Source organism: Cryptomeria japonica, chromosome 4 (assembly GCF_030272615.1).
Source record: "Cryptomeria japonica chromosome 4, Sugi_1.0, whole genome shotgun sequence".
NCBI lineage: Eukaryota > Viridiplantae > Streptophyta > Pinopsida > Cupressales > Cupressaceae > Cryptomeria > Cryptomeria japonica.
The window spans coordinates 302,257,953-302,402,131 of record NC_081408.1 but is presented as its reverse complement, the minus strand read 5'-3'; the positions used below and the strand labels follow the sequence as shown (position 1 = coordinate 302,402,131).

The 144,179-nt window shown below is 36.0% G+C and overlaps 1 protein-coding gene across 1 annotated transcript; it reads right to left on the bottom strand.

The window, feature by feature from the left end:
* Nucleotides 1-34,769: 34,769 nt before the first annotated feature.
* On the bottom strand, nt 34,770-136,283 carry LOC131875106 (receptor kinase-like protein Xa21). Its single transcript, XM_059219128.1, has 9 exons — nt 133,673-136,283; nt 133,112-133,553; nt 51,063-51,162; nt 50,797-50,904; nt 36,688-36,786; nt 36,358-36,476; nt 35,852-35,915; nt 35,499-35,591; nt 34,770-35,045 (listed from the first exon to the last, which is right to left on the bottom strand). The coding sequence occupies exons 1-9, from the start codon at nt 136,281-136,283 to the stop codon at nt 34,770-34,772; spliced, it is 3,912 nt and encodes a 1,303-aa protein (XP_059075111.1).
* Nucleotides 136,284-144,179: the final 7,896 nt, after the last annotated feature.

The following is a 144,179-nucleotide window of genomic DNA, read 5'->3' as shown; positions in this document are numbered from 1 at the left end:
ACCCCTTATGGGCTACATCTCCGGGTCTGCTCAACTGCAAGACCCCTCTAATAATTAACAAAGTTAAGAATACATGAGGTTCTCATTATTTACAATTTGGCCATCAAGGTGAAACATAATCAATACACAAACGATCGCATCGGTCAATAAATACATAAACGATCCTTAAAAAGGACAGGATCCAACTGATCATAATCAAATCTAATACAAGGGCCCACTAGAGCATCCACAGAACTGAGTCATCACAACCCAAGGTATAACATGAAATTTGATACTCACAAGGCATAGACCAAAGGACGACCCACAAAGGTGCTCCTAACAGGACAAAATGACAACACACTAGTGAACGTAGGAACAAGTGTCATCACACAACCTGGTATGGTTACCATGGCAGGTCTTCATAGGTCTCGGCCCCATACACTGGGTTACCCTAGCAACCTAATTCGAACCTCCGACCCATCCAAGCCTTATGTGGAACCACATATCCTCTCGTGAAGACAAGGATGATGCTTTGCCATTTCAGGCCTTCTCACAACATGTCAAGTCTGTGTTAGCACTCATCCCATGTGTGAGGCACAATTATCTTACTTAAAGATTGCATTCTAATCTACTGTTAGGTTATCACTTATTAGACTCACTTTCGATGGGTTACCCAGCAACCACTTTGGGCGCGGCCCCCAATCGAAAACCACTTCCCTATACGACACTAGACTATTCTCAAGCAACCTCAGACATCAAGGACACACATGGTCAAGCCAACAGATTTCAAGGAGGGAATAACCATCTGGTCAAACATGACTCAAAAGAGGTACACTACTGATGGTACTCTAACAAGAGACCTGACCAACTATGGTCAACCAAGAATCATCATTCGACACCCACACAAAGGATATAACCAATTATGACACTACCATAAAACAATAATCAACTTGGAACCGAGGACTAAAATAGGTACCCCAAATCAATCCATATGACATGGTCCTATCAAACAAAGCACGACTTGCCATTACATAAGCAAAAGCGAATACAAAAATTAAACTCACATAGGTAATATCTAGCAGATACAATCTTTTCTGAATTGATCTAAACGTTTAGAAGTCGATCATGTTTTCTACATGATCTATATTAGGTTGCAGTTATCTACCTCATCTAGGTATAGGTTGTTCTTGGTTTTCTAACTCTCTAAGGTTCATTGTATTGAACACACATAATAAGCCATAATGAATTCTTAAACCAAATTCACATGTATATATTCAAACAACCATTAACCAATTAAATAAGATATTTAATCTTCAATTAAAACATCATTGACATACTGGTTCAAAATAAATCCTACACATTTGTCTTTTTCAAAACCAATTTACACTATACAGATCAAGGAAATATACATATTTAGGGAAGACAAATATAGAAAATCCATTCCTAGATTAACAGATTGTTTCCTTGAGCATATAAAGAAAATTACTAAAATTAACTATTAATTAATGAATATATTTATTGATCCACGATTAATTAAACATAACAGATTAATAATTAATGACAAAATTACTGAATCAAGTATTTAATTAGAAAAAGCTGCATCACTAATAAAATGAGATTTGAATATTAATCAATGTATAACCAACACTATACAATTAATTAATAACAAAATATTCATGAATATTAATTAATGACAAATTTAATCATTATTAAAACATTATTAAAAACTTAACATTTATTTAATATATTAAAATATTATATATTTTTTTTTTATAAAAAAATATTTTAAAAAAGCAACTTTAAAAAAAATTATAAAAAAAAGGGGAAAAGGTACCCACATGGACCCACCCACGTGGGCCCCTCCCTTGGGAGCTCACGCTTCCCCTTGGGGAAGCACTGCTTCCCAATGGGAGCACGCAGCCCCCATGGGGAGCGCTGTTGTTCCCAAAGGGAGCACACAACCCCAAGCCTTGGGAATGGGGTCGAGCCTTGGCTCCCCCATCCCACATAAAACAATTAATTTTTTTTTTTGATTTATTTATTATATTTTTTCTTTTTTAAAATTTACTGTCAAAAATGCACAGTAAAAAAAAGATACAGTCCCAGATTTTAAAAATAAATATTTTTTTTTCTTTTCTTCATTTACCAAATATCCAGATTTGGGAAGGGAAATCTTTCCAACACCATACCATTTTGGCAAAATGAGATGGATTTACACAATTTTAACATCACATCTGTCAAACCCCAATCTAAATTCCGTTTTTAAACTTATATAAGAGAGAATCATTGGAGTTTTAAATGAATTTTTCTCAAGAACAGCCAAACCCGAAAATTTGGTTTTAATTTTTTTGAGAATCCATTTATACAAACAAAATTGCCATCTTGAGATTTTGAAAGGAAGCAAGGAGAATTTAAGATCCAAAAATTCAAACTACAATTTCTCTATTTCCCAAAAGCATAAGATTTTTAATCTACAACCAGATTTCTACATAAACACCAAAAACGACTTTCTTTAAGCAAGAACCCAAGAAATAATCAGAGGCCTACCTGATTTAGCAATCCTAGCAAGATCAGAGGAAAGCCCAACCTGGAGGCTCAAGAAATTTCTCCTCCTCCAAAACCCCCAAATTTTCCTCCAAAAAAAATATTTTTCCAACAACCATTTTTCCAAAAATATCAATCCCCCATATTTCCAAAAGTCTAGGTTAAATGGGAGAAGTTTGACCAAAAATCTCATTTTTGGATTTAAAATTTTTATTTAAAATAAATCACAAAAATCTTTATTTTCCAACTATATCAATGAATTAACTTGCTTTTCAATTTAAAATTTGATTTCCTCAATTAACTGAAACTAACCTTTCTATTTCCAAAATGCGAAGAAGATAAAATTAATTCTATTTCAATTAAAATTAAATCTTTCTTTTCATAGGCATAAACATAATACATTTAATATTTAAATTTAACCATTTAATTGAACTTGCTCCCAATTTAAATTGAGCAATTCAAATTAATGATAAATCACATAAAGAAATCCTGTTTAATTTAGTCCATTCATCTTTAATGCACGAACACATATTTAATCAAATTAAATACTAAGGCTAATTACTCAATTTAACCACACACACCAAACACGCAAACCAAGAAAGTCAACTAGACAAACGACTCGCAAACCCAACCAAAAGGGAATACTGACGACGACTGACGATGCTCACTTGAGCACGACTATGGTCAAATGAGGTTATCACGACCACCTAATCCAACTCTAAGGATTAAGGAGGTACACTCAACCTATGAATCAAGGTGAAGATGAACCTCGCACTCAAGTGGTGTTGTACCGGAAATCTCCTGCAACCAAGAGTCATACATGCATATATATATAACTTAATGAAAGTGTTAGCTCGATATTAATACCACGAAATAGGAACACTAAACAACTTGTATACAAACTAGTGCAAAAACCACATTAATAGCTATGCACTAAATCAAAACATCTGACTATAATCATTATATTATGATAAACTAACTAAGATTAAACCGAGATTAGAAATTGATTAGGGTAGGGGTACTACATTCATAGTCAACAACAGAAGCTGAATATGTTGCTGCAGCATTGAATTGCACTAATATAGCATGGATCAAACAACTGTTGGAAGGCATAAATGAGAAAGTTACCGAGCCAGTAACTATATTCTGTGATAATACTAGTGCCATTAACATTTCAAAGAATGATGTAATGCACTCTAAGACAAAGCACATCTCTATCAAATATCATTATCTTAGAGAAGAAGTTCAAGAGAAGAAAGTGGTGTTGGAGTATATTAGCTCAAAGAAACAAACAGCAAATATCTTCGCCAAGCAACTGCCAAGGGACACTTTTGAGTATCTCAAAAGCAAGTTAGGGGTCCTACCCCCATCTTCTACTCACTGATCAAGTTCGGTGAAAGCATCAATTCGATGACTCTACAGAATACTTTTTATGAGTTGATGCTGATTTACACACTTTAGGAGGTTTTCTAAAGATGTGCAGAAAACAATACAGGGAATAGGAATTGTAGACAATGCTCTGACCAAGACTGAGTTGACACATATCAAAAAGGAAATCACTTCTCAGAGGAAGAAATCATGTTTTAGTTTTCACTTTTTGGCATTGTTGTCAAAGGGGGAGAAGAATAATGTATGGGAGAGAAATCTGATGACAGGGGGAGAGCATTTTAGAATCTCACAACAATCCGAATTAATTAGGTCAAATCAATTGGTTTTGCCATCAATGCCAAAGGGGGAGATTGTTGGCATTCCAATTACAATGAGAGATTGTTGGCATTTCAATGAGGATATTGAGAAGGTTGTTGATGATTATGGATATAACTGATTAAGGATGTTTACTATCTTAATAACATTATTTTATCATTGATGTCAAGAAATTGATTTTTCTGATTTAGTATGATGTTGCCTTATCTTGAGAAGATTAATTTGAAGAGAATTAAGATGTCGGTAAAAGACACAGAAAGAATATGATGAATAAGGGGAGGAATAAGTTATTCAATGGGCAACTATTACCAAGTTAGACAATGATGAGATCATGATGTTTAGATTGTTTTGATATTCTACATATGTTGTTAATTGTAAGGTTAATACTATACTATGTCACTAAGCAAAGAACCTAGTCAGTAAACCCTAAGGAACCTAGTCGGTAAACCCTAAGGTTATCGCTATCGGTTAATGAAGGTGGAATGTCTACCAAGTGAAATTTAGTATTTACCGAGTTGCAATCGAGTAGTAATAGGATGCATTGGATGATTAAAAGCATTAGTTAATGAAGGAAGCTGATGAGCTGGAGTTGATTAAATGACTGGTATGTCGTGCATTAAGTCTGTTATGAATCTATGGCATTGAAAGATCAGCAAGAAGATCTACAGCTCAGATTGAACCGCAATACCCTAGCACAAGTTCCAAGAAATGTATGCAAGTTCCAAGGCCAGGTAAAACATTTTTAGATCGAAGGATACATTGAACTTGGTCAAGTTTGAAGATCTGATGGCTATGATTGATCATGGGAAATGTGATCAAGAAGATTCAGCGGTTAGCAAATTGTTTATAAGTAAGAAATCATTGATGATCAATGTATGTGGACAAATGTAAGCACAGGGATGCTACATAGTGATTACCGAGCACAGAAGCTTGAAGCCCTATTTGATTAACAGAGTATAGAGCCCAGCAGAGGGACAAGATAAGTCCTATGACTAAGAAGTATTGAGTAAATAAGAATCTGCTTTAGCATATTAGATGTAAAGTTGCAGATATATTCTTATTACTATTATTTTGTAAAGTGATAGAAAATCTCTTAACCGAGTGGACTTAACAGTCTTATTTGTAAAACCCTCTAGCAAGGTAACATTCTAGTTGAGTGTTTGAAATCCTTTGACAAGGTCACTTCTAACAAAGTGAAGATCCTAATAAATCTGAGGGAAATCCCTTAACTAGGTCACATCTAGCAATGTGTTTGTAATCTTTAACAGGATTTGCTTTTAACCGAGCATACTCTAGAAGAATATATTTCTTAGTGGGTCCGAAATCTCACAGTGGTTTTTCCCTATTTGGGTTTCCACGTTAAATCTGGTGTTGAATATGTTGTGATGTTATCTGTTTATGAGTTTGCATGTTTTACAGTTTTTGTTACATATATCTGTTAAAGTTACCTAGGTTGAATCTGTTGATTTTATGGAAGATTAAGTTTGTATGATTCACCCCCCCCTCTCATCTTGATAGCTTGGCATCTGTAATTAACATTTAGTATCAGATCATAACAATATAACCTTATTGATGTGAGCCATTGTGTGTTTTGTCCAAATGGTCAATCTTTGGTAAGTTATTGTGTATCCTTCACCTGTGGTTTGTTAGGATTAGGTATGGCTGTCTGTTTCACCATAGAGTTCTCGTAGAGAGACATTTCCTGTAGTGTCCTATGAGAGAGAGTGGCTTTCGAGCGGGGGTCGTGCCCGAAGTGGATGATAGGATAACCCATCAGAAGTCAGATAAAAAGTGATAACCTAATAATTGATTAGGGGTTGGTTAGAATAAATATTAATTAAGATAATGTGCCTCGTGCATAGGTGTAGTGCTTGTACAGGGCTCATAATGTTACGAGAAGGCCTGGAATGGAAAACTTACCACCTTGTCTTCATGAAAGGATTGGTAGGGCCCGCATGAGACTTAGATGGAGCCAAGAGTCATCTTAAGCTATGCGATGACACTCTCTCCTTAGAGTCACTAGTGTTTGTGAGTTGATTCACATGAATGTTTGTGGAGTCTTGTAGTCCTTTCTGACTTGTCTTACTTTGCTTGCTTGAGGGTTTTCTACTATCTCCTAGCACGGTGGGGTGATTCCATTTCGAGATCACATGGTCGGGTGGTAGTGCCACTTCCCATTAGATGTTTTGGAATATATCTTTAGGCAAGGAATGGCTTTGTTGTTGTTCTTGGTTTGTGGTTCATGTACTAGCTCATGTTCATGATCATTGTTCAGTTGAGACTTTGTGGTCATTGTATCAAACTTTTATGTAACCTTGATATTGTAACTTTGTAATCCGTGGTATTTGTGGTAACCGTGTATTTATGGATATTGTAAAAGGGAATCATTGGAATGTTTGTTATTTTAGTTGCCCTAATCTTTTGTATATATGATCTATGAGAAATGAATGCATTGGAGTACTTTGATTCTTTCAATATGGACTACGGATGTATGTGTAGTTTTTGTCTTAAGCATTTGAATTTCCTATTTAGATGAATAGTTGGACTAACCATGGTGTTAAATTAATTTGCAAATTAATCTTCATTGGTAACCCTTAGGAAATAATGTGTTAGTCTTCCTCTATGTTATTAGATGTGCAATGGTTATAATTAGTGCACTTGTTCTTTTAAAAAAAAAAAATTATTACGCCCTTTTAGTTGCCTAGTTGTATTGTTTTCCTTTAGGGTTTCTTGTGGGGCATTACACAATCCTTTATGATGCCATTCATATCTTGACCAAAAATATTTTACTTTCATTCTCTTTAGCAATATTTCCCATCTAACCGTTGTATATACTAGGTGCATGTAATATGCCACAATATGCAAGTGGTCAATAATATTGTTTTGTCATTACTTTTGTTCTTGTTGTGGATTAGTTAGTTGTCCCTGACATTAGTGCATGCAAATATGACCAATACATATCTATTTCACTCAAAGTAAAGAAAATTATTGGTCTTCCAATTTGGTGCAAGAGGCCAAAAAAATTCCTGAATATAATTGCTCATCTTGAGATGTTCATGTACAATGTGTTATCATCTCATATGCATGTTTTCTAATTTCTACTTCAATTTCCTCCACTATCATATATATGCCTTATGTTTCACATGTCTCTCTCTATCATCTTGGTTTTGATAATTTCTTTATTCTTTGCTGTAGGCATCAGTCATTTGTTCATGTCGTTATCTCATATAATTTCAAGTATATTCTCTTTGTTTCTCTTTATTTCTTTTCATTTTCAAGACTTCTCACTTCCTCTCTTTGTGCATTAGCCATTTGTTCATGTCGTTGTCTCATATAATTTCAAGCATATTATCTTCGATACTCTCTTCGTTACTTTTGATTTTCAAAATTTATTCTTTGTTGAGGCATCCTACAATTTAAATATTTAAAAATTTTAATTTTATATTTTTTAATAGAGTATATATATACTTATAAAATTTAAATATATTAAACATTCAATTTTGAGATATATTCAAAAGTTATTCAATATATTATTATAATTATATACATAATTAACAATGTAAAATAAAAAACATAAATATTCAAATACATTTACTTTTACTTAAGAATCTTTTATTATTACTATATTATTTACTACATATGACATGGATAGACACATTTTAAATTTCATTAATAACTGTTTTATTCACATTATATAACTGTTTACTTGCAAATGTAAGTTTTAATTGTACATGATAAAATAAATCGTTTGATGTTTTCATGTTTCAAAGATACTAATTTATTTACTACATATAAACATAGATATATAAATTTTAAAATTTGACTAAAAACTATTTTATTTACATTTTATAACTATTTACTTTAGAATGTAATTTTTAATTGTATTATTTGATATTTTTAAAATTATTTTTTCATATATTATTGTATAATTTTTAAATAATTGATAAATATTTTAAAACTCTTAAAACAACCATTAAAACTAATAATATTTTATGTTAAATATTTTGATAATTTATTTTCTCCTCTATTTTTTGGTTTATCAAGGGCTAATGTCGAATATATTGATATTAATAAAATATAACATAAAAGTCTGAAAAGGTCTAAGAAAGTTGCCAACCCAGGAACAAAGATCTACAACCATCAATATGCCCAACCAGGGCAAGAAAATCCAGAGAATAGCTACTAGTTTGAAACACCAAAAACTAAGAGATAAGATATAAAGGATCTTATAAGCTAACTAGAAAAGATAAGGAAGACTATTTTCAAAACACCTGTATCAAGGCGATGCTGATAGAAGAGTAGTTTCAAATGGATCCATGATCCAAACCTAGAGATGTCAAAGAACCTAAGCCAGAGGGGTCAATAAGCTGAAGGATTATAGGAACCCTTTCTTTAATCAACATTGGAGAAGGAGAAGAGAAGTAAAATGATTCATCAGTGTGTTTTGGTCCCAAATCTTCCATGAGATCTTCAAACTCGTTGACCCAGCCTTCGATTCTATCTTTTGGAGAAACCAAGGTGACACCATCCACCTCTAAATACTCTTTAATCCAATTCTTCTCTATTATCTTGGAGAATCTGAAAAATTTCTAGAGAAAGTTGATAGCCGAAAATGGTTTCTCATCCTCAATGTATAAAATAGCAAACCTTGGAGGAGGCTTCCCATTCTGGATAGTCACATTATAGTCCTTTGGTAGAGGAATAGTAAGGTTGTCATCTATATTCCTTAAAACCGCGCTCATCTCTCCCCAAAAATCTGCCTTAAAATCCTTTCTACAAAAATCTTCTTTCTTCTCTTTTGATAGTCCAATATGAAGGAGAGTGGCCACAAAAACTATCAAAATTTCAATGTTCACCTTGTATTTGTGGCTTTTCCTCAAGAATTCTTCTCCAAGATTTTTCTTAACTACCCCGACAATGATGAAATGGGGCATGTTTAAAACTTCTTGCATTCATTTCTCTTTGATTTCCCCTATAAATACCATCTGTCTTTTAGTTGCAACTAAGTGAATTGATGAGTCCATTTTCCTTCAGCTTGGCTCAAACCCTACTAGACACACTAGAAAAAAATCTCTTTAATTTTCCAGGCTCCAATACATTCCGTAGGATACTTGGAAATTACAAATAAAGAGAATGAGCTTGCAATGAAAGCTTGAGATGCATTAATTTGATAGGCATCCGTATTTCCATGCTCATCTCAGAATGATCTACCAAATCTCCTTTTTCCTCACTAGGTGGTAGCTAAATTTAGAATATTGAAAAAACAAAGGGCTATGATCTTTAACCATCACAAATCATTAATATTGTGAATCCTAATTATACTCGTATTATGCCCAAAAAAGAAAAAAATATTTGTCATGATCAGAAAAGATCTTAAGAGAGACATAATATTTACAATGCAAGCTCAATAAATGCTCTTCCAAGTTGGTGGTATCAATTTAGAGGCCACCTTGAGAGAAAATTTACCTTTGAAAAGAGGTGCATAAATTGATAAGAGAGATCCACAAGCTACCACCCTAGCCACCATTATTCTAGACTATAGAAACCATAAATGCGAGGTGACCCGTACCCTATGTAAGGAATTGTATTGCATGCATAAAATATCAATTAAATGCAACTAAAGATTAAATAGAGGAATGGAATACACAAAAATAATAATAGTGAAGAGACAATTTTTAACGTGGTTCACCCAAACTTGGGCTACATCCACCAAATAGAGAGTCCAATATTATTATTATCCAGCAAATCGAATTGATTACAATCAACAATCCCTTGCAACTCAATACTGCTCCAAAATGCTACAAAATTCTCCACACAAAACCCTAACTATTAGTTATTTTATCAATACTTATGTTAGTTTGAAAAACAAGGTTAGAATATGTCATCCAATAGAAAAAATAACTCCTGATGCCTTTATAAAATAATAAAATTCATTTGAGCTTTCGAGGATGTTGCCCTTGACCCTCGTTAAATAATTTGGGGGTAAATTGCACTGATAGAAGTGGGCAAAATTTAACCTCTGAGTCTGATTAGGCTCCACATAACAACACCCTATTTTTACAAAGCCAAATCTGAGGATCCCAAGAATATGTCCAAAAAAATACTTTTAATTCTCCAAGAAAACTATTCTTATCATTTAAAGAACCCTTTTTGAAATTGCCCTAGGCCTCAAGTCGAAAAGAAATCCCACTTATTTTGATAGAATATAATGGTCTCTTAAGTTTATAAATCTATCTATTACTACCAAACACACTTCCTCTATTTAAAAAAATGAAATTCAAAAAAAATAAAATTAAAATTTGAGGCTAAACAAGAAAATTATACCCTCTAATCAATTCATTGTTGTATTCTTCTTCTAGAGATGAATCAATTTCTGAGTGTGATGAAATTTTTCCCCTTACAAGGAATTCTTAATGCTACTGTGATGGTGGAAAATTAGGGTTTCCACCATTAGATGTATGAAAACTGCTAATTTCTACTTGGAGACCAACACATTAGGGAAATATAGTAATTATATAGATCTAATCCTAAGAGTTTTGAATGTTGATATAATTTTAGGGGGTTTGGAATGTGCCTCTTCTTTCCCTTAAGTTGAATTCAATTGTTGAATTTTCTGAAATTAGGGTACAAATGTGCTGGAATTTATGTAACAATGCATAAATAGTAAGTTTGAATTGTCGGATCAAGACACAAACCTAGATCTGAGTATTGTAAGAGGATTCAGATATGTCACTAAAAGGAGCTCCTAATTTATCAAGACCCATGTGATGACCGCTATGATCCTTCAAAATTTTTGCACTCGAATGTGGGATCGATTCGTATATGCAAATAAAGCTTATTCTAAAGATCACAACTCCATACCTATTCCTACATAGTAGAGAAGTGAAATAGGTTGGGAATATGGAATAGAAATGAAATCTGATCAAATTGCAGTAATAGAATCAATCTCCTTTTGAGGGAGATGTTAAATAATAACTAAAACACAAATTATATACCTTCTTGTGAAGTTTTGTTTGTCTCCACACAAAATTAGGGTTTCATGAAGTCTTCAATAACATAGAACATGAATGTCAACTCTAATGCTTGAATCTTGACTTTATCTATACTCTAATTCTTGAAGGAAGACTAATATCTTTCTTTCTTGAATTTGAATGCTTGATGGCTTGATGTCAAATTCAATTTCATGTGTGTGCATGATCAAATGAGAGGGGTAGACCTCTTTTTATACCTGCCCATCGAAAAATAATTTAATTTTTGGACATGAGCCAACACAAAGCTATAATTCCTAGTCAAATCACATGAACATTAAGGGTCCTAATTGGGACTTGACTAGGGTGCCATGCCTTGGTCCTGCCTAATCAAGCACAAAAATGAGGGGGCAAGATGATGTGCAAAGTGAAAATGATGATGAATTTGCATAGCAAGAGCATAATCAGGTCCTATTTAGGCCTCAAAGCATGAATGACAAGGTGACGGCACAAATATGGATAAAATTATAAGGGAGTACAATTTAGGATGTTACATTTAGCCCCCACTTTAGTAGAGTATGAGACTAAGCATACTCTCAGTAAATTTCATGGGTTAACATTGAAAGGATTTTATCAAGATGCTAAGGAGGCAAGACACACCAATCCCTTAATGGACTTTAGGTATCTTACTACTTCAAGATCAAGATAAAAGGGACATCATAGGAAAGAGAAAGAAAACGAGAACCATGACAACTTAGCCTAGTTAGGTTCACTTACTATGAGTCATGAAAAGAAAAATACCAACATTACAAAGAAAAAGGCTAATTTCATTAACTTGAGTATCGAGATGCACAAAGACAGAAAAATTGAGTGGGGTGTATACCCCCACTTGAAAACGATTACACACACCTTATGGAGAGTAATTTCTCTAAGGTAGTATACATTCATCTAAAATAGAATCATGTTATCACAATGATATGACCCCAACAAGGATACATCAAAGGATAATAATCACAAAACATAAAACACATAAGGGTTCTACTTAACTCTAGGGTCAATATTCTCTTATGATAAATAATGTATATGATATATATATTTATGTTGAATTATCCTCATCTCCCAAAGAAAGTAGAACCACTATGGAAGAAGGACACATGCCTCTTTTGAGTCAACATGAGAGAGACCAAAAGAGATCTCAACTATTTACGTTATCCTCAAGTACACAACACAAGGGACAACAAATAGAAGAATTGATTACAAATAAAGGAAGGTTATGAACAAGGAAGAGAGGAGAGAGAGAGGATTTACGATACAAATAAAGCTAATCAAGCTAGTCATCTGCCTCCCAATCTTTCTCAACATTTTTTTGGGAAAGTGGACAATATGCAAGAGGAGAAACTTTGAACATAGTAGATGGAGCTACCACAAGTTCCAAACAAGAACCATTCTCTAATGATGGATCACTTTGTTTGTTACTAGGAGTTAGGATTAATGCTTGTGAAAATTGTTTATATAAGTTATTGTCAACATCAACATATTCATATTCATCACTTGAATCAACATTGATAGCATAAAAATCATTTTAATCCATATCTTCACCAAGATTAATGAAAATAGGATCTTTAATTGGAATAGAACATGAACCATCATTTTTCTTAAGCTTTTTATGTCTTGGAGATTTAGGTTGAACTTCCTCCCTAGGGTTAGGCAAAGGCTGGACAAATAGGATCAGGTCAATATTTGGAGTCTTTGGGGAGGAAATATGTTGAGAAGAAAGTTGATGAGCCTTAGGTCGATGCCTTTATTGATGTTCTCTTGCATAACGGTTTCTTTTAGTTTTAGCTAAAGGTTGTGAAGGTTTAGGATCAATAGGAATATGCTTCTTCTCTTCTTTTAAAGAAGGATGCATAGGAGAAGGTTTTTTAGGTTGAAAGATAGGAGATGTCAAGCACTAACCTTTATAAGATGTAGAAGGCAAAACTGCAACATATACAGGAGAAGTAGAAGGTTTAGGAGGAAGACTAGGTCCATCACGAGGAGGAGGGATAGGTCTATGAATAAGAGGAATGGGATTGGGATCTTGATGCTTGCTTAAGGATAAGATCATCTCACTTTTCCATCTTTGATAAAATTGAAAAAGAGCATCACTTCAAGGTTTAAGAGATTCAAATTGTTTAGACCAAAAGTAACCAATATTAACATCTCCACGCCTCACCATGGGTTGGTACATGCTATGATTAATTGTTATTATTTGTCATTAAGAGGAAATTTGAAACACTTATGAATAGTATAAGAAATCACTTTCATGGAAGAGAGCCAAGGATGTCCTAAATTCACATGAAATTGATCCGATGTAGGAATGATTCAAAAATTGACATCTAAACAATTAGTACCAACCTCAATAGGAAGAGTAATAAAGCCAATAGAGGGACAAGAGGAACCATCAAATATTTTAATCATGATATTAGATTTATCATATGTTACTTGATTTAATACAAGGTATAAAGATATTATTCAGTTATCAGATTAATGAGCACTCCTTGTGAGAGAATCTCTTTGATCCTCATAGTGATATATAGTGGGCAATCAGGTGCTTCAATAATCTTGTTGATGGGTGTTATGACACACTGACCAATAATTAGGTAGATTATGAAATGTATACCACCTCTTCTGAAAAGAAATCAATCTTGAAAGACTAATTACTCCAACGTCTCTATAGTCAGGTTATAATGATGTTGGGTCACTAAGTGGTTGATGCGAGTGTACCTATCCAGGGGCCTGCTGGTTGAAACAAAACAAACAAAATCCTTATTTTTTATATTTTCTGATTTTCACTTGAATCAAAAAATGTCAAAAGATAGATCAGGGTAACAAGAGATGATAACTAAACCAATACTAAACAACTTAATGAACTACAAAGTCAATTGATCACAACAAGGTATTATCAATAACATCTAATCAACATTCAAAAGGGACGTTCCAGCAGATATGTGAAGTCATACAACCAACACATAAACGGAAATAGAAATCACAAGATCATATAATCGCTCTACTATTTTATCCTCATACACGATTAACATGCACAATATGATTCATAAAATAATAAATCTTGGAATAACAAGTTGTTGATTCAAATAAAAGAATATACTAGACTACGAAGAATAGACACCCATAGAACACATATTGTAGATCAGACAATCAATAAGATGCTTTTGTATTAATCTTTATGAAATAAATAACAAAATTCTTCAAGAGTTCATGGGATAGAAATTGCATAAAACTAAATTATCTAGCTAAATGGCCTTGAATCATCAATTCATGGAACCTCAAAATGGCCCAATCCCTATAATTTATAGAGTTTTACCCTACATCCTATGAAAGAATCATGCCTATAGATTAGAGTTACAAAAAGGAAGGAGTCGCATTTGACATGTAAGTTGCTACTTGTGAACTGTAGTTAAGTGTTACTAAAATGACACTCCATGTTCACTTCCAAAACGGCGCTCCAGCAGCAACTATTTCGAAGCATACAAAAATAATGCCCAAAAAGAAAGTAGGAGATGCAACTCCAGTTTACAGGTTAGTTAAGATGGTGGTGGTGGTCTATCATGCATTCACCCTTTAGAAATACCTATTTATCATTTACTTCTTCTTGTAGTTTCGATAGTTGTTAATGAAGGATTCCAAAGAAGTAGCAGGCGGATAGACAATATAACATATTTGAAACTTGGATACTTTGAGTATCTCTTTTAGACCTTCCTACTTGCTAACCATCTCATCTATTTGCATCTCAGCTTCCTCACATTTGAATATTACATACATGTACCTATTCATTGTATCTATAGTGAACTCAATAGTATCTATAAAATGATCTGAAATGTAAGAGTCCCATTTGCTAAGTACAGTCTCTTGATGTAATACTCCATTTTTTTGAGACTGTGACCATGCCACTCCAACAATGTAGTGAAGAATTATTCATACCGATCAAGTGTATTCAAGAGTAGAGAATGTTCCTTGATTAACTTGATACGACCTTGCTCTACGATCTCCATCTTAAAATATAAAATATCAATATATGATTGCAAGTTGGTAATGGTCTCACCTCCCAATAGGTCTTCCATTGTAATCACATCTTCTTCTAGCTCCCTGATGTTCTTCAAAATCTTATACTTTTTCAAAAGTTTATGCAGGTTTTGTCCCCCTTGTGTAACACAATATATAAGAGCATTTTCATTAAAATGGGCTTCTTATACTATATCCATTGTGTTTGAAAGAATATTCTTACTTTGCCTAGCTCATCCTTCGTCTAAGATTTAACTGATGTAGCCACCTTTTTCATTTCATATATAGCTTTAATATCACCCAAAGGGAGTGATGAAGTGGATGGAAAAGCAACATCAGTTCTAGAGTTAAGAGGCTTGGCTATTTCCATAATACACTGTTTGTACTGCCTCAATTATGCCTTAACCTCTGCCTTATTCTTGTATTCCTTCTCCATCCTTGATTGGACAGTAGATGTTATAGCAACCAAGGTATCCATCTCTCCCCACTTGGTCTGTTTACCCAAGTTTACCATAGACACTTGATATCTAGGGGTAGCTTGAGAGGATCCTTCAACGTCCCACACTAGTGCTGCTATATCAGCAATGACATCTCCTTAATTTGTCCTTGAAAGATGATGGATTTTTCTTGGTCTCTTCACTCTCCTTGGAGATTCAATAATTGCCTCCTGTAAAGATATATTAGGGAGAATGACCTTTGACTTTATCTTGAAAGTAAAGTTTAACCATTGAGGCATAGAGTCATCTTGCCCCTCCCTTTGCACTGTTACTTCTATGGTGATTTGATGAGCTTCTAGATTTTGTTCTTCCTCTTCTTGCTGTTAATCCTCACCTTGTTGCTCCTTGTGTTCATTCTTTTGTTGATCTTGAGGAGCTGGTAGTCTTTGCTGAAATTGAGCAACTTGTTGGGCAAGACTAGTTTGAAGGGATGGATCGAGTTGTTGTTGTCTTGCTATCTCCTCCAATTTCTCAGAAACTTCTTCTTCAAATAGTTTTTTTGTTTCATTTTCTCTCTCTTGCTCATTTCTCGCTAGTTGTTGAAGCAACCTTTCCTGGCCTTGAGGAGTTGGACCATTCTTTCATCTTGTTCATCATCTTCATCATCATGTACCTCTTCTCCTATAACCTATACATGAATCTCCATTGGTTGCACTTGTACAGTTGGCTCTTTTGTAGCCTTCAGTTGTTTCTCTGAATGGACTACAATAGGCTCCTCCTATGGTTCTTTTCATCACTTTTCCAATTTCCTCTTCTTTGCTACAACTATAATAGACTCATCATCTTCATTAGAATCTGTTTCACTATTATGGATGATAATCATCTCTTGTGTTGGCACTAGAGTAGGTGTAGCTTGTTGTGTAGATGAAGCGGGAGGAGGTTGTACTTCAACTTCCTTTGTTTGAGAGGTAGGATGAGGATGTGTTTCATTTGTCTCATCTTTAGAGACACCTTCACTTGGAACAAGAACAATAGTAGGAATGATGAGAGTGATAGAAGCCTACAAGATAGCTTATAACCCTGTAGTAATCCCATGCTTTGCAATAGTTTTCAAAAATTGGGACTCTTTCATCTTGGCATCCAACTATCTCTTGAGCTCCCAGTTGTCAATTGGTACTCTTGCTTCTTCTGGATCAATGGAAGTGTTCTTTCTTGAATTAGACCTTATTCCCCTTACATATTCTTCATGTACTTTAGTCTGAGGGTTATTAGTTGCTTTCCCCCTTTTCTTCTCCTTTGCAACAATAGGACAGATGCTTAACCTTAGCCATTGCCTCATCCTTTCCAAAACCTTTGCTATAACAATTTCAATATCCAATTCTTCTTGGTTGGACCATTTGATGGGAGTAAGGGTTTTTTGATCAATTCCCTTCTCTTTGAATGTCAGATCAAGCAGTTCACCATCATCCCCTAACTCCTTCAGGACATTTGTTTCAATTTCAAAATTCCTAATTTGGGGCACTAACAACCTATAATATCCATTCTCTCTTACTTCAAAACTATCTTGGAGGTTGGCCTGAAAAACCTCACAGGCGGGCTTATGTCCCTCATATGATTTTGGCATCATTTGCTTCAATTTACCATAGGGATCATAAGACTCATGAGCATAACCAAAATATTTTAAACTCAAATCTTGTACTTCTTGCTTGACTGCCTTAGCTGCTTCAATGTTTAGACATGTATAATGTTCAAGAGAAATAGGCAAGGTGATTTCATTCTTGTGCTTGAGTGTTAACAATGCTTGTAGACACACCAATTGTCTAGCATACTCCAAAATAATTATTCCGTTACTATAATAACTGGGTAGGAGGAATGGGTTACATGTGAACTTACTAGCCTAAAGGTAAGTAGATCATTGGTTTTGTAAGAACCATCACCCCCACATCTTAATCATTTGCATAGCTTCGGCGGTTATCCTATATCCTACATCTCTTGTCAATTTTATTATTACAGTGTAACTAAATGCATCATTTAATCTCTTTAAATGTAGTTTATCTTGAGAGACATGTAGCTAAGTGTAACACTCACATACCCTTTTTTGTCCAAGTTCTTCTCCTAACTTTCCCTAAGTCTTTAATCCTAGGAATTTACCAACTCGAGCGACCACCCATACTACATAAGAAGTCATGAAGAACTTCTTTGTCTGCTGGACTATAATCATCTGATTATGGGTATTGTAAGAAATAATCTCTGGCTAGTCAAAATAATCTTTTCCAATCAAAATTATGGTCATATAGTGAAACATCCATGTGGGAAAATGTCTACAATCTGCTTTTCCGAAGGCTCTGTTCAACATAATAATAAGGTCTCTTTGTGGCTCTTAAAAATTTGCCCTCAAAATATCTATTGCTTTGAGGCCTGTTTTCCTTAGCTCTGATAGCCTTGCCTCATTAATGTGCCTTTTGTAATTAGAAGTGTTCTTTATAAATAGGGAAATATCTTGTTCTTCTATTGTGAACAATACCTTTTCCTGTACTGGTATTCCAAAATTTATTGCTATCATATCTAGGGAAAGATCCCCAATTACATTTTCATTGGCATCTACACACTACCTTGTTTCTTGATGATAATATTTTACAATTGTCAAGATAAGCTCAGGTGATTGCATTGCTTGAGGAAAAATAGTTGCTTCTACCAAGCCTGATCTTTTGATCCTCCTGTATGGGGCTTCTAATGCATGAGATTCAACTTGTAATTGAGTCTCAATATCTTCCAACTCTATGTGGCCAATATCTATATCAGTCATCCACTGAACTTCGTCCTCCAACTTGGAAGCCAAAGTCTACGCTTGAGAATGGTATTTCATTGTTATCGGCTTCATGTCTAACTTCGCTTTCTCTTTAGACTTTTTCTTGCTTGAGGATGCATCCATCAATCTACTTTATCCTCCAAGAAGAGATCCCTAGTTAGCTATTATATCATATTATAAAATCATCACATACTTCAGAACCCCAGGGAACTCCATAGTTCCAGGGTATAAGAAAACCTTCAAAATAACTAATTTTGAGATACTAGATTTCAGGATCCAGAGTTAAGAAAGGTCAAAAAACAACTAACTCTGGAACTTTGAGGTTCTGGGTTTGGCAATAGACCTTAAAAGGTTGATTTTGGAACTTCAAAGTTTTGAGGTGCATAAAAACATTGTAAGGATAAACTTCAAAACTCTAAGGTTCCGAGGTGAGTAAGAGTGCTCAAAACACAAACTCTAGGATTCTGGGGTTTCAGAATCTCGAAACAGGATAAATTTATCAAGAAAGGGTCTTCTGAACTTTAGAGTTCTGGAGTTCCGAGTTGGGAAAGACCGAACTTTAAATTAAGCTCAAGGGTTGGGGAATCCAAAGTTCCGAAATCTTGAGATGGGTAGAACTTCTAAGATAGTAATTTAAGAATTTTAGAGTCCTAAAGTTTCGAGGTACGTAAGATAGGCAAAATTAGGGTGCCACAGGATTTCAGGGTGTCGAGGTCCTGAAGTGCGGAAACTAAGGTTCCGTGAGGCACGAAAAACAAAAAAAAAGGCCAAAATTTATTGAAAACATGTAAATATAATCTAACCCTAGCTAAAAAAAGACATGAAAAATGAGAAAGAAACAAAAAACAAAACAAAGGAAATAAACCTGGAAAGGTGGCGAGGTGAAAAAAATGGATGAGCAAGGGGGCGAAAAGTATAGAGGAAGAGCTTGAATCTCGTAGAAGTAGAGTACACAAATTAATGAAAATCATTCATCACTCTATATTTATATCCCCCTTTGTGACCATACGACCTCACTAAACACAACCTCAAGATTCTGAGGTTCCAGGATCCTGAGACAAAACAAAGAGATTCTCAGAACTTTAGGGTTCTAGGGTTCTGAGGCTCTGGAAAAAATAAGAAAACACACCTCGGGACTCCAGGGTTCCCAAGTTCTGAGGTGGAACATAAAACAAGCTTGGGATTTTGGGATTCTGAAATTCTGAAACTAAACACACTAAAAATGAAGAACTTAGGATTCCAAAATTGTGGGATTCTGAGGCTTCAACAAAACAAGAACAACAAGAATTCAAAACTCTAGGGTTTCAAGGTCTTGAACCAAATAAAAAAAGAAGACTTAGGTACTTCTGGGTTCTGAATTTTTGGGGTCTTGATAGAAATAACAAAAGAGAAAAGGGACAAAGAACACTTCGGAACTCCGGGGTTCTAGGGTGTTCAGAAAACAACAAAGGGAACTTTAGAACTTCGGGATTATGAGGTTTCAAAGAGGTATAACAAAACACAAGGACAAAGAGACCATTTCAGAACTCCGAGGTTCTGGGGTTCCAAATAGACAAAAAACAAAACAAAAGAGCACCTCAGAACTCCAAGGTTCCGAGGTGTTCTAAAAATAAAAACTAGAAAGGCTAAACAAAAATAAAGAAAAACAAAACACAAAAAAAAGGGGGGGACCAGAATTTTCATGTCAAAGAAAATGATGGGGTGTATATGCAAAGAATAACAAGTCTCACTAGGATCAGAGGTAATGCATAGGTCCTTAGGAGGTGTAGATTTATCAATAAGATTCACCACATGTTATTAGACTCAAGACTAAGATCATTAGGAGAAAAGGCTGCAAGATGTTCAGACTCAATAACATTAGTACAATGAGAATTCAAAAGATTACTAAATATTTGGAGGTTTTGATTAGGAGGAGCTACAAATTTGTTTCCTCTGTCCTTCACACCAGCCACAAATATGGTATTGTTATCAATAAAATATTGAATTTCACTCTATAGGGAATAACACTTTTCACTATCATGATGGTTTTTATGATGATATTGGAAAAAATCTTTAGCATCATAATAAGGTGGAAAAGGTTTAGTTGTGTCAATTGGTTTGATGGGAGGAAGTTTCAACACATTTTTTTGTAACAATTTAGTAATAAAGCTATGCAAAGATTCAGAAAGAAGAGTAATTTCCTTTCTAAAATACTTGGATAAAGGAGGCACACTTGTTGTCCTGGCTGCTACTTGGGTATTGTTGTTGTAATTGAACTTTATGAATCCCTTTTTTGGTTTAAACTTTGCAAATTCTTGTTGATCACTTTCATTCTTATCAACCAAAGCCATTGAAGGGATGATTCAAATTGACTCACTTGAAGCTGATAGTTATGAAGTACTATGCACAACTGCGTAAAGGAAGTAAATTCATAAAAGAGAAGCTTATCCCTAATCACTTTTTGTAAATTAGAATTGAAATTTATTTGAACATCTTGATCCGGCATAGGATAAGAAATCTGAGAATACAAATTGTAGACACCTAAAAATAATTATTTTAATTATTTTTAATTCTTGAAATAATTAATTTGTTAATTATGCCAATTTTAATTCTCCTTAATTAATATTGTCACTATAGTCTGTGATTGATTTATTTAAAAAATCAACCCCCCTTTATTCTTCGAAAATCTTCAATATTAAATCTTCTCAAAATGCTCCTCTTAACTAATTAATTTAAATTAATTCGTTAACCTAAGTGATTCGTACAAATCATATTTTCCTAATCCATCATTAACCTAATAAATTCTTCTAGAAACTCCCTAAGCTCACTTAGTATTATTCTTCTAATTTTTTATTCCCTCCACTCATTCTCTCTCCTAGTCAAATCCTCCTACAAATCTTATCTATCATAATCTCACCTAACCTTTCCTCTAATCCCCCTCCTAGTCAACTCCTTGTCCCTTCCATCCAACCACTCTCCTTAAATGCCCTTTTCCTAGGTGAATGTGAGATTTTCAAAATCTCACATTCCTCTAGGCATCTCATCTTCCAAGGAATTTTTAATTCCTTCTTATTCGTCCTATCCCCATGATCATCCTTTCTTGAAGAATTTGTAATTCTTCCTCTCCATTCCTCAAGAAATGTCCCATCCCTTGCTCTTCTCAAGGCACATTGGGAAGCCTTCCCAATGTACCTTGAGGAATGTGGAGACAAGAAATTCCTTTAAGGCATATCTCTTGGTCTCCACACCTCCTCTTGGGTCTTGTGTGATCTCACAAGAAATCCCGACCCTCCATCTTGGGTCAATCCTAGCCCTTCATTTTCTCTCTTCTCTCCCTATAAATTGAGGATTCCATCCCCTCACATTTCATCTCCAATTTTAGCAAGTTCATGCTGTTAGTTTGTGCCTAGAAAATCATATTTGCATCCTCAGCATGCCAAAATTATCCTTCATCCATACTTAGTCATATTATCCATCTCATCCCTTAAATCCATTTTATCTATTTGTGCATAATGTTAGAGAGCCAACCACATCAAGCAATCTAGGAGCAAATTGACATCATGTTGGAGGCATTTGGGCGCACTTTGACTCCATCCAAGCTCCCTCCGAAGGAGAAGGTAAAGGTTGTAAGGTATAAGCATTTGTCTTCATGTTTTTATGTGATTTGATTTATGCTTCGTGGTTTCATATGTTTTTATGTTTTTGATTTGCATATTAACAATCCAATCCACCTTCCACTCATTTTCCCCTCTTCACAAATGATTATCTCTACTAATAAAATCAATCACTTTTTCTTTAACACCTTGCTTACAATGTATCAAATCAGTTAAAGTAATATTAGAACCAATATTATTATAAAATTATTGAATGAAAGCATTAGCCAGCTTTTCTCGATCGTCCAAGACTAGGAAAATAGAAAAAACTACTAATTTGAACTATTTTGTAGGTTGCCTAGGAGTTCCAACCAAATATTGTGTCTTTTTTTTTAACTAGGCACCTAGGTTTAATTAAAGGATAAATGAACCATTGTCTTGTGTGTTTTGTGAAAAGAGTAAAGGTAGGAGAGTATGCTCTCATCTATCTAGATGATCAAAAATCTTGACCCTCCAAGTTTTTCACATTTGTTGCATGCTTAACTTTAGCGGGCATGCCCTCCCAACTTTCTCTTTGAGAAAGTAAGAGGGGAATGACCCAAGTGAGTACACCCAAACCTGGGGTTCCCAACTCACTATAATAAATAGACCATTGATGATGAAAGGGTCAATGGTTGGGGCTATATGAGAGTTCACTCTCACATTGGGTGCTTCGTAGGATCCTAGAGATCTCAATCACACTTGTGTGACTACTAGGTTCTTGGTGGTTCGTTGGGCTATCCTCAATTGTGCTTGCGCAACTGCAAAGGGTAGCTCCTAATGGGAAGACATATTAAACATCTTATGCATAGTGGCCAAAAACCTTCTAGTCATTGGTGTAGGAGGTCAGACCTCCGAAGCCACCCATATTTTTACGGCCCTTAGTAGAGACACAAAGTTCACCATGAGGATTTTTCATGGGAATTGATGCTTGGCTGCCCTAGAGAAGCGAGTGTCATGGATGGGAGCCAGTGGGGTCAGTCATCTAAGTGTCCGCTCTGGGTAAGCATAGTTGGGAAACCAATTCGGATCGAATGACTATTGTCCATGCCAGCCTTAAGAATGTTGTACATGAGCATGAGTTTCTTTGAGCTAAAATTCATTTGATCATTGTGTTTGCTTTGCTTGATACTTGCTTGCCAAGAGTAGACTAAAAACACGTCATTTCCCTCAAACACTTTGCAAAAACATTTTTCCAAAAGCAAAGAATCATCCAAGTCATTATCCACACAAAGTCCAAATTGCGTCAAAACTCCGTCCGTCTCATGTTCCATAAACCTAAGTTGTATAGACATCCTAAGAAGTCAATCCACTGACTTATCAAGAAGAAGAAGCTCACACAAGCACAACTCATTAGGCGTCAGAATTTTTGGTATACCAACCGCAAATTCTTGCTTAAACATAGGACATTCTTGCATCATTACCACGATTATGTCCATGGTCATAGCAATGAGTTTGATGCTAGTGATGAATTGAGAGTCTATGCCCTCGATCAAGGTTCAGGTTTGTCTTTCAACACCAACTATCATCAAATTCAGGGTGGTCGTGTCCCTTCATGCAACTTGCCATCTGAACCAATCATCTATTGAGTCATGTTCATGTCAAGAGTAACCTAGTCGCCAAATTTCTTCTAATCATCAGTATCATCCCTCCTCAATCAATCATCCTCAATTTTTGAAGGACTTAGCACATCAATCAATCACAAAATCAATCACCTTCCAATATAAAGTCGATTCTCAAAATCCAAATCCAATCATCCTTTAATCCAATTTAACCTCACATTAAGGTTGCATGCCTTGTGAAGTTCCATTTAGACCTCATCATTAATCGCTTGGCTTTGGTACTTGAAGAAGAATCCTCTCCAAGTACCTTTTGCCTCATCTTTTGAGTTCATGAAGACTCTTAACTTACGCCTTTCCTTTGTTGAGGGTCATTAGTCAACCCTTGGTGGAAAAGAGACTTCTTAATCATCATTCGAAGTTCTAAATTCTACCCAACTTGGTCATCACCTTGCTTGCAGTTTCACCTACCACCTAAAGTACTCATCCAAGGACTAAGGTGTCAATCCTAATCAAATCTGGGTTCTAATCCAAGGACCCCACCAATCAGAAAAATCCTTGGTTATCAAAGACAAAATCCAAAGAATCCAAAAGTCTTGCTAAGTCCTCTCATCAAAAAAATTTCTTCCTCCAAGCTTTTCTAAGGTTATTCTTGTATGGTCACAACTCAATCTCAAAAGAAAAAGATGGCTGAACAAAAATATGGCATCCTGGACATTAGTGTCCTATATGAAGATCCTACACAAGATCCTACACAAAGTGTGAAACCTAGCAATCAAGATCAAACCCAAAATCCTAATATGGTTAACCAAGATGAACTTTCTCCGGAAGTGCAAACTTTCCTAGCAGACTCTTATAACCAGGAGATGATTGAAAAATTTATCCAGCACAATCCTACTACACTTCTAAAGACCCTCCTTGAAAATGGAGCTCAGCTTCCACCTGATTTTGATAAATCCACTCTTAGCCAACAACCACAAGGAGACCTCGCTCCCATGCAGAATGTTGCACCTTTTATTCAAACTCAATCAATTACAACCCCGCCAATCATCCAAACTCAATCAATGCCACCCGCGGCACCTCCCCTTGTGGTCTCCATCCCACCTTCTTCCTCCTTACTATCTATATCACTATCAAATCCGATCTCATCTATTCTCCAACATGCCTCTATAACATCTTCTTCCATTCAACCACATATTTCTATTCCACTAACTTCACTTCCTGTCAACAATGTCGCCAATTTTATCTGAGCCGCACTCAATCCTGTCACAACAATTTTTGATCCACAACCAACTATCACTCAAATCCCTGTGACATTGGTCATCACATCTCACATTCCCGCCTCCTCATCATATCAATACATTAGTGGTGGTGCACCTTCCTTGACTCATTCAATTCTAGGGGCAAATACAATCCATCATTACCAAAATCCACAACAAGACCTCATTAAGGAAATTCAAGACATGAAAAATATCATCAAGGACATGAAAGAAGGGACTAATAAGAGGAAACCTTACTCGTTTGAGGAATTTTGTCCTTGTCCTTATGACCCATCTATATCAGTTGCACCCTACCCCACAGGATTTGAGATCCCTAAATTCACCAACTATGAAGGCAAAGGAGACTCACGTAGCCATGTCTGGGAATTTCACTTCTTATGCCAAGAAGTCTCCTATAGTGACCTATACCTTCAAATACTCTTCCCCAAGAGTCTCACAGGAGATGCCCTGGCATGGTTCTCATCTCTACCATGAGGTTACATTGTCTCCTTTCCAAACTTGGTAGAGAAGTTTGTATCTCACTATGCCTACAACATGGCTAATGATGTTTCCATGATGGACTTGTGTAACACAAAGCAAAGGCCCAGAGAGACTTTCGCTAACTTCTTGCAAAGATGGCAATATCTTATCAAGAAATTCCAATGGGACATTCCAAAACAACACCAAATTGAATTATTTCAAAAGAACTTGTTGCCCAAACTTTCAAGACCTCTGACATCTCAATGTATTAAATCCTTCCAAAAATTGACTAATAAGGGCCTCACCCTTGAACGTGTCTTGCTAGAGGAAGGAGCCTTGAAACACTACCAAATATCAACTAATGCAAAATGGGTCCAGACCATGGCCACTCCCCCAAAACCCACCACCACTAGTCATCAATTCAACAATCAAAATAGTAAAAATCAAAAGCCTCACAATAATGTCTCAGTCCAGGGATGACCACCCCGATCCAATAGTCGGACTCTAAGAGACTTCACTCCTCTTGCTGAGCCTATTGAAGTGGTGTTTCAAAAACTTGTCCAAGCAAACGCAGTGGTTTTTTCGATCACTCTCCCGTTTGATCCCAATCAACCCAAACCTATGTGGTATAATGAGAATGAATATTTTGAGTATCATAGTATCAAGGGACATGATACATGAAAATGCATGAAGCTTAAAATCTACATACAAGATCTCATTGATAGGGGTGAAATTGAAGTAGAAAATGCAAAACTTGGTAATAACAATGACAAACTCAAAATATACCAGGAACCCTTCCCGAAACATGATAAAGGAAAAGGCTCATCATCTAACGCAGTGAACTATGACTACATTAATCACATAACCGGCTTTGACTCTTTAGTAGGTCGCATTAAGCCCGCAGACAATCATGTTAATGTCATAACTATCCAAGGAGTTAATCCTCCCCACTCCCAAAGAAGACCTAATCCTGCTAGGATAGTTATTCAAGGAACTGTACCTTCCACCCCCTATTCCCAAAATGATTTCAATGTAACCACACATCGAGGTAAAGTCACCATCCAAGGAGCTCCTCCCCCACCAAACCCCCAACCCATGTCTTCCACCCACCGATATGACCTCCTTGACCAACTTGGGAAGACCCCTACATAGATCTCCATTCTAGAACTTCTCAAGACTTCCTCGGTCCATAAAGAAATTTTGGAACAAGCCCTCCTTGAGTTTCACGTTCCTAATAATATCAATGATACCCAATTTTGAGATTTCATTGCAAACCTTGCTGCCCAACAATACCTTTTATTCACCTCCAATGATGCTCCTATAGATGAAGACCACAATAAACCTTTACACATCGAAGCCCTTATCCAAAAGCACAAGGTCAAATGTATCTTGATAGATGGTGGATCCAGACTCAATCTGTGTACATACAAGTTAATAAAACAATTGGGAATTTTTGAGGACTTGGTAGACACATCAGGATGGATCACAATAAAAGCATATGATGATGCAGAAAGAGTTCAAAGGGCATGATCACCTTACCTCTTCAAGTGGGCCCTATCACAATTGAAACCCCTTGCCAAGTACTAGATCTTGATCTCCCCTACAACATTCTCCTCGGTCGGCCATGGATTCACTCCTTGCAAGTTGTACCCTCCACTTATCACCAATGCATCAAATTCCCCTTCAATGGAAGAGAGATCACTATCAAAAGTGATCCACAACCTTTTCAATATTGCAAACTCTTAGATGGGAAACATCCATATCATTTCCCAGTACATAGACCCTTGCCAACACCTCCATCTGACACATCAAATGTTGCCTCTACCTCATCCCAACTAGACGCACAAATCAAAATCTTGGATAATAGATGTGGAGAATACAAATTGGAGGATGTCTTATTAATAAGAAACCTCCCCATGTCTCCTAAGTCATTTGGCAAACCAAAAGAGCTCAAAAAAGACCAGAAACCGGTCATACAATGCAAAAATACCACCTTCCAGCCATGGGGCCCACTTGATGAGGAGAGCCTCGACTAGATGTCTCTTCATGGTTGTACTGGGAAGAAGATGAAGAATCAGCAAAAATATCCAAAAAAATGTACCCAAAAGCATCAGCTATAGTCGAAAAAATGGGTTACAAAGGACATGGCTTGGGACCAGAGGAAAAATGAAGAAAAGCACCCATAAATCCTATCTCATACAAGTACAACAGAGGCTTGGGGTACACCCTGGTGCCTAAGCTTACTATTGTTGGTGCCCCTTCAAGTCCTTCTTTGGATATCGAAAGCTCTGACGAAGAGGAGTTCCAAGAAATGTCTTATGAATATGAAAACGATATCTTCTTAGACACTCATGCCAATGCCATCACCCCCATAACCACTCCCACTTCACACGAGCTACATCTTGTCCATCCTAAACTTATAGACTGAGGCCAATGAGGCAAACCCACCTTAGATATTTGCGTCGATGATAATTCTCTCATTACTTTCCCGACTATGCAAAATTTTGAAGATTGTAATAGGGTAGTTGGTATTCAACTACATGAAAAGGGATACTTTGGTAGTCAGGTCAATGCCCTTAGTCACAAAAAAGATAATCAAAGAAAAAAATATGATTCCCTAGGTGAAAACCTCTCCAAGGCACCTTTGGATGAGAAAAAAATAAAAACAAAGGGTGTATCCGAAAGTGAAAACCTGGCAAAGGCACTTGATGATGAGGGACTTGACCTCCCTACCATTGGTTATATTCCACAAGACAGATCAAATTTGCTGATAGAAGAAACAAATAGTATCAACAAGCGCACTGAAGTCATTCCGAAAAGTGTGCTCATTGCTAAGTCCCTCATAGAAAAAGAGAAACAAGTCATCAACTTTCTTATAGAGGTAAAAATCAATTTTGCATGGTCCTATGCCGATATGTCAGATTTGGATCCTACCTTGGTGGTTCACAATCTCGTTGTCTGCCTAGATGCAAAACCTGTAAAATAGAAATTGCGCAGAATGCACCCGCACATTGCACTCCTGGTCAAGGCAGAACTCCAAAAGATGCTGGATACAGAATTCATCAAACCAATAGACTACGTTGAATGGGTCTCTAACATTGTACCTATTGGTAAACCCATTGGGGGCATCCGCATTTGTATTGATTTCCAAGATCTAAATAGGGCTTTTTCCTAAAGATTATTTCTCGCTCCCCAACATAGATATGATTTTAGATCTTACAACAGGACATGAGATTGTATTACTTATGGATGGATTTTCTGGATATAACCAAATCATAATTGCAGATGAAGATCAACATAAAACTACATTCACGACACCATGGGGGACTTTCTATTACTGGGTCATGCCTTTCGGCCTCAAAAATGTTGGAGCTACATATCAATGTGCCATGACAATAATTTTTCATGACCGCTTGCCTAAAATTATAGAGGACTATGTGGATGATCTACTAGGCAAATCCAAGACAAGACAGGAACACATCCCTATCCTAAAGCAAATCTTTGAAAGATTGGAAAAATAAAAATTGCGCCTAAATTCCAAGAAGTGTGTTTTTGGGGTCACATCAGGAAAATTATTAGGTTTCATTGTTTCCCATAGAGGTATCGAGGTCGACCCTACAAAGGTAAAAGCCATCATGGAAATTCCTCCATCAAAAACTCTCAGACAACTATGTAGCCTCCAAGGAAAACTCCAATCTATTAGATGTTTTATTTCGCAATTGGCAGATAAGTGCCATCCATTTGCACATCTATTGTGTAGAGACACAAAATTCAAATGGGACTGCTTGTGTCAAAAGGCCTTTGAAAAAATAAAAGAATATCTGGTATCACCTCCCAGAAAACCTCTTTTTTGTACATATGTGCTACTGTAGTGGCATTGGGGGCATTGCTGACACAAACATATGATCAAGGGAAGGAACATGTCAGACACTAGTAGGGTATGAATTCAATTATACCCCCATTGAAAGAGCATGTCTGGCATTGGTGTTTAGCACACAGAAACTTTGACACTATATGTTGAACAACAAAACAAAACTAATTCTTACCCCATAGCCCATCAGGGGCTTATCTTGCTCATTTATGAATACCTGAAGGAAAAAGTTAAGGCTAGCAAGGATGATCAACTAGTCACTAATGCACATATTTCTAAGAGCTGTAAAGAATCTGAGTCAGATGAGGATCGGTCTAATGCCCCTACCCATAAAAAATGGAGAGCTGATACAGACAATGTGGAAATGGAGGTGCATTATGATTTGGAGGAGGAAAAGGGGAAGGATATGGAGACAAAAATGGAGAGTGAGAAGGATAAGAACGTTGGTGAAGAGGAAGAAGGGAAATAAAATGTTAACTCTGAAAACCCTTATTCTAACCCTATGGGCTCGGATAGCAGGAATGTCACCCTGAATTCTAAGGAGGAAGACAACCCTAATTATGTGGGCACTAAGCAGGGTAGGGATTCAGCGAATACTATTTTGAATACTACCCGTAATTGTACTCTAGAATCCTTCAACTTCCAGAAATGGGTTATTGACAACATTACTAGCATTCAAAGCAAATAGAGGGACCTGGAAAATAAGATACACAATTTGATTAAGGAAACAAATTCGGGGAAAAAGAATGAGGAGACAAAAGCTAGTGAAGCCAAAGAGGAAATTGAGATGGAGGACTGGCTGGAAAAAGACCTGATAAAAGGGGATTTGAAACATTTCGAGGATGTTATCAAAACTGTAAAAGAACAGGCTGAGGAGGATAAAGACAATATAAATACTCGGGTTGCTCGAACTGAGAAGGCTCTGAAAAGCTTCTTGAACCACAGTCTTGAGGTCCTAAGAGTTTTGTCACATAATATAAATGCCTTAGTGGATCACTTAGAGAGGAAAAATCAGGATAAGAACTTGGTAACCATTGAAGATGTACCGACCTATAGCTCCACCCATCAAATTTCTAGGTGAAGGACTAGGCAGGAATACCACTGAGATGGAGACCAAAATGAAAGATATCAAGCTGAAACAGAAGAGAAATGATCTGAGAGAAGTTGCTAAGGCGATGATGCTTTTGGTTCAGAATGCTGAGGAGTCTATAAAAGTTTTCAATTGATATGTAATACTAGGTTTTGGATGCCAATTTCTTATTGGCTCCTTGCTGTCTTTTTGTCCTACCTACTGGTTTTTGCACTGGTCTTTTGCAGCTTTTTTGTCTTGTTTCTTTCATGCTCATATTTCGTAATGTAAGCGGGTTTCGGGTCCCTTAAAACCTATTTTTTCTTAATAAAAAACAAAACAAAACTAATTGCTAAGATTGACCTGCTGAAATATCTCTTGTCAAAAGTTGTCCTCACTGGTAGAACTGCTAAATGGGCCATACTCTTAAGCGAGTTTGAAATTGAGTATGCAGATAGAAAATCAATCAAGGGACAAGTCATCGCAGACCAGTTGGTGGACGCTCCACTTCTAGGTGACCATCCTATTCTCATAGAATTACCAGATGAATTCATTATGACTATTACCACATCCTCCACATGGCAATTATACTTTGATGGCTCTTGCACCCAAAATGGATCGGGGGCAGGAATATTACTGATCATACCTAAAGGAGATGGCATCCCAAAGTCATACGAGATAGCTTTTGCATGTACCAACAACATCGCAGAATATGAGGCACTCATTACAGGATTGTGCTTGGCTATCCACTGGAAAATAAGGGAATTACAAGTCGATGGTGACTCCCAACTTGTCATAAAACAAGTCAATGACGAATACCAATCAAAAGATGACAAACTCCTTCCCTATCGTACCATGGTTGAAGATCTTAAGAAACATTTCATGACAATCAAGTTTGATCAAGTCCCACAAACAAACAATAGGGTTGTAGATGCAATGGTCACCATCGGCTCCCTCCTTCAGATGCTAGCACATAGTCAACAGTTTGATTTCTTGGTTGAGAAACTATTTATCCCGACATAAGACCTACTAGAGTCTGAAATGGTGTGTGTACTCGTTGGTCCCAAGTCCCCTTGGTACCAAGAAACCTTCACTTTCCTAAAAGACAACACCATTCCCCCACACCTCACCAAAACCCAACAACAAACCTTCATTCACTGATATGCTCGTTACACCATCCTTGGAAATACCCTATTCAAAAGGCATTTTAATGGTTCCCTCCTAAGGTGTTTAGATAAACAAGAGGTGGAATGGGAATTATGCAAAGTACACGAGGGCATCTGTGGGGCACACTCAAGTGGGCTCACCTTGGCTAAAAATATTTTGAGAATAGGATATTATTGGCCTAAAATTGAAGCAGATGCATATAATTATGTGAAGAAATCTATCCCTTGCCAGTAACATGGCGACAAGATTCATGCACCATCACAAGAATTACAGTCGTTAATTACACCCTGGCCCTTCTCATAGTGGGGGCTCGATATAATTAGGAAAATCCACCCTTCATCCTCCAACAGACATAAATTCATGATCACCACCACCAAGTATTTCACCAAATGGGTAGAGGTTATCCCTCTTACTTTTATCACTGGTAAGTAGATATCCAAATTCATCCCGAACTACCTGATCTGTCGATATGGCATTCCAAAAGTTATCATTACAGATGATGGCAGATAATTTAAAAACTAGGATGTCAAAGAACTTTGCCAAAAATTCAACATCCAACATTGCTTCTCCACCCCATATTACCCCCAAGGCAATGGTCAAGCTAAGGCTTCTAATAAAACCCTAATCAAAATCCTTAAAAAGACAGTCAATGAAGCTGGTCGTGATTGGCACCTCCAACTCCATCATGCTTTATGGGCCTACCACACCTCCATCTGCACCCCTATAGGCACCACCCCTTATTCCCTGGTCTTTGGATCTGAAGCCATCCTTCCCCTTGAGATCAAGATCCCCTCTCTAAGGGTATCACTACAAAATACCCTACCAGATGAAGAATATAGAATTGCCCACCTACAAGAACTAGAATTGTTAGATGAAAGGCACCTCAAGGCCTTGAATCATCTCTAGGTATATCATAACCATTTGCGCATGAGTTATCACCAGAAAGTCAGAACCCAAGAATTCCAAATTGGTGATCTTGTCCTCATGGAGAATCATAAAAACCTTCAAGAAAGAGAAAAGAAAGGCAAGTTCAAGCCTAATTGGCTTGGACCATATGTAATCATAGTAAAATATGGATCAGAAGCTTATCAGTTGGCTACTCCTGAAGGCAATCCTTTGAATGATCCAATGAATATCATGCACCTCAAAAGATTTTATGCCTAGTCCTTAGAAAGTCTTAAATTGTCAAAAAAAAAATTTTAAAAAAAAAAATCATGAAAAATACATAAAAAATGAGAAAAAGATCCTAAAAAAATTGTCACTTTGGTGAAAACCTGGAGATTAGGCACCCTGTGACACCCAAAAAAAAAAAAACAATTTGTCCATCAGTGGAAACCACTTTGTGGCACTATGGATAAATACCTTGGTGAAAACCTCCATGTAGGCACCAAGGTAAATAAAAATCGGATCCATTGTCTATCAGGGCGGTACTGCAATCACCCTCCCATCCAATCCACCCATCGCAACATTCTTTCCCTTCCACCTTCGAATAAATCATGCATATGATGATGAGTCTTCACCTAAATCATGAATAAGGAATGTCCCACTGAACTGAGCTTGTGTACCTTTGTGTGAGCTTCATGATGTCTTGAGAATAGTCCTAAGTCCACAAGTTAATCTTCAAAGCCATATGATCACTTGCCCAATCCAAAAGTCCACTTTGCCCAAGGGATGAATCCTTCCCTCGCCTGGCAACTTAATCCTCCACCCTTATCCTACTCTTGGCAAGTGGTGTCAGTTGGTCATGAGTGAATGACTTGTTTGATTTCTTGGGTTTTTCATTTAGACTTGCATCTTTTGCCCTATGACTACATCTATCTATGACTGCCTGGATTTTCCATATCCAGGTATGTTTACAATAGGTGCTTAGTAGGGCATATTTTCATAGCATGGCATATTTTGGATCTCTCTTGTATAAACTGGTGACCTGGTACTAGTGTTTATGATCACTTACCCTCTCATGTACAAGAGGTATTGGTGTGTTTGAGTGTTTCCTTGCATGTACCCACAACTTTGCATTAGTGTTTCTCAACACTTGCATAGTTGTGTGTAAGGAATTCCCGTTTGACTGTGAGTTAGTCCATGCCTTGGGTTTCTCATGGCATCCTGATTCCTATAATCAGTGGTGTAAGTCACCCGAGGCAATATCAAACTAGGTTGGCTCTCCATATCTTTTGAGCACAACCTTCACCACCATTCCATAAAGTCCTAATCTAATAACCCCATGGAGTCCTCAATTTCCTCCATTCCCCATCTATTCCATATTCATCTATCTTCTATCTAAGATCATTGTGTTATTATTGACATATTCACTCTTTGCATTATTCACTCAAGTCATATTATTCATATATATTACATTACTTATTCATTTCATTACACTACTAATTTAGATTGTCATTCTTTCACAAACATTTATCACATAGCTTGCACTTAGATTTCATCACATGCATCATTTATAAATAAATGACATTAATTCATCCATATAACATTACATTCATTCCTCATATAGATTGCATCATAAATCATTTTACATCATTCCTCATATAGACTGCATCATAAATTATTTTACATCTACATATACATCATACATATATATACACATCAAAAAGCATAATCACTCATCCTGCATCCAAAAAACGTGTCAGCAACATATCATAGGCATACGTATATAAGCATCCACACTGCATCACAAATAGGTCAGCACAACATATCCATAATTGCATCCATACATCACATCACAAGAAAAATAAAGAGAAACCATCATGATAAAAGGTACACACATCATCCATCATCACAAAATCATATATATATAAAGAGATGAATATGTCTGTCATAATACAATGATTTCCCTAAAGGGGCAAAATATGATACACAAGCCAAAAATGTAGCTAACTCTCCCTCCTGTCTCCCCACCCCCTCTACTATACCTCCTCCACCTGATCCTCCTTGCCTCCCCTCCTCTCAGTGGCCGAAAACCCACCGATCCACTTGTCTGCTGACTTTGTGATGACCGCTGACTCTAGGTCATGTGAGATCGCACACTCTTTGTGTACGAGGTCGCTCGTTGTACTGTAGGTACTGCTCCGAGATATAGACCCCTATAATACTCTGCCTCTCGAGCTGCCCTATCTCGCTGCTGCACAATATCAGCATAAATTTGCCAAAGCCCTATAGGAACCAACACCTAGCGAGTTGCATCTGTCTCCCCCCGCAGCCGTGTCACATCTACCTCTACCCTCTATATTCTAGCCTAAAGCCCTGCTAACTCGGCATCCTCTCGATGAATAACATCCTGAAGGCCCACTATAGTTGTCCCTATCCGAGCCTCCTCTAGCATCCTCTCCGACTCCTCCCTCTCCTTCCTTAAGGCATCTACCTCTGTCCTCATAGTATGGAGGCTCTCTGTCAAATCTAATATCTCCTGCATCAGCCACTCCACCTCTGCGCCCATACTCTCCCTCCCAGCCCTATCTGTTTGTAGCTCATCCTCAACAGAATGGAGCCTCGCCCGAGTAGTATCGTGCTCCTGTTGTACTCTATCAAAGTGAGCCTATCATACCCCTCCCCTCTCCTCCACCTGTGCCACAGGAGCATCCATAGGTACAGCCCCCTCTCCCCTGCCAACCACGGCCTCTATGACCTCTCCTACTGGTGCATCCTCGCCCTCTCCCTCTTCCTCCTTTGGATCCCTCCTCCATATCACTAGGACTCTCCTCTACTATCCACCTGCACTGCGCCCTGCACCAATCACAACTCTCTCCCCTGGGCCATCATCCTCACCACCAACTACTTGATCTACTACCAGTTGCAACTCCTCCTCCTCCAAAACCCTAGGGATGGTAAGGCGTACTGACAAGTGCCCCTCGCACTAGCTCCTGTATCCTCCTGTAGTACCTGGATCCTCACCTACTCCCATCTGCTCATCCCAGACCAAATGAGACACTGTCTGAAAACTGGTCCTTCCCTCCAAGGGACTCACCGTTGGGCCCCAATACCTCACCCCCCTTATAATCCGAGGATACACTGGATATCTCCCACTATATCCTGAACCTTCCCGAGCTGTCTGGCCATTCTGAACAATCCATAATGTACTCCATAATATACACTGACCTGCCAAACATCCACATCTCTACCCCAACCCAATGCAACTGCCAGTCACCCCTCCATCTCTCACAACCCAAAAATGGTCACCATGTAAACTGTGTAAGCTCATCCAGAATCTTACGCCAAAACCATACAAACTCTATCTGCATATAATGCAACAAACCCCTATATCTATCCATATATGGCTGTCGAGCTCGCCTGTCCTGTACCCCCCAGTGGTCAAGTAACTGTAATGTGCTCTGAAGCCCAGATATGAAGAAGTGTCACTCCTGCAGATAAACTGGCATACTCCCTATACACCACCAGATGCATATCATAGTATAACTGAGCTAGCATCGCTGCTCCCCACACATACTGCACACCATCATGGATCATGAAATAAAGGCACCTACTCCATCCAATAGGAAATCCATGCTCGCCCAGATCAAGTATAATCCACAGATGAACAGTACCAACTGAAGAATCCGCCGAATACCCATCACCTTGCCCAAATCCATCCCACTCCTATCTAGCATCATTGGTGTCTCATACTCACAAACCTCTCAAAGTTAGAAATCTGTTGCATCCAACTGATACTCTAGGATAACACCATGTATGGGGATCTTCGATATCCTCCATACATCCAAAAGAGTCACTATCGCCTCCCCAGTAGGAAGATGGAAGGTGTTATACCTACTGTCCCACCTCTCCACTAATGATTCATCATCACAGTATGCGTCTGTATCCTCGGTCACCTGCCCATATAATTTAATCCAAGAGTGGCTAGCACCTCGAGCTCATCACAGCCTAACTCCCAATATAAGCTCATCGTAGCAGGCCATTGCTCCCTCGAAGCCAACGACCCCATCTTCGGCTGCATCCAACAAATCAAATCATTACTTCCATGTCCACAAGTCTTGTTCTATACTCTAGAACCAACCATACCCTCACCCTATTCCAAAAATTCTAAACCTAAATCTAAACTCCCCCCTCCTGAGTGCATGTGTTGATTTGTCCAGCACTCGCGCCAAAACCATGGTGCTCATGCCAATCTACAGGCACTCATGCTAACAAATAAATCTAACCTTTCTAGCCCTCCTTCCAACCTCCATCAACACGAGCACCCGTGCACTAGTGTGAGCGCCCATGCAAACCCATGAGTGTCCGCATCTAAGTGTGAGCACCTGCACCAAAGCACGAGTAACCACGTTAATCAACCCCCATCCCCAAGGGGTGCACGTGCTAAAATAGCGATCAGCACGTGAACCTAGCCAATTCTATACCCTAAACTTAACCCTAATTCTACCACTAACCTAAAAATTCCAAAAGAGGGGATGGTCCTACATATCGGTGGTCCATAGCTAGTGGGTCTGTCGAACCATCAGATCCTCTCGGCATGATGATCATGGGTAGGAATGCGGTCCATCTCTCCTTCTCTTCTTCTACGCTTTGAGTGGCTCCAAGGCTTGTGTGTAGCAATGACTCCTCATTGGGCCCTTTGTGGCTTACATGGGCCCCCGCGAGGGCCCCTTCCCTCTGCAGTCTCACACCTTCTATTCTTTCTTCTAGATTTTCTACATCTACTTCATATTTATTCCTCACTTATCTCCTCCACTAAAATTCTTTTTTCTTTATTTTTGAGAATTTTTCGTCTATTTTCTTTCGACAAAAATTCTCAAGGGGGCATACACCTCCCACGCTTTATGCTGGGGCATCCATTTCTTTTTCTTCTATCTTCTACCCATCGCCAAATTTGTCGTTGCGTAAAAGAGGGGCAAAATGTAGATACCTAAAAATTATTATTTTAATTCTTGACATAATTAATTTATTAATTATGCCAATTCTAATTCTCCTCAATATTAATAAATTATAATTAATATTGTCACTATAGTCTGTGATTGATATATTTAAAAAATCAACCCCCTTTTATTCTTCTAAAATATTCACTATTAAATATTCTCAAAATCCTCCTCTTAACTAATTAATTTAAATTAATTAGTTAACCTAAGTGATTCCTACAAATCATCTTTTCCTAATCCATCACTAACCTAATAAATTCTTCTAGAAACTCCCTAAGCTTGCTTAGTATTATTCTTCTAATTTTTAATTCCCTCCACTCATTCTCTCTCCTAATCAAATCCTCCTACAAATCTTATCTATCCTAATCCCACCTAACCTTTCCTCTAATCCCCCTCCTAATGAGTTGCTAGTGGCTAATAATCATGATTAGCCACAAAGTCAACTCCTTGTCCCTTCCATCCAACCACTCTCCTTAAATGCCCTTTTCCTAGGTGAATGTGAGATTTTCAAAATCTCACATTCCTCTAGGCATCTCATCTTCCAAGGAATTTGTAATTCCTTCTTATTCCTCCAATTCCCATGATCATCCTTTCTTAAAGAATTTTTAATTCTTCCTCTCCATTCCTTAAGAAATGTCCTATCCCTTGCTCTTCTTAAGGCATATTCGGAAGCCTTCCCAATGTACCTTGAGGAGTGTGGAGACAAAAAATGCCTTTATGGCATATCTCTTGGTCTCCACACCTCCTCTTGGGTCTTGTGTGAGCTCACAATAAATCTTGACCCTCCATCTTGGGTCAACCCTAGCCCTTCATTTTTTCTCTTCTCTCCCTATAAATTGGGGACTCCATCCCCTCACATTTCATCTCCAGTTTTAGCAAGTTCATGTTGTTAGTTTGTGCCTAGAAAATCATATTTGCATCCTCACCATGCCAAAATTATCCTTCATCCATACTTAGTCATATTATTTATCTCATCCCTCACATCCATTTTATCCAGTTGTGCATAATGTTGGAGATCCAACCACATCAAGCAATCTAGGAGCAAATCGACATCATGTTGGAGGCATTTGGGCGCACTTCGACTCAATCCAAGCTCCATCCGAAGGAGAAGGTAAAGGTTGTAAGGTATAAGAATTTGTCTTCATGTTTTTATGTGATTTAATTTATGCTTCATGGTTTCATATGTTTTTATGTTTTTGATTTGCATATTAACAATCCAATCCACCTTCCACTCATTTTCCCCTCTGCACAAATGATTATCTCTACTAATAAAATCAATCACTTTTTCAATAACACCTTGCTTACAATGCATCAAATTAGTCAAAGTAATCTTAGAACCAATATTATTGTAAAATTATTGAATGAAAGCATTAGCCAACTATTGAAATGATGTAATTGAATAAGGAGGCAAAGAATAATGTCATTAGAAATCTTTATCCTTAAATATTCTAGTAAAAAATATAGCCAAAAGTTTTGATCATAAGCAAAATCATTACACAAAGTTTGAAATGTTTTCACATGAGCCATAGGATCACATTTTTCATTATAAAGATCAAATTGAGGGGCTTATAGATGTTTAGGGGGGACAACACAAACAATATTATTAGACAGTGGGCTCATTACATCAAATCTTGGCATATTAAACTTTGATTGGTTCATTGAAGCTATTTTTTGTTGCAAGGATGACCCGGTTTGAGCTAGGCTATTAATAGTTGCTTTGGTGGAAGGGTTGAAATTGGACATGTTTGATTAGGATGGAGGAGTAACATTGTTGAATGAAGGAGGAGGTTGAGAATAAGGATGTGGGATTCTATTATAGGTAGTTATGGGAGATGATTGGATAACAAATGGAAGGCTCACAAAAGAAGGTATGAAAGAGTTTTGATTAGCAATGTTGCCCTCTTAACTAACATGTGTAGGAATAACATTTTGTGTGGAAGTAGACATGATGTTGGATGTAAAGCTAGGCACACCAAGTATAGAAGTAGTCATAGGAATAGAATGATTAACTTCACTAGGAGGTTGAGTGTAACCAAGGGCTTCGACACAACTTTTCAAAGGCATGATATTGTTGTCAAAAATATGAGCAAGACCACACAACAAATCAATGCAAAATTTATCACTTTGAACCATTATTTTTAATTCTTCAATCAATGGGATAACCTCACTTTTTGGGTATTGTTGACTCATCCATTGTTGAAGATTTTCAAATTCATTTTCAATCTTCTCCAATTGGTCAATAGAAACCCTACTTAGTGATTCACCCTAATCATGAGAATTATGTAAAGAATGGGGATAAATAACATCGAGTGTTGGAATAGAAGAGCCACCCCTATTCTCATGAAACAATTTATAAGCTCCATATCCTTAGTAATTAAACCTTGGGAAGCCTTAATTCTACAACTTATTCTCATGGGAATATTATAGGTAGGACTAATAGTAGCAAAACTCATGTACAAAGGAGGGAAATTTGGATTTGAATACAACTAAGCAATACAAAATTTTGTAAAAATGGTTGATTAACAAATTAATTAAGCAATTTGATTTGTGAATTTGAAATAAAAATGCATCTAGATCATAGCATAACATTCATGAAAATCACATATAAAAAATTAAATTGAAAATTTATGCAACCCTCATGGTAAATTTTAGAATTATAGATTAGGGTTTTTGTAAATTCAACCACTAAATTTATGCAATTCAATTTAAAAAAAAGATCCAGGAGGGAAATTTGAATTTTAAATTAAATGAATCATCAAATTTGAAATGATAAAACCAAGTTAGTGAACCCACAAGCTTTATTTTATAATTAAAACTTAGGTTTTTTGTGAATTTAGCCACTAAATTTTTAAATTTCAAAAAAAAATTAAACTTGAAAATAAAAATTTTGAATTTTAAATTGCATAAACACTCAAATATAAGAACATAATCAAAATTACAGGTGTAAGGAATTTGGTTCACCAAATTGTGATGGTGAAATATTAGGGTTTCCATCATTAGATGTATGAAAACTGCTAATTTTACTTATGGACCAACACATTAAGAAAAGATAGGAATTAGATATATTTAAACCTAGCAGGTCTGAATAGTGATCTAATTCCATGGGGTTTGTAATGTGCCTCTCCATTTCCTTAAGTTGAATTAAAATGTTAAATTTTTTGAAATTAGGGTAAAAGTACTAGAATTGATGTAAAAATGCATAAATAGTAAGCTACAATTGTTGGATCGAGCCACAAACCTAAATTTGAGGATTGTAAGAGGATTTTGATCTATTCCAAGGAGGAGCTCTTGATTTGTCGGGACTGGTGTGATGGTCGCTTTGGTCCTTCCAACTTTTCACACTCTAATGGGGGATTGATTTGTCTCTACAAATAAATATTATCCTTAAGATCACAACTCCGTACGTGTTCCTACACACACTAGAGAAGGGGAATAGGGGTTTGCATTAGGTGCAACCCTAGTTTTCAAATTAACCATGAAATAGAAATAAAATCTAATTGAATTATAGTAATGGAAATGTTCTCCTTTTAAGGAGATGTTGAATAATGACCGAAACACAAATGATATACCTCCTTGTGAATTTTTGTTTGCCTCCACACAAAATTAGGGGTTCATGAAGTCTTCAATAACATAGAACATGGATGTCAACTACGATGCTTGAATCTTGACTTTATCTCTATTCTAATGCTTGAAGGAAGAGTGATTGCTTGCTTTCTTGACGTTGAATGCTTGATGTATTGATGTCGAATTGAATTTCATGTGTGTGGATGACCAAATGAGAGGGGTAGACCTCTCTTTATACCTTCCCATCGAAAAACAATTTAATTTTCTGACATGAGCTGACATAAAGATGGAATTCTCGCTCAAATCACATGACCATTAAGGAAACCAAATTTGGGTCCTAATTGGAAGGACTAGGACATTGGGTACTCTGGTCCCAAGGGGACCAGGGTGCCACACCCTGGTCCTACCCAATCAGGCATCAAAATTAGGGGGCAAGATGATTCAAAGTAAAAATGATGATGAATTTGCATAGCAAGAGCATAATTAGGTTCTATTCAAGCCTTAGAGAATGAACACCAAGGTGAGAGCTCAAATGCAAACAAAATTGTAAGGGAGTATAATTTAGGATGCTACAACTACTTACTTCAATCACCTATCCTATTCCATTTGGGCCACTCTAATATATTTGTCATTGAAGTCATTTGCTCCTTTGTTTGCAAATTGATCTGCCAAGCAATTTGCTTCTTTATAAATATGATTTATTGAAAAAGCATAAAAAAAATTAACAACTCAAATGCTCTTCTTGAAAGAGAACTCACTCTCCAATTAGGGGTGCAACCCATCCTTAGAGCATTTATGATGATGGTTGAGTCAACTTCAATTTTTACTTTCTTAAATCTAAGTTCCCTACAAATCAGTAACCCTTCATTAGTTACTTTCAATTTTACAACATTATTAGTATCTTCCTCTATTTGTTCTGTCTGTTTTTCTTCTACGATTCCATCTCAGGAATGTGTTATGCAACCTACTCCTGAAGTACTAGGATTGCCGCAAGAAGCCCCATCAAAGTTCATTTTAAGGCATCATTCTTTTTTAGTGGAACAAACACTCTTCTATCTTTTTTAGATTCCTTACCTCCTCTCCCAACAAATGGAGGAGTCTTCAATCCAAACCAATTGCCCTTAATTTTACTATCCCAACTTGAGAACTAAGATTTTATAGGCACCATTAATAAGAGTCTACTATTTGTTACTTCAACTATGTTGCTTCAAATTTATTCATCAAGGATTCCCAAGACATTCTAACTCCTTGAAAGGTTCTTCTATTTCTTTCCTTCCACAATTCCTAAATTAAAATTGAAGGAGAAGAGGTCCATAAAGAGTTGAATAAACTTGATTGAAAGAGGTTAGGTCGACTTTTAAACAAACTCAATAAATCATGTGGAATTGCATAAATCCAACCTAGTTTAGCACATAGCCATTGCAAAAGGATAGGTCAATAGAATATGGTTTATAGACTCTTTATCATGCTCACATAAAACACAAATTGAGGGACTAACAAAACCTAACTTTTTCAAGAACCATTTTGTTGTTAGAATTGTAGGATTTGAGAAATACAAATCCACAGAACCCAAAAGAAACCTGCATGCAAGAAACCTGTCACAGAGAAAGAGAGAGAACGAATACAAGGGTTTTGGCTCTGACAAAGAGAAAAAATGTATTATCAGAGAAAAATGAATCAAGAATGTGAATAATACAAGAGATCAATCCTTATAAAGGAGATCAACACCAAAAGGAAAACCTAACCCTAAGGTGTGAGCATTTAATAATTAAATATTAATTATTAAATGACTAATGTATGCATAAAGAGAAATCTTAAGAGGAGAGAAAAGTTAATTAATTACTTTATTCTAACACCCCCCCTTAAGATGAGCTACAATGCAGAAGAAAGCAAAGGAACTACAATACAAAAGAGGGTCCCGGCAACAAGGCCTGATGAGGTACCCGAATACAAGAAAATCTCTATAAAGCGGAGTAAAGGAGAAAACCCAGTGGGAAAAAACTCCTCTCCAAAAAGAGATAAAGAATCATGCTGAAAAGAAAACATGAAGGAAGGAAGGCCTCACAACTGAGACCCCCCAAGGACAACTTCCTTCACCCCAAGCATTGAGCGCAACTAAAGATAGCGTGGAGATGCCAAAGGTTTAGTGAAGATGTCTGCAACCTGCTCCTCTGTAGGAATATACTCCAAGATGAGAGAACCATCCTGAATCAACTGCCTAATGAAGTGCATATGGATTTCAATATGCTTTGTCCGCTGATGCTCCACTGGGTTGCGAGAAATGTGAATGGCACTCTGGTTGTCACACCAAAGAATGGTGGGACAATCTGGAGGAAACCCAAACTCTGTCATCGACTGTCGAAGCCATAAAACCTCCTGACTGGCTAACACTGCTGCATAGTACTCAGCCTTTGTAGATGATAATGCAATAGCAGATTGCTTCTTGCAAGACCATGTGATAGGACCAGAACCAAGGCAAAAAACGAAGCTAGAAGTAGACTTCCGATCGTTGACATCACCAGCCCAATCGGAGTCAGTGAAGCCAATGATGTGAGGGGATCCTGAAGAGTAATGAATGCCATAATGTGTGGTGCCCTGAATATATTCAAAATACGTTTGGCTGCTTGCCAATGGCTCTCATGAGGATCATGGGAGAACCGAGAGACAAGGCCAACCGCAAAGGAAAGATCAGGATGAGAATGTGTCAGGTACAACAGACTGCCAACCAACTGCCTGTATAAAGTGGGGTCTACTGAAGGAGTAGAGCAAGTGGAAGACAAAACAACACCTGACTGAAATGGAGTGGGGGCAGACTTGCAATCAAGCATGCCAAATTGCTGAAGCATATCAAGAGCATACTTCTCCTGAAAAATGGAAATCCCATCTAAAGACTGAATAACCTGTAGACCCAGAAAGAAGTGCAAGAGACCAAGATCTGTCATCTCAAACAGCTCCATCAAAGCTCTCTGAACACTCTGAATCATGGAGGATGAGCTACCTGTAATGATGAGATCATCTACATATAGCACTAGAATCAAAAGATCACCCTCCTGACACTGAATATAGACTGTGTGATCGGAATGACAGCATGTGAAGTGTGAGGAAAGCAAGAAGGAGTCCATCTTCTTATACCAAGCCCTGGGGGCTTGTTTGAGACCATACAATGAATGTCGAAGTCTGCAAACCAAAGAAGTGTCCTGCACAAAACCCTGAGGCTGCTCCATATAGATCTCCTCATGTAGGTCTCCATGCAAGAAGGCACTCTTCACATCCATCTGAAACACTGTCCATCCCTGTGAAGCTGCAAGTGAAAGTACCAGGCATATAGAATTCATCTTGGCGACAGGAGCAAAGGTCTCAGAGTAGTCAATACCCTCTACCTGAGAAAACCCCTTCGCAACAAGACGGGCCTTATACTTATCAATAGATCCATCTGCAGCATACTTGGTACGATACACCCACTTGCACCGAACCAACTTTCTTCCCTTAGGAAGAGGACAAAGATCCCAAGTATGATTCTTCATCAAAGAAGAATACTCCTCATCCATGGCTCTATCCCACTCTGGGTGTCCTCTCACCTCTGAAAAATTTTGAGGATCATCTAAAAGGGTATGACTCAAAAGACTAGAACCAGATGTCTGAGCACGAGTGCGACGAGTATCTGAAGGATCACCTGCCAAAGAACTAGCTGCCTCAATAGTATCACGGGCCCACTTCGGTAAAGACGGAGCAACTGGTGGTGGTGGAGATGGTGGATCATGATCTACATCATCCTCAAGAGATAAGTAATCCTCAAGAGATGAAGAGGAAGGAGTAGGTAATGAGGGAGAAGCTGGTGATGGAGAATCCATCTGAGGATAGCACTCATCAAACTGGACATCCCGCCAAAACAAGACCTCTCTGGAATCAAGATCAAACAACCTGTATGCCTTAACATCCTCACAGTAGCCAACAAATATGAGTGGTTGGCTCTTCCTCTCCATGGCTATCCGCTGAGCATCAGGAATAAATGCCCAAGCCTCACTACCAAAAACTCAGAATGTAGAAACATCAGGCTTGACATGGGTCCAAGCCTCCTCAGAAGTCATATGTCGTAATGCCTTATGGGGCATCCGATTCTGAATATAATTGGCACAATTGACTGCCTCAGCCCAAAATGAAGAACCCATAGCTCAAGACTATATCATACAATTTGCCATCTCCCGTAAGGTTCTGTTCTTTCTCTCAGCAACACCATTCTGTTGAGGGGTATAAGGAACTGTAAACTGATGCTGTAAACCATGCTCAGTGCAAAAATCTCTGAAAGCCTGATTTACATACTCCCCCCCATTATCTGTGCGTATCCTCTTGATAGAAAGTCCAGATTGCTTCTCCACAAATGTCTTAAACTTCCTGAAAGAGTCAAAGACATCAGACTTGTACTTAAGAAAGTACACCCATGTACGTCTAGAGAAGTCATCAATAAAAGTGAGTACATAACGGGCCCCTGAAAAAGAAGGAGTCGGAAAGGACATAAGATCATTGTGTACCAACTCTAGGGCTGCCCTAGCACAAGAGGCTCGACCCTTAGGAAAAGGATCTCGATGATGTTTGCCAAGGACACAACCACGACATACACCATCTGTACAAGAAATCTGTGGAAGCCCAATCACAAGTGCCTGTGTACTCATTTGCTGTAGATATCTGTAATTGACATGACCAAAACGCTCATGCCAAAGCCTGCTCACTGAATCTGCATGTGCTATAAGAGAGGAACCAACAGTGTCTGAACTCTCAAAGCCATCAAAACTATATAAGTGAGATCCAGAATCCACACTCCCAGTAGCCACAACCAAGTCAGGATCATGAAGATCTCGAATAACCACATCATGAGGTGAGAACTCAACTGTCTTACCAGAGCCAGAGTGGCAAATCTGATAAACGGATAGAAGGTTTGTTGAAATGTCAGGAACCAAAAGCACATCCTGAAGACAACCACCATCCAATGAAACAGTACCAGAACCTTGAACGGAAAGTTGTGCTGAGTCACCAACTGCAATATGTCTAGTGCCTGTAGGAGCAAGAGCGGTGACCAAATCCTGTGTGTGTGTCATATGGTGAGAGGCACCAGAATCTAGAATCCAAGTGGACGCTGAGGACAATGCTCGTGCAGAAAGAGCATGACCTTTCCCTGTGGGTTGTGAAGGAGGCTGTGGTGCACTGATATTATGCTACTGCATGGCTTCCTCCAAAGCCTCTAAACGTTTCCAACACCTGGAAACGGGATGTCCTTCCTTGCCACAAAAACTGCAAGGATCACCTGATTTCTTCTTAGTCTTTGAGGAAGACTCACCAGACTTTGAAGATTTTCCCTGTTTAGAATTGAATTATGGTTTTGAATCAGACTTAGGTGGTGGCTTGGAGGGATTCTCACTAGCCTCTAAATCTTTCTTAGGCTTCGATTTCTGCTTCTGTTTTCCTTTGGAGGACTGGGCTACCAATGCTTGGTTCTGTGAACCTGAAAGTGAATCCAACTGTTTAAGCTTAGCTTGCTCACGAGTCAGACGATCACAAAAGACCTCAAAAGAAGGCATGACATGTCGAGCACCCAAGGCATCCATGGTGGAATAGAAGGTCGAAGAGAAGATCTGAAATGGACCCGGAAGCTTGGAGAGAATCAGGAAAATGCACTCTGTATCAGTCTTAGTCTTACCACAACCCTACAAGATTGATCTTTGTTGTTTGAACTTCATCAGAAAGTCCTCAATAGAAGGAAATGAATCAGGTACCAAGGAAGTTAACACTGCCTCAAGCTGCAAAGCTTTGAACTCGTTGACAGTACCAAAAAGTCCTTCAAATTTGATCCAAATGGCTCGAGGAGTGATACAACCCTCAAGATGAAACTAGAGACTGTCGAAAATGTGTAAAGCCATCAATCCCATAGCCTGATCCATATTGTTCCTATGCTGCATAATCTCAAAAGGACGTGTCAACTGAGGCTGAACCTCATCCAAATAGGACCATAACCCTTTTGACTGGAGAAGAGTCATCATGCGACCCTTCCAAGTGTGGTAATTATGCGGTGTGAGAGATTCAATAGGTCTGTCTGCCATCATGTGAACTGTGCCTCAACTGCTCTGAATTTTTAATTATTATTAAGTGGTCTTTCAGAACTAGATAGAAGATGCAGAAGGGGGTTTGATTTTTTTGTATTGGTGTTTGTAAATTCTGGTTTTCTGATGTAAATAATAGAAAGCAAGAGAAAGCACCCCCCCACAATGCAAAAAACCTATCCCCAGTACAAACTGAAAGCCAGAAAATGATAGAAAGAAATAACGGGTTGAGACAAAATTTGGAGCACTTGAATAATTTTCTGATGAAATAGACTATAGATCTGGAAAGAGCACAGAACCACCTTTCCGACGCCTATTCGCTTTCGAAAAACGGAGTCCGTATGCAAAAGATATGGCTCCTGGAGTGCAGAAAACTTGTTCTGACTTTGTCTGGCAAAAAAAACTACAAAACGGCAAAATCAGAGAAAATGACCTGCATCAATTAGATCGGCCTCGGAACCAGCTTTCCAATGCCTATTCGTTTTTGAAAAACGGAGATCGTACGCCCAAGTTATGCCCGATTTTGTAAAACTACTCCTAAAGGGACCCAGATGGGCCTTTTAAGCCCTCAAGGGCTTAAAAAAATAAGCCCCTGGTCCTCTGGGCGACCAAGGGTGGGCACAGGGGGCAGCGGCGCGGGGGCGGCGCTTGCTGGCGGCAGGCGGCGTGCAGGTGGAGCGCAGGCGGCGCCCAGGCGGCGGGGTCTCGGCGGGCGGCAGGGGGCGCGGCGAGCGACGGGTGAGCGCGGGGCTGCGCGTGGGTGGGTTACCGCCAGGTGGCCGTCAGGCTGGGCGGTGGCTGCGCTTTCTTTTTAACACTGGCTGCGCCCAAAAAATGAAAAAAAATGATTTTTTTTTTCAATATGCGCCTCGATTTTCGTGCCCTAGGGCCGTACGGCCTTGGGGCCAAAAAAATTTGCCTCCTGGTGCAACTGTGTCCAAATCGGACAAATTTTATATGGAAATAGGGGTTTTTGGGCACTACGAGCTCAACGGTGAGGTCCGTTTGGGCTCAAAGTGCACCGGAAAAAAAACCCCTTATTCCAAAATAAAAAACAGAATACAAACACTGATCTGATGCAACCAAAACCTGGATCTCAAAATCTTTCAAAAGTCTGAACAAGCTGTAGCAGATCCAGCTTTGATACCATGTAGGATTTGAGAAATATAAATCCACAGAACCCAAAAGAAACCTGCATGCAAGAAACCTGTCATAGAGAAAGAGAGAGAACGAATACAAGGGTTTTGGCTCTGACAAAGAGAAAAAATGTATTATTAGAGAAAAATGAATCAAGAATGTGAATAATACAAGAGATCAATCCTTATAAAGGAGATCAACACCAAAAGGAAAACCTAACCCTAAGGTGTGAGCATTTAATAATTAAATATTAATTATTAAATGACTAATGTATGCATAAAGAGAAATCTTAAGAGGAGAGAAAAGTTAATTAATTACTTTACTCTAACAAGAATTCTACCCTAAAGGGCAATCCAAGCAAAAAAACCTACTTTTGAAAGACACCTTTTATCCTATCAAAGATTTGTTGGGATATTAGTTTTCTCAAAATTCTATTTTTCCACTATTGAATTATAGCTTCTAGAGTTAGCCCTACTCCAAATCAGACAGTCTGATCCAGAACTAAATTCCATTGTTCTTTTCTATGGGATCTCCTTCTACTTCCTTATTTCTTCTCTATTGGCTGGAAGATCTTTAAATTATTTACATCCATAAATTTATCCAAAGTGGAGTAGCCACCCTAGGAATTTGTCCAAAAAAGGGCATTTTGACCATCTTTTATAGTCCATGATATTTGATCTATTATTATGTTTTTGCATTTCAATAAGTTCCATAGCCTAGAACCTTTTGAGGGATTTTGGAATCTCAAAATTGCAACCTAGCTCATGTCATCCAAGTATTTTCCTTTTAGGATTCTAACCCATTCTAGGTTAGGTTCCTTGTAGACTTTCCAAACTAATTTTTCTCCTAAAGCTCTATTTTGCCATACCTAATTCCTCAATCCAACTCTCCCCAAAGCCTTTGGTCTACATATCTTTTCCCAGGAAATCAAAGCCATTTCCTTTTTCTCTGCCACCCCTTGCCAATAAAAAGATCTCAATTTATTCAACCTTTGTATTTGCTCCATTTGAGAGAAATAAGAGAGACATAATGTAGATAGGAAAAGTGGAGAGAATTGCTTTTAGCATTCTTACTCGACTAGCCTAAGAGAGCCATTTTGTTTTCCAAGAGTCCAATTTTTTTATCCATTCTTTCTCCCAATAGATCACAGACTTTATTTTCTCCTCTTTAATTTGTTATGCTCTCAATTATTTATTTTCTCCTCCTAAATTTATTCTCATCTCTGTAGTTTTATTCTCTCAATTTTTTGCACCTTTATTCTACTTGTAATAATTATTTTCAAAGTGCATTTTAGAAAAGGCACGACTTGTCATTAAAACTTTATTTTGTCATCTATTTATTCTATGAATGTAATAAAAGATATATAATATTAATATAAATATAATATAAAAGAATATATAAATATAAATATAAATCTATAATAATATAATACAATTTAAATAAATGATTGCTATTATATTATAAGTAATAATATAAAATAATATAATATATTTAAGTAAATAAAATAAATTTTAATATAATATATATAAATATATATTTTTTGATCAATAAAGGTTAATATTTTATTAAAATAAAAGAAGATATTATAAAAAATATAAGGGAAGTGGTCTCTTACCACCAATATCAACTTGAAATTCTCCCATCCCCAACGTCCATTTATAAAAAATGAATGTTCATCAACCACAAAGATATGCCTTTACCAACCCCATCTACGAAATTTACAAATACAACCATTATATTGAACTATTCTAAAGCAGTCCTAGAATATACAGTATATATTATCAACATGAGTCTAGCAGAAAAACATTGATGCATTGCTACTAAACATTGACTAAATTCTAATATATATCAAAGACGCGAAACCAGAGCATTTAAAACAACATCCTTGTTGTCCTTCTAGTAATCACCCTTTGTAAATTGTATCTTCTATGTCTTGCACGTACGCTCCTCCTCTATGAACCCCTGCAAGATCGCCTCCTACTCCTTGAAGAAATCTTTCAAATGATGCCACACCTCTTGCACCTTTGCCCTTCTACTCGCTTTGCCTTCCTTTGCACTCTAGAAAAGGAATGATCTCATTGGGGGTTCAAATTTTGCTACATGAAGCCATTCCCCACCTTGCCTTGAAACCCTTTCTCGGGATGATCATTGCAATGAAAGCCCCCATGCAGTAACATTACTAGCTCCTAACACACAACTCCATGAGCCACTATGCATCCTCTTTGGTTTCTAGTTCTAAGCACCACATAAGGACCAAAGAGGTGATATCCATGTTGGTTCTGTACTTATATATTCTGCATTCATAAGTTCATTGCCCATCATCATTTTGATAAGCTGTAAAAATTAAGGATCTTTGATTAAGAAGGCGTTCTTTAGTTTGTCATATGCTATCTTGCCCAAAAAGGTAATTTGTTGTTTATTGGTGTCGAGGGTGAAGTTTGCTTTCGTCTTGTTAAGAAGACCACCTGGTTTCCAAAACAACCAACATGCACAACATAGAAATCTGCACCACCGTTATTTCCATTTAAAGCTTAAATTCAATATGCAAGCCAAAAATCTACCCCTAAATCCTTTCTCATGAGCCATCCTCTCTATCACCTACCCGTTTTACTCCAATTTCATTAGTATTCAATCCTCGGTAATCCTCCCACACCACCTCATTGCAATCAATATTTAATGAGGCCGCCCACTTTGACGAAACACCCACCACCTTGAAAAAAAAAAAGCCATTTTAACTTTCATAATTTTAACATATCTATTTATTTTTTCATCACTGATTATCGCATTAATGATAATTTTTGAGCTGCCTTGCAAATGCATTTTATTAGCCTATAATTTAATCGCCAATTTTACACCTAGCAAAGTCACTTCTGCCTCGTTGTTCGTCCTCTCTTCAAGCTTCTGAGCTCCCATTGCTAAGATATTTCCTTCCCAATATCGTGCCACACCGATATTAGCCCACCGATGTCTATTAACAGACAATATATCAATATAATATTAGATTAAAATAGAATTATATAATAAATTTTATTATAAAGAAATATAATATAATAATATAATTTATTAAATAATATAATATAATATAATATCTATTAAATAATATGATAATGCTTATGGTATATAATAGTTGATACAAACAAGATTATTTGGTCTTATCAAACTATCAAATATTGAAACCTTTACATATCATCCCACCCACATAAAATCATTTGGAATAAAGCTTGAAACATATCAAAATCCTTCAAAAAACATTACACATATGGAACATTGCAACAAGAGACAAAATTCAGAAATTTTAGAATGATTCTAGGCACTTCATGCCTACAAGTCTTCAAAGCTTCAAGCCTTCACACCTTCATGGCTTCACTCCTTATTTGAAGTCTGTTCTATTTTCAACCTAGAGCTGTCATGGCTGCCTTGAACACCTCCAAAACACTTGCAAAACTCTTCTTTTTCTTCATCTATCTTTCCCCTCGTGGTAAGATAATTGCCTACACTCTTCCTTAAGCAATTCCTTGGAGTAATATGCAAGTTCTCTCTCCAACCTTGTTGTTGTTGATTGTTGGCTATTAACATGATCATATAGTGTATTTTAGAGATAGTATAACCCTTGCCAAGCACCAAAATTGATCTTTCATTTCTCTCAAATTGTCTTTTAAAATTCCTATGTTTATCATTAAATGCTTCCAAATATGAAATCAAAACTTGGTGCACCATATCCAACAACTTCTTGTTGTAAATGCATTTGGAAAATGAATGAAAACAAGAACCAAGTCGTTCTCTTTGGAATATTGAAGAGTCTTTAATTATTTTCTCAGAAATTCACTATATTATCCCTAACATTAAGTACCCAAATTGGAAGAATAAGACAAGAATGAAACTTCCATAGGCGTCCCAATCGACTAAATAAATTTATTTCCAATTTATAACACATGAATTAACCCCTTCAACCTTTCAAACCTTGAAATTATGAAACATAATACTATTAGATACTTGGTTTGCCTCCAATTTTTGAAATGGAACCAAGTCTTGATAAAACAATATTTTATCTTTCAACACTCCAAAGTATGCTCTTGAAGCTCCAACCTACACCAAATTTCAATTCAAGACTAGGGTTAAGGTTACAATGTAATATTCAATTAACATTAGGCTTCAGTTAGGGTAAGGATTATATATTATATAATTATATTTTGGTTTACTAAGGGTCAATCTCCATTTATGGATACTATTAGTGTTAAAGTCCAATTAAGGTTAGGGTTACATATGGCTAGTATTATTATGCTTAGGTCGAAGCCATAAGATGTACATACCCTACCCCCTATGGGATTTGAACTTGTGACCTCTCTTTCAAGAGCACAAGTTCTCCACCACTAGGCCAACTCAAGCTGTACGGGTTACAATTATAATTACAATTAGATCAACATTAATATTTAATTAGGTTCAATTAGGGTTACGCTAAGGATTCAATTAGGGTTTAGTTAAGATTCAATCACAATAAAATTATGATTATAGTTTAGATTTCAATTGTGTTTTTGAGACAAACAAATTTACTACATTTGTGATTATAACTTGATCGTAAATAAGATTAGGATTACCATTCTTCTAAGATCATAATTGAATTAAAGTTAGGCTTTACAATCAATTAAGATTCATTTACAATTAGAATAAGGGTTAGATTTATAGTTAGGGTTTTAGGATAAAGATAATTTGTAGTAGAGTTTTTATTTACAATTATAATTATGACTAGATAAGAATTACCATTTTATTAGGGTTCAACTAAGATTACATTGAGATTTCATTTACGGTTAGCATTGGGGTTAGGGTCATGGTAAGGATTACTATTAGGTATGCTAAAAAGGAAATGAGCGTAAGAGTGGTGTAACTAGTGCGTCCAACCAGTCACCACCCTTGGCCTGGAACTGAGATAGTAATGAAAGCATTGAATCCCCAACACCATTCACCATTCACCATAGACACATGTTTCCATAATCTTCCTAGTGTCCTCCTCGCCCAGTTCTAAGAACCAAACTAGAAACATTAATGCCATGTCCGCATTACTCTTGTATTTGTATTCCGTGTTCATATATTCTCCACCCAACAACATTTTAACCAATTGCAAAATGATTAGATCATCAAAAACGAGGATTTTATTGAAACGGTTGTTTGAGATGCACCCTAGAAAGCCATTTGCGAAATTACTACCACTGCCATCTCTTTAAAATACTTTAATGACCGAGGCTCGTAACAATTCCACCAAATATACTGCCTCCCACACTTCAATTACTTCGGAGATCCCATTGCATTCAATATGGCATGTTTCACCATCTCCAATGGGAATACCGTACTCGATAATCGTCCCACACTACATCTCAAAAATCTTCAAAATTTATCTCATCGTTACTTGGTGGTAATGTCATCGCTTGTTTGGAGTGGGTGTTAGCTTTCGAGTTAGCCTCTCATTATGTATGAGCGATTTTAAAACTTGTAAAGAAGGCCAATTTATTTCCTATAATTTGGATGATTTTGTTTATTTTCTATGCTTGAACATTACCATTTTCATTAAAAAGTTTTTGCATTCAAAATGATTTGCGAGTCTCTCTTAAGATGTAATTTCTCCTCATATTTATGATGAACAAATTCACCTTGGCTTCAAAATTGTTATTTGTACCATGCTCAAGTTTCTATGAACCTAGGGTCATAGTATTGCCATTGTAGTCATGAGCCACACATCTTGCTTTCGAAGGCCTGGGGTTGCCTTTTGACGAACCATCAAAATTGATTGTGACCCACCCCACATCAAGTTTCTCCAAGACAACATCCTCCGAGACAACATCCTTGTCTTTAGAGGAAATCAAATCAACCCAATGATGCCCATAAATAAGCGATATTTAGAATATTATAATAATATTATTAATATTATCCCCAATCATAATCCTAACTCCAATCTTGTGTAAATTAAGAGTGGAATAATGGATACAATAGTTGCCTTGAAGATGATATCTCTTGGCCTTTTTTATATATAGATTATTCTTAAGAAATATAAACTAATAATAATTAAATAATTAAATATAATAATTTAACAATAAAATATAGTACAACAACAATAATAAACACTGAGTTATATCCTTCTCAACATTTTAATTTTTGTGTTTATTTTTTATTAAAATGTATCAATATTATTATTACTATTATTTTATTATTATTATATTAATGTTATTCTATTCTTTAATATTATATTATCATATATTTTTATTTTTATTTAATAATAATATTGTATTAGAATGTACTTCAAACATACTATATACTTAAATCAACTTAGAAGCCACAATGGAAGTTAACATGCCACCACTTGGAATTCCAACACTAGATGTTGCTTTAACGATTTTAACATGGATCTCCATCTTGAGAACCTAATGGCCTTGCCATTAGAGCACAACCCCATTGATTTATGCTTATTATTATTATGTTATGTTATTATTATAATGTTTTATAAACAATATTGTTATAATAATATTAGTGTAATATAATATAATATAATAGTTTTTTAAGGGTAAATTAGTCATAAATAACATAATCAGATATCAAAGAGCGAATCACAACTCTAATCTAATTAGGATTACTCTTAAATGATAATAGAATAATGCAAAATCAATTGAATTGAATAAATAATCTAATTAAGACTCCCTCAATTGATATAGCAAGGCTTCCATTTCTCTTCTCCAAATTGTGTATGAATGTGGCTCTCAGGTATTGCACTGGGATTACCTGCATAAAGTAGACAATTGTTTTGAAGACTGTGATTCTATGATTCTATGATTCTAGCTTGAAATGAGAAATTGAAGTTGTTTATATAGATTTCATGAGAGATGGGGAAGGATTTTGAACTCAAGTTCTGGTTGGGAGTGAATTGATTTAGAATAATCAGTTAACATAGTTGATTGATTTGTTAACTTAGATTGATTGACTTGTTAACTCATTTGATTGAGTAGTCAACTAAATAGATTGGATAGTGAACTAAATACATTGAAGAGATAGGTAGATTGATTGATTAGTTAGAAAAGGTGATTTGGAGTAAAAAGGGGTGATTGAGGAGTTAACTGATTTGATCAATTAGTTATGATTTCAACATGTGTTGTAAGATTTTGAAGTTGAATTTCATTTTCATTTTCAATTTGGATTTTCAAATGCTGAAATGCATATGGAATTAACTGAAATTTAGATTTGGTTAAATGTTAATTTGAAAGAAATGAAATCAGATGAAATTGTTTGAATTTTGAATTTGGAGAATTGGACGAATAAATTAATTAATTTAAATAATTTAAACATTAGAAATAGATTTAATTAAATAATAAATATTATTTAATTGAGGAATAAATCGTAATTAATTATATAATTAATATCTAATTAAAATTTAAGAAAGGGTTAATTGATTAATTAATTAAAGAATAGAAATAGACTAATTAGTAATGTTGAAGGGTGATGATTGAGTCAATTCAGAAGAATAATTAGCTTAATTAAATAATTAAAGAATTACTTAATTAATTAGGATGAATAAATAGTGATGATGAAAAAGACATTTTTTAGTGTCTACATTTACCCCTCTTTGAAACAATGTCGAGACAATGTTGTTTCAAAGAAAATGAAAAGGCCCCGGTAACGCTTATAGTGTAAATATGCCCCCTTGGAAAAAGTGGTCAAAAAATTATAAAATTGAGACCATTTTTTCGATACCATGGTAGTGAGCAATAGTGTGAAGTTTCATGTGATTTCAAATTTGTTTGACTGTGCTACAAGAGCATTGAAGTTCAGGGGGAATGCGACTATTGGAGTGGTAAAAACCCTAATTTTGAGGTATAAATAGTGAATTAGCCCTTTTATTTGGTCATTTGCATTCATTTGATTTTGTGGAGCTCTTCTCGATTTTAGTGCTTTCCTGTGACTTTGGAATATGATGGCGGGCCACAGAGTGAGGTTGCACCTGTCTGCTCAAGTGCGTTTATACCAGAGACCGCTCGACACTAGAGGCATGATAGGTATTTCAAAAAAATTGCTCGTGTTTGCCCGTTTTTCCATTTTTTTTCATTTCGTTGTCAGAGAAATTTTTTTAATTTATGCACAATTGACTATCGATGAGTTTGCAATAGCTAATATTTATACGCATTTGTTTTAAATGGTGTGTAATTGATTTTTGAATGCACAAATGCTTTTAATAATCCACAATTGTAAAGTTTGATGCATATTTTCTTTAAATGGTTTGCATTTGCAAATATTAATGCGCAATTGACTTAAATGATTTGCAATTTATTTTTTTTAATGTGCATTTGTAATTATCAGTTCGCATTTGTTGATTGTGAGATTTAACCCAAAATACTTGATTTGATTTTTGTCGTGCAAATAAAATATCTGATATTTTCTCATGTTTCTCTTGCAGGAGAACTTTCATGTGCTAATAGGTAGATAGATGAGGCCTGATGGTCGTGATCAGCGAGATGAGTTATTGCAGGAGGAGATTTCTCTAATTAGGCATTTGGGATTATATCATATTCCCCATCTTCTAGAGGTTACGACCAATAGGGCCATGATCACTACTTTGATTGAGTGGTGGCACTCGAAGACTTGTTCCTTTCATTTGCCCATAGGAGAGGCATTAGTTACCTTGGAGGATGTGTGGCATATTCTTCACATTTCGATATATGGTACCAGAGTTACATTCGGTCGTAGAGATGGTATCTGGTGTTTATGTGATCTATTTGAGTGCATTGAGAAGGATCTGCAGATATGGGGTGGATACAGTATCCCGTGGGATGCTTTGGATTATGATGATCTAACTGTCATAGTATGCAACATTGTAGCGGTCCTCTGATTCTTGATAGGAGGACACATGTATTTCTAGTTGGTTGGGGTAGAGTTATCCACGATATGATCATACAAAGACACATTTATGCTTGGGGTCCTTTCTTATTGGCCACTTTACATCATCAGATGCATGGGGTTGTTTATCTTGGACATAAGTCCATTGGTTGCGAGATCACATTACTCCAAGTATGGGCTTGCGAGCACATAGCTATCTTTTAGCTGATTGTCCATGTTGATCTTGGTGTTGATCATCCATATGCATATAGATACACAACTGGCATTAGGCATAGGGCATCAGGGAAAACCCTTTACTAGAGACACTAGATTGATATTTTATAGTATTTTTCATCGAGGCCATATCTTGATTGCCTCGGTTGGGCTAATGATGTGCAAAATTTACCATATTGTCATCAATAGAGATGTTTGATTGGTTGGGATGTGGGTACCCATAGAGTTATTGTCATTCATCTTCCTGGTTGAGTACTTCGTTTGTTCAGGGAGGTATAGGGGGTTCCTGATGTTACTAACTATCTGCTCGAATTATATGAGAGATCGGGGATTGGGGAGCTTGTGTACAACCTCATGTTGCTATTGTAGAGTTTGATTCTCTTTTCTCATTATAGTGGGGTTGGTCTATAGGGGTTGCAGACCCTGGTGCTACACCTCTGTATGATGCTTGCCGGGTGCATCATATGCCAGTATCATTGAATGATCCTATGATTCCTATTTCTCCTCAGCAGATCTGGCATAGGAGGGCATAGAGAGGGAGAGGGAGAGGTAGAGGGAGAGATGGTGGAGGGTGGGATTGTGGGGGCTGAGATGGGGGAGGCTAAGATGGTGGTCAGATTGGACTAATAGTAGCAGTAGCGACAATAGAGGAAAAGCATGAGGAGAGTGACGGGGATGTAGACATCAGTGGAGACACTGAATCTATGAGAATCTCTGGGTGGGATGAGAGCGAGAGTGATGATTCTAAGATAGAATCATCTAGTAGTGGAGGGAGTGATGGTGGGGATAGCAGTGGGTAGGAAATTGAGATGACCCAGGTTGGAGATGCGCCAGCTACAGAGGGAGGTGGCGACGAGGAGGGTGAGGATGAGTAGGTGTTGAGAGCTCAGATTAGGAACTTGGAGGATCTAGTTGTCACATTGAGACAACAAGGATGGATGATAGGGAGCACTTATGCAGAGCATATGGTGCCTTGGAGGTGGAGAGATCAGATTGTGGGAGAGAGGGATAGGGCTATTGTTGATAGAGATTGTCTCCAATGAGAGCGAGATGATGTAGTGGAGAGGGCACAAGTGGTCATGGATGCTTATGACTAGTTGTTTGGCCCACGGACTGATGCATAGACGCAGTCAGACATATTTTTTACTATTGCTTAGGAGGCTATATACTATTGACAGGCATATGAGAGAATTGATCCTGAAGATTAGAGGGAGCCTAGCTATTGAGCTTATAGATCTCGGAGTGGATCTAGTAGAGAGATGAGTCGACGAACGAGCAACGGAGGTGTGATGGGTCCTCCTAGGGCATCATTGGAACATCTTGAGGTGGGATCCTATAGGAAGGATCCTTCTAGAGATAGAGGTAGTGTCACTTGAGACACTTTGTGTTGTACTTGTATTTTGACACTTTTTTGAGATATATATGATATGCATTTTGGTGGAGTTCTACATGCCTTACATTATTTCTATGATGTATGATTCTATGTGACGTGTCTATTTTGATATTTTATGTGACACATTCTATAATTCTATGTGCATTCTATTCTATGTAATGTGATGATATGATTGTGCAAATATTAATGTGATAATGAATGAATTTTATATGATATGATATTTATCTAAATGAATCTAATGTAATTAAGTGTACATGAAGATGCACTTAAGCTAAGTAATAATGCAAGTGGATCTAAGTAACATGTATTTAAGTGATAATGTAATCTACCTAATCACAAATGCACTTAAAATGATATGCAACCTATATAATTGTGCCTCTTGAATTAGAAGAAGTGTTAGTAAGAAATATAGATTTGAAAAAGATAGGCTAAAGATGAAGAATCAATTGTGTTATCTCAATAGAAAAATCGATATGATATGATATGAATGAAAGTGATGAGTAGTATTCTTTGCCTTTATTCATAGTGCAATATATTATCATCATTGAGCCTTATTATGTAACAATGAATCTTAGTACACCAAGGTATAAGGAACTAGGATGTATAGATATCTCATTGCAAAAAACAAACATATAGCAGACAAGAAATAAACCCTCCATTCTGGGAATTACACTAGGGGTCAACGTATGTGTGGCATTCACAAGCTGAATGCTCCTATCATAGATACCCACTAGAGAAATTGCCCTAGAATTTTATTGGTTCACACTACAAAACAACAAACAAAGTAAAGGATCATGCCCATCATAGCTCCTCTAGTCACTTTTGGACATCCTTGAGTAGCATAGAAATGTGATCTTCACCAATTGATAAAAGATAAAAACCAAATTAGACAAAACTCAATAGCTAGGTGTTGGAATCCAATAACACTGAGAGGGGGGAGGGGGGTGGGTGAATCAGTGTTATATCAGAATGATCAATTTTAGCCTAATTAAAACATGCATACACCAACTGGTATACTGATACATACAAAATTGAAAGAAGTAAAGCAACCAATAAGCCAATCACAAAAATGAACACCATAACACCAAAATACGTGGATAACTTAAAAGAGGAAAAACCACGGTGGGATTTGTGACCCACAATATCAATTCACCGGCCATATGAAGAGATATTACAAAATATAGGGGCCTGCACTTGTAGGAATGCTTACAGCCTAGAGCACACTACTCAATCACAAAAGGAGCCTCACTGACTACATATAAATCCACAATACAATCTGGAGAAATGATTTAACTACAAAGATAGCATCTTCTGTGCCTAAATACAGTTTCGGTTAAGCTCTGTCTGTTCTAGTATAAAACCCTAAACCCTTTATTGGAATACCCCTTACATAAATATCCTCACATACATGATCTCTTTGATATATTTCACATTACATAACATCCATATTCGCATCCATACCATATTCATCCCATATTCATCACCTATCAAAATGATCTAACCAACTAACCTATATACCCTTTACAATTCATCATACTTTATGTCGGCTTACAAAGATATTTACAATATGAACATACATGTTGACTAGATAACATAGATACATGAATATCAAAAAAACATTTCGATGCCGAATCCAAAAGATGCCAGCCTCCAATATCGATAACCTGATTCTAAACCATGTTGATCTACATTGCCAGTAACCTGAGAATTCCTTTCAATCAGCCGGTGCTAGTGCCGGTGAAGTGCCTACTAGTACACAACTAACCCAAAACATGAAGCCAAAAAAAAGTACCATGTTGCCATGAATGAAAACATAGTGAAACCAGTGTCAATTGCCAACAATCTCCCCCTTTGGCATTGATGGAAACACTCATGTGAAAAATGGTCATGGTTTCATCTGTCAGTTTCATCCTGGACCTGTTCCCCCTAAGCTGAATATTCATAAAAAAATACTCATCTCCTTATCTCCCCCTAATGTATACAACTCCCTTTTTATTTTTCACATCTATATCACTCCCCCTTTGACATAAATGCCATTAAAATTTCCCAAAAGAATACCAAAAATCCAAAACCAGGACAAAGAATGAAAGACTGTACAATGAATATCCCAACAATACCTTGCTAAAGCTTAATATATTTGAAAATTTTCGGATAGGCCTTCTCCAAAATCTCTAGATAAGTATCCCAACCAGATTTGAAAGTGCTAGAAATAGATACAAGTCCATTTAGCATATGGGCAAATGACTCTTTCTCATTTAACTCTATCGGTGTGGGCTTACCAACCATATCTATACATTCCTTCTTATGTACACTAAGTGAATCCAACTAGGGACTCACCAAACCTCTAAGACTTCTGCCTCTTCTTATGATTTTGACTTTTTCTTTCTCAAGAGCAAAAACTTGGGTTTCCAAAACCAAAATCTAACCATCAATGGTTGTAGTCAACGAATTCAATCCATCAAAAGAATTGGCTATACCTACAATTTTCTCCTGAGTTTCCTTAATCCCTTTATCCAAATTAAATGTAAGAACATCTGTGTTACAACATACTCTATAAATATTTGTACACTTCTTTAAAGAATTATGTATCAATAACAATTTTTCATTAATTTCCTTCCTTTCAGACTCAGTCATTTGATCAAATGTATCTCTCTTTTGCTATGTGAACCTCTCCAATGCTTGCCGGTTTGAAATCTGCTGCAAGGATTGGAAATCCTTTGAAATGTGTTCAGTGATTATCTTAAGCTTGCCAGATGGGCTCATTTCATTGCTAAACTTGCACTCCGGGACTAGTTTATGCAAAATAGTGATAGACTGATCCATAAAACCTTTATCCATAGATCCTTTCTTCAACATTTTCTGTGCAACCATCATCATGAGTTTAGTAGGACTCATCTCGCTTATGCTTTTATTTCCAACCTGCGAGGTGTCAATTGACAACATTCATGGACTAACTACCGGTTTCCTATCAGATTCCTCTTTCTTCTCATCTGATGATTTAACCTTTATAGCTTCCTCGCTTGCACCAGTGGCTTCACCACTTGGTGCAGTCTTAGTAATTGTCCATTCCTCCCTAGGAACTGTAACCTCATCCTGTACGTCTATATCTGGAGGACTTTTGTCCTCAACATTAGTATCCTATACATCATCAACCTTTACACACTCTGTATTTTCTGATATCTCAACATTTTTTTGTACATTTGTATCTACCGGGGGCTTAACTTCCACTATCTTAATGTTTTTCAAAATTGAGGGTGAAGTACCCATAATACCCTTTCCTTTTCCTTCAACCAAGATGTTTGCAGTATCTATCTTAGATTCTGACAAAGTATAAAAACCACAGTTCTCTTCAAAGAACTTAACCCATACCTTGTGGGTCTCCTTGATTATCTCATTTACTCTTCCTAACATAAGACTGATTATTCTATGTTTGATGTTAAAGATTTTCCTATATGCCGCCTCAAGTGTCTTATTCATTTCCTTTGGTGCAATAGAAACACAAATAGATAACAACTCTTGTATTTTTATATGCTTGTCTTCTTACATTGCTGATAGTCTTATAGCATCTAACATATCATACAATTCTGGCGGTATTTGGTTTTCAATTTCTGTCAAGGATTTCTTATAAATATCCAAATATAACAAAACTGCTTCCTCTACTTCTCTTTGTTCATCATTTTCTAAATTTTCATAATAAAACTGTACATTCTTTAACATACCATCATTAGTAATCTCATCAAATAATTCTACACAAGTTTTTGGTGGAATGATAGTTACATTACTAGATTCAATTGTTAGATCAATATCATCCTTCTTCTTCTTTCTTCGAGTACCGGATGGGGCTGAAGGTGTTTCTTTTGGTGCTTTCTTCTATGCCGATACCTTGATAGTAACTTTCCTAACCAGTTGCTTCTTAGCCTCTAGCTTGGTTTCTTCAGTTTTCTTCCTTATTACCCTTTTGAATGCCAGGGGTGTGTCATCTTCAGATTCAGATTCAGCTGCAATAGGCTCAATGAATACTTCTGGTTCTTTTCTCTTCCTACTTTTCTCTAGGACAACATCAATCAATGCTTTGATGTCCTGTGAAACCTTCTCAACAAACTTACTTGTCTTTCCTTCCTGCTTCTCCCTCTTCTTCCAATTGAACTCATTTTCAACCTCTTGTATCTTCTGCTAAGTATCAAGAATCTGTGCATCAACTTCATAACCCATCTCCTCAATCCATATCTTTCGAGGTTTGACTGCTTCCATGAGTGTTTCATCTTTCTTAACCATGAAGCATATGTCAGTTGAGTATTTCTCAACAATGTGCTTTGGAACCCTCATCCTAGAATTCATAGCCTTTTGAAATTCTTTAAAATATCCCCATACTTAGTCATCTCTTTGACTAACCAGCAAAGAAATTGACTGTTTCAGTTGCCTCCCTACCAGGATATCAAATGCCCATTGTCTCTTCCCAAAACTGAGAGTCTCATTGATGAAAAATAGCATTAAACAAACAATAAGGTTACCATACCAGAAATTCCCCTTCTTTTCTCCTTTAAGCTTTCCTAGGTTTATCAATAGTATCTAACATCCAACCACATAGATCTATCTTCTCATTCTCTCTCATCATTTTATACGCTGCATAAATGCAGGAGCTAGAAAGAGAATTCAGTCGATTTGATTGTGTTACCTTGTAACCAATGACCATGCTACCGAATCTGATGTCAGTATCGGTGATAGTACTGATTCTCATTGACCACCCATCTGATGTTGCACCGGTAATCTTGTTAACCTGATCATTTCAAATTTTCTCCTCCAGACATTGTCCAACCTGTGGTAAACTGGTGATTGCCCTGATGGCCTCCTTTGTAATCTTATAAGGTCTATCTAGCCAGATAAACTCTCCATGTACTCGGCTCAAAATATACCTAACAATTTCATCTTCGATTTTTGGAATATCCAGAATGTCGGTAAACCCTAGATCAACAATAGGCTAGTATTTAGGTTTAATCTTTCCAAAATATCCCATTAACTCCTTCATGTACATTCTCTTGATATTAGTCATTCCCAAATCCTCAATATGATAGTGGATGGTCCTTGACCTCAACTACAGTCGGATTTGCAACAAAGATAGGAACAAATGATGATCCTGCTTCCATAATTGAAGATAAATACCTGTGAATCATTGCCAGTAAAAAACCCTAAATACCTCTTCCAATAGCTTGTGAAATCGCTCAAGAAGATATCTAATCGCACTGAATCACCCTTAATCACTCTGAATCACTCTTAATCACTCTGAATGCAAGGTAATAAAAAATGAAGTGAATTCAACCTTTTATCCTCCAAGAAAAACACTAAACTTTCATTGACATTAATGAATATTGCTGAGAGATACCAGATCTCGGTTAAACATCTCCATGCCGGATAAGCATCTCCAATATATGGAACATCTTTCAGAACCTCTTCCCGGGGCATATGCAACATCTTCATGAATTTTGCCTACCCCTAAGGCATCTGCCTTAGTTGTTGATTGAGCTTCTTGCCGGTGCAGGAACAACCTCCTCTACCAGATAAATAACCGGTGCATTACCATCCGCAGATTGTTCTTTTGACTTCCTTAACCATCTTTGGGTATGATCTTGCGAGATTTCATTAACCTTCTCTTTCCCTTTCTCATTTGATCCTCCATTACCAACCAGTGGATTTCTACTTCTACAGAATTTAGCAATATGTCCAACTTCATTACATGCATAATATGTAACATTGTTATTTTGAATTGCTTTGCTAAAACCGATATAATTTCTTGACCTGCATTGATTAGCCATATGTCTAAATTTTCCACATGCATGACACTTTACATTCATTCTGCAATCTTCTATCTTATGCCCATACTTATTATATTTAGAACATTGACCTGGAGTAGAATCAAGGTTCTGATTTGCTCTGTTTCTACATTGCCTAGCCATGTGACCAAATTTATTACAAACAAAATATATACCATTAAAATTATAAGAATTGAACTACCTTACCGGTGCCTTATGGTTTTGATCTTCTTTTGCAGTACCGGAACTCTGTCCTTGTTTAAATCCAAGTCCACTAGAATCTCCATTTTGCCTTTGTCTTTTCAATAACTCTTCTAGCTGTGTTGAACTAATCCTAAATTTTTATTTATAATCACTTGCAATAGTCAGATCATCTCTCAGAATTATCATTTGTCTCCCAAGATCTTGTTCATTACTCTAGGATTGTACTAAATCAATTCTCAACATATCATTCTCATGAACCTACCTATCACATTCTTCAAATTTGTTCTTCAGAGATATAGCAAGATTTTCTTCCTTTTTCTTTCAGTCTTTAGTATCCTTAGACATTCTCATGGTTATAGCTTGCATTTCATTTCTCATGACCATGTTCTGCTGACTTAGCTTCTGACAGTATTCCTTAAGTGCATCTTTCTCTTCATCATCCTGATTTTGTAAAAGTTCCTTCCTCCTAGCTTGAATAGATGATAGCCTCTCCTGTAGAACAAGAACAAATTCCTTAGCAGAATTCAATTCATCTTGTAGCTTTAAGTTCTTCATCCTTTCAGCATCATAATCTTCAAGTGCCATCTCAGGTTGTTTCTCCAAACCCATATCCATGGATTTTGGATTCAGGATCTTCCTCAAGCTATTGAACTTCCTCTAAGGCGCAAGGCTCTGATACCAATGTTGGAATCCAATAACATTGAGAGGGGGGTGGTGAATGAGTCTTATACTAGAATGATAAATTTTAGCCTTATTAAAACATGCATACACCAACCTGTATACCGGTACATACAAAATTGAAAGAAGTAAAGCAACCAATAAGCCAATCACAAAAATGAACACCATAACACACAAAATTATATGTGGAAAACCTCAAAGAGGAAAAACCATGGTGGGATTTGTGACCCACAATATCAATTCACTGGCCATATGAAGAGATATTACAAAATATATGGGCTTGCACTTGTAGGAAGACTTACAACCTAGAGCACATTGCTCAATCACAAAAGGAGCCTCACTGACTACATATAAATCCAGACTACAATTCAGAGAAATGATTGAACTACAAAGATAACATCTTCTATGCCTGAATACAGTTCTGGTTAAGCTCTGTCTATTCTGGTCTGAAACCCTAAACCCTTTACCAGAATACCCCTTACATAAATATCTTCAAATACATGATCTCTCTGATATACATAACATCCAATTTCACATCCATACCATATTCATCTCATATTCATCACCTATCAAAATGATCTAACCAACTGACATATATACCCTTTACAATTCATCATGCCTTATGTTGGCTTACAAAGATATTTACAATATGAATATACATGTCGGCTAGATAACATAAATACATGAATATCAAAAGCAATTGCAGATGCTGGATCCAAAAGATGTCGGTCTCCAATATCGGTAACCTGATTCTAAACCATGTCGGCTTGCATTGCCAGTTACCTGAGAATTCCTTTCAATCAGTCGGTGTCAGTGTCGGTGAAGTACCTGTCGGTACAGAACTAACCCAAAACATGAAGCCGAAATAAATTGCCATGTTGCCATCAATGACAACATAGTGAAACCAACCAATTTAGTGTCAATTGCCAACACTAGGGTAATTGTGCCTTTTCTTTGATTTGTTTGATGTGATGGTTGATAATGTTTGGTTTCAAAAGTTTTGGACCCTATTTAAGACTGATTTATCTAGTTTCAAGTGTATTCCTTTATGTCTGAGACATGATAATGATCATGTTGATGTGGATAGTTTGATGATTGATAAGACTTGATCAGGTTGGTTGCAGATTTTTGATAAGATAGTTATATCCTTTCTTAACTTCATGCGAAGTGTTTTTTGGATATCTACTAGGGTATTTGTTTCTCACAAGATATTTTATTGCAAGTTTTGATTGTTTTCAATTTTTAATTTGTTTTTTGAGGTTTTCGATGTTTAGGGTTTTGTGAATCGTTTTTCAATTTTTTTTGGTATTTGCGGATCATTTTTATGATTTTTAGGGGTTTTCAAGACTTTATTTGATTTTTAAGATTTTTTTAGGACTTTATCGAGTTTTTAGGATTTTTTCAGTTATGCCCCCAAGTATGTAGACCTATGATGACATCATGATCTAGGCAATGCATGTGGAGACAATGAATTTTTGATATGAGTTATGATAACGCAATATGCAAGATGAAGATGTAGTTCGTATTTGAAGAAGGATGATTGTGTGTGTCTTTCATTCTTAAATGCACTAATTGAATTAAAGGTGTGAAATGTTTTAGAGAGAGGAGTTCAATTTGTTCTCTGAATACTTTAGACCATCCAACCTAACACAGTATGTAACCAAGATCTATGAATGGAGGCACATAAAAATTCTCCATCAATTCTTGAAATTTTGATCTTCTTTTTCCCATGTGTGTGCACTTGAGTTTATTTTGATTCTTATAACCATCAAAGACCCTCATAATCCTATTTGGTTAGCTACGTGAGTTATTCTAACTTCAAAAGAAACCTGGATAGAGCCTCGCTGCTAGCAAGATTTTAGGGCTCTAATGAGGTTATACATCATAATCTCTTGAATATTGCTCCATTACCAGTAGGTGTCCATAGCCTTGATGGAGTTATTCACATGTTCCCTTAGTCAAGATTTTATTGCACATTTTTGCATGATATTTCAGTTATATATCTATGCTATTTTGCTTTGAGATGGATATTGGCATAACTTTTCTTTTTTATTTTCTTGCCTTGACTTGTAAGTAATGAAACCCACTTGGGTATGACAATTAGAACAACGTTGAAGTAGAATATTGGATTTTTCACTAGCCACATAACCAACTAGGTATCTATAATTTAGAGCTATTTGATTAATGTGTGAGATATAGCAATTGATAGATTTTGGGTAACAAGAATCAATAGTCAAACCTATACACAACCATGGATAAATCTCAATCACAAGGTGATGTTGAAGATGAATGACCTAAGACTTCCTAAAAACTTAAAGAACTAGTATCTAGGAAATGAGACAACCTTTACTCCTTTTAGTGCAAACAGGTAAATGACTTAGAGAATCGCCTTGTTTTATTGATGCAACTATATTAGAAAGAAATAATGATATGTAGCTATATGTTGTGCAATGATGATATGCAAGCAACTATGATGCACTCTGAAATGGAGATATGTGATGCAATGCAGTAAAGAAATATGCAAATGCAATACTAAAAATTTAAATGAACTCATCCCATAGATGTAATATCTTTTTAAGTGCATGTTGTTCATAGGGTCGAGGAGTTTTGTGTAAATAGTTCATTGGTTTGTGCTTGAAGAGCTGGATAAACCTTTCTTTTTCAATTAGATACAAGGACTCAGCTGGGTGTATTTCATGTACAATTTCTGCTATAGCCTCCTTATTTTCAAACCAATCTAGATGTGGTAGATCTTCTTGGCCACAGTCTTTCAAGTACGAGTGTATGAGGCAAATAGATTCTAGTTTCAAAGTTGTGACATGAGCGGGTGCTATGCCTATTGCACTTGAAGAGGATGATGAAGCCAACCAAGTGTTGATCTCATTAGCTGGTCTTATGCTTTTCTTTGTCACTACATTGGCATTTGATGATGGCACACATATAATTGTTGACAAGTTGCTTTGGGTAGTATGATCTGGATTGGTGATTTCATTGATAAGGGGTTGATGAACAACTTGTGTAGAAGCATTGGGATCATGAGGGAGAATAGGAGAAATGGTAGGTTTATTTGTTGAGAGAAAGTCTTGTGAGGGACATGAAGGATTATGACATGGAAATGAAGGGATGGATGGATCTTGATTAGGATCTGGAGATATAATGGAATCTTTCTTAGGACATGAATGTGAAGGAATACTTTGATCTTGACTTGGAAAGGGATTATTAGGAAGGATGGAAGAGATGTCTTTATCTTGCTTAGGAGGAGGATGTTGGATGGGACTTGGAAGGATACCTTTCTCTTGAGATGAAAGGGTATCATTATGAGTGGAATAAAAAATAATGAGGGGATCATCATAGGATTCTTGATAGGTTGGATCTTGCTCAAAAATTGGTTAGGATAGAAGGGTTTGTTCTTGATCTTGACTTGTTTCATGGTTGATTTCTTTTGATTTTGGATTATCATTTTGACATAGGGGAGGAGTTTGGATATGCATGGGAGATTTTTGGAAGGTTTCAACACTTTGGCTTGATGACAAATGATTTTGAATGAGACAATCTAAAGTGGGTTTTGTTGGAAATGGAATATATATTGGATCTTGAATTTTGGAAGCATGGAAAGGACTAACATCATGACTTGGATTAGATTGGATTTTTATTTTGGATAGGCCTTGGGAGATTGTGTTATTAGATATAGAGATGATGTGGATTGGTCTGGTATGACTTGAAGAGATGATGGAATGGTGGAAGATATGGAGGCTACTTGAGGGTCAACTTTTCCATGAAAGGACAAGACCTTGCTAGGAACTGGTATATGATTTTGATCTTGCTTGGAGAACATGACTTGGGAAGCTCCTGTGAGAATATTCTTTGGATGATCATATGAATTGTTTTGAGACTTTGACATGGTTGGGCTTTGATTTTGGGTTTGGTTTAATGAATTTTGATTTGGACTTTGGTTGAATGGGGTTTGATTTTGGTTGAAAGGGGAACTTTGAATGTTGGGTTGATGTGTTTGATGTGCTTGATATTTTGGGTTGAAAGAAAAAGAAGATTGGCATGACTCTAATGCTCGTTGAACTAAAGTAGAAATGATTTTGTTGAAGAATGAAGGCTGACATGTTTGAATGGTCTCACAAGAAAAATAAGGTTGGCTTGGTAATGATTCCCTCATGGGTATCACTTCTCTCATCATTTTTCTAGCCAATCCTTATGGTTATTAGGATTGGTCATGTCTCTCACTTGTTGTTGCAAAGTCTTGATTTGTTGAGCTCAAATCTCTATGGATGACGATGGAATAGGAATGGAAGGGATGAATTCTTTACCTTCCCTATGAAATGCATAATGTCATTCCATGATGTTTTCTTGATTGATTTGGACCTAAGATCATAACATGTAAGATGTTTTCTCCACTTTTTGAATGTTGCAATGTTTGATTTTGATGTTGATGTTGATACTTGAAGTTTTCTTTGAGATTCTTGTTGATGTTTTTGATAAAACTTGGTTGAGATTCCACTTTGTTTTCGTTTGATCATGTAGTAAAGACATAGTAGCAAACCAATGGAAAAGAACTTGACATAACCAAAAGAGAGCACTATTTAAAGGATTTTTTCTAACCCTTGTGGATGTTGAGATCTTTTTCAAAACCTCATTTTATTTTTGATAAAATTTTGGTCATTCGATATCACATCAAGCACACTCTCTTAAGGTCAAAAGGTCATAAATATTACCACAACCAACATCTTGATACTTCATCAGCTCAAACAATCTTGTCACACCCTAAGGTGCACATATTTTTTTGACTTTGTCCAGAAATTAAACCAAAGAAGATTTCTCCTCCATTGGCTCGTTATCCTAGGAGATATATGGTGAGTGCCTTGGGGGCAGATTCTTCCCCACCCTTGCACTATGATAATAAAAGTTTCTAGTTACTGACTCAGTTGGGCTTCTAATTTCTACATTGATTAGAAAGGATTTTGTTCAAGTTGTCACAATCAACAACATTTTACACTCCATTAAAGGAGGTCTCCCAGTTGTAGAGGTTACACTCTATAGATTTTAACGTATCATATAGGAACTAAGGGAGGCATAACACCATTGTGACAATATGTAACACTCGTCGCATATGATTTTCATCACATATGCATTTATTTAGAGTGGCTTGGATTACTTGGCATTAGTTGTTACCACTTAGGTGATTCCCCTCTCACTAGCCTTAATGGCGCCCTAAGGGCAACTTGGGAGGGCAGACATTCTAAAGGTTTTAATGCATGAAATTGAAAGAAAGCATAAAAGAGATGGTTCTGGATTTTTGATCACCCATTGATGGGGAGTTAATATACCTATCACCTCACAAACATGCCAAACAATATTCTTTTTAACCTCAATTGCAAAATTGTCTAGTCTAAATGGAGATGTTGATCCATGAAAACATGGTATTATTTTTATCCTTCATAGCAATTGTGAAGCAAAAGGAAGATTGTTTGTGATTTATTTTAAATGCACCAAAATGAAAGATTCTAAGCTACCCCTGCAAGAAAACCAGAAAAGGTTAGCTGACACATGGTGGGCTCTCCAGCCTAATCCTTTGCTTTGGTTACAAATTTGGATTCTTTGTCTATGGATACATAACTCTTTAATGACAGAGAATGGAGAAAAATTAGAAAGAAATATCAAAAATATAAAAAATATAATTTTTGATATTTTCTTCATGTTTGTAAACAATAGTTTTGGAGGTCTTCAGAGCATTTTTAGCCCCTCAAACTTTGAATGGTCCTTTATGGATGTTGCCATAAGCACGTCCAAAAAGGACTGGAGCTAGAGCTCTTGGAGATCTTTCCAATGGTGGAGTGAAAAGTTATGACTTTTCAAAGTTGGATTAAGTTGGTTACAGATTTGACCTTACAGTTTGCGGGAACAAAACATTTTGATGACAAAAGATTAAGAAAAGACATAACATAAATGCTCTGCAGGCTTTTGGCAAATGTGAATCACCCTCTTAGCAAATGCAAACTGACATCCAATCAAATGTGAATTATTGTTAATGCAAATACAAATTTCTGCATATGCAAATGCAAATTAACGTGTGAGCAAATGCAAACTATTATTTGCAAATGCAAATTACTTAACAGAGAATAAAAATACAGAAGATAGAAGTCTCGAAGTCTTCATTCCGCTTTCAAGAGGCGTTGATAAGTTCTCTATCGTCTCTTGTGTTCTCTTCTCTTCCTAGTACCTGAAATTTTAAAAATTACCTTTCCTGGCATTGGGTTAGAGACATTTTATGCATGAAAATCAGATTTCCAAAAATTGAAAGATTTTTATGGGTTAATTTTGCAAATGAATTTAAAGCCAAAATGACACTAAAAAATGAAATTCTAGGTTGAGGCTGCAATTGCAAACTAGTTAAATCAATTGTGAATTAACATAACATCAAATGTGAACTAATATGACATCAATTGCAAATTAATATGAGCAATTGCTAATTTTTGCATAATCAATTGGGCATTCCATCCTACTAGTCCGTACGACCTTGCAAATTTAGAAAATCAGATAATCAGATCAATAAGATGCAAGTTCATGTCAGGTTCACCAATGTTTCTTAGGGTTAAATTAGTCATAAATAACATAATCAGATATCAAAGAGTGAATTGCAACTCTAATCTAATTAAGATTACTCCTAAATGACAATAGAATAATGCAAAATAAATTGAATTGAATAAATAATCTAATTAAGACTCCCTCAATTGATATAGCAAGGCTTCCATTGCTCTTCTCCGAATTGTGTATGAAGGTTGCTCTCAGGTATTGCACTGGGATTTCTTGCATAAATTAGACAATTTTTTTGAAGACTATGATTCTATGATTCTGTGATTCTAGCTTGAAATGAGAAATTGGAGTTGTTTATATTAATTTTCATGAGAGATGGGAAGGGATTTTGAACTCAAGTTCTGATTGGGAGTGAACTGATTTAGATTGATCAGTTAACAAAGCTGATTGATTTGTTAACTTAGATTGATTGACTTGTTAACTCATTTGATTGAGTAGTCAACTAAATAGATTGGATAGTGAACTAAATAGATTAGAGAGATAAGTGGATTGATTGATCAGTCAGAAAAGGTGATTTGGAGTAAAAAGGGGTAATTGAGGAGTTTAAACTGAGTTAACTAATTAGTTAACTAATTTGATCAATCAATAATGATTTTAAGATGTGTTGAAGGATTTTGAAGTTGAATTTTATTTTCATTTTCAATTTGGGTTTTTGAATGCTGAAATGCACATGAAATTAACTGAAATTCAGATTTGGTGAAATGTTAATTTGAGAGAAATGAAATCAGATGGAATTATTTAAAATTTGAATCTAGGAAATTGGAGGAATTAATTAATTAATTTAAATAAATTAAATGAAATTATTTAAACATTAGAAATGGATTTAATTAAATACTAAATATTATTTAATTAAGGAATAAATCATAATTAATTAAATAATTAATATTTAATTAAAATTTAAGAAAGGGTTGATTCATTAATTAATTAAAGAATAGAAATAGAATAGTTAGTAATGTTGAAGGGTGATGATTGAGTCAATTCATAAGAATAATTAGCTTAATTAAATAATTAAAGAACTACTTAATTAGTTAGGATGAATAATTAGTGATTATCAAAAAGACATTTTTCAGTGTCTACAATAATATAATACATTCTTTAATCTATAAACCAAAATAGTCAATGTATAATGCTTGCCAAAATACCCCGGAGAAATATAACCATCTAACATGCAAATAGGGATATACTTTTTTAAAATACTCAACTAATGTAACACATATAACTCCATTAACATATTTATCTAATTTTATCATCACATAGCATGATCTAAAATGATACATACATCAACTGATTATGCACATAATTGAATCCAACATAAACATAAGTACACAAGTGGAATAATCATCATCACATAACTCATCTTTTCCCTAGGGTATCTGAATGCCATTACTTAATTCATTAAACCATAACAACACCATGCCGACCACCTCAAGCTATTATGTACTATCATTTCCTTCTGTTAGCCCTTAACCCTCGAAAAATTATGCTCTATAACATAACTCATCTTTTTCCTAGGGTATCTCAATGCCATTACTTAATCTAACATTAAACCATATCAACACCATGCCAACCACCTCAAGCTATTATGTACTATTATTTCCTTCCATCAATTACTACCTACATCAACATAAGAGAACATTCATTTATCTAACTACCATGAACACATTCTAATATATTCCAATTGCCATTAATTCCCTTAGATTCATTTTTAAGCACCAATTCAAATGTTCCTAACTCCCAATTCTCTTATACATTATCATTCCTTCATTTCTATAACATCTCCTAAACTAAACCACTTCCTTTAATAAGATTACTCATTCCCATCCACTTAGTACCAGTGTATAACAATATCTAAAAGATAAGCAAAATAAAGAAATAACTTCATTATCTATACTATCCAAGGCTAATTCAAGGCATCATAAATCCCATTTCCTTATTACCTCTAATGAACAATATCAGGGATACAACATATATTTAACAAGGAATATGACAACATGTTCTATTACAAGAATCATGATCACAACCTAATACATTATTTCCATTACATATGAATATAATATCCTTTGACATCATCATACATTGTTTCTCCAAATATAAATACTTCTATCTCATGAATCCTGCCAATGTAAATGCCACATGAAATATAATACAACAATTTTCTACAAGAAACCATCTATTATTGAAGAGATACATGATCCGCATCCACACAACAAACATCCAAAAAAGAGAAGGACATCCCAATGGAAGAAGACATCAAACCGCTCGACCATGTGGAACCATAAGGAACCACCCCCCATGCTACGGAGAATGAGACAAGATCCTACAAACACTCTAGACCTAAGCTAACACCTGACAACCAAAGGAAGCAACCTAGACTTCCACAAATGAAAATCAACCACAAGTTCAATACTCCAAATCAAAACATGAGGCTAACTCAAAAGAACATCACATCCAAAGAAATCACAACAACAAGGCATAAGGAACTAGGATCTACATGTAGGGATTATTTCATCACATTCTATCACTATGACACAATGAAGGGGAACCTAAGAAAAGATGAGCCACAACTCCTTGTCCCAACATCAATGATACACAAGTAATACCATCTCCAACTTTGAGGAAAACAAGGGAGTTTGGTTTATCTGGTTACCAAATCTTCCCATACCTCACTCTGGTCTGCACTAGCACTCCAATCCATTAGATGGGGCATCACCAATCCATTTATTATCTTATTAAGATGAATTACTACTACCCATCCAACCTAGGATTAATTTATTATTGTATCACTTGATTAAACAACAAACTCCCAATGAGCTATCCCAACAGTCTATACTTCAACTCCTCACACAAGGAATCATAGGGTTCTATTCCTCATGACCTCGACAAAATCATGGAAGCCTACTCTCCCTAATAATTCACCTATACCCTATGGTTGTTGGCAATATAAAGGAATTGATTATGTGTTGCATTGATGTTTTGTCATTGATGTCAACACTAGTTGATATGGTTGGTTATGGGCTTTCGATAGAAGGATTGGATTGAATAGATTATCAGTTGATTATTTTCCGTACGATCTGAATGATGGAATAAGTTTTTATGAATGTTTCATATGCTTATGAAGTATGTCTCAGTCAGTTGGTATTGATCTGATGATCGGATGTTGTCTTGTGTTCTAGTAAGCCTGCTTTTAGTCCAGTAAGGGTTTCACCGGTAGAGCTTTATTGAAGATATTTGATATAATGCATAAGTGGTGTTGGTGCAGCTTCTAGAAGGGATTCAAGATACTGATGGTGATTTTTTTCATGTCTTGCCTGATTCGAGTCATTGCTTTGGTGTGTGTGGATCTAATTTAGGTCTGGTGCTATTTAGGTTATGGACTGGTTTCATCAAACATGTTGATAGATCTTTTTGATGTGCTTCTAGGATGTTTTATTGGTTGGATGATATTTGTTTGGTCTTAGGCGAACATGTTTTATGATTTTATTTCAGAAATATGTAATGGATTTATTGAATTGTCATTTGGGTGGCTGACCTAAGCAGCATATGCCAATAATGTTCTCACTCCTTCAAGTCTTGCCACAAGTGTAAAAGTCTCACCATAATCAATTCCTTCTTCTTGAGCATAACCTTTGCAAACTAGTCTTTCTTTATTCCGAATAACCTCTCATTTTTCATTTAGCTTGTTTCTGAAAATCCACTTTGTATCAATTACATTTTTCTCTTTCGGTCTTGGGACTAATGTCCATGTTTCATTCTTCTTGATTTGATCAATCTCTTCTGTCATAGAATTTATCCAATCTTCATTACTAAATGCCTCTTTTACTATCCTCGGTTCAAATTCAGATATCAGACATGTGTTTTGTCTTAGTTTGTTCCTTGTCATCACTGGATCATCCTTATCTCCTATAATATGACTTGATGCATGATTTCTTTTGACATACTTGGCTAATATGGGCTCGTTATGCTCTATTTGATCTTCTTCATTACTCGACAACTGAGTATTTTCTTCATTTTCTTCATCAACTTTCTTGGTAGGATTTCCTGGTTGAACATAAACAAATTCTTCATAATTTTCTGGTTCTTTGAATTTTCCTTCATCATTTCTTTTTGCAAATTCATCAATTTTCACATTTTCACTTTCCACTATTTTGTTAGATGATTTGATCAGACATTTAAATGCTTTACTTCTAGAAGAATAACCAAGAAATGTTCCTTCTTCACTTTTTTGACCAAACTTTCCATTTCTGTCATCTTTGTGAACATAACATCTACTTCCAAAGATTTTAAAATAACTTACATTAGGTTTCTTGTCATACCAGATCTCATATGGTGTCTTCATAGTTCCTTTCTTTAGTTGAACTCGGTTCAGGGTGTAAACTGCAGTGTTGATTGCTTCTCTCCAAAATGTTTGAGGTACCCTTTTTTCTATCATCAGGGTTTTGGCACAATCCATAATTGATCTATTTCTTCTCTCAGCTTTCCCATTCTGCTGAGGTGTTCTCGGTGCAGATACTTGTCTTTTTATACCATGATCATTGCAGAATAAGTTAAATTCATCAGAAGTGAATTCTCCTCCTCTATCAGATCTAAGACATTTCAACTATCTTCCTGTTTCATTTTCAACTCTTGCCTTGTACCATTTAAACATTTGAAAAGCTTCTGATTTTTCTTTTATAAACATAACTGACATCATCCTTGAGTAATCATCCACAAATAATATGAAATATTAATCACCATAATAAATTTGAACTTTCATGGGACCATAAAGATCAGTGTGTACTAGATCTAAAATTCCTTTAGAAGTGTAGGACTTACTTGTAAAGATTGATCTTGTCATCTTGCCCGTCTGGCATCCTTGACATATAGCATTCTCAGGTTTTTCCAGACTTGGTAGACCTCTTACTCAGTGCTTCTTACTTATTTTGATCAGATTATCAAAACTTACATGACAAAACCTTTCTTGCCATAACCAGGTATCATCTATCTTAGCATAAAGACACTTATTTTGAGTTGACTCAAGATGAAATGTATTACCTTTTGTTTGTGTCTCGGTAGTAGCTAACTTTCCATGCTTGTCATGAACTTTGACAATTCCTTTCTGAAATTCTATTCGGTATCCTGTATTGTTTAGTTGTGCTACACTCAACAAATTGTATTTTAAACCTTCAACCTAGTATACATCATCACATTTAGCATTGTCAAGAAGTGTTATAGATCCTTTACCTTTCACTAGACATGGTGCATCATTACCAAATCTTACATAGCCTCCATCATAGTCTTCTAATTTAACAAACTTGTGTTTATCACCTGTCATGTGATGTGAGCATCCACTGTCTACGATCCAAGAATCATTATTATTTATGTGAGATATTAGGGCTTTTTCTTCATACATTTCTTCATTTGATCCATCTTTAATATCCACATAAACAGCTTCCTCAGTATCAGTTTCATCAAATTTATCATCGTTGGATTCCTCATCAGCTACTAGGCATGTCTTTCTGTCTCTCCTTCTGAAGTCTCAGTGTCCTCTATATTGGTTGTCTTTCTACCTGTTATCTCAGTATTCTCTCTTTTCACTAGATTCTTTGTCAAGACAGTTAGAAGCCATATGTCCTATTTTATCACAATTGAAACATTTTAAAGGCATCTTTCCTTTATAGTTACCTTTTCCTCTTAGTAACCTTCTGGCTAATAATGCTTCAAAATCTTCTTGCTTCTTTATTTCCTCATACAGTTTGTGCACTTCTTCCATGTTCTTACAAAATCTTTCACTTGCTCCATTGTGATTCCCTTCAGAGTACTTACTCATTCTATCATTGTAATCATCAGATTCACCAATATGAAAAGAACTGAATGCAGATTCTCCTTTATTTACGGAAGACCCACTGTTATCAAAATTACTTAACTCAAATGCATGTAGCTTACCAATAGTAGCATCCAAAGAAACTAGTATGTTAGGTACAAACCTTAGTTCATTGATTGTAGAGACTCGAATGGCATAAGCAAGTAGAAGGGTTCTCAACAACTTACTTGTTACATCCTTTTCTTCAATAGTTCCTCTTGCTCCTTTAATTTGATTGACAGTCTCCTTTAACTATGTACAGTATTGGGTTATGTTCTCACCTTCACTCATTCTCATGGATTCAAGTTGTCCTCTTAGACTATCTACTTTTTCTCATTGAACATGTTCATCACTGCCATACACAGATATGAGCTTGGTCCACATTTCTTTTGCATCATTGCAACCTTCTAGATCATTAAACTCTGAGTTAGTCAATGCTAATGTTATTTCAGTCATAGCTTGAATGTGTTCTTGTTTTGCCTTTATCTCTTCCAAAGTCATCAGGTTGGTGCTTGGTGGTATGTAATCATTCTCCAAATAATATGTTGCATATTCTCCAATTCCTAATAAATGTAGCTTCATCCTTTTCTACCATGCAGAGAAACTTGACTTGTTCAGCTTTGGTGCATCCCTTTTATACATCTTTGGATCTTTGCCTCAAGTACCTTTAAACTTTTTCTTCCGGAGTCCAAAGCTCTGATACCAATTGTAAAGTTCTAATGCCAATAGCTAACAAGATGAGAGGGGGGGGGTGAATCATACAAACTTAATCTTTCATAAAATCAACAGATTCAACCTCAGTAACTTATACTTCAGCAATATAACCAAAAACTGCTAAACATGCAAACTCATAAACACATAATCATCATAACACATATAACACCAGATTTAACATGGAAACCCAAATAGGGAAAAACCACTGTGGGATTTCAGACCCACTATGAAATATACTCTTCTAGAGTATGCTCGGTTAAAAGAAAATCCTGTTAAAGATTATAAACACATTGCTAGATGTGACCCAGTTAAGGGATTTCCCTCAGATCTGTTAGGATCTTCACTTTGTTAGAAGTGACCTTGTTAAAGGATTTCAAACACTCATTTAGAATGTCACCTTGCTAGAGGGTTTACAAATAAGACTGTTAATTCCACCCGGTTAAGAGATTTTTTGTCACTTACAAAATAAACAACAATAATAAATATATCTGCAACTTCACATCTAAAATGCTAAAGTAGATTCTTATTTTCTCAAAACAATCTTGTCATAGGACTTATCTTGTCCCTTTGCTGGGCTCCCTACTCTATTATTCAAACAGGTCTTCAAGCTTTTGTGCTCGGTAATCACTATGTAGCATCCCTGTGCTTACACTTGCCCACATACATTGTTCATCAACAATTTCTTATTTATAAACAATTTGCTAACCGCTTAATCTCCTTGATCACATTTCCCATGATCAATCTTAGCCATCAGATCTTCAATCTTGACCAGGTTCAATGCATCTTTCGATCTAAAAATGTTTTACCTTGCCTTGGGACTTGCATTCCTTTCTTGGAACTTACACAAGGTTATTGTGGTTCAATCTGTGCTGTAGATCATCCTGTAGATCTCCCATTGCCATAGATCCTTAACAAACTTCATGCACGGCATACCAATCATTTATTCATCTCCAACTCATCAACATCCTTCATTAAATAATGCTTTTATCCATCCAATGCGATCTGTCATAACTCGGTTGCAACTCAGTAAATACTAAACTTTACTCGGTAGACATTCCACCTTCATTTACCGATATTGATAACCTTAGGGTTTACCAACTAGGTTCCTTAGGGTTTACCGACTGGGTTCTTTACTCGGTGACATAGTATAGTATTAACCTTACAATCAACAACATATGTAGGATATCAAAACAATCTAAACATCATGATCTCATCATTGTCTAACTCGGTAGTAGTTGCCCATTGAATAACTTATTTCTCCCCTTTCTTATTTTGTGTCACTTACAGACCACTTAATACTCATCAAATCAATCTTCTCAAGATATGGCAACATCATATTGAACCAAAAAATCAATTTCTTGACATCAATGACAAAATAATGTTATAAAGATAGTTATCATCCCTTTTCAGTTATATCAAATAATCTTCAACAATCTTTCTTTCTATTGAAATGCCAACATAAATATATGTAAGATCTTATTGAAGATGATAAGTAAGGAGCGAATAATGTAATAATCATTTATGAAAAGGTTTTGGTCGATCATAGGAGATCGAATTGGGTTTGTAGGAGAGGATTTAATCCCTTGGTACTGAGATTAACCAGAACTGTATTAAGGCATAGGAGATGCTATCATTGCAATTCATTAGATTCTTTCCGGATTGTAGTATGGATTTCTTATGTAGTCAGTGACGCTACTTTTTTTATGAGTAGTGCACTCTAGGTTGTTGGCCTTCCTAGATTTGTAGGCCCCTCAATTTGTAATCACATACTTACTGTAGAAGTATTATCTGACTGTGGGTAGGCTTCCCATCATAGTTTTTCCCTTTACTAGGTTTTTCACGTACAAATATCGATGTCATGTGCTATGTATGGATGGTAACTATTCTGTAATTATTTCTTATGCTTAATTGTTATATGTGCTATTCTGGTATTTGGTTTATGCATTCTTGTATTGAGCCTATGTGTTCCTGTAATAAAGTTTTGAATGCTTAAAGTTTGGTAATCTGTTGACAATTGATTCCCCCCCCTCTCAATTGTCCTCCGGTTATTTAAACTGTTTAACAATTGGTATGAGAGCCTGGTCCTCTCTGTATAAGCTTAACCACTTCAAGAAGATCCAATGGCATCTAATAGTTTTCTTCCAGAGAGAAATTCTTAGGCTTGATGGAACAAATTACAGGGTATGGAAGATTTAGATGGAGACTCATCTGAGATGTCTTGGGAAGGAAATCTAGGAGATCACTAAGAAAGGATTTACACCTTTTAATCTGGCATCTAACAATTTTCCTCTAGCAAACTTGGATAAGGAGCTTGATAATGATTGTAGAGCTAGAGAAGCCCTCTTGTGTGCACAATCTAATCAACAAATAATGGGATTGACTGACAAATCAACTGCAAAGGCTATATGGGACAAGTTGGAGACTCTGAATGAAGGTCACCCTACTGTTAAAATTGCTAAAATTGATGGTTACCAGGTGAGGTATCAAAATCTGAAGATGGAAGAAGATGAAAGGATTACTAGATTTATGGAATGGGTAAATAAAATTGTCATGGGAATTCAATGTTGTGGTGGATCTCTGAGCGAAGATGAAATAGTTTCTAAAGTTCTAAGAACTTTACCACCTGCTTATAAAATGAAGGCTACTACAATTTATGAGTTGAAAACAATGGTGAACACTTCTGTTAATATGGATACCTTGGTTGGGAAATTATATGCTTTTGAGCTTGAGGAATTTGTATTAGTATTATGGATGTGTTGCATTAGTTTTGTCATTGATGTCAACACTTATCCTTCTAGAGATCTATAGTTATGTTGAACTGACACATTATGTTCACCGACAAGTTTAGTGACTTAGGCATAGTCATCGGTATATTGTTCACTAGCACTGAGGATGACTTGTTATCATCTTGAGATCACCTGGTTATGTCGAAGACATGGTTTGGATATTTTGTTTGGGTGTTTTGGTTATTGGTCTAATCGGGTTGACATATTTGTTGTTACCGGATAATTGGTCGAGGTTGTGGACTGGCATGCATTATCTATTCCAGATCAACACAACATGTTATGGAGATGATTTATTAATTGGATATTGTTGTAAATGTATTGAGCCGACATGATACATCACATCTTGACTTGTTTGTAATTGATTTTATTGTAATATTCTTAGTAAGCCGACCTACACATTTGGTCCTAGGTTTTGGTATATATGTAAGGTCTCATTGGTGAGATGAGATATGGTATGAGCAGAGAAGAAAAAGGTTATGGTATTGTAACATGGTATGTGCGAATATTGAAGATCATATGAGCAAACCATAGAGAAAGTTCAAGGAAGGTTGAAGGTGATTATTAGAGCTTAACTGGTACTGAATCCAGCATTGGAGATGCTACTTTATGCAGTACATTATCATTGGATTTAACCATCCAATTGTAGTTAGTGTGACTACTATTTTGTGATTGAGCAGTGAGCTCTAGGCGGTTGACCTTTCTGCATGTGCAGACCCCCTTTGTATACACATACTATCTGCAGTAGTATCATCTGATTGTGGGTAAGGTTTCCCACCATGGTTTTTCCCCTTACAGGGTTTCCATGTACAAATCTCTGCGTTATGTATTTTTTTTCTCTTTCTAGTTTGGTTTACCAGTATTAAGTATCAAGTTTTATTAAGTTATATTTGGGTTGAAATTAATTAACAACTAATTCACCTCCCACTCTTAGTTGCCTCCAGGTCCTAACAATTTGGACCTTCTAGAGTTGTGAAATTTGAACCTGATTTTCATGCATCTACATCATCTATCGGCAAAAGTGATTGGAAAGTCCTTTATGCAAAGGAACTAGAGGATATCAAGAGAGAAGATGAAGAATTTGAGCAACTTGAAGCCCTATTCGCTAGAAGGGTACCTAAAGGACTGATAGGAAATAAGTATGAAGGAAAATCACATTTTAAATGTTTTGCATGCAAACAGATAGGTCATTTTGCATCTAGATGTCCTGAAAGGAATTCAAGATTTGAAGAAAGAGTTAGAAGACCTTTTTAGCCTAACCATAAGTATAGGAGAAACAAAGACAAATCATGTTACTTTGTTGATGAGGAAGGTGTGACTGATTCTGATGATGAATCAACACAAGAATCTGCTAGTGGTTCCAGCAATGGAAAGGAATGGGTATTCTTGGCTATCAAGGAAGATGATCTAATATTAGAAGAGAAAGAAGCTGAAGAAAAGGCCCTTGCTGCTAAAGTTGAAGACAAGGATGAATGGGTGATAGATAGTGGATGTTCACATCATATGACTGGAGATAAAATCGAGTTTCTATCTTAGCAACAATTTGATGGCGGTCTGGTTAGATTTGGAGATGACAAAGCATGCATGATCAAGGGGAGAGGAACTATATCATTATATGGTAAGCACAATAATGGTAATGTTTATTATGTTGAAGGTTTAAGGCATAATATTTTGAGTTTAGGACAGTTGGTGGATAAGGGATTTAAATTAGAATTCAATGATGGAAAATGTAAGTTTATTAATAGATCTGGATTGGAGATTGCTACCGGTACACAAACTAAAGGTAATATCTTTCATTTGAATTCCGGTGAGAAGGTAAGTTTGATTGCATAGATTGATGAAAGTTGGATTTTGCATAAGAGGCCATGTCATGTGAATTTTGATTGCATGTATAGATTAGTTTAACTAAGGCAGTTAGAGATATACCTAAGATTGTGAAGCCCTATAATCTAGTATGTAAGAAATGTCAAATGGGAAAACAGGTCAGAACTTTTTTAAAGTGTACTCAAGATAAATCTAATGATATTCTTGATCTTATTCATATTGATTTGTGTGGTCCTTCTAGAATCAAAATTTTTCAAGGTGATAGATATTTTATGCTAATCATTGTTGATTATTCTAGAATGATGTGGGTTACTTTTCTAAGGGATAAATTTGAGGCTTTTGAAAAGATCAAAATCTTTAAAGCTAAAGTTGAGATAGAGACATGATTAAGGATTAAATGCTTAAGGTTAGATCAGGGTGGATAATTCACATCCGGTGAGTTTAATAACTTGTGTGAGAATCATGGCATAAGGATACAATTTTTTGCTCCTCGGACACCTTAGCAAAATGAAGTTGTGGAAAGGAAGAACAAAACTATCTTGGATGCGGCTAGAACCATGATGATGGAAGCTAATCTACCTCATATCTATTGGAGAGAAGCTATGAGCATGACGGTATACACATTCAATAGAGTTCATATCAAAGGAGAAACCAGTAACACACCTTATGAGTTATGGTTTGGTCATACACCTACAATTAAGTACTTCAGAATCTTTGGTAGTAAATGCTATATCAAAAGAGATAGTTTCATTGGCAAGTTTGATCCTAGATGTGATAAAGGAATATTTCTTGGTTATTCTAACGAAAGAAAAGCATATAGATGTTATAACAAAAGATCACAAAAAATTGTGGAAAACACTAATGTCAACGTGGATGAGCTGAACATAAGTCAAACAAGAACTTATGGGAAATAACCGATAGTGGAAATGATCATAATTGAATTGGTGGCACCTACATCAGAATAAAATGTTGAACTAGTTACTCTAGTAGTATAAAAAAAATTCAACAGTAACTGAAGATCAGGGTAGAGGAACAAAAAATCAGAAGACTCCTAGGTACGTAAGGTTGAATCATTTAGAAGATCAAATCATTGGAGATAAGAACAAAGGAGTGATGACAAGAAGAAGATTGGCAGCTGATGAGGTATGTTTAAAATCTCAAAGTTAACCGACATCAACAACTGAAGAATGCAAAGATGAATGTTGGAGGAAAGCTATAGAAGAGGAATTAGATCAGATAGAAAATAATAACACATGGACTTTAGTTCCCCGAACTAAAAATAAGAATGTTATTGGAACTAAATGGGTTTTTAAGAATAAATTGAATGAAGATGGACAAGTTGTGAGGAGTAAATCTAGATTGGTTTGTAAAGGAATTCTCCGAAAGAAGCAATTGATTATGATGAAATTTTTGCACCGGTAGCTAGGATTGAAGCTGTGTGATTATTTCTTGCTTATGATGCACATAAAACCTACAAGGTTTATCAGATGGATGTCAAGTGTGCTTTTCTGAATGGAGATATTGAAGAGGAAGTTTATATTGAGAAACCTAATGGCTTCTCACTTCCAGATGATAAAAACATGGTTTGCAAGTTAAAGAAAGCTTTGTATGGATTGAAATAGGCACCTAGAGCTTGGTATGCAAGGTTGAATAAATATCTTTTGACGCTTGGTTTCACTAAAAGTAATGGTGACAGTAATTTATATTATCAAATCACTGATGATGACATACTTATTATTGAGGTCTTTGTTGATGATATCATTTTTGGAGGTGAGGAAAAGTTGTGCATAGAATTTTCTAACAATATGAAGAATGAATTTGAGATGTCTATGATTAGGGAAATGAAGTTTTTCTCAGGTTTGAAAATTAATCCGACTAACAAAGGTATTTTCATCTGTCAAACTAAGTATGCTAGACAGTTGTTGAAGAAATTAAGTTTTGAAAATTCTAAACGGGTTGGTACTCCTATGGTTACAAGTGAGAAATTGACAAAGAAAGATGAATCTACACCGGTAAATTATAAATCTATGATTGGAGGTTTTCTATATTTGACTCAGACTAGACCAGATATAATGAATTTAGTTTGTATTGTATCAAGATATCAAAGTGATCCTAGAGAAAATCACAGAAGTGCGGTGAAAATGATTTTTAGGTACTTTCAAGGAACATCTGAATATGGTTTGTGGTATCCTAAAGATGATGACTTTACTTTATGTGCATATACAGATGCAGATTGGGCAGGTGATGTTGATTTCCGGAAGAGCACTTCTGGTGGAGCTTTCTTTCTTTGAAAGAACCTTATTTCATGGATCAATAAGAAACAATCATGTACTTCCTTATCTAATACTGGAGTTGAGTATTTTGTTGTTGCTACTAACTACACACAGGTCCTATGGATGAAGAAAATGTTGAAGGATGTAAAGGTGGATTGTAGTAAACTGGTAGTTATTTACTGTGATAACTCTGTTGCTATTCACATATCAAAGAATCTAGTATTTCATTCTAAGAGAAAGCACATATATATCAAGTACAACTTTTTGAAAGAGAAGGTGAAAGGAAATGAAGTCAGTCTGGTTTATGTGAACACTAAAGAGTAGATTGCAGACATCTTCACTAAACCTTTTCCTAAAGAATCATTTGAGTACTTCTGGGACAAATTAGGGGTTTCTTCCCCTCCATTAGAGACTTGATTGATGTGGCTTGGCATCAGTCCGGTATGCACTATTAGAGCTATTATTCATTCTAGATTGATGTGCTGGTGCTACTACTCAGGGGGAGTAGTCATCCTTGTGATTCAGTGGTTTATGATTTTACCTTGATATTTATGTCAGATCTTTGGCATTGATGTCAAAGGGGGAGAGGTATTCATGTGAAAAAAATAAGGAGATATATACATTAGAGGGAGAGATTTACAGAGCTTAATTGAGATATCATTCACAGGAGGAGTTTGGATCAGAACTTCATTGCTATATCATTTTGTGGAAGATTGTTGGCATTTATTGGCACTTAGATGTTTTTCACATCTAGTGTTGCCATCAATGCCAAAGGGGGAGATTGTTGGCAATATAAAGGAATTGATTATGTGTTGCATTGATGTCAACACTAGCTGATATGGTTGGTTATTGTCTTCTGGTAGAAGGATTGGAGTGAAAAGTTTATCAGTTGATTATTTTCGGTATGATCTAAATGATGGAATAAGTTTGTATGAATGTTTCATATGCTTCTAAAGTATGTCTCAATTAGTTGGTATTGATCTAATGATTGGATGATGTCTTATGTTCTAGTAAGCCTGCTTTTAGGTCCGATAAGGGTTTCATTGGCAGAGCTTTATTGAAGATCTTTGATATAATGCATAAGTGGTGTTGGTGCAGCTTCTTGAAGGGATTCATGATGCTTATGGTGATTGTGTTTGTGTCTCGATTGATTGGAGTCATTTCTTTGGTGTGTGTGGATCTAATTTAGGTCCAATGCTATCTAGGTTATGGATCGGTTTCATGAAACATGTTGATAGATTTTTCTGATGCACTTCCGGGATGTTTTATTGGTTGGATGATATTTGTTTGGTCTCAGGCTGACATGTTTTATGATTTTATTTCAGAATTATGTAATGGATTTATTGAATTATCATTTGGGTGGTTGACCTAATTGTTTAGGTCCAGGGTTTGTATCAATATATGTAAGATCTTATTGAAGATGATAAGTAAGGAGCGAATAATGTAATAATCATTTATGCAAAGATTTTGGTCAATCATAGGTGATAAAATTGATTTTGTAGGAGAGGATTTAATCCTCCGGTATTGAGCTTAACCAGAACTGTATTTAGGCATAGGAGATGCTATCATTGTAGTTCATTCTTCTTTCCGGATTGTAGTCTGGATTTCTTATGTAGTCAGTGAGGCTCCTTTTTTTATGAGTAGTGCACTCTAGGCTGTAGGGCTTCCTGCATGTGCAAGCCCCTCAATTTGTAATCACATAATTGCTACAAAAGTATTATATGACTGTGGGTAGGCTTCCCACCATGGTTTTTTCCTTTACTGGGTTTTCCACGTACAAATATCAGTGTCATGTGTTATGTATGGATGGTAAGTATTCTGTAATTGTTGCTTATGCTTAATTGTTATATCTGCATTTTGATATTTGGTTTATGCATTTCAGTATTGAGCTTATGTGTTCCAGTAATAAATTTTTGAATTCTTAAAGTTCAGTAATCTGTTGACAACTGATTCACCACCCCCTGGTCTTAGTTGTCCTCCAGTTATTTGAACTATCTAACAAGGGTAACAACATACTCACATACATGAACAAGGGCTCTCAAATGCATGATAACTTAGAATAACTAAGGTTTCCAATCAACAAATGCATAACAATTACAATATCACTGCCTCATAGGCAACATGAAAACATATAGCATCCAATATCCACAATGGCAAATATATGCAAATGAGTACAATACAATTAGCAAAAAGGATGCTCAAACAAACCATAAAGAAATAGTCATATAAAGCCACCCACAATGAATTAATAATCAAATACCATAATATCAAATTACAAGGAAACCAATAGCCTCAAGAAAAACTGAAATCATGAGCAAGGCATGATTCCTTTTGTTCAGCTATGAAACAATACAACATCCTTAGCAAGGGAACATCATCTTGCTGGAATCTTGGTAACCAGACAGTGTAGATACATGATGGGTTAGTGCCTCTATTACCAGACATCACAAATACACAATGGGTTAGTGTCGTTGTTGCTAGATAAAGAAAATACTCGATGGATTATCATCTCTGTTACCAAATAGTGTGGATACATGATGGGTTTGATGATATGATGAATCAATAATGATCCGATCAACTACTAAGAAGGGGGGTGAATCAATAGATAGAAAATAAAATAAAATTTCACCAAACTTAATCCCAACTCATAAACAACTTCTTAGACTAACTGATTTAGATATTGTACCATAAACTATAACTACACTGTCAAGCTTACTGGTTGACTAGAATATCAATATAACAGTGTAACAGATCTGTAGGTTAGATTTATTTTATCCAAAACATCAGAACACATTACTAACATTAGTAATAGCTCATTTCAGATCACTTCTAGTCATCTAAACATGTCTTAGTGGGTCTACCAGTTAAACATATTAACCATATCAAAAACACACATAAAATCATTCACCGCTTGACACAATGATTTTTGACGTGGAAACCCAAATGGGAAAAACCACGGTGGGGATGAATACCCACAAGTATTTTGAACTCTTCTGAAGTTCACCCTGTTAGGAGCCAAGCCTTGTTAGAAGCTTTACAAAAATGTCCCGTTAAGAACAAATCTGATTAAGGACCACCCGATTAAGGGATTAACTAAAATACCTCGTTAAGAGAAATACCCTGTTAATAGTAACCTTAGTAGAGGATTTCAAATCCAAGCTAATGGACCACCCAGTTAGAGGATTTAGATAGCACCAAGCCTATTAAAGCTTACCCAGTTAGGGCATTTAACTATTGTAATTGTTAGAGAACAACATGGTCTTGCTAATCTTGTAATAGCACTGCTCTGCTTAATCAGATCCGTTTATGCTCCCATCTGCCTTCAAAACATTCTGCAGATATTCCTTCTGATTCGGCAACAATCACACTACCACACTTAACCAAAATTGCCAACACTACTAGAAAACAACTCATCAACCTTATAAGAAAATACAATAGGTCAGTAACACATCACAAAACCTAATATCTCATAGAGGTTACAAATATATCAGTTCAAACATGGCCATTGGATTACATAGTAATCATCTACACATTGTTCTAGACAACCTCATCCACTCTTGGATTGCCACTCATCAAATACTGTAACTCATCATGTGGTTTCCACTTCATGCTATGCACTTGCTCATTCCCAAGATAAACAATTATCTTCACATGCTAAAATCACTTTGAAAATGATCACGTGTATCATGCATATGTGGCATAATAATATCTAATTACCATTTGATCATAGATCAGCATAGATGATTCTCCAAGCTCCATTAGTTAGGATTTTGGTTATCAATAGGTTAGGGTTACCAGTTGACCATTCTGCTTCAAATAATAATATTGGTTTCCAACATTGCTTCACTATCGGTTTTAAAACTACATCACTATCGGTTGTAATAGAATTCTATTACCGGTTACTATTGACATCAATAAAAAAATTATACTTCATCAATGCAATCCTCATGCAATACCAACAATCTCCCCCTTTGGCATTGATGGCAATACAAATATCAATACCACCTAATTGTGATGATTGAGAGTAATGCACATACATAGGTTTAGGAATCCTAGTTTACATTTTTCCATGTTCTCTCCTTCAACTATATCTTCATGTCATCAACTGGTAACTAGCTATAGTTCTTCTCCCCCTTTGACAATAATGCCAAAGTGAAAGTTAAACATATAGTGTCATACTTCATTGTTCTGCAACTAGCTGCTCCCCCTATGGACTAGCTCCATTGAACATCAATCCTGATTCAAGATCTTCAATAAGCTCTGGGACTAATGTCCTCTACATCTACTCAATGAACTTCATGTAGGGGTACAACCCCTAGCTTACCTCTAAGATATTAAAATGTTGCCTTATTTAGAGATTTAGTAAAGATATCTGTAAGCTATTGTTTAGAAGAAAGTGCTCCAGTGACACATCTTTACTCTTCACTTTCTCTCTCAAGAAATGATACTTCAACTCAATATGCTTGGTTCTTGCATGCAACACTGGGTTCTTTGAAATGTTTATTACACTGGTGTTATCACAGAAAATCTTTACCGATTCTAAAATATTCAACTTAAAACCTTCCAAAATGTGTTTCATCCAGATTTCTTGAGTGCAATTCATGTATGTTGCAACATATTCAGCTTCTGCGGCTGATTGTGATATGCAACTCTCCTTCTTGTTGCTCCAAGATACTAGCCTTCCTCTAAGAAATAAAGCCCCTCTGGTTGTACTCTTCCTATCATCAACATTTCCTGCCCAGTCTACATCTGTATAGACTTTCAAATCAAAGTCTCTAGCATATGGATACCATAATCCATAATCAATTGTGCCTTTCAAATATCTAAATATTCTTTTAGTTTCTACCACGTGTGTCTCCTTAGGATTTTTTTGAAATCTGGCAACTAATCCAACTGCATGAACAATATCTAGTCTATTGTGAACAACAAATGTAGTTTCCCTATCATTGATCTGTACTCCTTTTCATCAACTAATGTTGAATCATCCTCCTTAGACAATTTACAACCTATAACCATTGGTGTCCCAACTAGTTTACAGTCTCCCATTCCAAAAGTCTTCAATACCTCTTTCACATATTTGGACTGTGTGATAAAAATACCATTCCTCATCTATTGAATTTCCAAACCTATAAATAATTTTATCTCCTACTAGAGACATCTCAAATTCACTTTTCATCTCATTAGAAAATTCATCACACATGCCATCATTGCCTCCAAAAATGATATCATCCACAAATACTTCACTAATGAGTATCTTATCTCCTTCAATCTTGAGATATATATTGATGTCTTCACTGGTTCTCTAAAAACCTATCTTCACTGAGTGAGAATGTAGTCTTTCATACCATGCTCTTGGTGCTTGCTTCAATCCATATAGTACATTGTGTAGTTTGCACACCATATCCTTTGCTTCAGTCAAAGCATAACCATCTAGTTGTTCAATATAGACTTCCTCTTCCAATATTCCATTTAGAAATGCTGACTTCACATCCATTTGATATACCTTGAATCCTCTATATGCTATAAATGCAAGTAGAGTCCTAACACCTTCCAATCTTGCAACTGGTGTAAATGTCTCACCATAGTCTTCACCTTCTTCTTGTGCATAACCATTGCATACTAGTCTGGCTTTATTTCAGAATACTACTCTAGCTTGATTCAGTTTATTTGTGAGTACCCATTTTGTACCTATTACATTTTTGTTCATCGGTCTGGGTACTAGTGTCCAAGTATTTTTCTTCTCAATCTAGTCAAGTTCTTCTTCCATAGCCTTGATCCAGTGATCATCTCCAAAAGCTTCCTTTGTTGTTCTAGGCTCAATAGTGGAGATCATACAAGCATTCTCTCTTATTCTTCTTCTGGTTAATACACCAACATCTTTATCTCTAATAATCTGATCAGGATTATGATTGAGTCTAACATACCTTGGAATAGCATGATCATGGTCTTCAGGTTCTTCTTTTTCTCTTTCTTCATCCTCTGTGGAATCTACCTATTCCGGTTGAACTAGCGCTACAATATTCATTTCACAAATTTCTGGTTTCACCAGTTCTGGTTCCAAAATTAGAATGTAAGGTTCATCTTTCTCCTTCTCCTTACTGATTTCTCCTGAGTCTTCAGGCAACTTATCCACTCAGACATTAGCACTTTCAATGATATTCTTTGTTCGGTTGTTGTAACATTTGTAGGCTTTGCTCTTGGTGGAGTAACCAAGAAATATGCCTTCATCAGTCTTAGCATCAAAATTACCAACATAATCACCTCTCTTGATAAAACATCTATTGTCAAAAATCTTAAATTAACTGACATTAGGTATCTACCATACCAGTATTCATAAGGAGCTTTATCCTTACCTCTTTTAACCAATATCCGGTTCATAGTGTAATTAGTTGTGCTGACAGCTTCTCTCCAGAATGTCCTAGCTACACCTCCTTATATTAGCATAGTCTTAGTAGCTTCAACAATTGACCATTTGTTCCTCTCTGCAATACCATTTTGTTGTGGTGTCCTAGGTGCAGAAAGATGCCTCTTAATTCCATTGTCTTCACAATATGTAGTGAATTCCTCTGAAGTAAATTCACCACCTTGATCAGTTTTTAAGCACTTAAGCTTTCTTCCACTTTCTTTTTCAATTAAGGCTCTGAATGCCTTAAAATTGCTAAAGGCTTCTATTTTGTCCTTCAAGAATGTGACCCACATCATTCTTGAGCAATAACTAGTGAATATCATAAAATACCAATCACCTTGAATACTCCTAGTCCTTATTGGTCCATAGAGGTCTATATGAACCAGATTTAGCAAATGTTCCGCTAAGAAACATTTGCCTTTGAAAGTTGAGGATGCCATCTTCCCTAACTGACATTCCTTTCACAAAGCATTGACTGGTTTATCCAACTGAGGAAAACCTCTTACCGATTTGGACTTACTAACTTTTACAATGTTATCAAAATTTACATGACAAAATCTTTGATGCCAAAGCCAACTATCATCTACTTTTTCAATTAGGAAACTATTGACTTTAGAATTTAGGTTAAACAAGTTGCCTTTTGTCTACTTTCCAGTTGCAATCAATTAACCTTTGCTTCCATAGATTTTGCACATCCCATTCTTGAATTCTAGTGGATAACCTCAATCATTGAGTTGAGCAACACTCAAAAGATTGTGTTTCAATCCTTCAACCCAGTAGACATCATCTGCACTACTCTTTCCATTCAAAGAGATGGTTCCCTTTCCTTTTACCATACATGGTGAATCATTTCCAAATCACACAACACCTCCATCAAATTCCTTCAAAGTAAGAAACATACTCTAGTCACTAGTCATGTGGTGTGAACAACCACTGTATTTAATCCAATCATCATAACTATCCATGCAGGAGACTAATGCCTTTTGATATGATATCTCTTCCTTAATAGCAACAAAGACAATGTCCTCATTTGCATCTTCTTTAGACTCTTCATTTGTGATTCGTCCATCCACTGCAATGAGACAATCTCTTTTACCTTTGCCTTTGTACTTCTTATTGTAGCATCCTAAAATTGTGACACTTGCAATTTCGACTGCATTTGGGTCTTCACGATGGCGATGCAACATGGAACCTGAATGGAGACCCCGAAACTTGTTCATGACATCAAAAACTGCATTTTTCAGCGCCCTGGCCTGATCCCTCCTTGCACCCTGCTATCCTAGGAGGTGGGACCATGGCGCCCAACGCCCTGGTCCTTCTGGACTAGGGCGCCTAGCGCCCTGGTCCCTGGCCCTATTTTGGGCCAGGTCTCTTTTGGGGCTTCGAGTCTTTAAGTTTGCAAATTGGAAAATAATGTTTCTTGGTCGGCCTAAGGTCGGGAAAATCAATCTATCAGCCCTAATTGACAAATATATAAACTACATTTCCTCTCCCATTTTGAGGAGGAAGGACATATGTGTACAAGAGGCGAAAGCGATATTCAAACATTCAAACATTCAAGCATTCAAGCATTCCTTCAAGCAATTGAGCATTCTAAGTCTCCATTCAAGGCTAAGTGTTGCATTCAAGACAAGGATTCAACCATTGAAGAGGAGATCATTTACAACATACAAAATACAACATTCATTACACCTTCGCATGTAAGAATACACACATTCTTACAACAAGGTATCAGGACTTGTTTACATTACAAACATTTACATTTACAGCATTCTCATTTCTTGGTTAATTCCAAAACCAGGGTTTGACCTAAAGGCAAACCCCTCATCCCTAACCCCCCAATCGTCCTCTCTTTTCTGTGTGTAGGTTACAGGTACGTGGCTGTAATTGAAGATCTGGAATTCTTGTGCAGAGACGAACAGATCCCCCTTCGTTTCGCGGATTTTTTGGAGGACCGTGTGCACGCCGAGTGCCATCGTCCCATCAACTTTCACTCAAATTTTCAAAACAGCACCGTCTCAACATTTTACTGCTAATTCTAGGTCTGTAGCTTCATCCCATATCCCTATCTCTGTTTATAAGCGAATCTTTCCTACTTTACATGCATTCCTAGTTCAATTGTTCTATCTACATTCTTTACAAAAGAGGGTATCCTTGATGTCACAACCCTTGAAACTCATATAGAATCCAATCTTGCATTTCGTGGGATTGGATCTTGTGGGTTTCAACCCCTCTTTTGAATGTAAAGTCTCTCCTAAGTGAAAACCATCAACCCTAGTGACTCCCCCTTCTCTCTCCTTGGAGTTGGGGAGGGGAGAATGACTAGGGTTCAATTTTTCCGCTTTACATTTTGGTGAACCTGATGTGAACATCCTCATTCTGATTATTCATGGTTAGATCTGAAAAATTTGCTTCCCTAATTACATTTCCATGTTTGATCTTTTGCAAATTTTAGAGGTTAATTGCATAAAAACCCTGAAATTTTCTTTTTAAGTAATTAAACTGGTGGAATGTTTAATTGTTAATGCTTGTTTCAGATCTACCCTTCTATTGCAAATTGTCAATTCATATTTGTGCTTTAATTCTGAAAATTAAGTGGTTAAATGTCAAAACCCTAATTTTTAAAACCTTCTTGATTCAACCTTTGACTGATAATTTCATTGATCAAAACACCTCCAAATCGACTGTAACTTTGGATTCCGCAATAAAATCACAATATCTTTCATCCCTGAAAATTTGGAAAAAAGTTGCGAGGACCGTGTGCGCCCTGAGTGCCATCGTCCCCGACATTTTTCCCGAAATTTCGGGAGCTAGATCTTACTGTATTTTTCTGCTAAAATCCAGAATTTTGGCTGATTTTATCAATTCTAACACTTTCAAAATTAAAGTTAAAATTGGTCTAGTGATTGCTTGGATTGAGGCTTCTAATCATTCAAAAATTGTTGAAATTGAAATTTGTATCAAAATTGTGTTTCTTACAGTCCTAAATCTGAAAAGTGTGTTGGCATTCATTCGAAATTTCAGTGCTTTATTCGAATTTTTACAATTTGTGACTTTTGAAATTAAGTGTTTAATTGCAACAACCTTGATTTCCACTTTCCAAATTCAAATTTTGCATGAAATTGAGTCAACTTTTAAATTTCAACACTTGCATCGCTTTCAGCATTCCCTCTAAAATCATAAAATTCAAAATTTCAGTTTCCCCCTCTTTTTCAAAATTCAAATTTTACATTTTTCAACAATCTTGGTAGGGTTCAATTTTGAGATTGCAACTTTAATTTGGCCTATCTACAGATCGTAAAATCACTCAATTTTTTCAGATTAGCTTTAAAATCATCATAACTGTCATCCCTAAAAATTTTGAAAAAAGTTGCGAGGACCGTGTGCACTCCGTTCACCACGGTCCCGGACATTTTTTCCAAAATTTCGGGAGATTGTCCTGATTGCATTTAATAGCTTAAATCTAGGAGATTGGCTGATTTTATTGAAATTTGCTACCTCTAAAATTCAAAATCTCTCTCTCTCTCTAGTGCATGATTTTTACAACAATAAGTCCTACTTATGCTATTCTCGTTAGACGAAGCCTTAGAATTAAGTCTTTCTAAGGTGTAATTACCGAGGAGATGGAACCTAATTTGAATGGCCTTTTTAACGAGGACATGGGTAATTCCTCTAATTCTCTTAATGATGAAGAAGAACTCCATGAGGTTTCTGTAGAACAACTTTCAAAATTGGATAACCAATTTGATGATTTTCGACAATGGATGTCTCAAGAATACCTCAATAGTGAAGCTCTTTCATTAATTGAGGGTCTAAAACGTATGGTTCAAAGTGATAAGAATGGAATTGATATTTTGCGTGGTATTGCACACATTGTGGATTCAAATGTGATGCCTATGAAGAGTTGTGCCAAAACCTTAGGTTATACACAACCTCCTACTTAGGTTAATCATTCTATTCCTTTGACAACTTCTATTGCTAGTATACCTACTTTTACATCAAACATAATGACTACTTCAATACAAGACATTCCACCTATGATCACTAGTCATGGGGGCAATCCCTCTTCTTCAATCAACCCTCTTCCTTCATTCAATCCAACTTCTTCATTCATTCCTTCAATAAGTGTTCCTATTATATCTCCACAAATAAACATGATGCAAGGGGGCAATTCATTTCACCATTCCATTCCTCCTTGTAGTGTTCCTCCTTTCCAATCATCTCCTATGACTAACTATCAGAGTGTCCCACCACCTTACTCTCTACCTTCTTTCAATAACATAACACCTGCATCACAATCTAACACGTCTAATATGAACTCTTCGACTGAAGCGACCATTAACAATCTTGCACAAACTCTCTTCTTTACAGCAACAAATTGCCTCTATGAATCAATCTAAGTTTAGTGTGCCCACATTTGATGTTGCGAGCCCACTTTCTCTTGACATTGTTCGAGCTATCCCCCCTAAACATGTTGAAATTCCGCATTTGGAGCTTTATAATGGTAAGGGTGATCCTCTAACACATGTTAAGACCTTTCAAACAATATGTACTGATTTTGCTTATGACCAAAGGTTGCTTGCAAAACTGTTTACTAGAACATTAAGAGATAAAGCCCTACAATGGTATTGCTCGTTGCCTTCTTATTCTATTACTTCTTTCGAACAACTTGCAAATGCTTTTATTCAACAATTTCAAAACAATATAAGTCCTAAAGTTACTTTGATTGATTTAATGCATTGTAAACAAGGTGTTAAAGAAAAAGTGACTGATTTCATTGGTAGATATAAGAATTTGTATGCTCAAATTTCTATTCCAGTACCTGACAATGATATTCAAAGAATATTTATTTCTAATTTACAAAAAGATATTAGAGAAAAACTTTTGTTTTCTGAGTTTACTTCTTTCCAATAATTGTGCGCAACTCTTCACAATTATCAACTGACTGTGAGTCAAATGGAACACGCAAATCCTATGGCTCCGAGTGATAAGGGTGATAGTAGTCAACAACCATTTGGGAAGTTTAAACCGAACAGAGAGTCCATTAAATTCAATGAAAACATCATCAACAACAATGTGAATGCAGCATCAGGTGTGCCTCCTATTTCTAAGTTTTTCAAGAAAGAAAGAAAGTTCACTCCTTTGAATGAATCATTGCATAGTATTATGAATAAGTTATTGGAACAAAATGTGCTTACTCTTCCTCCTATAAGGCAAATAGATCCTGCAAAGATTAATTCACCCTACTTTGATAACAAATCTTTTTGTTAATTTCATCGTCAACCTGGGCATGATACTGAAAAATGTTTTGCTTTAAAGGATGAAATTCAAGATTTGATTGATAATAATACTATTTTTGTTTCTGGAGTGAATGATAAAGGCAATACATCTGTAGCTCCTCCTAACCAAAATCTTTAGATTTTTACTGATCCATTACCTTCTCACACCTCTAATACGATTGATACTAATGATTCCTCTGTCTCACCTGATGATCTTGTGTCTATGACTCCGAATGTGATTAACTTTGTAGAGTAGCAGAAAATCCCTAAAGAACCTTCCATCACCTTTGATTCCAGTGAAACTATCAGAGCACCTGATGGTCCTTTATATGTAGTTGCAAAAGTCAAGAATACACCTTGCCGTGGAGTGCTTATTGATCCTTCTTGTATGGTTAATGTCATTACTGAAGAATTTCTTTTTACTTTGCAATTCAATCAAGTGATCTATGACAAAACAAATGTGGTTGTGAAATTATTTGATGCATTTTCTTCTCCTGCAATTGGTTCTATTACATTACCTATTTAGTTCCATAACAAATCCCTTGATGTGGACTTTGCTATTATTCCATCGTCTGAACAATTTCATGTGAAGCTAGGCTATCCTTGGCTGTCTTCCATGAAAGCTATTGTTTCTCCTATTCACAAGTGTTTGAAATTTCCCCATAATGGTGAAGTTGTTACTGTCAATCATAGTCTCTTTAAACCAGCTGAAAGAACTTCTAGCATTCCTATTGATTATTTTTGGCCTAAACAATTCCAATCTCTTCCTCCGTGAAGTGATCATCTTTTCAAATCTTATCAAAAGTGGAAGAAAGATATGATCCTATCTCTAAGTGAACCTAGACCACCCAAACTTGATATTCCTATCGTTCTTGAGAAGGAAGTTCTTCCTTTGAAAGATAAAACTAATGTCTTTCCTCAAGAAGATTCCCAACCCATTCCTATGAATGTGATTATGCCTATATCTAATAAACTTCCTAAAAGTAGACCTATACCTCCTCGTCATGATGGACTTGGTCTCCTTCCTAAACTGAATATTCCTCCTTGGTATGGAGCAGTTCCTCCTCCTTCCTCTTATGGAGAGAAGAGACCTTCCTCTTCTCCTATTGTTCAACCTAAGAGACCACAACCTAAACACCCAAGTGATAAGGATGAGAACATTCCTCCTCCTCAATCTTTTCAACTTCCTACTAAGACTAGACGAAATCGTTCTGCACGTGAACGCCGACGAAAGTGTCATCTTAGAGCTCAGGCAGCTGCTTCTAAAATTTTGCAATACCCAAAAACACCTTCAACTAATATTATTCCATTTTCTCCTCAGCCGAAAATTGAGCCAAAATCTGCTAAACATAAGATGCATGTTGGTCTTGATCCTGTGCGAGTTAAAGATCCTATTTTTATAAATCTTGATGATGATATAGATGAAAATGTTATTCATGATGAAAGTGTTACTCCTATTCATTCTAATAGTGAATATGAATATGTTGATGTTGATAACCATTTATCTAGCGAATTTTCTAAAGCACTTATCCTAGCTCCTAGACAAGAACAACGTGGCTCAGAACATGAACATAGCCCTTGTTTGGATCTGGTGATAGCTCCATCTGCTGTGTTGGATGTTCCTCCTCTAGTGTGTTTCTTGCCTTCCCGAAATATTGATCAGCAAGATCGGGGGGTAGATGATGTGCTAGACTAGTTTCATTAGCATAGCAGACTCTCTCCTCCTCTCTTGACCTCTTTTTTTACTTCTTCTATGTGTTATTCTTATTCTTCTATTTGTTGTCCTTAGTTTTGTCTACTTGAGGATGATGCAAAGCATTGAGATCTCTTTTGGTCTCTCTCATGTTGACTCAAAAGACACGTGTTCCCTTCTTCTAGGTGACCTTCCTTGATTGGGGAATAAAAAACAATTATGCATACATACATATGACATACATGAATTATCATATAGCATACTGACCCCGAGGAAAGCGAAGTCACCTTGTGCTTTGTGTTTTGTGTCTATCATCCTTGGGCTTATCTCACACTTGGGGACTAAATCCTTGTGATAACATGCTCCTTTCCCTTCTCATTTTTATATGTATCACTACCTTAAAGCAATCACCCCCGGTGAGGCGTGTGCGATCGCTTTAACGTAGGGGGGCATACATCCCGTTCATATCTTTTCAAGATACTTGAAAATTTCTTGACAAATTTAGCTTTGCCCTAAAAATTTTTGATATCTTTCTTGCATGACTCATAGTGAGGGAACCTTACTACTGACAGTCATGGTTCTCCCTCGTGATCTTCCCTTTTACTTTGTCAATCGAAGTCGTAAGATCCTTAGTCCACTGGGGGCTTGGTGTATCTTGCCTCCTTGACGTGGTGAAAGTTTTTCAATGTTGTTTCCTTGTACTTTACCGGAAGTATGAGCGTACGCTTATACTCCCGCTAAAGTGGGAGCTAAATGTAGCATCCTAAAATTGCAACACTTGCAATTTCGACTGCATTTGGGTCTTCACAATGGCGATGCAACGTGGAACCTGAATGGAGACCCCGAAACTTGTTCATGACATCAAAAACTGCATTTTTCAGCACCCTGGCTTGATCCCTCCTTGCACCCTGCTATCCCGGGAGGTGGGACCATGGCGCCCAGCGCCCTGGTCCTTCTGGACTAGGGCACCTAGCGCCCTGGTCCCCCAGGACCAAGGCGCCCAGCGCCCTAGTCCCTGGCCCTATTTTGGGCCCGGTCTCTTTTGGGGCTTCGAGTCTTTAAGTTTGCAAATTGGAAAATAATGTTTCCTGGTCGGCCTAAGGTCGGGAAAATCAGTCTATCAGCCCTAATTGACAAATATATAAACTACATTTCCTCTCCTATTTTGAGGAGGAAGGACATATGTGTACAAGAGGCGAAAGCGATATTCAAACATTCAAACATTCAAGCATTCAAGCATTCCTTCAAGCAATTGAGCATTCTAAGTCTCCATTCAAGGCTAAGTGTTGCATTCAAGACAAGGATTCAACCATTGAAGAGGAGATCATTTACAACATACAAAATACAACATTCATTACACCTTCGCATGTAAGAATACAAACATTCTTACAACAAGGTATCAGTACTTGTTTACATTACAAACATTTACATTTACAGCATTCTCATTTCTTGGTTAATTCCAAAACTGGGGTTTGACCTAAAGGCAAACCCCTCATCCCTAACCCCCCAATCGTCCTCTCTTTTCTGTGTGTAGGTTGTAGGTATGCGGCTGTAATTGAAGATCTGGGATTCTTGTGCAGAGACGAATAGATCCCCCTTCGTTTTGCGGATTTTTCGGAGGACCGTGTGCACGCCGGGCGCCATCGTCCCGTCAACTTTCACTCAAATTTGCAGAATAGCACCATCTCGACATTTTACTGCTAATTCTAGGTCCGCAGCTTCATCCCATATCCCTATCTCTGTTTATAAGTGAATCTTTCCTACTTTACATGCATTCCTAGTTCAATCTTTCTATCTACATTCTTTACAAAAGAGGGTATCCTTGATGTCACAACCCTTGAAACTCATATAGAATCCAATCTTGCATTGCGTGGGATTGGATCTTGTGGGTTTCAACCCCTCTTTTGAATGCAAAGTCTCTCCTAAGTGAAAACCATCAACCCTAGTGACTCCCCCTTCTCTCTCCTTGGAGTTGGGGAGGGGAGAACGACTAGGGTTCGATTTTTCTGCTTTACACTTATACTTCTCATGTTTTTGCTCATTGTCTCCATTAGGGCAATTAGCAGCAATATGTCCAATCCAATAAATCAAAGTCTCAAATAATATATATTCAAATAAATATTACTGAATAACAATCTCCCAATAATAATAATCACACATTAACATTAAATATCAATTCCATCCATTAATTTTATTTAATAATAAACTAAATACTCACAACTCACAAGGTAACCTAACAAAAGGTTGAACAACATACCACATGACACTAACATGACATCAAACACCTATACACTAATTGAAAAGGGTATCAAGTTAAGCCTAGAGTGTGTAGAAAGAACTCATGTCACCTCTGAACAACTTTCCATTCGGATAAAGACACACTCAAACCTATGAGACTAGGTGGAGTCGATGTCTAGTACTTGCAATTCTGCATCCACCAATAACTGCAAGACAACACAATAGCATATATCATAAATACTTAGACATGTGAAGAGAATCACAACATCATATCATGCTCATAATGAGTGATATAAAATTGTCTCTATCATGAATACAGTAGTAACACAATCACAACAACCATACCATCATCTCATCCAATATAATCATGAAGACGGGTTAGTATTAAAAATATTTTATCATTTCATCAAACAATATAACCCATCCATGAGTAATGAGTGCATATAGATCACTAAATATGGGTCCAATCAATATAATAGTCTAAGATATAATGTCATCCACATAAATCATAATATATCAAATGCAAATATGAAATGTCTAAGATAATTCATCATAAGAGATAAATGTTAACCACATGTCCTAAATGGTGCAATAATCACAAGGCTTTGGATAGTCCTAATTTCAATAATTGAACTCGAGTATAGAATCAACATCTTTATAGTAAGCATATTAATGTCAAAGGAGTATCGATATAAATAATGAAACAAGAAACATCAAGAACACAAACAAATCTGAAAATACTTATAACATCTTTTTATGAAGGATGAATCAGGGAGGGGCACTACATCCTCCCCCCCCCCCAAAACTTGAGTTACTCCTCGAAGTCGCAAAGCTTAGGGTGAAGACACGTACATGAGTCTAAATTTTTTTTTAAAGACAAACAAACTATATCTATCCTATAGAACAATTATAAATAATATACCTAATCTTCTCAATAAAGGATTCATCAATCATTAACAAACATTTTTCGTAATGTCGAGGTAAAATAATAACAACAAAAGTTCCCTTGTTATGCTTCAAATATTCAAATTAATTCATTGCACAAGTGGTTGAACATGACACATCACCCTTACTAGTTAGAATGAGCATTCTAAATCATTAAAATATTTTCAAGAAATCATCATCTAGCAATATTTTGCGAGATGAAATTATAAATCCTATCATCGAGTTAGCATCTATAAACAAAAATCACAATAACTCACACCATTCAAGCATGGCAACACCCCTTTAACATCTAGTTGCACACAATTAAGAAGACAAAGATACATTTTACATAATATTTTACACAAAGGCACACCCTTATATTATTGAAGAAGTCATGTCTTACACCTATATGTGGGGAAATTCTTTGAGTAAGATTCCTTTAAGAGAGAAGAAAATCGAAACATCCCACAATTTTCAAAAATCTATATCCCATAAACTCAAGAGGAAATGATATTTACGACATTCAAATATCCTAATCTTCACCACGCTTTCTTTGCACTACTTTGATATAAACATTCGATGCATCCTTCATCCAATCAAATCATCAAAGAAACCATTAACCATTAATTATACATGATATATACATAAGCACTCATTGAAGATAGGAAATCAACAGTTCATTTTCATTTAACTATTTCACATATTATAGAATTCCCAATTCCAAATGCACTTCTATCTAACATTTCATAAAATCTAGACAGTTACCAATACATTTCATCTTATTAACATATTTCATTTACTCAACTATTATCAACATTATCTAATTGTTCGCTAAGTCTAGTAAACTTCTCCGTGGTGTCCTCCCTTGCACGCACTATCAGATGTTCGAAATGAATATGATAGAGACTACACTTAACACAAAGGAGGGCCACAATAATCAACATTTAAAATGACCACTATAGACAAAAAAAAAAAGAGAAAGTCCAAAAAGAAAAGATCATCAAATTTAACGTTGAATCATGAAAAATTACTGGCGAAATCAACAAGAAATAAAGTGTGACAAGTGCCACCGTAAAGAACAAAATAGATGAAGGAAGAATTTAGAAATCCAAAAATCAAATTAACTCCAATGATACTCATACAAATCACCAAATAAATCAAGGCAATATATTCAACTTATCCAAATCTACACCATGAGGTGACCAATATTAGTCATACCAAAGGGAGTAACTACTACACAACACCAAGGGTATAATGCCCTGAATGTGTTAGAGAGTGTGCGAAAAATTTAAAACCATAAATTTATTTTCACATCCATATTCCTTTATTACTTTTAATGCAATGCAATCTCTTATGAAATTCTAAGCAATTATTCTTAATGAAAGAGGACATATACTAGGAAAAGATAATGTGTCCCATACATACACAAGGATTACACTTATATCATGACTAGTGTTCAAGATATCCTATATATAAAATGCTCACATTTACCAAGTTATAATAGAAATAGATGTTCGAACTTCAATTAATCACTTGATGATATACTATAACATACACCATTTCTCTTAATGCACAATAAATAGCATACAGATGACTAGATTGTCCTTCATGATGTCATTAAAAATTTTAGTCCATCATATATTGACACAAGCAAATTACTTATAAGAAATAACTCTCATTACTTTATTGTGAACAAAAATTGATATTAGATTCCAATCACATCCACACCTCTTACCTATAGCAATTTCCTAATATATTGTTAACCGTCTATATTAAGCATGAAAATGGATATCACAACCCTACTTGCAGCAACTTAATTTCCTTTTTCATCTAATATCACACAATTTCAAGTACATACATACATTACTCTTATTCTAACTCATCTCCTATCATCCCTTAACTATAATAATTCATAAACTAAATATTCCCAACGATTCAAGAAGCCCAATCATTTAGAAACACAATAAAAATTCACACAATTCATTATCAATCCAACTTACTAGAATTCATTATCAATCCACCTTACTAGAATTCATTAAGCAAACAATTTCTTAAAATTCAATAAGGTAAGGAGATAACATCTTTTTTTAATCTATCCATTTAATCAAGCATAACATTTCATCAAAACCACACAACTCCTTAAGCACCTTGAATCTTATACCCAAATAGAGGGAAGAGGAAGAAAGAGTATTTCCAAACAATTAATAGATGCACACACAAATTATACATGAACAATTTGAATTTTCTAGGCATGACATATTTTTCGTACAATGCAACTACTTACATTCTCCTCCAAAATATGCAAATCCAATTACCTTCCGCGAGGTCTCCTAACATTACAATTGACGCTAGAAATCTCAAGTCCTTATTGAATGTTATGATTTATTCAAAGTATCTTTTCCTACATGTAGGATTACACACATATTCAAATACCCAATAATTCTATTTGGTACTCATACATTGCTAGTTAACTTCCTTACATTTTTATAATAATATAAAGGAAAGATAATGACATCATTACGCTACTATTTACTTATATACAAATGTATCTCATACAAGTTCTTCAATTACGCATCGTAATATACACTAAATCATTCTTATATACATAATACAAACACTTTAACTTCTATTCATAAATAAATTAATGTATTATTACAACGTAACAAGATAATCCTATAAACATAGCATCAGTTTAAGAGGATAAACCAAATTTTCTTTCACTCTATAACATAATCATTTATTTAATGAAAACAACCTTTAACATTCAGGTAAGCAAAAGAAAAGCAAAACCACATAAAATCATATAAACACTACTTGCATCCAGGAGACATGCATATAGAGTGAATACATATGTTGCACAAAATTCTAATTTCTAGAAAGGATTAGGGAGAGAACAACTTGCATAGACATCTAAGATCTTCAAGGTTCTAGTTACCTTTTCCAAACAAAAATCTCAAAGAATGACTCAAGTCAAGAGGACATTGTAAAACACCACACAAGACTAAGAGAAACTACCTTACCTAAAGATCCTAGTATTTGCAACACGATCTCTGATACCAGATGTAATGCTTGACAAAATACCCTAGAGAAATATAATCATCTAACATGCAAATAGCAATATTTAAAAAAAAAAATACTCAACTAATGTAACACATATAACTCCATTAACATATTTATCTAATTTTATCATCACATGGCATGATCTCAAATGAGACATACATTAACTAATTATGCACATAATTGAATCCAACATAAACATAAGTATGCAAGCGAAATAATCATCATCACATAACTCATCTTTTCCCTAGGGTATCTTAACACCATTACTTAGTCTAACATTAAACCATAAAAACACCATGCCAACCACCTCAAGCTATTACTACTATTATTTCCTTCCATCAATTACTACCTACATCAGCATAAGAGAACATCCATTTATCTAACTACCATGAACACATTTTAATATATTCTATTTGCCATTAATTCCCTTAGATTCATTTTTAAACACCAATTCAAATGTTCCTATCTCCCAATTCTCTTATACATTATCATTCCTTCATTTCTGTAACATCTCCTAAACTAAACCATTTCCTTTAAGAAGATTACTCATTCCTATCAACTTAGTACCAATGCATAACCATATCCAAAAGATAAGATCAATATGGAAATAACTTCATTATCTATGCTATCCAAGACTAATTCAAGACATCATAAATCTCATTTCCTTATTACCTCTAATGAACACTATCAAGGATACAACATAGATTTAACAAGGAATATGAAAACATATTCTATTACAAGAATCATGATTACAACCTAATACATTATTTCCTTTACATATGGATATAATACCCTTTTACATCATCATACATTGTATCTCCAAATACAAATACTTCTATCTCATGAATCCTACATATGTAAATGCCACATGAAACATAATACACCAATTTGCTCCAAGAATCCATCTATAACTGAAGAGATAAAGAATACATATCCATCCAATGAAGATCCAATGAAGAGAAGGACATCCCAATGGAAGAAGATATCAAACCACTTGACCATGTGTAACCATAAGGAACCACCCCTCACACTATGAAGAATGACACAAGATCCTACACACACTCTAGACCTAGGCTAACACATAACGACCAAAGGATGCAACCAAGACTTCCACAAATGAAAAGAAACCACAAGAAAAATACTCCAAATCACCACACGAGGCTAAGTCAAAAGCACAAAACATCTAGAGGCATGACAACAACAAGGTATAAGGAACTAGGATCTACATGTAGGGAAGAGTGTCATCACATGTTAGGACTGTGACACAACGAAGGGGAACATGAGAAATGATGTGCCACAACTCCTCGTCCTGAAAGCTGTGATACACATGCGGAACCGTCTAAACCTTTGAGGAAAACAAGGGAGTTTGGTTTATCTAGTAACCAGATCTTCCCATACCTCACTTCGGTCTACACTAGCACTCCAAGCCATGACATGGGGCATCACCAATCCATTTATTATCTTATTAAGATGAATCATTACTACCCATCCCACCTAAGATTAGTTTATTATGTTATCACTTAATTAAACAATAAACTCCCAATGAGCTATGCCAATGGTCTAGACTTCGACTCCTCACACAAGGAATCATAGTAGTCCATTCCACATGACCTTGATAGACTTATGGAAGCCCACTCTCCCTGATCATGCACCTAGACCTTAGGGTAACAAAAAAATCAAATACACAAACAAGGGCTCTCAAATATATCATAACATAAAATAACCAAGGTTTCCAATCAATAAATGCATAATATTGCCAATAACAGTGCCTCATAGGCAACATGAAAACATATAACATCCAATATCCACAATGGAAAATATATCCAAATGAGCCCAATACAATTAGTAACAAGGAGGCTCAAATAAAACCATAAAGCAATAGTCACCTAAAACCACCCACAATGAATCAATAATCAAATACCATAATATCAAATTGCAAGAAAACTAAAAGCCTCGAGAAAAATTGAAATCATGAGCAAGACATGATTCCTTTTGTTTAGCCATGAAATAATACATTTTTAGCAAGGCAACATCTTCTTGCTAGAATTGTATGAATATCTAAATACTCAAGAAAGGCTGGCACATTTGTTAGATTAAACACTGCATAAACACAACATGTTGGTGCATTTGTAACCAGATAATGCAGATACATGATGAGTACTCACCTCTATTACCAGATAAAATAGGTATATGACAGATTAGTGCCTCTATTTCCAGACAATGTAAGTACTCAAAGGGTTAGTGCCTCTTTTATTAGATAGCACAAATACATGACGAGTTAGCGCCATTGTTATCAGATAACACAAATACATGATGTGTTAGTGCCTCTATTGCCAAACAATGCAAATACTCGACGGGTTAGCACCTCTATTACCAAACAATGAAGATACACGATGGGTTAGTGCCTCTATTATTAGACTTGATGCAGATACATGATGAGTTAGCACCCCTATTACTAGACAATGCAAAGACATGATGGGTTAGCGCCTCTGTTACCTGATAGCACATATACACGACAGGTTAGTGCCTTTGTTATTATACAACACATATACTCAATGGGTTAATGCCTTTTTTACTAGACTTCGTAGAACATGACAAGTTAGAGCCTTTGTTACCAGACAATATAGATACACGATGAGTTAGCGCCTCTGTTTCTTGACAACGTAGATACACGATGAGTTAGTGCCTCTATTATCAAATAGCGTAGATACACGATGGGTTAGCATTGAGCATACAATTTTAAGCCAAGATTCATATTTGTATACTTAAATGTGTGGTCACGCCCACAAAAGGATATGAAAATCACAGTAAAACCTTTCCTGGGAATTGGGCATTCCAATAGGTGACCAATATCTCTCTCTGTAGATGTTCATTTACTTGTCAAACCAAGGGACATATACTTTAAATGGCGCAGCAAAATATATGCACTAGGAACTCGTTTTGGTCAAATCTTAGCCGAAATACATACTGGAAAGAAATTTTATCTACGCTACAGGAAGGTAATGCAAATTTCTTTAACTCAACTATGATTTGATTAAAACAGAAACCATGATAACTACAACTGAAACACAAACTATGAACTAGCTTTATGTTGTAGGAACAGGCACAGTGATGGATTCCTTATGCTATAGGAGCAATATAAGGCTGAGTTTGTATAAAAACCTTAAAGATGAAAGCAAACTGAAGCTTAACAGGAAAGAACAACTAACTAACTAGCTACAGATACTTACTAAGTGGGCCCCCTTAGCAAGCATCTACTAATTACACAGATGCTAAACTCAGAACTTCATTGAACTTTATTCATAAAAACAGAATGATATACATTGTTTTGTTGATATGGAAACTAACAACAAACTTTGTCTCTGGTTAAACAGATTCTGTCTTTCATTATCATATTGATTCTTACATGATATCTACTACTCTGATTCTATCTTACTCTAACTATCATCTCTCCTTTTTTCCTCCTTCCCCCTCGCGCAGGAGGAGAACTTTATTTAAAAACAGGAGAGCAACTAACTAACTAACCCCATCAAAGAAAGACATGGAAGTAAAATATATCCCCGAATCAAGGAACAAACTTCATAAATGAATTTATGCATTCAACCCGATCCAGAGAGAATCTAGCTCTCCACTCTTTCCAGATTGACTGTCATTAAAAAAATTTCCCATTGTTTCGGTCAAAGAGTCTTCGCCGGAGCTCCCTCGAAGTCGTGCAGGAAATGGACTTTACTGCAAGGCCGAGATCGGCTACGCTTGACTCGATCATTCTTCAACAACCTGCGAAACAAAAGGTAACAGGCAATAGAAAAGGCGTATGGCACATACACGATATCTATTCATTAATCACACATTTTAAATCTACTTCATCATTCAAAAACTGTATACGATATACCAGTCATTTTAGGGAGTCAACGGGGCAATAAATACAATCAAGTCAACACAATGAGCTGCAGGAATATAAAAGTATCTTGCTACAGGATATCCCAATAAAAGGTTTCAACAAAGTTTGAACAACCATGAAATAACAAAAGTAAAGGCATTTAAAAGTTTATCATAACATCCAAATTATGAGCATATTTTTATCTCATCAATGTGTATAATCAAAATCAAATAGAAAATCTATCAATTCCCATTCTTGAAGACAATCTTTCACAAATTGTCATTTTCAGAAGAAAAATTCAAAAGGATTTTTTTCTCCAACCTAGTATATTGAAGTTATGGAAAGACAAATAATTTTGATGAAGTGCAAGACAATCCATAATCCAACCACAATCCAAAGCCAATCTCCCATAATCCAAAGTCTTATAAATGCAAACTTTTCTCCAACAAGCCAACCCCTGACAAAGCTAAAAAAACAGTATATAAGAATTAATGCAAAACCATAACCTATCATGGCCAACATCAAATAATTAAAAATATTATTAATCATACCAACCTTACCCAAATTCGAGGTAAGAAAAATATTAAATAATATTACTTAACTTACCCAAATATCTCAACCAATAACAAAATAGGATAGGTGGGGCAAATAATTAAATAATAGAAAAATAATTAAACCAAATGGAAAAATGAAAATTAAATAATAATAACCAGTAAATAAAATATAAAGGCTCAGTAAAATAAACCCATTAAATCAAAGGCCCAATCAAAATAATCCAAACTAATTGCTTTCTTACCAACCATCTCAAAAATTAAAACAATAATATAAAATAATATTATTACAATCTCCAACCTCACAACTGATAATGAGAGAGGGTAGGTAAGATAAATAATAACTAAATAAATGGGTAGGAAGAATAAGCAATTCTAAATATTAAATAAACCTATTAACAAATAAATAAAATAGAAAGGGCTAATAAATAAAATAAATAAATCAAAAGCCCAATAAATGTTAAATCTAAAAAATAATATAAATAAATAAATAAATAATTTAATTATAATATACTAAATAGTAACAACTCCCAAAAAGGGCCAATCATAACAAGGGGTAAGTAAATAAATAATAACAAATAAATAACCAATAAATAAATAGATAAATAAATAAATAATTACGCAAATAGATAAATAAATAATTAAATAAACAATAAATAACCCAACAATATATAAATGAATAATAAACAAACAAATAAATAATAAATCCAATAAATCAAAGGCTTAAATAATAAATATTCAAATAAACATTAATGAACAATAATCCCCCAGTAATAATAATCATACATTAATATTAAATATTAATGCCATCCATTAATTTAATTTAATACTTAATAAATTAAATAATCAAAACTCGCAAGGTAACTCGACAAAAGGTTGAACAACATACTACATAACACTAACATGACGCCACATGCCTAGACACTAACTGGCAAGGGTATCAACTTAAGCCTAGAGTGTGTAGAAGGAACTCATGTCACCTTCGAACAACTTGCCATTGGGATAAAGACACACTCATACCTGTGAGACCAGGTGGAGTCAATGTCTAGTACCTGCAATCCTGCATCCACCAATAATCACAAGACAAAATACATAATAGAATACATCAGAAATACTCAAACAAGTGAAGATAATCACAACATCATATCATGCTCATAATGAGTGATACAACATCGTCTGTATCATGAATACAATAGTAACACAATCATAACAACCATATCATCATCTCATCCAATATAATCATGATGACATGCATTGTTGTTAGGTTAGAGGGCTTTTTATCTAATGTGTTTTCTTTGATTGCAGGTATACGAGTGATCTTCTCATTTCATCATGTTGTGTTTTGTGTCGTATTCCTCATTAATGAGTTTTTGGTTTTCAAGGGAGCCACATGTGTGACAAACTTTTTATTCTATTCATTGCCTGATTTTCATTCACCGACTTTTCTTGCTTATTTCTCTTTGTGAGTATGTATTCTCCACAGTCTTTAGAGGATGAAGGGGAGATGAGGATTTCTTCCAGACTTTGCAGAGACTGGACCATGGCTCATATGGAATACTACCCGAGGAACTATTGCCTCTAGTTGCAGGTCTTTAACTAGGAATTACCTTTTTCGGGGCCAATTATGGATCAACACCTTGGTCAGATCTTCAAATTGCATTGTCGCTAGTGTAGGGATAGTGTCAAGCAAGTTATTGGTGAAGAGATCCTCCCGCCAAGGGCTAGAAGGGTGATTTTCCCATCTCAACTGGTTTCCATATTTCTGTCAAATGTTTTTGATCTTTTATAGTCTTTCCATTCACTTCAACGTATTGTTGAGAAGGTGATTAAAGAGGTTTTTCTCCAAGACAACTGTATCTTATGAGTTGTTCAAGGTTAGGACTTATGGTGCAAGAAATCTCTCATTGGTGGTTTATTTCCCCGCTATTTTCTGCTCAAAGGGTGTGCTTTTGTTTCTGTCTTTAATGCCATTCAGGATGCTCTGGAGCTACAGAGCATTAGGATTCTTAGAATTGCTATTTAGAAGCATCTTTGTCAAGTTGGTGTTGAGCTTGTTGAGAGAATTGAAGAGAAGATGGAGGCTATTTTGGTTCTCATGGATCATGAACATCCTGAATATGTTCCAGACCCTCCTCCGCCCTTCATGCTTGCCCCTACTCAGCGTCCTCATTATTCACGAGATGCTTGGGATCCTCCTTAGGAGGATGTTCCTGACAATGTCAGTTCTTCTTGACAACACTTCAACCGTCGACTATCTGCTTCTCGGCTCCACAACATGCAGGATGTTCATGACGCTCATATCTCATAGGGGTATACATGGAAGAATGAAGAGGCTTGAATTTTCAAGTTTTTTGTGCATCACATATGGGTTCTCAAGGTCTTCTATTTGTATTTTCATCTGAGGGGGATATTTTGTTAGTTATATGTTTTTCTAATAACAATCAAATGTAACTATGAAAATATTTGGCTATTTCAAAGCCTTAGTTTCTAGGAGGTCTTGGGTTATGCCACTTGCTTTTAAATCTGGCTATTAAAGAGCCATAAACAATAGCTATTTTGTAACTATTTTCTATAATATGAATATATATAAGGCTTTGCCTTTTCACTTAAAAAAATAAAAAATAAAATATTACAATTAATTATATTTATTTTGAAATTTAACATTAATCTATCTGTCTTACATGTTCCATCTCTCATTGCTAGTAGTATATATATCTTAGATATAATCATTATTTAATACACCAAGAGATATCCTATTCATATATTTAAATTTACTTTATTCCACTTTTTTTCATAAATACATATATCTTGAATAGGATAAACTTAAATTATATATAAATTATATTTAAGATATATATGTTAGGCCCAATATGGAAAGCTAATGTACTGAGAGGGGAGGGGTGAATCAGTACTCCAAAACATTTCTTGAATAATAACTTTACTGTTATGCAAAAATAGAATAGTGCCGTAACATAAAATAAAGTAAAAGGAAATAGATAACAATCATACATGATTCACTCCATAACACATATATTTTGGTTACGCAAAAACTCTTGGTTAGAGAGAAAAATTGCGGTGGGGATGGCACCCACAACTTCACTACTGCAATAATAAAGAATGCTCGATTAGAGCTACATTTAGCTATTTCTGATAGCTTACCCTGTTAGGAGTAACAAGATCTGTTAGATCTACCTTGCTAAAGGATTTTACAACATTTATTCTGGATGTTGCACCTGGTTAGAGGCTCTACAATTTATAGACTTGGTTAGAGTCTTTTACCCTATTAAAGGTTTCTCTTTCAATCTTCACGATATTATAATAAAATAATTACAAATATCTACAACTTTACATCTGAAATGTTATAGAAGATTCTATGTGCTCAGAATAAGATTACCTTGCTTATAGCATACCTCGGTAACCCATATAGTAACTCGGTAAACCCATCTGTTTACTCTATTCTTCGACTGCTCTCTGAAAACCTTCTCGATGACCTCTGTGTCTCTGTAACAGTCTTCCTTCATGCATACTGTAAAGCGGAAAAATCGCGATCGAACCCTAGTTGCTCTCCCCTCTTCCGACTCCGAGGAGAGAGAAGGGAGGTTCGCTAGGATTCGATGGTTTTTCACTTAGGGGAGAGACTTTACATTCAAAAGAGGGGTTGAAACTCATAAGATCCAATCCCACACAATGTAAGATTGGATGCTAAATGAATTTCAAAGGTTAGGAAAGCAAGGCTACCCTCTTTTGTAAAGAATGTTGTTAAGGAAATTAAGCTAGGAATGCATAGAAAGTCATAAAGATTCGCTTATAAACTGAGTTCGGGTTATAGGATGAAGCTGCGGACCTGGAATTAGCAGTAAAATGTCGATACGGTGCTGTCCTGCAAATTTGAGCAAAAGTTGTCGGGACGATGGCGCCCAGCGCCACGGTCCTCCGAAAAATCCGCGAAACGAAGGGGGATCTATTCGTCTCTGCACAAGGATTCCAGATCTTCAATTTCAGCCGCATACCTGCAACCTACACACAGAAAAGCGAAGACGATTGGGGGGTTAGGGATTAGGGGTTTGCCTTTAGGTCAAACCCCAGTTTTGGAATTAACCAAGAAATGAGCAAGTGCTGTAAATGTAAATGTATGTAAAACAAGTACTAATACCTTGTTCTAAGGATGTTTGTATCCTTATGTGCGAAGGTTTAGATGTTGTATGTTGTATGTTGTATGTTGTAGCATGTAGTATGTGATCTCCTCTTCAATGGTTGAATCCTTGTCTTGAATGCAACACTTAGCCTTGAATGGAGACTTAGAAGGAATGCTTGAATGCTTGAATGCTTGAGTATAGTTTCCACGCCTTTTTCATCATGTATCTGTTCTCTTTTTCTTGTCCCAATGAGAGAGAAAAAATGTAGTTTATATACTTGTCATTTAGGGCTGATAGACTAATTTTCCCGACCTTAGGCCGACCAGGAAAGTTAATTTCCAAATTGCAAACAAAAAGACCCGAGACCCCTTAGGAGACCGGGCCCAAAATAGGACCCAGGGACGCCCTGGTCCTGAAGGACCAGGGCGCTGGGCGCTCTGGTCCCACCTCCCGGGACAGCAGGGTGCAAGGAGGTTCAGGCCAGGGTGCTTGAAAAAAGCAGTTTTCAGTGTCGTGAGCAAGTTTCAGGGTCTCCATTCAGGTTGCGTGTTGCGTCGCCATCGTGAAGACCGAAATGCAATCGAAATTGCAAGTGTCGCAATTTTAGGACGCTACATTTAGCCCCCACTTTAGCGGGAGTATGTATGCTCATACTTCCGGTAAAGTACAAGGAAACGACATTGAAAGACTTTCACCACATCAAGGAGGCAAGACACACCAAGCCCCCAGTGGACTAAGGATCTTACGACTTCGATTGACAAAGTAAAAGGGAAGATCACGAAGGAGAACCATGACTGTCAGTAGTAAGGCTCCCTCACTATGAGTCATGCAAGAAAGATATCAAAAATTTTCAAGGCAAGGCTAAATTTGCCAAGAAATTTTCAAGTATCTTGAAAAGATATGAACGGGATGTATGCCCCCCTACGTTAAAGCGATCGCACACACCTCACCGGGGGTGATTGTTTTAACGTAGTGATACACATAAGAAATGAAAAAGGGAAGGAGCACGTTATCGCAAGGATTTAGCCCCCAAGTGTGAGATAAACCCAAGGATAATAGACACAAAACACAAAGCATGAGGTGACTTTGCTTTCCTTGGGGTCAGTATGCTGTATGATAATTCATGTATATATATCATATGTATGTATGCATAATTGTTCTTCATTCCCCAATCAAGGAAGGTCACCTAGAAGAGGGGAACACATGTGTCTTTTGAGTCAACATGAGAGAGATCGAGAGATCTCAATGCTTTGCATCGTCCTCAAGTAGACAACACCAAGGACAACAAATAGAAGAATGAGAATAACATATAGAAGAAGTAACAAAAGAGAGGAGGAGAGAATCTGCTATGCTAATGTAACTAGTCTAGCACGTCATCTACCCCCCGATCTTGCTGATCAATGTTTCGAGAAGGCAGGGAACACGCTAGAGGAGGAACATCCAACACAGCAGATGGAGCTATCACGAGATCCAAACAAGGGCTATGTTCATGTTCCGAGCCACATTGTTCTTGTCTAGGAGCTAGGATAAGTGCTTTAGAAAATTCATTAGATAAATGGTTATCAACATCAACAAGTTCATATTCACTATCAGAAGCAAGAGGAGTAACATTTTCATCATGAATAACATTTTCATCTATATCATCATCAAGATTTTATAAAAATAGGATCTTTAACTCGCACCGGATCAAGACCATCATGCATCTTATGTTTAGGAGATTTAGGCTCAATGTCCGACTGAGGAGAAAATGGAATAATGCTTGTTGAAGGTGTTTTTGGAGATTGTAAAGTTTGAGCTCTAAGATGACGCTTTCGCCGGCGTTCACGTGCAGAACGATTTCATCTAGTCTTAGTAGGAAGTGAAGAGGACTGAGGAGGAGGAATGTTCTCATCCTTAGCACTTGGGTGTTTAGGTTGTGGTCTCTTAGGCTGGATAATAGGAGAAGAAGAAGGTCTCTTCTCTCTATAAAAAGAAGGAGGAGGAACTGCTCCATATAAAGGAGGAATTTTTGGTTTAGGGATAAGACCAAGTCCATCATGACGAGGAGGTATAGGTCTACTCTGAGGAAGTTTATTAGGTATAGACATAGTCACATCCATAGGGATGAGTTGAGAATCTTCTTGAGGAAAGACATTAGTTTTATCTTTCAAAGGAAGAACTTCCTTCTCAAGAATGATAGGAATGTCAAGTTTAGGTGTTCTAGGTTCACTTAAAGATAGGATCATATCTGTTTTCCACTTTTGATAAGATTTGAAAAGATGATCACTTCGCGGAGGAAGAGATTGGAATTGTTTAGGCCAAAAGTAATCAATAGGAACACTAGAGGTTCTTTCAGCTGGTTTATAGAGACTATGATTGACAGTAACAACTTCACCATTATGGGGAAATTTCAAACACTTATGAATAGGAGAAGCAATAGCTTTCATGGAAGATAGCCAAGGATAGCCAAGCTTCACACGAAATTGTTCGGAAGATGGAATAATAGCAAAGTTCACATCAAGAGATTTGTTCTGGACCTCAATAGGCAATGTAATAGAACCAATTGCAGGAGAAGAAAATGCATCAAATAATTTCACAATCACATATGTTTTGTCATAAATCACTTGATTCAATTGCAAAGTAAAAAGAAATTCTTCAGTAATAACATTAACCATGCATGAAGGATCAATAAGCACTCCACGGCAAGGTGTATTCTTAACTTTTGCAACTATGTATAAAGGACCATCAGGTGCCCTAATGGTTTCACTGGAATCAAATGTGATGGAAGGTTCTTTAGGGATTTCTTACTGCTCTGCAAAGTTAATCACATTCGGAGTCACAGACACAAAACCATCAGATGACAGAGAGGAATCATTAGCCTCAATTGCATTAGAGGTATGAGAAGGCAATGGATCAGTGAAAATCTGAAGATTTTGGTTAGGAGGAGCTACAGATGTGTTGCCTTTATCATTCACTCCAGAAACAGAGATAGTATTGTTATCAATCAAATCTTGAATTTTACCCTTTAAAGAAAAACATTTTTCAGTATCATGCCCAGGCTGACGGTGAAATTGACAAAAAGCTTTGTTATCAAAATAAGGTGAAGTAATCTTTGCAGGATCAATTTGTCTTATAGGAGGAAGAGTAAGCACATTTTGTTCCAATAACTTATTCATAATACTATGCAATGATTCATTCAAAGGAGTATACTTTCTTTCTTTCTTGAAAAATTTAGAAATAGGAGGCACACCTGATGCTGCATTCACATTGTTGTTGATGATGTTTTCATTGAATTTGATGGAATCTCTGTTCGGTTTAAACTTCCCAAATGGTTGTTGACTGCTATCACCCTTATCACTCAGAGCCATAGGATGTGATTGTTCCATTTGACTCACAGTCAGTTGATAATTGTAAAGAGTTGCACACAACTGTTGGAAAGAATTAAACTCAGAAAACAGAAGTTTGTCTCGAATATCTTTTTGTAAATTAGAAATAAAATTCTTTGAATATCATTGTCAGGCACTGGAAAAGAAATTTGAGCATACAAATGCTTATATCTACCAATGAAATCAGTCACTTTTTCTTTAACACCTTGTTTACAATGCATTAAATCAATCAGAGTAACCTTAGGACTTATATTGTTTTGAAATTGTTGAATGAAAGCATTTGCAAGTTGTTCGAAAGAAGTAATAGAATAAGAAGGCAATGAGCAATACCATTGTAGGGCTTTGTCTCTTAATGTTCTCATGAATAGTTTTGCAAGCAACCTTTGGTCATAAGCAAAATCAGTACAAATTGTTTGAAAAGTCTTAACATGTGTTAGAGGATCTCCTTTACCATTATAAAGTTCCAAATGCGGGATTTCAACATGTTTAGGAGGGATAGCTCGAACAATGTCAAGAGAAAGTGGGCTCGCAACATCAAATGTGGGCACACTAAACTTAGATTGATTCATAGAGGCAATTTGTTGCTGTAAAGAAGAGACAGTTTGTGCAAGATTGTTAATGGTCGCTTCAGTCGAAGAGTTCATATTGGATGTGTTAGATTGAGATGGAGGTGTTATGTTATTGAAAGAGGGTAGAGAGTAAGGTGGTGGGACTCTATGATAATTAGTCATAGGAGATGATTGGACAGGAGGAATACTTCAAGGAGGAATGGAATGGTTAAATGAATTGCCCCCTTGCGTCATGTTCATTTGTGGAGATGTAATAGGAACACTCATTGAAGGGACGAATGAAGAAATCGGATTGAATGAAGGAATAGGGTTAATTGAAGAAGAGGGATTGCCCCCATAACTAGTGATCACAGGGGGAATATCTTGTATAGAAGTAGCCATTATGTTTGATGTAAAGGTAGGTATGCTAGCAATAGAAGTCATCAAAGGAATAGAATGATTGACTCGTGTAGGAGGTTGTGTATAACCTAAAGTTTCGGCACAACTCTTCATAGGCATCACGTTTGAATTCACAATGTGTGAAATACCACGCAAAATATCAATTCCATTCTTATCACTTTGAAGCATACGTTTTAGACCCTCAATTAAAGGAAGAGCTTGACTATCAGGGTATTCTTGAGACATCCATTGTCGAAAATCGTCAAATTGGTTATCCAATTTCAAAAATTGTTCTTCAGAAACCTCATGGAGAGCTTCTTCATCATTAGGAGGATTAGAGGAATTACCCATGTCCTCGTTAAAAAGGCTATTCAAATTAGGTTCCATCTCCTCAGTAGTTAAACCTCGGAAAGACTTAATTCTACGGCTTCGTCTAACGGGAATAGTGTAAGTAGGGCTTATTGTTGTAAAACTCATGCACTAGAAAGAGAGAGAAGATTTTGATTTTAGAGGTAGCAATTTTCAGTAAAATCAGCCAATCTTCTGGATTTAAGCTGTTAAATGCAATCACAACAGTCTCCCGAAATTTCGGAAAAAATGCCCGGGACCGTGGCGCCCGGAGTGCAACACGGTCCTTGCAACTATTTTCGAAATTTGCAGGGATGAAAGGTATGATGATTTTAGAGCTAATCTGAAAAAATTGAGTGATTTTACAATCTGTAGATAGGCCAAATTAAAGTTGTAATCTCGAAATTGAACCCTATCCAGATTGTCGAAAAATGCAAAATTTGAATTTTGAAAAAGAGAGGGAAACTTGAAATTTTGAATTTTATGATTTTAGAGGGAATGTCAAGAGCAATGCAAATTTTGAATTTTGAAAATTGACTCAATTTCACGCAAAATTCAATTTTGAAAGCGGAAATCAAAGTTGTTGTAATTAAGCACTTAATTTCAAAAGTCACAAAATGCAAGAATTTGAATAAAGCACTGAAATTTTTAATGAATGATAACACACTTTTCAGATTTAGGACAGTAAGAACACAATTTTGACACAAAATTTCAATTTCAATGATTTTTAAATGTTTAGAAGCCTTAATCCAAGCAATCACAAGACCAACTTTGACTGTTATTTTGAAGGTGTTAAAATTGATAAAATCAGCCAAAATTCTGGATTTTAGCAGGAAAATATAGTAAGATCTCACTCCCGAAATTTTGGAAAAAATGTCGGGGACGATGGCGCTCGGCGCCACGGTCCTCGCAACTTTTTTCCAAATTTTCAGGGATGAAAGATATTGTGATTTTATTGCGGAATCCAAAGTTACAGCTGATTTGGAGATGTTTTGATCAGTGAAATTGTCGGACAAAGGTTGAATCAAGAGGGTTTCAAAAATTAGGGTTTTGACACTTAACCACTTAATTTTCAGAATTAAAGCACAAATATGAATTAAAAATTTGTAATAGAAGGGCAGATCTGAAACAGGCATTAACATTTAGACATTTCGCAGGTTCAATTACCAAAAAGAAAATTTAGGGTTTTTATGCAATCACCTCTAAAATTTTGCAAAAGATCAAACATGGAAATGTAATCAATTTTTTTTTTTCAGATCTAAGCATGAAAAATCAGAAAGGATGTTCACGTCGGGTTCACCAAAATGTAAAGCGGAAAAATCGCGATTGAACCCTAGTTGCTCTCCCCTCTTCCGACTCCGAGGAGAGAGAAGGGAGGTTCGCTAGGATTCGATGGTTTTTCACTTAGGGGAGAGACTTTACATTCAAAAGAGGGGTTGAAACTCATAAGATCCAATCCCACACAATGTAAGATTGGATGCTAAATGAATTTCAAGGGTTAGGAAAGCAAGGCTACCCTCTTTTGTAAAGAATGTTGTTAAGGAAATTAAGCTAGGAATGCATAGAAAGTCATAAAGATTCGCTTATAAACTGAGTTCGGGTTATAGGATGAAGCTGCGGAACTGGAATTAGTAGTAAAATGTCGATACGGCGCTGTCCTGCAAATTTGAGCAAAAGTTGTCGGGACGATGGCGCCCGGCGCCACGGTCCTCCGAAAAATCCGCGAAACGAAGGGGGATCTGTTCGTCTCTGCACAAGGATTTCAGATCTTCAATTTCAGCCGCGTACCTGCAACCTACACACAGAAAAGCGAAGATGATTGGGGGGTTAGGGATTAGGGGTTTGCCTTTAGGTCAAACCCCGGTTTTGGAATTAACCAAGAAATGAGCAAGTGTTGTAAATGTAAATGTATGTAAAACAAGTACTAATACCTTGTTCTAAGGATGTTTGTATCCTTATGTGCGAAGGTTTAGATGTTGTATGTTGTATGTTGTATGTTGTAGCATGTAGTATGTGATCTCCTCTTCAATGGTTGAATCCTTGTCTTGAATGCAACACTTAGCCTTGAATGGAGACTTAGAAGGAATGCTTGAATGCTTGAATGCTTGAATGCTTGAGTATAGTTTCCACGCCTTTTTCATCATGTATCTGTTCTCTTTTTCTTGTCCCAATGAGAGAGAAAAAATGTAGTTTATATACTTGTCATTTAGGGCTGATAGACTGATTTTCCCGACCTTAGGCCAACCAGGAAAGTTAATTTCCAAATTGCAAACAAAAAGACCCGAGACCCCTTAGGAGACCGGGCCCAAAATAGGACCCAGGGACCAGGGCGCTGGGCGCCATGGTCCTGGGGACCAGGGCGCTGGGCGCCCTAGTCCTGAAGGACCAGGGCGCTGGGTGCTCTGGTCCCACCTCCCGGGACAGCAGGGTGAAAGGAGGTTCAGGCCAGGGTGCTTGAAAAATGCAGTTTTCAGTGTCGCGAGCAAGTTTCAGGGTCTCCATTCAGGTTGCATGTTGCGTCACCATCGTGAAGACCGAAATGCAGTCGAAATTGCAAGTGTCGCAATTTTAGGACGCTACACATACATACACTTCACTAATGCTGTATAAATAGATCTCTTAAAACGGTCATCTAATTCATTGCTTCGATCTTACAAACAAGATTCTTCGAATGAATAACTAAACAAAATATTTCACTGGTTAGATTGTCCTTGTAATCATACACAATCTTCTGGTGCAATTTCCAATGTAGTAATGGTTAGATGTGCCTCAATCTTGTAACATGTTTTCATATGCATGTCCAGGTTCAATGTATCTAGTAACATGTTTCACTTGGTGTATGTCAACTCGGTGTGTCATCTTTACTACTTGGTAGTCTCAAAAAGATACTCGGTAGACAGCGCGGTGTATACTACATTCTATGACTACTTTCTGCTGTAACCGACTAGACTGTGCATATCGACTTCTCTGTGTGTACACCGACTGCATGATTTGGTAGTGCTAACCAGCTAGAATATATAGTATGACTTTGAATACAAAAACTAATGGCAATTTGATAAGTAGTAACAATCTCCCCTTTTGACACTAGTTGAGATGTTTGACAAAAACTACTTTCAAAGTCATAACTCAAAAATTTATATACTTTGCAATATGACTATACTTGACAATATATACAATAGTCAATGAAATAATATATTCAGATATACTCCCCTTATCATTAAAATGTACATAACTCTGATTTTGCATGCTCGATTCTGTGCTTGTGTGCTCTGCTTGCTCTGCATACTCTGTATACTCTGCTCGGTATACTCCCCTGTATACAATATTCAAAACTATACTATCAAAACTGTATCACTCCCTAAATATAGTATATTACTCTCCTTATGTAGTATTACTCCCCTTTTTTGACAAACATCAAAAACTTAATTTCCATCTGGGGGTGGTAACTGATCAAAAATAGATTTATACTTCTTCCGGGCATTGGTGAGTGCGACAGAGAGTGCATCCTTTACACTTTCCATTAAAAAAATTTGTGCTTGAATATCAGCCAATAGTGATATTAAGCCATCAAGAGTGCTTCCCTCTTGTGTAGTAGATAGGTGTGTAGCTCGGTTAATCTATTTTTGAACTGATGAGAGGTGAGGAAGGAATAATGTCTGGAGTGTCATTATATCCATCCTGATCTTATGCTCTTCATTTCTGAGTTCTAACTATTGAGCCATGAGCTGTTGAAGCTTGGTGTAAAAATTCTGAACTAAATTGGGCTTTGTGGTCAACTTAGTTGAGAGATCGGTGATCTCTTTCTCAATTGCATCAGTTTTATTCTTGATATCTTTAATGAATAAGGAAAATGTACAAAGTTTCTGAAATAAATAAAGAATATGCTTGAGTTGAGGAGACAACTCAACAATGAATTTGACAAGCTTGACTTTTCCTATAGCTAGAGCTTTTTGTACCTCTTCTATCATTTTTGCAGTAAGCTCTTTATCTTTTAGCTTGCTTAAGTACTCAGATGCATCAACTCCAAATGTCTCTATTTGAGTAAGGAGTTCATCCAGTTGAATGTGGATGGCTACATCGGTTGACACTATAGCTGATGGTAGAATTTATGTTAGCAGTGTCTTTACCTTCTATAGTACTTTATTCTTCTTTTGAATGGCCATTTGTTTTTCTTGTTCGGCCTTTGCTTTGCATAGTTCACCAAAATCAATAATTGCTTGCCCCTTTAATTTTGAAATATCCACATTGGGCAACACTACCGGTTTAGTTAAATCAACTTTAAAACTATGCTTTTTCACCTTCTTCTCTTTACCTTTGGTCAATTGTACTAAGACAATTGCTTGTGAGGCTTGCTGACCCTTGGTAGGTTGCTCGGTAGATACAACACTTTGGTTTGTTCCTGTAGCTATTGTGGTGTCCTTGGGTGTCTTGGTACTAGGTGTCTCAGCTGTAACATTTTTAGTGCTTGACAGTGCTTGAGAGGTCTGGTCTTGAGTTGTACCTTCTGCTTCTTCAGACTAGTGACCTTCGGTGCCTTGTGTTGTATCCTTAGGTGCTTTAGTAGAGACAGGTGGCTTGACCAGTGGATAAGGTTGAACTTGCTCTAAAATGGATTCACTAGATACAAGTTTTGCATAGATAGTGCCTTCTATAATTTCCTGCTCTGGTGCTTCTGCATCCATGACATCTTCATCAATTTGAATAGTGTTAGTCGGGTATTGCTCGGTAGCATCAGGACCTTGCTCAGTGACATCAGGATCTTGCTCGGTGACATCAATAATTTCAACTTGCGATTGTTCACCGACATCTTTTATTTTGAAGATTTCCTGACACTTTGCTTTTGTCTCATTTTCTACATCAATGTATAGCCCATTCATCAATTTCAAGGCTCTTTGTTTGACAAGAAATTTAGAATTGTAGGTTGTCAAATGCTCCTTTATTTCTACTATAGACATATCAAGAAATAGATGGACTAGACTTCTTTCTCTAATTTGTTTCTCTAAGTCCATTGCATATTTCCACCTATTATCAATATGCAAGTAAAGTTCATTTGGAAGTGACTTTACTAGTTCTAGTGGAGCTAGCCAAAACTTTAGAAGTGTGCAAATGACAACTTCTTCAATTTGTCGCTTCTCATCATTATTCCTAGTCTCATACTTGACATATCTAAATCCTACAAATCCACCATATTCTTTAAGATTGGCACAAAAGTTTTCAAAACTATGAATATTTACCTTCTTGCTTTTTACAATCTAAAATTTGCTTGCATCATTGGATTCTATATCACTATACTCTTTTGCCAGAATGAGTCTCTGAGTAGATTTCTTGTAGGTCTTGGTTACCTTGGGAATAGTAACACTCTTTTGTTTCTTACTCGTTGATGCAGCTGATGCTCTAGTGTTAGGTCTCTTTGTTGGTGGAGTTGGTAGGGCCTTTGAAGTGTCCAATTTCTTTGTTTTCAACACTTTACCTTTAGGCAACTCAGTACTCAATGTTATTGCTGCCTCTTGAGCTTCAGATTCATCTTCGGTAATGGCAAGAGTGCCTTTGACAGGTGTAGAGGAATATTCTTTTCTGAATTTCTCAGATAAAACCTTTATCATCTTTGTAGCCTTTCTTGTAGCTTTAGGTACTACAATGCTTATTTTCACCTTTTCCTTAACTTCTTCATAAGTTCCATATCTCAGTTCAGTAGCATGCCTTGGTAATGTGAGATATGCATCGATTTGCTATTGTGTGATATCATAGTCAATCTCATAACCCATTGGTGGCAAAGATTGAATCCTTGGTTCTACAGCATTCACATAACAGTAATCGGTGTCTACCTCAAAACATATACCATCTTTATATTTCTCTACCAGTTGTGGTGGAATCCAATACCTGTTGTGCATCTTCTCTTGAAATTTGCTGAAGTAGTCATCCATGATATCATTAAAATTATCTCCCAACTTCTTGATAAAATCATTAATTTGATGGGTGACTGGTCGGTGTAGCTCCCAAACTACTTTACTGACTAAGGGAAAGAACTTCTCAAAGTAGAAAAGCATGCATACAAGAAGTGAACCAAACTTCAGTGTATTTGACAAGTTGTTCTTTTTCGGCTTCCTTATTGTGTTCAGGTTCTCAAACAAGTTCTTCAGTAGCACTTCACATAAATCAACTTTCATTCCATTTTTCACTATTTTATAGGCTAAGTCGACTGCTGCACAGGTTACACTATTTTCCCTTGCAGATTGGAAGAAACAGTAACCAATTACTCTAATTGCAAATTTAAGTTCTACATCAGTGACATTGTTCAGTTTCAGTCCTCGGTAATCAAATTCTACTCCAGTTAAACTGATTAACTCCTTCTATGATATCATCTTTTGTGCTCGTGCATGATCATAGATAGGATACCCAGTGATCACATGAATGATTTCCTTAGTGATTTTTAATGGTTGCTCTTCTAGCCACATAAAATCATCATAAACTCTTCTTAAAACAAACTTAACCCACTAGGGTTTGAACACATGGGGATAGATTAGGGCTTCAGTTAATCCATTGCTTTTGATATGCTCATACTTGCTATCCATTTTGCCATTGGTACATAGCTCATCATATGTGTCACTAATCTCAACATGACCGAGTTCTTCAACATGACATTTTGTGAAGAATCTAACATCTTCGACTAACAAGACTCGATCCGAGATGGGTGAAAAGGCAGTTTTGTCATCCAGTTCAGAGGCGACTTTAGGAGTCAAAGTGTATTTTAGTGAGGGCTTCTCGACATTCTTGACAACTATGGGATCTTGGATCTTGGGTGCCATTTGTAAATTTCAGATAAAACTAGCAAACTATCCTTAGGGTTTGATGGTTTACAAATGACAAACGTTTCACACTCGGTAGATAATAGCAATTTGACAAGATCGGAAAACCAGCTTAACAGTGTGAGATTTGATGTAAATACCTTGGATTTTCTCTGAATGAGGTTTGATCGCCTTTATTCTCTCTGGTCTGCTCTTTCGAAAACTTGGTGAATGAAAATGATAGCAAAAATACCTTTAAGTACACAAAATACCTTATCGGGCTTCGTGCGGGTTAGGTCAAAACATTAAATGCACTCGATTTACCTTTAACTGATTTACTCCCTTTTTTTTCGTTTTAACCGAGTAACCAAATTTCCTTCATTTACTGACTTGACAGGCTTCCTGTATACACCGACTTGACAGGTTTCCTATAAAGTACTTTTGATAGAATTTCAAACCTACTAATGCATCTTAACTATGCAGATTTTGGATTTAGTACATAATAGAATAGGAACTGTTATGATTTTAACCTTTAGAGAATGCAGTCCCTTCATACCTTTTCTAATTAATTTGGAATAGGTGCACCTAACTCGATAGGTAAGGTGCTTTCTTCATCTGACATGATTTCCTTCTTTTTCCAAATCATCTTAAATTTTTCTTTTACCTCTTCAGTGTCTCCTCTAGGTTGATCTCTGCAATCTCCAGCTAAATGTCCAACTTTGTGATAATGAAAACATGCCATACCAGGATTTCTCCATGATCTTCGATTGTTCATTCCAAACCTTATAAAATAGTTGGCACTAATATGTCCATATCTTCCACAACATTCGCACCATATCCTTGTATTGTAATCCCATGGTACTACTGCATATTGTCAGTAAGGATTTTTGTGAGTTCGGTAACCTCTAGCGTTTGCTCGGTGTGCAGACCACATGGTTCTTTTGCTTAAGCCAACACTTCTCAGTACTATGTCCATATCTATTGCAATTTCTACAAAAGCCTTTGAATTTTGCCTTCTGATAATTGTTAATAGAATTTGTCCTACATTGATTAGATGTGTGACCATATTTATTGCAATTGTAACAATAACCATTTGACTTATTGATATTTAGTTTCTTACCTTTTTTGATTTGGCATATGTTGGTAGTATGACCTTGATTTCCATAGTAGTAGCAAATAGGCTTCTTCCTTTTGATGTTATTCCTATTTCTAGCTTGCTTTGATGATTCTCCTCTCTCGGTAGTATGAATTCCTTTCTCGGTAGAGTCTTTTCCTTTGTAACTGAGTCCTGCATCTTTGTTAGGTCTTCTTGTATTCAATTGCCCATCCAACATCTTTGATGCTTCATAACTCTTCTTTAGTGTTTCTTTGGATTTCTTCTCTGTTTCAAGTTCATTGGTCAACCTTGATACTACAAGTCTCAATGCTTGATTTTCATCATTCTTCAGAATTGCTTCATGACGTGCATAACCTAGTTGATCTGTCATATTTTGTTGAATCCCAGTTAACCTTATGATTTCATCATTCTTATCAGATATTGAGACTTCAAGTTGTTGTTTCTCTTTCTGTAGATCTCTTGCTTTATCCTCAGCTGTCCTCAATGCATCTAGATTTTCAGTCATTTGTGTACTAAAATGTTCATGTTCTCTTTTCATTGCTTTTAGTTGATTAGCCAATGCTTTGTTCTTTTCTTTCAACACTCTAATCATTTCTTCAGATATACTATTCTCAGATGATGTCTCAATTTGTTCCACTAACTCTTGAGAATCCTACAAGTCATCAGATAATCTTCTTCTTACTTTCAGATATTTTTGCATTTGCCTTTGCATGTCTGCAATCACTTGATTTGCATGATCCAGCTCTTCTTGCAGATACACAATCCTCCGAGATTGTTTATAGCCTTCCATTGATAAGATCTTTCTCTTTAGGTAGTTAAACCCTTTTCCAAGATTCAAGCTTTGATACCAATTGTTAGGCCCAATATGGAAAGCTAATGTACTGAGAGGGGAGGGGTGAATCAGTACTCCAAAATTTTTCTTGAATAATAACTTTACTATTATGCAAAAACAAATTAGTGCAGTAACATAAAATAAAGTTAAAGAAAATAGATAACAATCATACATGATTCACTCCATAACACATATATTTTGGTTACGCAGAAACTCTTGGTTAGAGAGAAAAACTGCGGTGGGGATGGCACCCACAACTTCACTACTGCAATAATAAAGAATGCTCGGTTAGAGCTACATTTAGCTATTTCTGATAGCTTACCCTGTTAGGAGTAATAAGATCTATTAGATCTACCTTGCTAAAGGATTTTACAACATTTATTCTAAATGTTGCACCTGGTTAGAGGCTTTACAATTTATAGACTTGGTTAGAGTCTTTTACCCTGTTAAAGGTTTCTCTTTCAATCTTCACAATATTACAATAAAATAATTACAAATATCTGCAACTTTACATCTGAAATGTTATAGTAGATTCTATGTGCTCAGAATAAGATTACCTTGCTTATAGCATACCTCAGTAACCCATATAGTAACTCGGTAAACCCTTCTGTTTACTCTGTTCTTCGACTGTTCTCTGAAAACCTTCTTGATGACCTTTGTGTCTCTGTAACAATCTTCCTTCATGCATACATACACTTCACTTATGTTGTATAAATAGATCTCTTAAAACGGTGATCTAATTCATTTCTTCGATCTTACAAACAAGATTCTTCGAATGAATAACTAAACAAAATATTTCATTGGTTAGATTGTCCTTGTAATCATACACAATCTTCTGGTGCAATTTCTAATGTAGTAATGGTTTGATGTGCCTCGATCTTGTAACACGTTTTCATATGCATGTCCAGGTTCAATGTATCTGGTAACACGTTTCACTCGGTGTATGTCAACTCGGTGTGTCATCTTTACTACTCGGTAGTCTCAAAAAGATACTCGGTAGACAGCTCGGTGTATACTGCATTTTGTGACTGCTTTCTGTTGTAACCGACTAGATTGTGCATACTGACTTCTCTATGTGTATACCGACTGCATGATTCGGTAGTGCTAACCGACTAGAATATATAGTATGACTTTGAATACAAAAACTAATGGCAATTTGATAAGTAGTAACAATATATGCTAGTTTATAGAATAATTCTTAGAATACTCAATATTGTTTGAGATCTAAGAAAATTGGTTTTGATGAGGGGTCTTGTAAAGTACACACACAATTGCAAATCTTTCTTAAATATGATTTTTTAAGTGAGAACACAGAGAGGTTGTGTAGCCAAGGGGTGCTAGGTGTGGCAAGGAGACTGAGGGAATATCTTATGGGGGTAGGAAAGACACTTGTACAACAAAGACATTCACTTTGTGTAGCAAAGCAAAATTTTAATGGGCATTAAACCATTTTGCAGAAATAGGAATGTCTTGCACATCAACAAGGATCTCTTGCATATCAATAGGAATGTCTTGTGCAACAAATCATATTTGTGAAAATGAATAATAGATGTTAAACTTATCTTAATTCATAGAGTTTGTTGATGTCTTGGCTTCTTCCCACTGTTTTTATATTTCTTTTGTCTTTTTTTCACAAATTACAAATTTGTGAAATGAGGACATTTCATGCTTTTAAGTGAAGTGCCCTTTTTTTAGGTTTACGGGTGTGGGGGCCCTTGTGGGTCTTCTAACCCTTGTTTTTCCTTTTCTATTTTAAGTTACAATTATTTTTTTCATGTTGCATCATAGGGGATGGTTGGTGGCCTGTTGCATCTTGTGTTATAGGATTTAAAGTATGAGGAAGGTCTAGGGATTAAGGCACAGTAAAGATTTTTCTTTAAGCTACTATTTTTTATATTGATAAGATATTGTGTTGAAAGCTAATCCATGAGAAACAAGTTGAATGGTTGGTTGTATGGTTATGGTTGATAGGTATGATCATTGAATCCTTTATTTTATTTTATTTTAATTTTTATTGCATATTTGCATTAATTTGTAGGGATTCAATACCTTTATGTTTTGTTAGGATTTTAATGTTTATAATGTTTGCTTATAAATGGCTCTATTGTTTCTTTCATTTTCTCATTATTACCCTCGTTTAAGTGTTCTTAAGTTGAATGCCATTGCAAAATATATTTTGGATGATGAATACATGTACAAATCTAGGGAAGTAGTCGCTTCATTCCATTATTTGATTTCTTAGTGAGGTTATTGTCATAGTTACTTTGACAGGTAAATATATATTTTCATTTAGTTGTAGCTACAATCTTGTAATTCTCAATAACATGTTTGTCAATGTGGATTTCATTTTTTTTTGGATCCGATCTGTGATGTGTTTTACTCAAATTATTAAAGTGTGCGGGCACTATTATCCATTTTCATTTTAGTGATATGCGAAAGTTTATCTTTTGTGAAAGTGGTTGTGCAAGGGAGTCTTTGGAGAAAGAAAATTGATTGATCAACATGGAAAATTGTTAGTTACACTTGTAGATAAGTGCTTGGAGAAGCCAACATTTTGTTATTGTTTTTGGGTTTTATGTATTTTTGTTTAAAGCCTTATCAAATTTGACCTATATGTTAAAGAGATTGGAATCCAATGATTCATATTTTCTATTGTCACTTATGTTTCTTTTGTTTTTGTAGAGTTTTCTATTTTGTGATGGATTAAGTGTATAGCTATGTGCAATATCGTTTCTTGTATTTTGAAAATGTCATCTAATTGCTACGCAAAATAAAAAGTAGTATATCTAATTTAAATTATTTATAAAATCTTCTACTTAACCATATGGGAGAGGATTGTTATTTGGTTTACTCCATATTGATAATAATTGTCAGATGAGGGTGACTTATTAGGTTATACATGCTTTGAAAACTTTGACAATGGGGAGCAATGTTAGAGGGTGAGAAGCCCAAAGTGGTGAAATAAATTTACAATTGTGAGGATGCTATTGGGACAATCCTGTGCCATTAAGGATGTACATTCTCCAAAAGCTTTGATAATAGGGAGTAAGGTTATATGGCGAGAAGCCTAAAGTGGTGAAATGCATTTATAGTTGTGAGGTTTTTATTGGTTAAACCTACAATGATAATAATTTTGAGACGAGGTTGAGATTTGAATGATTAGACTGCACATGTTAAACCACATTGTCTTTGCCTAGGTGCAACATATACACACCTCATAGATGTGTTTTTCCATGACTTCATCTGGTCCTATCCTTCCATGCAAATAATTTATTTTAATGATATTTATGACCATAAGGGTTTGTTCACCTTCCATAACATTCCCTCTTCTATAGTACTACTTTCTTGGTGTGCATCATGTCCTTCTAGTGATTATGGCCTTATGTCTTTGATTGAACTTCTCTCAACATTATATTCTAGGATTTCCTTTGACTAAACATTATATTCTCTCATCATGTGGTTTATGCCTATTCCTTATTGAGTGTCTTGATGCACTTAGCAACCAACAAGATATTTACCCATAGTGTGTTTGTCTCTTTTTTTTTGATATGGAGTTAGAAACTTAGTAATAACTTTCATCAAAACAAGAATAGTTGGTAATTGAAAATTTAAAGATCCAATTTTCTATGATGACTCACAAACACATGTCCATGTCACAAGTTAAACTTCTTAGTTGTTTAGTACAAGTGTATTTTATGCTATTATCCTCTCCAACACAAGAATACCATAATGATAACCATTTAAACAAATAACTTGACATCTCTACAAAGAAAGGTTTATATAATCATCATACAACATATGCTTACACCATTCATATGGCAATTCATCAACTAGCCCCTCTTGGCATGTATATTCCAAACATTTTACTCTAAATCACTAATAAGCATCACCATGTGTTACTTGCCACATACCTCATATTGCATATAGATCAACATGGGGTCCCAGTAATGGAGCCAAAATGTTGGCCAAAATTCATATTCATGTATAAGATAATTGTTAAGCATTTAGATAACCTGGCTCATTGACATGTCGTTTTAGAGGCTACTCACCTAAGGATGAGGGATTTGAAATCTCATGTGAAATCTACTTGATAGTCACTTACATGGTAATAAATCTAGACACCTATCTACACTAAAACTTCAATATACTTATTAGCTTGATATTATAACTGAGATATACAAAAAGAATACTAAGAACATATGGTCAATATTTCCATTCTCATCTATCTTTTATAAAGATAGGAGGCATGATTATGTTGATTTGCAAGATTCTCCTTATTGTTTAGTACATTTCACTTTCTCATTAAATATTTACATCTATCTCAACTATTTCTCAATTGTTGGGCAACTATGTTCCCTCTTTCTATTATTTACAATAATATTAGTTATATTTAGGTTGCAAGTGCATATTACTTGAAAGACTAGGGATAGAACAATGTGAGACTATTCTTTTTCTTTTACACCAATATGATAAATTTGTTTACGAAGGAAAGGTGGTCAAAATTGAAAGAATTCTCTATAATCCAATAGTTGATCAAGTCATTTGATACTAGAAAAAATTATAAAAATACTAAACGATATGTCATTTGAGATAGATAAACCTCGTACATGAATTATACAAGATATATTTAGACGAGAAAGCAAGAACTCGAAAGTTATTGTACAAAGAATCTTATCCTCAAAAATCTAAAAAACCTCACATTAAAAAACATAAAAGAATTGACGAACAAATCATTTTACAAAACAAAAGAGGATACAAACACAACTCCAAAGATAGCATAAAAACAACAGTTTCATATACAAATAAGATTACATGAATCCTTCAACAAAATGTGGTGGTGCATGAAGTGCCAAATATATCATCATTAAAATAAGTTAAGTGTACTAGTCTACAAAACCATATTTCATCATTAATTTAAGAACAAAACAATCTAATCCATTACAATTAATTTTTTTATAATAATAGTTTCAACTGTCAATTCTTATCTTTGTTCTTGAAATTAACCTAATTTAATCTAAAATCACTATACACCTCTTTCCTTGCAGATTTTCACTAATCAACTCTTTAGTTTCTCCCTTAATTTGCCCATTTAAATCAAACTGCAACATTGGAACTTATGCTGCTGTAAACATTGCCCATCCCCACCTTCCCAAATACCTCAATAATTGGAGAGGAATTGTTGTTCAAATTTGGACTGCATTTCCCCCTCAAAAGATTGTGAATGAATCATATCTGTTTAAACATAATGCTCGTGGAATGCACTATAATCTCCACTATCTAGCACAGATTTTATAGCGATATGATAGCAACATGTGACTTTAACTATAAAGTGTATATATACAAAGACCACTTACTCTGCTTCTTCAAATAGCATTGTTAATGACGATGTACAGAATTTTTTGTGAAAAGAAAAGAGAATTTTTCACCCGCTCAATGTGCAATGAAATATTTATTCAAGGATGATTGTGTAGGCTTAAAGTTCTAAAATTTCACACTGTTAACAATAGCATTCTCCTTATACCGTGCCTAGTCTTTTAGATTTTCATTTAACAATGGCGATTGAAATAAATTTTGGTAGTTTTGAGGATGTCTAGAATTTATAACAAACCATTGATTTCTAAAAAAAATTTTATAATTTTTTTAAAAAAATAATATAAATTTAACAACTATTTAGCATTGAAAAATTAATATACAGTATTCATCTTATGTTTTTCTGAGATCTCTGTTGTTCTGATGATGGATCATAGACTGTGATCTGAAACATCGATACAAAAAATAATAACACAGTCTAATTCAGAAATAATAGCAATTAAAATCGTAGATTGGAGAAATTTAATATCAGTAATATAGAAGTAATACTACAAAATATTTCATATTTAATAATAATAAAAACTATATATCTCTTATATTTAACCATTTATCGAGATGATTGATATGTCCAAAATACATCACATTCACTAGCAATTTCAAATGTGAGAACCTAAATCATGTAACAGTAGTATACCATATAGGTAGCACAAGGAAAAAATATTATAATATTATTTCATCTACTCACAATAGGCTATACTATCCAAAATGATACATTAGGACATCATGTGTTTTGGGTTGGACAATAAATAAAGCAAGAAAAATTCTTTTGGCTTAGGATGTAGACATAGACGAACTTCCCCTATTTTCCCTCCCAGGCATTTTCATATTTCTTTCATTATCAATAAAAGGTGTGATATCTATTGGTAATTGAGGAGTTTTAGGAGTACCAATAAATGCACCTCTAATTGCATTTAATCTATCAATTATCTCAGTCATATCTGGTCGCTCTTGAGGTGCTTCCCTTGTGCAAAACAACCCAATTTTTATAAATTGAGTAAGGCATTCGATTACCATTGATGTCTCTGATTCATGAGCATCTATTAGCAGAAAATTATCCACCACATCTGAGATTCTATTAGGAAAATTCATTTCTATCCATTTTTGTAGATTCATTCCTTCACTGAATATATCCTCTGTTGGTCTCTTCCTTGTCAACAACTCTAAAATCAAAATTCCATAACTGTACACATCTCCTTTCGTAGTAAGATTTCCACCCATTCCATACTCTATAATAACAATTAAAGAACAATAAGTTACTTGTTAGTCATTTGATGCATTCGATGGTCTCTAAGATAAAAAAAGAAAATTAGTGAAATTGTATAGTTCAATAGCAAGAAATCTGTACCCGGTGCAATGTAGCCAACAGATCCTTTAAGTGCATCTGTAGAAGTCAAAGAATCCATAGAATTTCCCAAAATAATATTGGAAATGCCAAAATCTGTTATGCATGAAGTCATGTCATCTCCTAATAGAACATTGTTGGGCTTGAGGTCACAGTGAATCACTTGAACAAAACAATAATGGTGAAGGTATGCCATTCCTTGTGCTATTTCCATTGCTATCCTTATTCGATCACTCAAATTTAATCTGCATCCACCCCCTTCAGGAGGGTATAGCCATTTCTCTAAACTTCCATTTGACATGAATGGAAGAATTAAGGCTTTAAAATCAAGGCTGGAGCATGCTGAAATGATTTTAATTACATTCCGATGCCGAACTCTCTTTAATACATTGCATTCTCTGCTGAAACTTTGGTGAGCATGTTCATCTTGCAACTTGAGAACTTTAACAGCAATATTTGTACCATTCTTTAGAATCCCTTTATAAACAGATCCAAAACTGCCCATTCCTAAAAGATTTTCATCATTGAACCCACCAGTTGCATTTACAAGTTCTTCATATGAAATTTTTGGAGGCCATACGTTAAGAGCAGGGACACTGGAATGTCTACATGATCTATAGGAAAATACTACCAGTAGAAGAGACATAATAAAAATTGCAATGCCGACTACAACAGGAATTATTACCTTTTTGGAGACTGATGGATGTTTGTGATTAGGATGAGAGCATGGCGGCAAGTTTATCCATCTACCACAGAGGCCAAGATTTTTCGTAACTTCTGAGGCATCAAGTGTTGCGAAAGCTCCTCCCTTTGGGACCTCTCCAGTTAACCTGTTTGAAGAGAGATTGAGGTGTTGGAGCATTTTCATCTTTTTGAAAGCCACCGGTATTGTACCCGACAAATTATTGCAAGAAAGATCCATGTACTTCAGATTTTGCAAATCTGATAGTGATGCAGGGATTGGCCCCTCAAATGCATTTCCAGAAAGATTTAGATATTCCAGCCCCTTGCAACTTGCCAATGCACTGGGAATGCTACCAGAGAAATTGTTTTGAGAAACATCTATGGCTAAAACCATAATCATTTTGCTCATTTCCAAAATAGAACCTTGCAATAAATTTCCGGAAACGTTGAAATAGAACTGGAGATTCTGAAGACCTGCAACTTCAGGAGGTATATTTCCTGTTAGCTTGTTATGCGCCAAGTCCACCATTTCCAACGTCTTGCATCTCCCTAAACTGGCAGGTATTTTCCCTGATAGCTGATTGTGATGAAGATAAAGCCTTCTTAATTGTGGAAGCTTGCCAAGACTTTCTGGAATTTGTCCTGAAAGCATGTTCTCGCTGAGTGACAACAATCCAAGTCTTTTTGATTGGCCAAAACTTTTTGGAATTCTTCCGTGTAAATTGTTTGTGTCCAAAGTTAGTCTCTCCAAATTCGGAAGTTTACTGAGTGCAGATGGAATGGTCCCTTTGAATCGGTTTGCATCTAGGTGTACTTCTGTCAAATTTGTTAGATTACCAATCTCATCTGGTATATTTCCCCCAATTTCATTTGACCACAAATCTAAGTATGAAAGTGAATTTGAAAGGCGACCAATTGAAATGGGCAAGATGCCAGTGAGATAATTAGATCCCAAATCAAGAAATGCCAAGCTGGAGCAATTAGTTAAGAATGTTAGAATAGACAAACCACTGCTTCCACTCCCTAAATGATTTTGCCACAAATTTAACCCTTTCAGCTGCTGCATTTGCCCGAATTCCAGGGGCACTGTGCTGCTCAATTGGTTGCCACTCAAATCCAACCGTTGCAGGTGAGTCCAATTGCCCAGTGAGATGGGTATTTCTCCAGTGAGTTGGTTTCCCCACAAATACACATATTGCAACTCTGACAGCCTTCCAAACTCCCATGGAATTGGGCCGTTTAAGTTGTTCTGACTTAACACCAACACTTGGAGACGAGTGCAATTTGAAACGGCCACGGGGATCGGTCCTGTTAAGCTATTGCTGTCAATTGAAAGCCTGATGAGCTGACTAAGCATACCCAACTCAGCAGGAATACTACCTTGGAGTCTATTTCCGCCTAAATCAAGCCTAATTAAAAAGGACAGGTTTCCTAAGAAAGGCGGGATAATGCCTGTCAAGTTGTTAAATCCTAAGTACATGATTTCTAAATTTGAAAGAAGACCAAGTTCAGAGGGAATGTTTCCACTCAAATTGTTAAACGACAGTATGAGAGATTGCAAAGAACGACAGGCTCCTAGAGAGGAGGGAATGTGACCTTCCAAATTGTTTTTAGACAACCGAAGCACTCTCAAGCGGAATAGCCTTCCAAGCTGATATGGAATATGGCCCTCCAAACTATTATTAGGGAGAGCAAGTACTCTAAGGAAGGAAAGATTTCCGAGAAAGGGAGAGATTGGGCCAATTAATCCCATGCTTGTGAGATTCAAGGAAACAAGACGCTGCCGAGCAGAAGAACAGGTAACACCAGTCCAATTGCAGAATGTGTGATTGCGAGACCAATGAAGGAGGGAATTAAATGGATCGAGAAGCAGAGACCCCTTGAAAGCAATGAGAGCTTGTTGATCAGAATAATTAGAAGGGCGTGCCATGATATTCGGAGGCAGCGCAGAGAGAGAGAAGAAGAGTAGCAGAGGAAGCATCATCACAATCTTCATCTTCATTGTTGGCTTGCTTTGCAGAGGAAGGCCAAATGACTCAGGTCCGCTTATAAATTTGTGAATTTATTTGATAGAGCATGTTTGATGTTTTTATTTGTTTTAATTACTTTACGGTAGGTAACAATATGTTTATTATTAATTTGTTTTTTTTTAAATATTAATTATAATTTTCTGTAGACAAATTTAACATTTTCTGCTGATTCGCGTGACAAAGAAGATCATAAATTAATGATTTATTTGTTTTTCTTTATGTAAAAAATAATAATTTTGAAGAGCTATTTATTATTAGTATTTTAGTTATTACATTCAATATCTTTAATTAGTTTAGTTGTCATTAGCATATTTTGTAAACAAATTAATTTTTTTTATTAAATAATATTTATTTTATATAATTTTTTTTATTTTTATAAAAAATGAATTGAAAATCAATTATTGATAATCATTGATATTTATATTAGTTTAACTTTCAACAATTAATAATAAATTTTATTTAATATTATTTTTTATTGTTTCAAAATATTTAAATGTTTTAAATAATAAATAAATATTTGTTCAAATAATAAAAATCTATTTTTTTTAAAGTATTGCAATCCAACATCTCGTACAAGATTGTCCTCTCCAAATTATATAAGGTATAGATTCTTAATTTTATGGTTGGATATGACATTCCTTCTATCTATTCTAATAATGGCACTTGATTTTATAGATTAAGAGAGAGCCGAATCAATTTTTTTTTGTATTAAATATCGAGAGTCCAAAACAACTTAGACGTAGAGTTTATACAAAACTAGTGAGCGAGGGGCAGGGCCGCCACCGCCAAACCGAAGAACTAGAGACAGGATTATATACAATTATCGCTCTAGCCAAAAAGAGGGGACATAGCAAAATAGTTCAGTATTGGAGGATCTCATCCTGATCCTCCAGCCACGTAGTCCAGCCTTGTTCTCCTTCCATCCAGACCACCTTCTTTCTTGCTAGGATCTGGGAGCACATCTCAATCCTATTAAAGGGGGGAGGCCTATTGTCCTGTAGATCCTTTATCAACTTCTTCACTGCTTTGTCAAAAGAGGTCTGGTTCTCTGCGATTCTAGCCCATTCATACCCGTTTTGCATCTCATGAACAAACATGGTTGCTCTGCCATCTTTCAGGAATCGCAGTAGCTTGTTTTTCTCGAGGTTCATCACAAAACAGACCTGCACAACAATTTTGTAGTACGGGAGTTTTTTGAAAAACTCAGTACATTCCCTTGTAATGCCTTGGAACTTCTCATTTCTAAGTTTCCAAATAAATTAGAGAATGTAAGAAGATAAGATTTGCCAAACAAGATTAGTATCCTTCCGCAATCCATGAATAAAACAAGAAACAATATCAAGAGTAAAAATAGATTCTGCAATAGATATTCCAAACAAAAGCCAAATTTCTCTAACAAAGGGGCAAACAAAGAATATGTGACGCGTGGTCTCAGGTTTTCTGTAGACAAAGCACCGATCATACTCATCAGATTTATTCCTAACGGGTAATCTGTCTAAAATGAGTTGCCATCTGAAGCATTGAATTTTAGGGGGAACGGGGGATCACCAGAGCTTCTCAAAGGTTTTCTACCAAGTGTGGAGGGTATGGTTAACATACCACACACTAATACATTTGGACTAGATTTCCGACTAAGGTTTCCGACGGAGAAGGTATATTGTGGTCAAATTTGATTTTTTTTTGAAAAAATGCCTGCATTCGTCGTAATTCCAATGGAAATTACCCATTTGGTTTCGACGAAGAAGGCATTAGCAATGAGAATTTTCTTTTTATCAAAAAAGTGCTCGAGTTCATCATAATTCCGATGACAACGGCCATTACAAAATTAAAAAAGAGGCGGGAAATTCATTTGTGAATTGCAATCCCGCGTAGGAGTCCATGGCGACTTCAACCCCCAAGAACATCAAACCCGCGTCGAAGGCAATCCCACGTAGGAGGTAGATTCAAATTGCCCTAATTTTTAATTTCATGTTGCAAAAAATATACATGTGGTGGTTAATTGTCCTAGTTTAATCTCATAAAACCATAGAACTGTGATTGAGGAGTGAGCATTCACTTTTGTATCAGCAATCCCTTCCTCTCGTATACGCGCGTTTTGATTGTTCACATGAGATCACATCTCTTTGTGGCATCATATCAAACAATTCATGAGCCTTGTCCATGTTTCCACATTTTGCATTCATGTCAAGAAGGGCATTTGCAAGTACAACACCTAACAAAATTCCTCTATCCGTTATGCTTTGATGGATGTCCATACCGTATTCCAAAGCTCCCATTTTTGCACAGGCAGGGAGGATGCTGGCAAAGGTTGTGGAATTTGGCTTTATGCCTTCCAGTTTCATTTGCTTGAAAGTGTCTAAAGCCTTTTCGAAAAATCCATTTTGTGCATATCCAGCAATCGTTGCAGTCCATGAGACAACATTTCTTTCAGGCATTCTATCAAATAGTTCACGTGCCTTGTCTATGCTTCCACATTTTGCATACATGTTTACCAAGGCAGTTACAACTACAACATCTGACAAAATTTCTCTATCCTTTATGCTTTGATGAATGTCCATACCCTGTTCCAAATCTCCCATTTTGGCACAGGTAGGGAGGAAAGTAGCAATGGTCATGGAATTTGGCTTTACACCCACCGATTGCATTTGCTTGAAAGTTTCTAAAGCCTTCTCAACAAATCCATTTTGTGTAGTTGCAACTACCTCTGACAAAATTCCTCTATCTTTTATGCTTTGATGGATGTCCATACCCTGTTCCAAAGCTCCAATTTTGGCATAGGCTGGGAGTAGGCTGGCAAACATAACTAAAGAAATGCAATGATCAGCTCCAAAGACATCAAACCACTACTAACAAAACCAAGAGTCTAAAATATGATAGGGAATAGTGTGAGCTGTCCTGAAATAAAATATTTTATTTTCAATTTCAACTAAAACATAATTACTCAACCATTTAATGTTATTAATAAGTGTTTAATTTATGAAAGAGATAAATGGTTGGCCACAAGTACATGAGTTACTAAATGCACACAAATAAGCGAATTTGATATTCAAAACTATCTACAATGAATTCAATTCTTGTCCATTAGTCATTTATGTTTGCAATAAGCATCTTTCTTTGTTTTTCTTAATCTTTATTCATAGTTATGTGCATATTTCACATTCTATAATTAGGATATCAATTGCTATGGCTAAACACTAGCATGATGTTTGTGTTTTGGTATAGATGCATGGAAACATAATTATGGGATTGTTATATTATAGAGATCATAAATCTAGATATCGCATATTAGTTATAACTCTTCTTGGATTGACTCTAAAGTTGACATATAGTCATAAAGCCATTATTAGCAGATCTATCCATTTCTAGTAAAGACAATTGAGAAAGTCATTTTGATATTGAGAGTTTCTTATCTATCTACCTATTGATCATTATTAAGCCATAATATTTAGGTCTATTTATCTCTCTTGCAAAACCTCTGTAAGTGTCCTAGATTGTCCCTTCTACTCACTCTTCAATTCAGAAAAATGGAGTTCTAAAGATTTGTTGCACAAGATGGTGTTGAACGTATCAACAAGGTTAGCATGGAAGGCATGTTCAAGCTTCCAATTGTACAACTTACAACAAATGATTTGTTGATAGAAAAAATTCTTGAAATAGGGATACAATCGAAAGACAAGCAAGTACATACAAACCTCCTCAGTTGAAAGTAAAATATGTGTATAAAAAGAGTACATTGAATCCCAATCCATAAACACAATAGAGATACCGATGGAGACTTAATTGGATGTAGCATGTCGCACCAAAGTTGTTAGAGTATGCTAAGCTAGTACATAATGTTTCGTAAAGCCACGTTAGTATTTTACCCAGATCATTATCTACCAAAACTAACTATAGTAATCATTTTGAGGATTAATTTCATGGTGCTAGATCTTCATTTAGTTCCACTTCTTGTTGGAGAAAAGAACAGTTATTTCTTGAGGTAGATGAATATCCCATCAAAAAAGGACAAGACCCTTTCTAGAATATAACAAATTCTACTCCAACAAAAGATCATGGGGGTTTCACTAGAGATATTGAATAAGAGATAGACTTCTACTGCTGCATTAAAAGCATTGGCATGTTCTTCATTTATTGATGTAAACTCTCTGTGACGCCACCACAACCAACAAAGGTGTAAAATGTTGTTTGCAATGCATGGATTTTTAGGATTGTCCTTTGAGAAAATAGAATTAAAGTATGGAAGCAGGATCTGCCAGCTCCTGAGGGAAAGACCATGTCAGACAATAATTTCTATTTTCTTGCTTGTGAAGAAAGACCATGTCAGACAATATCAATGAACAACAAAATAAGGAGACAATTGCTAGATTGTGGTCTAACTTGAAAAGAAAAGGTGATGGAAAATGTTATTGTCCGTGCAAAATTTGTAAGGGGTTAAAGACTAGAAGACTTCTAATCAAAACAACGAAGAAACATTGTAGGTTGCATGGTAACATTGAAGGTGGACATGATTATCATTCATTGGTAAGTTTTTCATTATATCGTTTTGACAATTTATATACATAATAAATCACGTGATGATGAGATCATGATCATGGTTTATTTATGTATATCAATTTTATATAGGTCAAGCACCCCGGAGCACATGGTATGGATCAACACAACCCTGAGAATATGGTTTTTGAAGTGGATGAACATGGAGGTGTGAATATCAAAGCTGAAGATAATGACCCCATGGAAGATGACGATCATGAGCCAGAAAACATAATTGAAGATGATGGTACAAATACATTGATCCATGACTCATTAAGTACTCGCGCAGCTGATCATGATGATGAAGATGACCTTGATGTTGTTCATGATGTCCCTCTACTTGAGGAGGCATCTGAGGCCCTTTATGAAGGCTCGCAGGCAACTCTTCTCTCCATTGTATTGTTGTTGGTGAACTTGAAGGTTATGAATGGTTTATCCAACATAACAATGTCACGTATGTTAAGGTATGTCATATATGTCATAATAAATTATGAATCGTGTTGTACCATTAATATTCTTTATTATAACAAATTATATTTTGTTGTTGTAGATTGATAGGTGAGTTTTTGTTACCACCATCAAATATTCTACCTTGCTCATACCGAGAATTATCTATCATTATGAAAGATATTGGAATGGAGTATCAAGCATTGGATGCTTGTCTCAATGATCATATTATATACCACAAACAACATGAATTTCGAAATGAATGCCCTGAATGTCATATTAGTAAATATCAAACAGATCAAATAACAAAAAGGGTTCCTCACAAGGTTCTTCGCTATATTCCCATTATTCCACGTATGCAACAATTATTCAAGTGCACTAGCTTGGCACAATTTATGGATTACGATGCACGCAATAGAAGTCGAGATGACATTATTTGAATGCCTGCGGATGGTTTAGCATTTATGGACATAGAGGAAAAGTGGCCACACTTTAAAGAAGAACCTCGTAATCTCAAGCTTTCATTGGCAGCGGACAGTGTGAATCCATTTGGAGAGATGAGATCTATTTACTCAGTGTGGCCTGTTTTTGTTATCAACAATAACATTCCTCCATGGATGTCAATAAAGAGGGAGCACATAATGTTGGCAATGATTGTTCCATGTATTTTATCATTTAAATATAGTCGTCTAAATTTAATTATAAATATTGCAGTAAGATGGTCATAATAATTATGTAATGTTTTTGTTCATTCGATTAGGTAAGTACCAAGTTAAAGATATGAATGTATATATCGAGCCTCTTATCGACAAGTTGTTGGAGTTATGGAATGGTGTCACTATGTATGACGTCTCTAGACCAATAGTACAAAGACAATTTCAATTCCATGCTATGCTTCTATGGACAATACACGATGCCCCGGGGCTAACACATTTTTGTGGTATGTTATAGTGTTTCAGTTGTGCATGAACATTATAATTCAAAAAATTATCATATTTAATCCAATTATACATTATCTTGTAGGTCTTCAAACAAAGGGAAAATTTGCATGTCCCGTTTGTGGTCCAAAGATGAAATCTTGTCATTCAAAAAGTTTAGGAAAGCAGGTGTTTGATGAGTATTGGCACTTTCTCCACAAAAATCGTAAGTATTGAAATACTAAAAAAAATCTTTTCAATGGGAAAGAAGAGAATTCATCAAAGCCATGAAGAATGACACCTCACCTGTGGAAGTTGGAATATAATAGAATTAAACGTCAAGGTAATGCCATTCCATCTATTGGTTTGTCATAAAACATCTTTTCTATTTTGTTTCGTTTATTGATGATGTGATTGTTGATCATGACGGTCGTGAAGGCATAAATGACCACCTTCCTAAGGGAATAAAAAGTTATCCCCGACAATTTAGTAGGTTGCCCTACTACGAGCAGTTACAAATTGTTCATTTGTTTGATAGTATGTGTATTGGAAAGAATATAACAAAGACATTATGGAAAATATTGGATGGAAGGCGTGACAAAGAAAAAATTGTCAAAATATGTAGTGACATTCAGGATTCCAATCATGCAATGATAAATGTCATTCAGGATTCCAATCATGTAGTTACCTTAGATTGTAATTCTCTTCTGCATTTGCATGGGAAGAACGCATGAGCTCTAACTCTTTACCTCTAGGCATCCACTTATTCAGGATTGGTTCCAAAGTGGCTTCTTCTCTCAATTTGATTAAAATATCAAGAATCCTCTTCATATTTATGTATACATTGGAGGTTTTGACTGAGTCAGCAAACTTCAAGATGGTGGCTTTCACCTTCTCCTCATATTTGTTTGCATACAATGTCTGAGCTTGTTTCAATTTTTCCAACTCATGTTGGACATTTTCAGGTAATTGGGAACTAGAAGGCATAGGAGAAGGGGGATATTCAATGATGGGACTAGTAGGAGGGGGTCTTGCTGGAGAGGAGGCTATCATGAGTGTAGAAGAATTACCGGGATGATATTGACCTGCCAGTTGACTTTGGAGTCTAGCAATTATGTTGTCTCTATTGGTTATTCCTTCTTTAGCATCATTGTAAGCTTTTAAAATAGTCTCCAACTTCAATTGGAGATTAGCCTTTTCTTGTGCCTCTTTCTCTGCCACCACAACACTGAATTTTGCAGTCTCTAGGACTGTGCTTGTAGCTTCCACTACCCCTGTGTCTTGGACTCTTTTAACTATCATGCCTCCTAAGAGGATAGAATCTGATGCATCCTTCCTTCTTTTGTTTTCATCCTTCTTTAAAGACCACATGACAAGAGCAACATTATCTTTGTTGAATGTCACTCCTTCCATAGGCTTTGTTTCTTTCCTCACTGCATCAAGCACCAAGGCATCATCTATATCCCATTCAGGGAGAATCAACACACCAACCTTTGCTACCATTTCTCTTCCTTTCTTAGGGGTGATTGCTTTGAACTCCTCCATCATTTCTTGCTTAACCTCTTCTTCTACCTAAGTTGTATTTTTAAGAGGCTGTTCACTTTTCGTCTGTTCACATCTAGTCTTGAGTTGATCAATATTTTTCTTCCATAGAAACTGTATAAAAGCTCCTGATGTGACAGAATTAATGTCAGCTAGGAATTCTTCACTAGCTTGCTTAACAGTAAGGTCCATTTCTTGGCCCTTTAACTCACCATCAGTCAAATCCATTTCAGCATTAGGTGGCTCTTTGGGCAACCCCTCTTTGGTCGCCTCATAGGTATAGGCAATCTCATCGAGACTCCCTAACTACAATAATTATTTAGCCACAGCTTGTTCATCTCCAATGTGGATAGGAGACTG

Coding starts and splice junctions, on each gene's coding strand:
- LOC131875106 (XM_059219128.1), bottom strand. CDS start 136,283: ATGGCACGCCCTTCTAATTATTCTGATCAACAAGCTCTCATTGCTTTC. Junction 51,163..133,111: donor AATAGGGGAAGTTCGTCTAT/GTCTACATCCTA, acceptor GTCTGTTAATAG/ACATCGGTGGGCTAATATCG. Junction 35,916..36,357: donor GGATTAAATTATATGGGCAG/GTGACCGAGGAT, acceptor GGTGGTGTATAG/GGAGTATGCCAGTTTATCTG.